Below are 144,179 nucleotides of genomic sequence, written 5' to 3'. Positions count from 1 at the left end.
CGGACACACTGTAACTTTTAGAAATCTTTATATGAAAATAATATATAATAATACATAGACATACATTAAATATATAAAAACAATATAAAATAAAGCGAGAGTTGGGATCCCAATTGATTAGCTAAAATAGCTTTTTGCGAGTTTTCAGCAATACAATTTGTTTCAGCAAGGTTGTGCAAAAAATCTGCAGATGATGATAGTTTGCAGTATCAAATAAGGGAGGAAAGAGGTCCGGTTTATACAGAATAATGTTGTATACGGACTGACCGGTATGTTTGATCACAAAGGTAATGTGCAGTCACAGATTTTAAATATGCTCACCCAAGATGATAGCGCTTTCTTTATGCAGATTTACAAGGGTCTCCTACAAGCGGTCCCAGATGTTAGGGGATGGGGTTCCTTCAAGATGTAGCAGTCACTCCTCTCGGCAGCCCGCCGGTGTGACCTGCCCGTAATCAGATGAGGATCACCTTCCTGACCACGGCGGTATAAGGAGTGACTTGATGGACGGAATGCTCCGCTTTGCGGTGGACCCAGGTCCCCTTGATGTAGCGTGGGGAACGGCTGTTTGCAGACAGCTGATTGCCGGCAGCACGGGGGGGGAGAGCTGCACTTCAGCTGGAGGGTGGATGTACAGCCAGCGGTGAGCCGGAGGGAGAGTTTGTGCTGCAGTGAGCCCGGGCAGCGTGGATCGGCTGATTGCCGATAGCGTTTAAACAACTTATGCTTCCACTGTGAGACAAACTGAAGTATTGCTGAATGGATCACCGTCTCAGGTGTGTTGATGACGTCAACGCGTTTCCTTCCCGTAGTCAGCTGGGAACTTTTTCAAGACTCATCTTGAAAAAGTTCCCAGCTGACTACGGGAACGAAACCACCGGCTTCAAAATAAATACTTAAAAAAAAAAAAATGTGTACAGTATTTTTTCACAATATTTGTAAAATTTTTCACAAATGTCTACAAATTTTTTTTGTTGAACATGCAAAGGTTTTTTGACCTTACAGGCTTGGATTTCATATAACTCGATAAAGAATATTGTAAGTTCTTAAAGTGGTATTTTCCTAATGAAATTAAGGGATCATTGATATAATAAAATAGGGTACTTATGTATTATCTGGGCTGCAGATTTTTTGATTGTATGCCTTAACTTAAGGCATACAATCAGATGCGATGCGATGCGATATCGCAGCGCATGCGATGCGATGCGATGACCCGATTTTTCCATAGGATTCAATGTTAAAAAGGACTGAGTCCATTTTAACATGAAATTCAATGGGAAAAAGGGGTCCTTTTCATACCCCTAATATCCAAGTGGGCATGGAGTTGGATATAAACCTGTGGCAAGCGTAGCGAGCCACCGAGCCCGAAGCGTGGCGAGCGGACGGTATTCTGTGTCCCCTCGCGGGGCTCGGTGGCTCGCTACGCTCGCCACAGGTTTATATCCAACTCCATGCCCACTTGGATAGTAGGGGTATAAAAAGGACCCCTTTTCCCATTGAATTCCATGTTAAAATGGACTCAGTCCATTTTAACATTAAATCCTATGGAAAAATCGGGTCCATCGCATCGCATCACATGCGATATGGTCGGATGCGATGCGATGGACCCGATTTCAAAATCGGCAGCCCAGTTAGTACATAAGTACCTAAAATAGTAATCCTTTCTTTTTTATAGTGAATATAGTGAATATATTCTCATTTTGATTAGGACTATCAGTTAGTGGCAATCATTACATACCTATAACCAATGAATCTTTAGTGTCAATTAGGTATTTTTCTAAAGGATTGAATTAGATTGAACAAGACCTATTTAGATTAGATATAAGACGGTTAATTCTCATGATTACATGCTCATGTCTGAATGTATAAGGGTATAATACCTACTATCCACTTGGTTAAGTAAATCACACATACCTTTAAATGATTCGATAGGTGATTAGTTTTAGGATTGGGCATCTAATTGATGAAAAATGTGGGCCCCAAACAAGTTGAAATGGGACAGACTCCTATTGAGAAGAAAGGCTATATATATATATATCTATATATATCTATATATATATAGATATATATATAGATATATATATAAAGATATATATATGCATACAACTATCCTGCATCCACATATGTATGATATATACAAATAAAAATGATTTGCACCCCAAGAACCGTCCAGGTGAATTTGTTTCCCTCTTTAGTTTTACAAAGAAGATAGAACAAAAACCATTCCTAATGAGAATGGATACATATATACTGTCACAACATAGTTACATTTAATATTTTAACTAAGGCCAACTTCAAAATATAAGTATCAGAATAATGAAACTTGTTCTTACCAATAACAAGTCTGCGTAAATCTTGTAATAAACTAGGAAGCAAGTCTTTGCATAAATATTGAATTAAACTCAGGCTGGAGGCAGCCGGGTGAGCATTAAGGTTGTATCCAGAAAAAGAGAGAAGCTGATGAGGAGAAAATTGGATCCAGGATGATAACGGAAAGTATTTGAAATAATGGAGTTGGTAACTGGAAGGCTGGATCCGGATCAGGAACTGGAACTGTGATGGTCCGGTGACTCCCTGGGAATGGAGACGGACCAAAGGACTGGACTTCTAGGGAGAGGCTGCAATGAGGTCAGAGGCCAGCAGGGACAACTGACTGACAGGACACAGTGTGCATAGGCACTAGCAAGGAGTCAGAATCTTTCCAAAGTGTATACTGCCCCAGAGACTATTTGCACAGACCCAGAATGACCTAGGCAGATCCCCTTTATAGCAAGGGGATTGCTGCCATTGACCAACTGGACAGAGGAGGAGGGAAAGATCTGGACCTGGCCAATCACTGATTTTCCCTTTTCCAAGATAGCGGCTCCATCCTCCCAGTGCCATCCATCACACAGTCAGACTGCCTCGCCTCCAGCTACCCCACGGAGCCAGCATCCCCAGCCGCCATGATCCACTGCCGCCTGACCGCCCGGGGACCCCTCTGAACACATACCAGCCACCGGCAGACACGGATGGGTGAGTACTGTGCCCACCGTGTCGCGCCATGGCGGCATGTGACATAATGCTCCCCCATAATGCAGGGTATCCATGTTTTATCAGAATAATACCTCTAAAAGCACTAAATGTAAATATTTGTCTATTTTAAATGACTGCTTAATAGCAGACAGGTCCAGGGATCCATCCTATGTACTAGGGTGTGTATGCCCTCAATTCTGGCTACATTAAGGCGAATACCTATCTGTGTTCCACCTGACCCGTCGGTGGAACGCATGGCCATAATTGCGGAAGTTAACACCCACTCTACAGGGGACTGAAACTTATTGGCAGCATGCGTTTCTTCAGATCTGCTGGTGGAACGCACAGCCATATTGCCTGGGTTCTGCATCTGCCTAATGCAGAATGGGCTGCTGATGTAATTACTTAATGTCCTCATGTGTTCCACCCAATCTGCTGGTGGAATGCAAGACCATGTTTACATATGTTATTTCTGCTTAATGCTGAATGAAGTGCCGATATATTCCTTATTTGGCTGGGAAAGTTCAACCAGGTCCATCAGTGGAACACATGGCCATATATATAGATGTGCTCTGGTGTTAGAGGTGAAGTGTTAATAGTGACTTGCGTTTCTACTACCTATTCAGTAAACTGCACCACCAGGAAAATGGTCTAACAGGTAATCCTATCTAGTCCCTAATACCTTAAATGAGACTCTTCCATGGGACCCTTAATAAATCAGATGAATAAATATGTGATAAGTGATAAACTATAAATAATAATGATGTGTACTAGATATAATTTTTGAAAATGGCCTTAATTTTACAATAAATACAATATACATCATATACAAACATACAATATACAATTGGATTTACATTACATCATTTATCAGACATAATGCAATGAACATTCTGATATACTTTCCCAGATGGTGGACCCCTCAGATTTTAAAATATCCTCATACCTAGGTATATAATGAGTAAATCCAAAATGATTCTCTCTTAGTTAATTGGCGGTTAACTTGCCGATTACCGTAAATCTGAAAGAACTTAGTAGCAGGTAGCAGCGTTCAGTCCCCCTCCTCCGGCATTCGCGGCAGAGGCTTACGTAGTGGCGCATCAAATGGTTACCCTGCTCCCCCAGCAGCACTACGCTAATTGCATACAGCATCCGCCGTGAATGCCGGAAGAGAGGAACTAACGGTGCCGCCGGGGAGTGACCGTGGATCACAGAAGGATTCAGCAGGGATGCGGTGCCCGTGGATTACAGCCTGGAGTCAGCGGTAATCGACGGAGGAGGGTAAGTATATACCTGCCATTGCACCCCCACTACCCCCACTATCCACGTCATATCCCCACTATCCACGTCATACCCCCAGCATCCACGTTGGTGTGGCGTTGACTTTACAAAGTATGGCGAGCGCAGCAATCCACCGAGCCCGACGTGGATACTGGGGGTATGACGTGTATAGTGGGGATATTAAGCACTGTGTATTTTCAGGGCTCCAGAGCCACTTATGTAGTTTATGTATCCAGCATAGTGCTGTATTGGTATTCTCAATACACCACTTTGTAAACTACGTAACTGCCGCCGTGAAACTACACAATTACCATCTATTTCTTTTTTTTTTTTTTTTTACAAATGATGCCTTCTTTATTGGCCTTGTTCAGTAGAACAAATAGCTCTTCTTTGTACATATCTATTGGATTAGATTCCAATTTTTCATAAGTGGTAGAGTCGTCAATTAATTTATTAGCCTCTTGAAGGTATGCTGGGCTACCACACTGTCATCTTGTTTTAGTTCTTTAAGGGCTTTTTGTTCCTGAGTGGTAAGATGGATACAGAAAATTCTCAGGGTACGTGCGCAAATGTGAACCAGATGCAGCTCAGTGCAACATACAAAGTGAAATCCCACTTCCACTTAAATAATACACAAAATACAAGGAATGGTATGGCTCCGAGCGCCACTGGTGTTTGCAAATTGAGTAATGCACCAAAAGTGAATGTTCATAATAATAATACAATCACCACAATGGGGAACAAATCCCATAGACAGTTGGCAGATGTCAATTATCCAATGAAGATTCCATAAGCTCTATATGAATAAAAAAAAAGAGCAAAATAGTGCAATATGTCTTAAACATATAACATTTAGGGCCTTATTCTGGTCAATGCGTTAATTTCCGAATTCTTTCGGATGGCGTTTTTTAGCCGTCTGCGCATTCGTGGGCAACGCTATGCGCATGTGCCACGCACGGTCTCCGTACTTGTTCTCACTAATACTGTACAGAAATGTGCACCGCATTCACTCGTGAAATATGGGCGTAATATGGGCGTCATTCGGAAGTACACAGGGTCGTAGTTTCAAAGTGGGCTAAACTGGGCGTAAACATGGGCGTACATGAGGGAGTGCACTAATTCTGGTAGGCGTGCATTCGGATAGAACACCGACTGCAAACGAACCAACAGCCAGGAAATATGCGGTCTTCATAAGCAAGTTTCACTTTGCGGACACCACTCGGTCATGCGCTAGGCATTCGGATCGCCCAATTAGTACGGCCGCACCTGAACCACAGTCAGCTGAACACAATACAATCTACTCCTCTACTCATTAATTACACTCTTTTCATTGCTTCAATTGGAACCATTGCAGCCTAAATGGACCATTACTAAACACACAAATATATGCTGAAAGCACACATTTACACTGCAAGCAATGGACAGAACTTGGTATCACTAATATAAATATACATTTCACTTTAACATTCAGCAATAACTAATAACTAATAATTATGAGTTCAGATAATAGTCATGAGTTTTGCGTTAATACACCGCATTGGTGCGTATGGGCAGGTTCCCGTCCGTTCTGACGCTGTAAGACCGTGCAGACGCTGTAAGACCGTGCAGAATATGTGTGTGTCCACCGCACACGCAAGGTTTGGATGTCGTCCGTAAACACTCCCTCTTCTTAAAGAGTGAGTCCATCCGAATGCGGAGGACCAGTGGGCGTTTCTTCGTACGATGTCCGCACAGCGTGGAGTGCGGTCCGCTCCGAAAGAATTCGGAAATTTACGCACCAACCAGAATAACCTCCTTAATGAGGTTTTGCACTTACAAACATAGACAAGTTCAAAAGCAGTAAACTATTTTTCCAGGGCAAAGCAGCAGTCCAGTGTATCCCAGATGGAATTAGGGCAGCAGTTCTCGGTCCGGACCAAGGGGTTGCTAACATCAGGAACAGCAGGGTCACCACAGGAGAATCAAATCAATCAAAAACGGAGGCACACTTAACACTTTTCTGAACATCAGTTCCTTCATCAGAAGTGTGCTGTTTTGTCCTCCTAGTCCGGTATATATAGCCAATATACACCTGTTCATCATTAACAGTAAACTTCCGGCCCGGATCGCAGTGGCCGGAAGTTTCATAATGTGTTCCACATAGCCGGATGTAGTGGGAGGGAGCCTCGATCACGCGATGACTCCGTCGCATAGGGTCTAATGGCTGTGCGTTCCACACGGCTGGATATCAAAGAGACGGAGCCAGATCATGTAGTTGCTCCGCCGTGTTTGTTTTAATGGCTGTGCGTTCCACAGCATAATATAGTGGGACGCATATGATTCTGCTTTTACAGACCTCGATCATATGATCTATAATACAGAATAGGTACAGTTATGTATAATAAGTGGATTATGCATTCCTAAACATGCGTTCCACCTATATAGTGGAATAAAGTGCAAGAAGTGCCAATAATGTGCAAATTGCGGCATGTTAGTAAAGTGCATATTTCCAACAATATAAAAACAATTAAAAATATTAAAGTGAAACACACAACGGTGATTATCAAATGCGCAAAATTGATATAAAAGAGTGATTATAAGGTATACAAGAATAAAAAAGGGAATAAAATAGGGGGGATGCACAGAAAAGATAAAAAATGGTGAATTCTAAGATGTACAGCAGGTTTATATTAAAAAGTGCTTCAGCTCAAAATCCAAGTTTAAACCATTGGGGACAATGGTATTTAAACGATGGATCCATCGCATCTCCGCTTGTGCCAATCTTTTTTCAACATCTTTTGTCCGCCATCTTGGGGTGATTGTTGGATACCCCAGAAATTTACTAAAAAACATTCATTAGATTTATGATGTGCTTTAAAATGAGCGGAAACATTATGTGTTAGTAATCCCTTTCTGATATTATAAATATGCTCAGCGAGACAAACTTTTTGTTGTCGTAAAGTTCTTCCTACATAAAATAGTCCGCAAGCACTCTCTAAAGCATAAATAATATTTTTTGAATGGCATGTAATAAAATCTTCAATCTTATAATTAATACCATTTACTTTAAAATTCACCATTTTTTTGTCAGAAGATTTTACAGATTTACACATGAGGCAACATCCGCAACGGTGAAAACCTTTCGTTCTCTCACTTTGCCTCTTGTTCACGTCAATTGTGCTCCTGACTAAGTGATCCTTTAGGGACTTCACTTTTCTGTAAACAAAGGATGGTTTAGGTGGCAATAATGTTCCCAGTATAGGGTCCTGTTTTAAAAGGTGCCAATTGCGATAGAACAAGTGTTCAAACGCAATTGGCACCTTTTACGACAGGACCCTATACTGGGAACATTATTGCCCCCTAAACCGTCCTTTGTTTACAGAAAAGCGAAGTCCCTAACGCAGTGGTTCCCAACCTTTTTTCTCTCTTGTACCCCTTGATTAGGCTTTTCATTTATGAGTACCCCGCCGCTCAATTTGAAATATCCACAGTACTTATGAGTGGAGTGGAAGTGAGCAGTGGTTCCCAACCTGGGGTACTAGTACCCCTGGGTGTACTTTGCAGATGAGTACCCCGCTGCTCAATTTGAAATATCCACAGTACTTATGAGTGGAGTGGAAGTGAGCAGTGGTTCCCAACCTGGGGTACTAGTACCCCTGGGGGTACTTTGCAGATGAGTACCCCGCTGCTCAATTTGAAATATCCACAGTACTTATGAGTGGAGTGGAAGTGAGCAGTGGTTCCCAACCTGGGGTACTAGTACCCCTGGGGGTACTTTGCAGATCTGTTGGGGGTACTTGAAAATAATATTGGTAATGGCGGAAAAAGAAAAATAAGTCTCCTGATGGTGTAAGAAATCTCCCATTGCCATGGGAGCAAACAATTTAGCATCACGTTCGGTTCCATCTGCAGTATCATCAGCATCTCCCTTTTGCCTGACCAGCAATCCATTGGGAGCTAGCTGCGCTGCCCACATACATCAGTGATCATCTGCCCTGCATTGACACAGTGTGTAGGAAACAGCAGCATTAATCCTTCAGGCATTAGGGGGAACCCCAGAGACAGTACACAGCCAGAGGCCAGACACAGAGGGAACCAATTCCTGACTGCACACTACTCCTCTACTACTCCTTAATATAAAACCACTCATACCGCTCACTTCCACTCCACTCATAAGTACTGTGGATATTTCAAATTGAGCGGCGGGGTACTCATAAATGAAAAGCCTAATCAAGGGGTACGGGAGAGAAAAAAGGTTGGGAACCACTGCGTTAGGGACTTCGCTTTTCTGTAAACAAAGGACGGTTTAGGTGGCAATAATGTTCCCAGTATAGGGTCCTGTCTTAAAAGGTGCCAATTGCGTTTGAACACTTGTTCCATCGCAATTGGCACCTTTTAAAACAGGACCCTATACTGGGAACATTATTGCCACCTAAACCATCCTTTGTTTACAGAAAAGTGAAGTGGGATCACTTAGTCAGGAGCACAATTGACGTGAACAAGAGGCAAAGTGAGAGAACGAAAGGTTTTCACGGTTGCGGATGTTGCCTCATGTGTAAATCTGTAAAATCTTCTGACAAAAAAATGGTGAATTTTAAAGTAAATGGTATTAATTATAAGATTGAAGATTTTATTACATGCCATTCAAAAAATATTATTTATGTTTTAGAGTGTACTTGCGGACTATTTTATGTAGGAAGAACTTCACGACAACTAAAAGTTTGTCTCGCTGAGCACATTTATAATATCAGAAAGGGATTACTAACACATAGGGTGAAATTTAAATGACATCGCACAAAATCGCACTTTTTAAAATTGCGTTATTTTCGCATATTTAATGAGATGCGATTTCATGGCAAAATATCTCAATAAAGTGCAATTTTGTGCGATTTTTAAGTCCTGAAAATGTACGATTTTCAGTCCTGAAAATCGGCACAATTTCAGTAATGTGCGGTGTGTTGGAAAAACAAGAAAAAAGAAAAAAGAAAACAGCGTGCGGTCCCCCCTCCTAAGCACAACCAGCCCCGGGCTCAAAAAGCCGGTGCTGGTATCATAAAATCAGAGGGACAAACAAATAGGGGTTCCCTTGATTTAATGAAACCAGCACCAGGCTCAAGGTCCGGTGCTGGTTCCCAAAATACAGGGGACAAAATGACTAGGGGTCCCCCGTATTTTAAGAACCAGCACCAGACCCAACCAGCCAGCAGGGTAATGCCACAGCCGGGGGACACTTATTATATAAGGTCCCGCGGCCAAAGCATTATCCCCGTGGCTGGTCAGCATGGGCAGGGGTCCTGGGGAAGTGGGGACCCCCCCAATGAAGGGGTCCCCCCCCCCTCCAGGACTTACCAGCCCATGCTGAAAGTCCGGGGCTGTCCCCGATGCCCCTGGGCGGTGGGCATCGGGCTGATGAAAAGTGTAAAAAAAAGAATAAAAACTATTGTCTTATACTGTAGAACTATGAGTCCCAGCAAGCCTACCCCACATGCTGGGACTTGGGGAACCACAAGTCCCAGCATGCGGGGCATTAAAGGGCCCGCTGGCACTTGTAGTTCCACAGTACAAAAAATAGTTAAATAAAACACACACTGACACCCAGAAAAATAAAAGTTTAATGCATCTACAGCCCACATATACTAATACTTACCTACCTTGAGCCCGTAGGTCGGTCCCTGGATCCTGGGTCCAGGGTCCGGGGCTCCTGGGCCTAAGAGTCCGGTTCCGGGGTCTTGGTCCTGGTTCCGGGGCTGGTCCGGGGTCCTGGGCTCCAGGGCTGATGTCTCCGGGGTCCAGGATCCAAAGTAATCCAAAAGGGGTACCCGAGGAAGGAAATCCTACTCACCTGGTCCCCCGCGACGACCCCGGCATCTTCTCCGGCAGACGCGCTGCTCCCGGCAGCACGTCTGCCGGAGAAGATGCCAGGTACCAGCCGGGAGCAGCGCATCTGCCGGAGAAGATGCCGGGGTCGTCGCCGGGGACCAGGTGAGTAGGATTTCCTTCCTCAGGTACCCCTTTTGGATTACTTCGGATCCTGGACCCCGGAGACATCAGCCCTGGAGCCTAGGACCCCGGACCAGCCCCGGAACCAGGACCAAGGCCCCGGAACCGGACTCTTCAGCCCAGAAGCCCCGGACCCAGGGACCGACCTATGGGCTCAAGGTAGGTAAGTATCAGTATGTGTGGGCTGTGGATATATTAAACTTTTATTTTTCTGGGTGTCAGTGTGTGTTTTATTTAACTATTTTTTGGGTACTTGTGTATTATCACGGCGCCCATCGCATTGCATACCATAAGGCTTAATATGGTATGCAATGAGATGAGATGTGCTGCGATGGGACCCGATCTTATACAATTTAAAATTGTATAACATTGTATATGGCATACAATGGCATACAATGAGATGAGATTAGATGAGATTTTAAATTGTGTAAGCACACTAATGGGTGCTTTCAATGTTAATTGGCCCCCTATAAGATTTTGGTACTTGTTTCCTAGAATGTACATCGCATGCCATTATAATGGCATGCGATGCGACCGATGCGATGTCCGCGATTTTAAATAGAAATGCATGGTAAAATGTAAATCGCGTCAGTCGCATCGCATGTGGCCAAAAAATCGCATGCGATGCGACCAACGCATAGGGAACAATGTTAAATGGCCCAATTGACCCGATTTCACATAGGGAACAATGTTAAATGGCCCACAGACCTCAAATAGCCGAGCGCACGCGTACCGCACGCTTCGGGCTCGCCACACTATATAAAATCAACTCCACGCTGACATGGATAGTGGGGGTATGAAAAGGTCAGAGGACGCGTACCGCCGCCCCTCGCGGGCTCGCTGCACTCGCCACGCTTCGGCTTGGCGTTGATAGTGGGGGTGGCGTGGGGGTGCATTTAACATTGTAAGCACCCATTAGGGTGCTTATACAATTAAAAATCTTATAGGGGGGCCAATTAACATTGAAAGCACCCATTAGTGTGCTTATACAATTTAAAATCTCATCTCATTGTATGCCATTGTATGCCATATACAATGGTATACAATTTTAAATTGTATAAGATGCCATAAGATGGAAATCCGTTATGGAGACCAGGCTGGGGCGTGCGGGCCCATTTATCACCAACCGGCAGAAGCGGAATGCTTATGCCGTGGCCAGCCGCCGCATATTCGCATGCACCCAGGTGCGGAGGACCATCGCTCAGCTGGAGCGGCGATAGTCAGACCTGAGGCGTCGTCAGCCAGATTTGCTCCAGCAAATCAGGGCCAGCATTGCGCGATGTGAGTGTTTACACATTAAATGGCCATTTGTACATTATTGCTTACATGAAGAATAAGGTCTTTGGCGCTAGGGACCAGGTGCTGTATCTTGCTCCCCTGCAGCCACCGCAAAAGAGGATTGCCACCCTCTAAAAACAAAGTACACAAGAAAGAAATTGCAGGGCGCTCAAGGGTGAACAAGAATTTGGTCCAAATTCTTGTTCACCCTTGAGCGCCCTGCAATTTCTTTCTTGTATTATTGCTTACATGACCTTTTTTAAGCCAATAAGGTAACCTGGCTGATCATGAGTTAAACATGGCATAAGCTATATGTGTGCTACTTCCTGTTTGACATCCTGTAATGGGGATATAATATTTAATTGTGTAGGATTATTGATTGTGATGCATACAATGGGCCAAATGTCACATCATCACTGCCATGTTACAGCCTGTGTTTGATAAAAGCCAATTAGGAAAAAAAACAGTTTGTATCCCAATTGCACACTGAGTGAGAAATATACATTATCTGATTATTATATGTATATTTCTCATTCAGTGTGCAATTGGGATACAAACTGTTTTTTTCCTAACCAGATTTACCCCTCCCTGTTGGCACCTGAATGACATTACCTCTGATTGAGCAGCTTGCCAATAAAAGTGTTGTGCAGTTGAGAGAGGCATAGATGGGTCAGCATTGGGAGGGATTGCTGACACCTGAGTGCCATTGGAGAAGCCAGGGGTATCTCCAGGTAAGCTGGCTCTCAGATGTTGTAAGCCATTATCATGTGGCCTTACACTGGGCTATTAGGCCCAGAAATTTGTTATTGTGCATGGGATGGGTTTGGGAGTGTGGTTCCCTCTTTGTTGGTATGGCTGGTCTGCTCCAGGTTAGCACACCCTAACACTTTATTAACATTTATGTTTTTCCCTATCACATTGTATGTATTATTTTAACCACACCTTCACCTCCTTACATAGCACTTATGTGCTTCTTAGTAACCCCCACTAATTTTCATTTGTGTGCTGCCCTGGAGTAGTCAGCCTGTGCCGGCATATTGGGGGCCCACACCCCAGACCCATACCCAGTGTTAGGGACCCCCAGTGACAGAGATGCCTTGACGTACGGCCTGGGGGCTTAGCCCTATATCTGCAGATATATGCAACCAAGATCTCTGTATTATCTGATTATTATATGTATATTTCTCATTCAGTGTGCAATTGGGATACAAACTGTTTTTTTTCCTAACCAGATTTACCCCTCCCTGTTGGCACCTGAATGACATTACCTCTGATTGAGCAGCTTGTCAATAAAAGTGTTGTGCAGTTGAGAGAGGCATAGATGGGTCAGCATTGGGAGGGATTGCTGACACCTGAGTGCCATTGGAGAAGCCAGGGGTATCTCCAGGTAAGCTGGCTCTCAGATGTTGTAAGCCATTATCATGTGGCCTTACACTGGGCTATTAGGCCCAGAAATTTGTTTTTGTGCATGGGATGGGTTTGGGAGTGTGGTTCCCTCTTTGTTGGTATGGCTGGTCTGCTCCAGGTTAGCACGCCCTAACACTTTATTAACATTTATGTTTTTCCCTATCACATTGTATGTATTATTTTAACCACACCTTCACCTCCTTACATAGCACTTATGTGCTTCTTATTAACCCCCACTAATTTTCATTTGTGTGCTGCCCTGGAGTAGTCAGCCTGTGCCGGCATATTGGGGGCCCACACCCCAGACCCATACCCAGTGTTAGGGACCCCCAGTGACAGAAATGCCTTGACGTACGGCCTGGGGGCTTAGCCCTATATCTGCAGATATATGCAACCAAGATCTCTGTATTATCTGATTATTATATGTATATTTCTCATTCAGTGTGCAATTGGGATACAAACTGTTTTTTTTCCTAACCAGATTTACCCCTCCCTGTTGGCGCCTGAATGACATTACCTCTGATTGAGCAGCTTGCCAATAAAAGTGTTTGATAAAAGCCAGTAAGGAGCTGATTGGCTGGACATTTATCTCTACTTATCACCTTTGCATTTATTGATTGTTAAGGCTTAATACATCTGTCCCAATGACCCCTAATTGGCACTAATGTTTTTTTTTTTTCAACACAGCACGGGATCGAGCAAGACAGGCCCGGGAGGAGGCAGAGGTGGCCCAGGCCCAGGTGGAGGTCACATATGAGATGGCCGAGGAGGTGGTGTTGGAGGAAGGGGAGGCGGAGGAAGTGGAGGCGGAGGAGGTGCCAGAGGAAGGGGAGGAAGTGGAGGAGGAGGTGGTGGCAGTGGAGGAGGAGGTGGTGCCAGTGGAGGAGGAGGTGGTGGCAGCTGAGGAGGCCCGGGACGAAGAGGAGGATGAGGAGGCCTGTGAGGTGGTGCAGGCACCCGAAAGTGGTATGTATACATAAAGAATCATTATTCCTTTTCTCATCTACTATTTGCTATGTAGCACTGGTGATTCAATTGTGTTTTAAAATACTATAAAGTCATAAAACAAACTGGGTAGCAACAGACACACTTAGGGGTTAGATAGGGTGCCCAAACCATCCCTTTCATCCTGGACACATATTAATGACACAGGTTGTGGGGATGGCTTTCAGGTCGATTTTAAGTGCCACTGAACCTGTGTAGTTAAACTGTATCCTGAAAAAAGGGATGACGTGCTCATCTAAGGGTTACATGTCCCTGCTGCAAGCGTACAATCTGTAGCCTCATATAGGTGAATAGAGTTTACAGTTGATCGATATTTCTAAACTAGATTAAGTATGGCATAAATGGAGTATGGACAGGCGTGGCTTAGAATGGAGTCACAAGTGGTCAGTGCCCCTGGGCCCTCCTCTAGCTAACCACCCCCTGCGGTCTGCTTGTATTGTTGCCACCATAATTTTTGGTTGATTTTGTCATGATAATGATTTTGTGCATGGGAGTGCGGGTTAGTGCTGCAGCTTCACCTACCTGGCATTATGACAATGATTTATGGAGCAGACCATCAGCAGGCAAGCCATGCTTGATTGCACAAATGTACTGTGCATTCCTGAGAGTTGACTAAGTCCCATGCCACGTTGCATCAGAGAACAGACACTGAGCGCTTTTTGATGAGTTGTTATTGGTGGAGCTCATGACATGCTTCTCAGAGCTTAGTCATGGGTGGGTTTGGATTCAGAAGGAGCACTATGACTGTGAGGTGTTCTACAGAGTAAAGGGTAGAGGGGAAAAAACAGGCTTTCCATCTAGTATGTATGCATGTATGTATAGATGTATGTGTCATATATATATAGTTATATATGTCTCTATATACATATATATATATATATATATATATATACGCACACACCTGTCACCTTGCATTTATTTAATTTATGTATGACTATGTTAAATGTATTCATGAATATCATTACTAATTGTACCCCCTTTAACATGCCCACAGATGAGCCAACCCAAGCAGATGAGGGTGTCCGTGGGGCCCTCCTACGTCTAAGGGCACACATACAGCTGGTCCTGGCCGATCTTCAGGACCTGACGGACCTGCTACTTTAATTTTTTTTCATTTTAAAAATGTTGTAAATAATATAATAAATAGTTGTAAACAGTTAGAAGTTGTCTGTGTGTGTTTTTTTACATTAAACAGTATATGTGTAAATTGTTTAGAATATTTTTAATTAGCAAAAGGTACATACTGTATATAGATGTATGTTATGTTCACATGATGTAAGGGTTAATGTCTGTAATGAATGTAGTAGTAATGTGTTTAAGTATGTATTAGGATTTAATTGATTCTAATAGGAAACAAACACTTTTTAATGAGGTTGCCTAATTGCATAAGTGTGTCATGTGATCGATTTCGGAGTTCAGATAAGAGTGGTGATTTTTGTGTAAATACACCGCATCGGTGCGTACGGCCAGGTTGCCGTCCGTTCTGACGCGGTAAGACCGTGCATACGCTGTAAGACCGTGCAGAATATGTGTGTGTCCACCGCACACGCAAGGTTTGGATGTCGTCCGTAAACACGCCCTGTTCTTCCAGTGTGAGTCCGTCCGTATGCGGAGGTCCGGTGGGCGTTTCTTCGGACGATGTCCGCACAGTGTAGCGTGCGACCCGCTCCGAAAGATTTCGGAAATGTACGCACCGACCAGAATAACCTCCTAAATGTTATATGTTTAAGACATATTGCACTATTTTGCTCTTTTTTTGTATTCATATAGAGCTTATGGAATCTTCATTGGATAATTGACATCTGCCAACTGTCTATGGGATTTGTTCCCCATTGTGGTGATTGTATTATTATTATTATTATTATTATTATTATTATTAACATTCACTTTTGGTGCATTATTCAATTTGCAAACACCAGTGGCGCTCAGAGCCATACCATTCCTTGTATCCTGAGTGGTAAGATTACTACATTTTTTATCTTTTAATTTCAAGGTCTTAAAATCTTCTTTGACCAGATCAAAAAACATATCTATATAACTTCCTTTGGATTCTATAGGATAGAATTTAGAGAGTAATGACACCAAGGGTTTAGATGTTTGGTCATTGCTAATTTTTTTTTTTCAATGCCTTACTTATTCAAGTCGACATATACTGTAGGTCAAACTTTTTGGAATGTTGGTCAGGGATAAACTTCAATCCTTTATTTATTATGACACCAAGGGTTTAGATGTTGGTCATTGTTAATTATTTTTTTTTAAGTGCCTTTCTAATGTGAGCCTTCTTACATACTTATTCAAGTCGACATATAGGTCAAACTTTTGGGAATGTTGGTCAGGGACAAACTTCAATCCTTTATTTAATATCTCAGTTTGTGATTGCGATAGATCCTTCTTGGAAATATTGATGAGTCCTGATGGGGTGGATCCCTCTGGAAGTGGGCCCCTCTTATATGTTTTGGGGAATTTTCTTCTACCACCTCTTTTTCCCTTTCTCCTAAGGATCTCTTTATTCCCATGGGAGAATCTAACTCTGTGTGTAAAGTATCTTTCTTTTGTAAACGTGGAAAGGTATCTTTCTTCCTTTCTCCCAAAAAATATTTACGTGGGGATGGAGACCTGAGTACATCATATTTATGGGTAATACATCCTTCTAGGTGGTGTATGATATCTATTTGGGGTACTTGTGTAGTTTCACAGCGCCACCGCACGCACAGTCTGTCTCAGAAACTTGGCAGATTGCCAGACGCTCTGTTTAACTGTGCACGTGCCGCTCTAGCTGTTCTCAGCGTAGCGCGTGGCTTCTTCCCATATGTAAAGCTATGTTATCAGCGTAGGGCCGGGCAGCAGCTGCCCAGCGCTGACAGGTCACTGTGGTACTTGTAGTTCCACAGTGAAATAGGCAGTCCTGCGCACTGCTGACAAAGGGGGTGTCCGAAATGTACACGCTACAATTTAGACGCTTTAGCGTCTGAATCCCGAGTCCTTCCAAGCCGCTAAGAAGGGGGGTATCTGGATTCAGACGCTAATGCGTCTGAATTTGGTAGGGTGTAGGGGGGCACTGTGCAAAACACTCCTAAACCTGTTCACAATGACACTAGTCGACGTAACAGCTGTCGACCTTGTTAATTCCACTATCCACGCCAACCCGAAGCGTGGCGAGCGCAGCGAGCCCCACGAGGGGCGGTGGTACGCGTCCTACGACCTTTTCATACCCCAACTATCCACGTCGGCGTGGAGTTGAGAATAGAAAGTGTGGCATGCACAGCCAGCCACCGAGCCCGAAGCGTGGCGAGTGCAGCGAGCCCCGCAAGGAGACGCGGATACCTTCACAGGTATCTGTGTCCCCTCGCGGGCTTCACAGGTATCAGCGTCCGCTCGCCACACTTTCTATTCTCAACTCCACGCCGACGTGCATAGTGGGGGTATGAAAAGGTCGTAGGATGCGTACCGCCGCCGCTCGCCACGCTTCGGGTTGGCGTGGATAGTGGAATTAACAAGGTCGATAGCTGTTATGACAACTAGTGTCATTGTGAACAGGTTTAGGAGTGTTTTGCACAGTGCACCCCTATGTACCCCTACACCCTACGAAATTCAGACGCATTAGCGTCTGAATCCAGATAACCCCCTTCTTAGCGGCTTGCAAGGACTCGGGATTCAGACGCTAAAGCGTCTCAATTGTAGCGTGTACATTACGCTACGCTGATAACGTAGCGCTGCGCTGAGAACAGCTAGAGTGGCAAGCGCACACGCTACGCTGGTAACGTAGCGCTGAGAACAGCTAGAGCGGCACGCGCACAGAGTCTGGCAAGCTGCCAAGTTTCTAACAGACTGTGCGCGCGGTGGCGCCGTGAAACTACACAAGTACCCTATTTGGTACTCTTCTATGATCTGATCTCTATAAAAAGGAGATCTAAACAAACTAGTTCTTTCTCGTCTATGGTACGAATCTCTACGTCTTTGGTAGGGATATTCCTTTATCGAAGTGAACACTTCATCATTTTGTAGTCTCTGGGATTTAGATGAGGTATATTTATTTATTAACAGTGTCTTATATAGCGCATACATATTCTGCAGCACTTTACATAGAATATTTCAACATTCACATCAGTCCCTGCCCCAGAAGAGTTTACAATCTATATTCCCTACCACATGTACAGGCACACACAGACATTCTAGGGTTAATTTTGTTGGAAGCCATTTAACCTACCAGTATATTTTTGGATTGTGGGAGGAAACTGGAGTACCCGAAGGAAACCCATGCAAGCAAGGGGAGAATATACAAACTCCGGACAGTTAGAGCCATGGTGGGGATCGAACCCATGACCTCAGCACTGTGTTGCAGTAATGCTAACCATTACAAAATCTGTGCTGCCTAAATTGTCTGACTGTGTCCAATCATATACAATCATATACTGTACTCTCTCCTTATCGTAATCTTGTTTATCCCTAAGAATTTTTTTGGGTTTTCCAGTGATAATTTCTGTTTCTAAGGAATCCATTTTTCCTTAAAAGTCAACTACATCTCTTTTAAAATCCTCATTATTAAGCCTGTTTAAAGCAAAAGCTTTGAAAGCTAGTCTGCTACCTTCTGTGTTTATGCGTGTGTGAGAAAGATGTAGTTTCACTCTCTGCCAGCAGATGGCAGTGAGTCAGAGACTCACGGACACTAAACATATATAAATGATTAGGGTGGACAAAAAACGCACTTTGAAAATGTTGTCCCCTTACCACTAAAGTTGTTCCATATGTTTAAAACAAAAAGTTTTTAAAAAATAAACATTTTGGCCATCCCAAGCAATAACAAATGCAGGTGGCACAAACAAATGAACAGATCAACCGATGCCTGTCGAATATCAATTTAACAAAATCTTCCTCTCTGAGAAAGTAATTGTGAAAAGAACTGATATGATTTATAATTAAAATAATCAAAGAAAATTATACCTAAGCCCTAACTTATAAAAATTAGTATAACAATGAAAATTATAAAAACAATAAGAATCTACCAGTTCACTTTCAGGGGTTCCGGATAGAACCAGTGAAAAAGAATAATCTTTAACCACCAAAATAACACTCACCGATTATATCTTCAGAGCAATATGGGATAATATACTGAAAATAAATAATTAACATATACTCATAACTTCAAATCGCTAAAAAGAGATATTAAACAAACAATTCAATGATAAAAACCAGTAAATTACAATATACAGATCCCAGGACTCAGAAACAGACTCTCCAGACTTCTGGGATGCGGCGCAAAAGAGCTGTGATTGGTAAGTTGAAACCATGTGACCGGGCTGATGACAGCAGACGCTGGTCATATGGAGCAGCAGCCTGGATTGTGTCACTGAAAGAGTGTTTTGACCAGACCTGGACCTTTGAAGCACCTGAGACCTTTGGTTTTCCCGGAGAACCGGGGTTATTCCAGAATTGCAAGACCTTTTCTACAGGTGCTTCAAACACCAGAATCTGGTAAACCTCCACCTTAGATTTTTATATATATAGCAACAGGGTTGCTCAATATCTGTTTTGTGTGACATTGTTTTTAATGAGTTTTATAAATAAAATGTTTTGTGACAATATCACACTTAGAGATGTGCAGACTCGGATTCCGGAGATCCGAGCCCCCACGGATGTCATCATTACGAGCCCGGTTCCGAGCAGCACTCGGAGATTCCTGCCTGACTCGGGTCTGTCCGCGTGGTCAGAACGTCATCTCCCGCCGCCGTATTTCGCAAGGCTTTAAAAGTGGCTGCTGCGCCTGCCATCTTCACTCCAGTCTAGTAGTGGGTTGGGAGAGGGTGTGTTGGTGCTGCTGCTGGGGCTTAAACTTGAGCTTGACCTTGAACGCAATATTTTTTAATCGCTGGTGCTGTCACTCAGTGCTGCTGTGTAGTCTAACTGTGTACCTGTAGTACTACTGTCTCCTCTGTGCGGTCTACCTCTGGTGTGCTGTGCTGTAATTAATTATTTTATTAGCTGGGGCTGTCTCCCTCAGTGCTGCTGTGTACTCTGTTCTCCTCTCTGCTTAGGAGAACAGTCTAACTGTGTACCTGTAGTACTACTGTCTCCTCTGTGCTGGGGCCTCCCTCTGGTGCTGTGCTGTGCCTGTAATATTATATTATATATTAATAATTAATTAATTATATTATATATATATATATATAGTCCACTGGTGCTGTCTGCACTGAATCTGCCAGTATTATTTAGTTACTCAGTCCACTGTTGCCACTGTGCTATTGCCTACCTAGTGTACCTACCTAGTACATACTAGGCTGCTATATCTAATTTAATTAAAAAATAATACTTGTGCTGTGTGGGACTGTAAAAAATAATTCCATGCTGCTGGTGCACTGACGTGTGCCACTGAGTGCCACTGCCAAGCAGTACCTAATATAAAATTAATTATTATATAAATTCTGCTGGTGCACTGCATAAAGCTACTGGTGGTGTGTAATATAATAACTACCTTTTGTGGTGACCACTGGCAGTGCTACTGCCTGCCTGCCTACCTACCTAGTAGTTTATTTTCTCTACCTACTAGGCTGCTATATTATTAATAATTATTGAATTATATATAGTGCACTGGTGCTGCCTGCCTGCACTGAATACTGTGAATAGAGGTTGCCAGTATTATTTACTCAGTCCACTGTTGCCACTGGCAGTGTTACTGCCTAAGTGTACCTACCTAGTAGTACAAGTACATACTAGGCTGCTATATCTAATTTAATAAAAAAAATAATACTTGTGCTGTGTGGGACTGTAAAAAATAATTCCATGCTGCTTGTGCAGTGACGTGTGCCATTGAGTGCCACTGCCAAGCAGTACCTAATAATAAAATGAATTATTATAAATTCTGCTGGTGCACAATACTAGTATTGCTGACGTATCTACCTGTCTTGTGCCTAGTACTGTCTTATCTACCTGTCTGGTGCCTAGTACTGCCGTATCTACCTGTCTGGTCTGGGGCTCACTGCCTAATACTGCCGTATCTACCTGTCTGGTCTGGGGCTCACTGCCTAATACTGCCGTATCTACCTGTCTGGTCTGGGGCCCACTGCCTAATACTGCCATATCTACCTGTCTGGTCTGGGGCTCACTGGCTAATACTGCCGTATCTACCGTCTGTTTTGGGGCTCACTGCCTAATACTGCCGTATCTACCTGTCTGGTCTGGGGCTCACTGCCTAATACTGCCGTATCTACCATCTGTTATGGGGCTCACTGCCTAATACTGGCGTATCTACCGTCTGGTCTGGGGCTCACTGCCTAATACTGCCGTATCTACCTGTCTGGTCTGGGGCCCACTGCCTAATACTGCCGTATCTACCTCTGCAGTGTCACTCTTACATGAGCCACGTGTTTGTGCCGCACACTTGAAGAAGTCAAGGATAAGGAGAGTATATTCCTTTTTACTATTTTCTGCGGTACTTATGTATTATCTGGGCTCCCATGTTAAATGCACCCCATTTTTTCATACCCCTACTATCCAACTACGCATGGAGTTGATTTAATATAGTGTGGCGAGCGCAGCGAGCACCGCGAAGGGACGCGGTCTCATAAGAAAAACGGGAGCCCAGATATTACATACTGTAAGTACCTTTTCTGCCACTGGATCTATACCCTCACGATTTTTCTTTTTGGAAAGGTGCCAGCGCACAAGATCACTTATTCTTTTTATTTGCTGGTCATATGGGATAGACGCCGATAGATAGGGTGGAAGTAGCTTTACCAGGCAGGGGACATGAGGAAATACACAATTGGTCCTAATGGACCATGTGACATAAAACAAGAATATGATTGGAGAAAGATAGCTAATAAATATATGGACCAGGAGACAATCAGCTTGTATCCTGAAGAAGCAATTGTGAAACATGTGTTGAAAGACAATAGACTATTGTTGTGCTGTTTAAAATGTTATATACATAGATTGAAATGTTAAAACGGCAGCTCTGAAAGTCGAACAGCGTAATGACTGCCATAGGAATGTAGTGAATTAAACATCCAAGGCTGTGTGTACCTAAGGAAGCATGTGACTCAGAGCCAATAAGGAAGCAGGGAAGGGCAGGGTTAGCTGGGATAATAGGAACAGGGAAGGAGGAGTCTTCCTCTTTTCCCTGTGGAATTTCAGTGAGTGGAAGCTTTTGTTTTTTTACCCCTGACCCTGCTTTAGAATTGAGGCCTAGGTTTTTTTTAAATTGCCTGCTGTATTTTATTAACAATTTCAACATTGTGTAGCATTACCTATTATTAACTGCTTTATACAGGGGGAGGGGGAGGGGTCTGCTTTATAGTACATTACTGCTTTATAGAACTGTTAGGATTTATACAGGCACAAGGGGAATTTTTTAGCATTTACCCAGACTGTTTAATTTGTGCCCGCCTGCCCGATCCACAATGACATCCACAGCACTTGTCCCAGCCGCCTGCATGCTTTGCTGCGGACGACGGCCTAAGCAACACAGCCTCGGGCCCAGTGCTGCACTCCTCACGGCACCCCGCTGCCTTCAAATGGCGCCATCCCCCGCACACAGTACTGAGCGGTGTTTCACCAACCGACACATCAGCTGTGTCGCCGCCGCACTGCTCATCTATGGCACCAAAATTGGGCAGCAAAAATTGTCTTTTCTTTGGCAGATCCTCCTAAACATGCATAGGCAAGCATTGCTTTACAAACCGAGACTAATATCCTTTCACACATTTCCTTCCTCTATAGGTGTGGTGAGGGATAGGCTCAGGGTATGGATGGTAGGTCACTCTTTTGTCCATTGGGCCGCAAAGCTGGTAGCGTCAAGGGGCGGACCTGTATTTGCTGGCTCACGCCTGGTGAGGTGGTAAGGTATCCGGGGCATGTCATGGCGTGAGCTTAAGTCGTTCCTGATGGTGAATGTACGTTTGTATGGGTTGCCCGATATCCTGGTGATTCACTTAGGTGGCAACGACTTGGGAAAGATGTCCCAACTGGAGCTGCGGGTACATGTCTTGAGTGATCTGGGGGCCATTAACGCAGCGTGTCCTACCTGCACCATAATTTGGTCTTATATCATACCCCAGTTGTGTTGGAGAGGTGCACGAGATGGTAGAGCAATAGACGAGGCTAGGAAGAGGCTTAATGCAGCCGTGGCACGGTGGCTCATAGCTGCTGGAGGGGCGGTCGCCAAGCACGACTGAATTAGATATCAGTGCCACCATCTCTTCCGGCCTAATGGGGTCCATCTAGAAAAAGCAGACCTGTTTATGTTCTTGGAGGATCTGTTCCTTGTAGTGTCTTCAGTGCTATAGGCTGGTGGCAGGGCGGGGGTTTCCTGGGACCAGGACCCCCTCTTTGGTGGGAAAGAACGGCAGATTAATTGATTTAGGTCTTCATTAAGCGATGATTATGCATCACATCGGTTGTTTTCGCAGCGCTCACCTTTCATTGACTATAGGCCTGCGCTGGATCACCCGCTTGGAGACAGCGACACCACCCAGTCAGGTGGGCAGTCAATGAAGTAGGTGGAGCCATACCGCTTGTTGTTTATTGAATACGTCATTACATACGTCAGTCGTGGTGTGGAGCTTAGATCACTAGCCATTCTTTCTGGGCCACCATTAATTAAGGAATTATAGTGCAATCAATTAGCTTAAAATGTTTTAAATAAATTGAGCTAACAATTTCTGCCAAACCCAAGTCTCCGAGTTGTTATTTCAGGTTTATATAAGTAAGTTGTGAAATGTGAAACTGTATACATGCATAAGGTCACACATCAGATACTAGGATGTTTAATACCCCTTTCACACTGCAGCTCTTAAATGGTAAATTGCTGGGGTTTTTTTGCCTTTTAAAATGGTTAATCTGTTAAAAAGCAGTGTCCTACCCGTTTCAGAGCCTTTTTTTTTGGCAGTGTTATTTTAGTTATATTTCTATGGCTTGAAACGTGTTCTTTGGGGATTATATGGGTTGAATGTGTGAATGGTATTACATGCTATGTAAAATGGTTTGCACCTGCAATGTGAAAGGGGTTCAGTGGCTCAGACCCGTTTTAAATACAGTTTCGAAATATCAGGTCTTAAATGTTTAGGCAATGTGAAAGCAGCATCAGTAATCAGAAGGAGGGAGGTCCCCTGGACTGGGGAATGAACTACTGCGAAGTAGCCACAATTATGTGAAGTCCTGCAGACTGTAATACCCCTTTTCCACTAGCCTAAATATCCTGGGTTTTTGCACGGGAGCGCGCAAAACCCGGAATTTTAGGCAGGTGGAAACGCTCCCTGTAGAAATAACCCAGGTCGTGAGACTCGGCATTTCTACCCAGGTAGCGACCAGGGTTGAACACGTGTTCAACCTGGGTCCCTGTGTAGTGTAAACGGGTAACCAGGGTCAATGCGACCCGGGTCCCGTTCAGTACAGTGCAAAAGCCTGTGCCGGGAGATGCTTTATTCTCCCAGCACCTCCCCGACCCCACCTGCCAATGACGTCACCCACCCGGCATTATGCCGGGTGGGGACTCTTGCGTGAATGGGTTTGCAAGCCGGGTCGCACCCAGGTTGTAGCTGGGTACAAAATCCCTGGTGTGACCCATCTTGCAGATGAAAAAGGGGTATTAACCTGTTAGAAATAAAGACAGGCAGCAGCAGATCTAAGGAGTGATTTATAGCAAAAATTAGGAAATAAATTGATATCCTGTAAAATAATAGAATATCCACCAGATGTCAGTCCAGTCAAAGAGATGAATCAGAGAAAATTACAGTATTAAAAAGGGAATTAAAACACTGAATAAATAAAATACTGACACTGACATAAAAACTATATAAAAAAAAAATGACCTTTGCCTGACTATTTGGGAGATCAAAGAATAAAACATATCTCACTCATAGGAGGTTATTCTTGTTTACTCGCAAAGGCAATCACTCTCTAATGGACAAAACCATATGCACTGCAGGTGGGGCAAATGTAACATGTGCAGACAGTATTAGATTTGGGGTAGGGGTTGTACTTCAAACTGATATCTATATTGCAGTATAAAAATAAAGCAGCCCGTATTTACACTGCACAGAAACAAAATAACATGTAACATCTGCCCCACCTGCACTGCATATGGTTTTGTCCATTAGAGAGTGATTGTGCCTTTGCGAGTGAACTAGAATAACCCCCATAAGGTGAAGGATACACACAAACAAAATAAAAAGTGTGTAGAACACCCAGACAAAACCCATAAAATCCAAATCATATTAAAACAAAGGTCAGGAAATAAAGTGACATGCTGCCAGACAGGAGTATACCCACCAAACATCAGCAGAGTAACAGATCAGAGAAAATTACAGTATCATAACAGTGAATTAAAACACTGAATAAACAAAATACTGATACTCTGACATTAAATCCATAAATAAATTGACCATTACCTGGCCAATCGGGATACAAAATCAATAAAATCTAAAGTGTGCATAATATAGGGTGAATACTACACCAATAAAATCAAACGTGTAACACCAAAATAAAATCACATAGTCCTTTCTGAACACCAAAATAAGGGAATACAAAACCCGCATATCTGTGTGTGATTTGAAATAACTAATATCTCAGAAAATCAATTAAGAAAACTTTCTCCCACACAAACATCTACTAACTGACCAATAAGGTCAGACTGTACTTTAAAACCAAAGTGATACATGATGAAAAGATATATAACATATATAAAGTAACAGTTTCATGCACAAATAAAATACATTTGTGTGCATGTCGTGTGTTTGATGTGTTCATACAACATAAATGCAAGATACTTCATTCAAATATAAAAATATTCCAAAATATTGGACTCCACGAGGGAGGGAGGGAGGGAGGGAGGGACGGACACCACCACCGTTTATTTGTTTGGGGGGAGGAGAAAGAACACTGTGCCACCAACGTTTAATTGGTTGGTGGGATGGGACACACACACTATGCCACCAATGTTTATTTGTTTGGTGTGAGGGGGGGCACTATGCCACCAACATTTATTTATAAGGCCACTAATGATTTTATTAATTATCAGTCTGGCGCCCACTGCCCAGGGGCGCCAGGGATAGACTCGGGCTTCAGTCTGGGCCAGTGGCACCCTGGAGGGGGGTGGACCCATTTATTGGATTGGTCCCCACTCCAGCCACAGAGGTAATGCTATGGCCGTCCAACTGTATTTAATAAGTGTCCCCTGGCTGTGGCATTACCCTGATGGCTGTTTAAACCCGGTGCTGGTTTCCAAAATATGGGGGACTCTTACTCCTTTGGCCCCCATATTTATGGAACCAGGGCCGGCCCAAGAGCCCGGTGCTGGTTTCTTGAATATAGGGGAGACCCATACTTGCCTACCTGACCCTCTCCATGCGGAAGAAAATGCTCTGCTCCTGGACTTCCCTGGTAATGTATGATTGTCATCACCTGTGGGGAGCTGGGTAATGGATAAGAAAGGTGTTTCACCACAGGTGATGGCAATCATACATTACTAGGGAAGTCCGGGAACAGAGCATTTTCTTCCTCATGGAGAGGGTCAGGTAGGCAAGTATGGGGGACCTTATATATTTTTTCCCCCTGGTATTTGAGAAACTCAGAGAACCCGGGGCTGGTCATGCACGTGGGGGGAACCCCACAACATTTTTTTACATTATTGATTTATTTTTCTATTGTAGACAAATGAAGATGACACTCCCCCAGGCTTTAATTCCAACCCATTATTTAAATTTGAAGACTTATTCCCCTGAAGTCGCCTAAACACTTTCTGTGAGAGATTTGAAATCTCTCATGCTGAATCTCTGGCACACATCTCTCTGTACATGGGTTCATTATCTGAGAGATTCAGATTAAGGTAAATCTCTCATGTTGAATCCCCCATTATGAATCTCTGGCACAAATCTCTCCATGTGTAGGGCCCTTCAGTTATATATCCTGCATCTGTAACATAACAAATCAAGCAATTGATGATAATTGCTGAGAAGCTGCCGACAGGAACTATTGAATATAATCAATCTGTAGGTACTGTGGAAACGTACAAACAGATCAATTAGATATTATGACACAGCATTTACATTTAATGGTATACTACTACAAATAGTATTATTAATAATAATAATAATAATAATATTATATGCATCACTAACAGCATTATTGATTTAAGATTATGGGAATAAGATTTAAAAGTAAATGTGATGCATTAACTTACAATAAGTATACATTGTTGCACCATTTGCCTTCTTGTCCAGCAGGTGGTGCCCTATAATAAGGAATGTGGCTTTGTTTTCACAACCAAATGCAGCCAGTAAGTTTTCACTATACTACTAAAAAAACATCTACTGCATATACTCACTTTTATATTAAGTAGAGAACCAAAAAATCCAAAATGTATTAAGACAGCCTGTACAAAACTTGTAACGTGACTTCAGTATTGCACTGCTTCTTTAACAATAATGGGACAATGCAATTCTAAGCATTGGCGGTACTTGTGTATTAGCAGGGCGCCCGGCTACGCTGACAACGTACCTTAGGCTACATTGTCATGTAATTCAGCGTACTGCCACTGGGGGAGCATCACATAGTTTCCCTGCTCCGCCAGCGGCAATATGCTAATTGCGTACATTGCTGCCGCAGGGGAGTGTCATGGAGGAGGCAAGTGCCGGAGGAGGGGAACGCTGGCACCGGGGACACCGTTAAGTAGGAGTGACATGGAGAAGGCGAGTGCCGGAGGAGGGGAACGCTGGTGCCGGGGACATCGTTGAGGGTAAGTATAATGCACCACACACACACACACACTATCAACACACATTTCTCCCACTAACACAATCATATCCCCACTATCCACGTCATACCCCAATGTACAAGTGGGCGTGGAGTTAATTTTAGAATTAGTTAGTTTTATGAAGCGTGGTGAGCCCCGCGAGGGGACGCGGATGATAAAATTAACTCCACGCCCACGTGGACACTGGGGGTATTACGTGGATGGGGATATGAACCATTGTGTATTAGCACAGCTCCTGAACAAGATACGTAATTTACGTAGTTTAGGTAAATTACATCGTTTACGTAGCCAGCATAGTGGTGTACTGGTATCTCAATACACCACTACTCAAACTACGTAATGGGCGCCCTGCTAATACACAAGAACCATATAGGCTATAGAAAAAGTCAGAACATTGCCACCTTGTGGCTATCAACATCAAACATTTTTCCAAGAGCCTTAAGGGCCACCATACACTTATCTGAGGTATTGCATGCAGTCTTGCATGCAATACCTCAGCAACTGCCCACCGGGTAACCGCTTCGCTACTTTAGCCTATGATGTATCAGCTTGGCTGTTGGGAGGGACAATGACATCATCAACAGCCCCTATCTCCCTGCCACCATCGCAGAGAAGAGTAACTCTTGACTTAAGTGGCCCTGCACACAGGGTGAGTGGAAACCTATTCGATGGCAAGTGATTTCAAAAGGATTTCCCCCTCTTTACACAGCTGCAAAACCATTCACAGCCATGCACAGGGCTGGGCATTCACTTTGGCAGGGAGGGGGATTACTGAACACAGGGCTGCAAAAAGTTGGTCCAGATACAGTGGCAAGCCTGAAGCTGCCTGGCATAGGCTTGCGCACAAGGGGTGCCAGGCAGCCGAATCTTACTTAGGCAGGCCATAGTATCCAGACTCCCGGGTCAAGTATTGTCAGTCATGCGTGGCTGACAGGAGGCTGCTGTAAGACCTGTTCTTCACATGCTTAGAACTAAAGGTCCCATACCCGACTTCAATTGATCAGCACCCCCCCTCCCCCGCCCTATCCAGACCTCTAGTGTCTATTAGAAGAGTGCAGCGTTACTGGGAAGTGCAGATTCTGAGAATGTTGGCATGCTGTTAGACAGTAGCCCTCTTGGTGACTAGCATATACCCCCTCCCCACCCTGGCAATGAGCATGTAAATCCCCTTGGCAACAAGCACGGAACCCCCTGCCTAGAAATATTTGGCCACCAACCAGCATTAAGGTGACCTTACATCTCTGGTGGGTCCCTAATACTAAGTTTGAAACTGGGGCACAGGACCCACAAAAAGCCAGCATAAGCCAGTCACACCAGGGCAGCACACCCTGGCAAATTAGTGTGTTAATAAGGAAGCAGACGATTCCCATGATTCTGATAGGTAATGCATGTCTGTGTTGATTCATATGTCAGGCATGACAATTATATTACTTAGGACAAGCTTACTTTATTGGATTGCTTATTGCAGCATTTGGTTGTGTAAGTTCCACTTAACACTCACCACCCCACTACTCTCGGGATGTAGTCAAGAGATGGACATTCATAATGTAACACTATTATATCAACAATTCTGGTGACTGTTGTTATAGTGGTCATCAACCATATGACCATGTCAGCAATAGGAATATCAGTATATCATACTCAACTCCGGTTCATAGATGATAAATTATTCCCAATGTCAATGCACAAAAACAGTGTCCAATAGCACTTCTGTGTAATAGCAAAGCTTATGGAACTTCATACCTCCTGGTAGATCACTCAACACACAACGATGTGTCAGCGCTGAGTGATCTGTCAGGGCCAGTGTTCTCCGCTGCGAACATTGGCCCTGACCCCGGCGATTAATTCGATTTATCCAGTTTGCTGGATATTTATTCATTGGGAGACAGTGGCGTGCGGGTCCTCGTGCCGCTACTGCTATGTCCCTACACATGGAGCGATGAAGGGGCATTTTCTAAGTGATCTAGTGAGATCACTTACAAAATGCCACTAAATTGCTACATGTATAGGCCCTATAAGGCTGGGTACACACCCAAATAGTGGATCAGAAAGCCACTCGACTCAACAATCAATTTGATTGGTGTTCAAGCAGAAATGAAAAGGTTTATACACACTCACCAACACACTGCATGACATAATAGTCTTGGGGGTTAGTGCTGCGCTCAATCTATGGTTAACATGTATCTGCTGCAGTTGACTCTAAATGTGAATCAATTAAATCTGACACAAATGTTTAATGTAATAAATTTTTACTTAAAATAGGGTTAGGTAATTGCAAGATACAGGCTCACAGTACTGTGGTCTTAATACTCAAAAGGATGCACTAGTTTTAGTCCACTGTACACAATCTGCAGTATTATCTCCCAGTCTGTATGCTCGATAAAGAGTGTCAATGTCCCAATTTGCAATTATTCAGAACAATCTGCATAAATTGCAGTATAATGGATCTCAGTTTTTTTCCAGACTCTGTTTGCGGCGTCCCGTCAAACAGTGGTCTAGATTTGCAAGTTTGTCACAAGTCTTCGGGTACCCCTTTTTTTTGACGTGTTGATTTTGTTCAACGGATTTTCGGAGGGGGGGGGGACCGGTGCAGCCTAGGGTGCCGGTGTCAGGCCCGCTGCTGTACGAGATAACAGCGGTGATGCACGAGTGCTGTGGCGCTCCGTACCTCACGCGCCGTTCTCTCGTTGGCTGCGGTGACTAAGGGCAGCGGGGTAGGTGTTTGGGGCAGCTGGTCGCCGCCGTCGACACCGCCTCGCTTAACCGCCCGGGGGACCTCCTGCCTCTCAGTTCTCTCCGTCTCCTACTCACCCTCTCCACGTTCTCGATCTTCTCTGCACGATGGGAAGCCGGGTTAGGTGTTCAGCTCACGGCGGGGGATGATGACACTCCGGTGCTTGTGCTTGTTCTTGCTGGCGTGTATGGATCTCCCTCCAACGCGTTTCAGCCAATTGCCTTCTTCAAGGAGGTGTGTGTTGCTGGAGTTTCCGTCTGCTTAAATACCCTGGATCAGTTCTTTCACAAGTTGCTGATTAGTTAATTGGAATGTCCGTCATTGTTCTTGATTGGCATTATGTTCACCTGTTAGCGTGATTACATAATGGTTTCTGTTACGTATGATCCCATTTTGTTCTTAATTGTGTATGATATATTCGTATGATTGTAGTGACACATTAATTGTTAGGGGATTCTGACATATCTTTTTAGGTTGATATTATCAGTCTTGCATATTTATTTCTAAAGCCGGTTATTGTCTAAATTATGCATGGTATGCTTGCATGTTCGTAGTGGTACTTTTTAACCATGTCCTACATTATATGAGGATTATGTTAATTTTTTTGATTTTTTTTTTTTTTTTTTTTTTGATTTTTTTCTCCAGTCTCTGGGTGCGTTCCTATCGGTCTTATATATATACTTTTATATTTTATATTTTATATAAAGCCGATTATCTGGCATGAACAGGCTGTTCATGTTTGTGGTGTCTGTCCATAAATATGGTACTTATGCGGGATTAGTCATATAGTATTTTCTTGTGTGGTTGTGGTCGGTTATATAGTCATTTATTTCTTGCCTATGATGGATTTCACCTCATTATCTAGATTTAATCCCCTAGGTGCGAATGTCTTTAATTTGTACATCCATTTTAGTTCATTTTTGTTGATTTTGTGTATGAAATCTCCTCCTCTCCAGTTGGGTTGCACTATCTCTATTCCCACAAATTCTAATGTCTTGGGGTCATTGTCGTGGTGTAACTTGAAGTGTCTCGATAAGTTGTGTTCTTCATGTCCTTTCCTTATGTTCCTTATATGTTCACATATTCTGTCTTTAAGTTGTCGTGTTGTCCTGCCTATATACTGTTTATTACACCCACATTTTAATAGGTAGATCACCCCCTTACTGCTGCATGTGATTTTTTGTTTTATTTTAAATGTGTCTTCACTGTTTGTGGATTGAAAAAAGGTGGTGGGCTTTGTGCTTCTTTGTTTTTGATTTTTGCATCCTGTGCAGCCCCCACAGAAGAAAAAACCTTTGTTTGATTGGCATTTATCTATTGTCAATTGTGTGTTTGATTTTGGGGGAATGTGATTTTTTGTTAGTTTTTGTTTTAAGTCTGGTGCTTTTTTGAAAACTAATTTGGGTTTGATTGGGAGGTGGTCAGCTAGGGTTTCATCTTCTAAAAGTAATGGCCAATGTTTGGTTAGAATTTTCTTTAATTGTCCTGACTGTTCGGAGTATTGTGTGATGAATAACACTTCATTATGAATACCTTCATTATCTTTCTCTTTGTTCTTATATTTTAGTATGTCCTCTCTATTTGTCCGTTTCATTTGCTCAAATGCTTCATGAATTTTATGGTCCTTATACTTTTTTTCTTTGAATTGATTTTTGAGTTCTTCTCCTTGCTCTATGTAATCTGTTAATTTGGAGCAATTCCTCCTGATTCTCATAAATTGGCTGGTAGGTACTGAATCCAGCCAACTCGGATGATGCCAGCTAGTGGACAAAATATAACTGTTCACGTCTACAATCTTTTTATATGTTTTTGTGTGTACCTCTGTGTCTTCTGTATATATGTGTAAGTCAAGAAAATTGACTTCTTTCTTGTTGTATACAGTTGTAAAGATGAGATTGTTCTGGTTATTGTTTAGGTGTAAAATGAATTTTTGCAAAGATTCCTCATCCCCTCTCCAAATAAATAGCACGTCGTCTATGTATCTCTTCCAGAGCACGAGATTCTCCTCCAGCCACCACCCCCCTCTCCATATGTGTCTTTCCTTCCACCAACTCATGAAGAGGTTGGCGTAGCTGGGGGCGAATCTCGTGCCCATAGCTGTCCCGGTTGTCTGTAAATAAAAATTGTTGTCAAACCATAGGTAGTTATGTGTTAAAATGAAGTTGATACTATCCAAGATGAATTTTGTCTGCTCTGGTGTCAAGTCTTGGTCTTGTGTGAGGTGGTAATTGATGCTTTCCAAACCTTGGTCGTGTTTAATTACTGAATATAAGGATGTCACATCTGATGTTACTAACCATAAATCTTTATCCCACTGCATGTTCTTGAGTGTGTCCAGTATGTGTGTAGTGTCTCTTATGTATGATTTTTGTTTGTGTACGTATGGTTGTAGAAATGTGTCTATGTATTGTGAGAGGTTGGCTGTTAAAGAATTTATTCCAGAGATTATGGGCCTGCCTGGCGGTTTTATTGCATCTTTATGTATTTTTGGTAGGTAATAAAACACGGGTATAACTGGGTTATCTGTCTGTATGTATTGTAGTTCTTTTTGGTTCAAAATTCCTGTTGTGTGTCCATCATGTAGATGTTTGTCTAGTTCTTTTTTGAATTTGAAAGTGGGGTCTTGTTTTAATTGTGAATATGTCTTGGCATCTCCTAGGATTTTGTATGATTCCTCTAGGTAGTCTGTTTTATTAAGGATAACAATTCCCCCCCCCTTATCCGCGGGTTTTATAATAATGGAGTTGTTTTTCTGGAGGTCTTGTAGTGCAATGGTTTCCTTTCTCGTCAAGTTTTTGTTTTGATTTTTTACTTTTAGTGTTTCTAAATCCTTTTCTACCATTTTTGTAAAGCTTTCTACTTGTGCCCCTTTCATGTAGCTGGGATAAAAAGTAGATTGGGGTTTTAGGGAAGTGTGCTTGTATTGGTCTGTGTTTTCTGTATTTCTTATTGGTGCTGGTATTGTATTGGCAAAAAACTTTTTAAGTGTGAGCTTCCTGGTGAAATTGTGCAAATCCAGATATGTCTGGAATTTGTCCATTTGGTGTGTTGGCGCAAATTTCAATCCTTTATCCAATAATTTAGTATGCTCTTCTGTCAGTTTATGGCTACTTAAATTAAATAGACCATTCCCTACTTTGCTCTCCGCTGTCTCAATCTTTTTTTTGGTATTATTCCCCCCGCCTCTACATCCTCTCCTGGTTTTTTTATTTTGTTCATACTGTTTTTTTGTTGTTTGTTTGTTTTCTTTATTTTTGTTTTCGGTATTGCCCCTTGTCCTGCTTGTCTTGTCCCTAAAAAAAGGGGTGCTAATTCGACACATGTTGCCGAGCTAGTTGTTAGTCTGGGTGGGGGATCTATTTCTGTTGGTGTGGGACTGGTATTGATGTCAGTCTCTGTATCTGCAAATGCACCTCTAGCTGGTGTGGCTAGGGGTATTGTGAATTCAGTTTCCAGTACTGAGAATCTGTTGTTCTGATCCTCTGTTCTGCTAAATTCCCACCCTTGTTCTAATGACAGTCTTGCCAGGAGGTTAAGATGTGTGTCTTTCCCCGGTGTGTCTTCTTCTTCATAAACTGAAAAAGACTGATCAGATGTCGCTACGTTTATTGATTCGTCTAGTGTGGTGTTTAATTCGCCTAGGTTTTTGGTTCCTTGTTTAGCCTTGGTGTGCAGTGACGTCATATACTGTTGGTAGGTTAAGTTTAGTCTTTTATAGACTGGACTGTTCTTAGGTGGGGTTTTTTTTGTTGGTGTTGTCGTGTTCTTAGTTTTTTTATTGTTCTTTTTGTTATCTTTATTTACATGCTTATTCGTCTCTCTTGGTGGTATGTTGAATCTGTCTCTCAAGAATTTTTTCTTTTTTGTCTCTATTAACTGTGTTTCTATACGTGTCAGTCTGTCTGCGGTCACAGTGGATAAGGTGACAAATTCTGGTTTGTCTTTGAATGGTTCAAGTGTACTGTCCAGCTGGTCTATGTCTTTACCTAAAATGTCTAGTTTCTCTAGATTGTCCTTGATCAGTAAGTCAATTAATTTCATTGAGCAGTTTCTTAATGTCCCCTCCCATTTTTCCATAAAGGTAGTGTCTTCTTGATTGTGTGATGGGTCTTTTTTAATTCTAAGGCCTTTCGGTATGGTATTGCTGTTTTTATATAGTTTCAGGGTTTCTGTGTCCCACCATAGTCTTGTCTCTTTATTTATAAGTCTCTCTAGTTTTAGAAATGTGTCACAGAATGTATTGTTTAGCTGCTGTGACGGGTATGCGTCTATCAGTGAGAGAAGTGCTTCATTTGCCCTGGTTTCCCTATTTTTCCTTATATCTGTAAGGCCCATGTATTTTCTTGCTGCTGGTATTTTAGTCAGGAACAAATAGTTTTACAATTTTTGGTTATACCTGCGCACTGAAAAGATTAGGAAGTGATGAGCTGCAAGAACACTTTGGGATCTGACTGTATCCCAAGGGTTAAATATAATAGTCTTGGGGGTTAGTGCTGCGCTCAATCTATGGTTAACATGTATCTGCTGCAGTTGACTCTAAATGTGAATCAATTAAATCTGACACAAATGTTTAATGTAATAAATTTTTACTTAAAATAGGGTTAGGTAATTGCAAGATACAGGCTCACAGTACTGTGGTCTTAATACTCAAAAGGATGCACTAGTTTTAGTCCACTGTACACAATCTGCAGTATTATCTCCCAGTCTGTATGCTCGATAAAGAGTGTCAATGTCCCAATTTGCAATTATTCAGAACAATCTGCATAAATTGCAGTATAATGGATCTCAGTTTTTTTCCAGACTCTGTTTGCGGCGTCCCGTCAAACAGTGGTCTAGATTTGCAAGTTTGTCACAAGTCTTCGGGTACCCCTTTTTTTTGACGTGTTGATTTTGTTCAACGGATTTTCGGAGGGGGGGGGGACCGGTGCAGCCTAGGGTGCCGGTGTCAGGCCCGCTGCTGTACGAGATAACAGCGGTGATGCACGAGTGCTGTGGCGCTCCGTACCTCACGCGCCGTTCTCTCGTTGGCTGCGGTGACTAAGGGCAGCGGGGTAGGTGTTTGGGGCAGCTGGTCGCCGCCGTCGACACCGCCTCGCTTAACCGCCCGGGGGACCTCCTGCCTCTCAGTTCTCTCCGTCTCCTACTCACCCTCTCCACGTTCTCGATCTTCTCTGCACGATGGGAAGCCGGGTTAGGTGTTCAGCTCACGGCGGGGGATGATGACACTCCGGTGCTTGTGCTTGTTCTTGCTGGCGTGTATGGATCTCCCTCCAACGCGTTTCAGCCAATTGCCTTCTTCAAGGAGGTGTGTGTTGCTGGAGTTTCCGTCTGCTTAAATACCCTGGATCAGTTCTTTCACAAGTTGCTGATTAGTTAATTGGAATGTCCGTCATTGTTCTTGATTGGCATTATGTTCACCTGTTAGCGTGATTACATAATGGTTTCTGTTACGTATGATCCCATTTTGTTCTTAATTGTGTATGATATATTCGTATGATTGTAGTGACACATTAATTGTTAGGGGATTCTGACATATCTTTTTAGGTTGATATTATCAGTCTTGCATATTTATTTCTAAAGCCGGTTATTGTCTAAATTATGCATGGTATGCTTGCATGTTCGTAGTGGTACTTTTTAACCATGTCCTACATTATATGAGGATTATGTTAATTTTTTTGATTTTTTTTTTTTTTTTTTTTGATTTTTTTCTCCAGTCTCTGGGTGCGTTCCTATCGGTCTTATATATATACTTTTATATTTTATATTTTATATAAAGCCGATTATCTGGCATGAACAGGCTGTTCATGTTTGTGGTGTCTGTCCATAAATATGGTACTTATGCGGGATTAGTCATAAAGTATTTTCTTGTGTGGTTGTGGTCGGTTATATAGTCATTTATTTCTTGCCTATGATGGATTTCACCTCATTATCTAGATTTAATCCCCTAGGTGCGAATGTCTTTAATTTGTACATCCATTTTAGTTCATTTTTGTTGATTTTGTGTATGAAATCTCCTCCTCTCCAGTTGGGTTGCACTATCTCTATTCCCACAAATTCTAATGTCTTGGGGTCATTGTCGTGGTGTAACTTGAAGTGTCTCGATAAGTTGTGTTCTTCATGTCCTTTCCTTATGTTCCTTATATGTTCACATATTCTGTCTTTAAGTTGTCGTGTTGTCCTGCCTATATACTGTTTATTACACCCACATTTTAATAGGTAGATCACCCCCTTACTGCTGCATGTTATTTTTTGTTTTATTTTAAATGTGTCTTCACTGTTTGTGGATTGAAAAAAGGTGGTGGGCTTTGTGCTTCTTTGTTTTTGATTTTTGCATCCTGTGCAGCCCCCACAGCTTAAAGACAGAATATGTGAACATATAAGGAACATAAGGAAAGGACATGAAGAACACAACTTATCGAGACACTTCAAGTTACACCACGACAATGACCCCAAGACATTAGAATTTGTGGGAATAGAGATAGTGCAACCCAACTGGAGAGGAGGAGATTTCATACACAAAATCAACAAAAATGAACTAAAATGGATGTACAAATTAAAGACATTCGCACCTAGGGGATTAAATCTAGATAATGAGGTGAAATCCATCATAGGCAAGAAATAAATGACTATATAACCGACCACAACCACACAAGAAAATACTATATGACTAATCCCGCATAAGTACCATATTTATGGACAGACACCACAAACATGAACAGCCTGTTCATGCCAGATAATCGGCTTTATATAAAATATAAAATATAAAAGTATATATATAAGACCGATAGGAACGCACCCAGAGACTGGAGAAAAAAATCAAAAAAAAAAAAAAAAAAAAAAAAAAATATCAAAAAAATTAACATAATCCTCATATAATGTAGGACATGGTTAAAAAGTACCACTACGAACATGCAAGCATACCATGCATAATTTAGACAATAACCGGCTTTAGAAATAAATATGCAAGACTGATAATATCAACCTAAAAAGATATGTCAGAATCCCCTAACAATTAATGTGTCACTACAATCATACGAATATATCATACACAATTAAGAACAAAATGGGATCATACGTAACAGAAACCATTATGTAATCACGCTAACAGGTGAACATAATGCCAATCAAGAACAATGACGGACATTCCAATTAACTAATCAGCAACTTGTGAAAGAACTGATCCAGGGTATTTAAGCAGACGGAAACTCCAGCAACACACACCTCCTTGAAGAAGGCAATTGGCTGAAACGCGTTGGAGGGAGATCCATACACGCCAGCAAGAACAAGCACAAGCACCGGAGTGTCATCATCCCCCGCCGTGAGCTGAACACCTAACCCGGCTTCCCATCGTGCAGAGAAGATCGAGAACGTGGAGAGGGTGAGTAGGAGACGGAGAGAACTGAGAGGCAGGAGGTCCCCCGGGCGGTTAAGCGAGGCGGTGTCGACGGCGGCGACCAGCTGCCCCAAACACCTACCCCGCTGCCCTTAGTCACCGCAGCCAACGAGAGAACGGCGCGTGAGGTACGGAGCGCCACAGCACTCGTGCATCACCGCTGTTATCTCGTACAGCAGCGGGCCTGACACCGGCACCCTAGGCTGCACCGGTCCCCCCCCCCTCCGAAAATCCGTTGAACAAAATCAACACGTCAAAAAAAAGGGGTACCCGAAGACTTGTGACAAACTTGCAAATCTAGACCACTGTTTGACGGGACGCCGCAAACAGAGTCTGGAAAAAAACTGAGATCCATTATACTGCAATTTATGCAGATTGTTCTGAATAATTGCAAATTGGGACATTGACACTCTTTATCGAGCATACAGACTGGGAGATAATACTGCAGATTGTGTACAGTGGACTAAAACTAGTGCATCCTTTTGAGTATTAAGACCACAGTACTGTGAGCCTGTATCTTGCAATTACCTAACCCTATTTTAAGTAAAAATTTATTACATTAAACATTTGTGTCAGATTTAATTGATTCACATTTAGAGTCAACTGCAGCAGATACATGTTAACCATAGATTGAGCGCAGCACTAACCCCCAAGACTATTATATTTAACCCTTGGGATACAGTCAGATCCCAAAGTGTTCTTGCAGCTCATCACTTCCTAATCTTTTCAGTGCGCAGGTATAACCAAAAATTGTAAAACTATTTGTTCCTGACTAAAATACCAGCAGCAAGAAAATACATGGGCCTTACAGATATAAGGAAAAATAGGGAAACCAGGGCAAATGAAGCACTTCTCTCACTGATAGACGCATACCCGTCACAGCAGCTAAACAATACATTCTGTGACACATTTCTAAAACTAGAGAGACTTATAAATAAAGAGACAAGACTATGGTGGGACACAGAAACCCTGAAACTATATAAAAACAGCAATACCATACCGAAAGGCCTTAGAATTAAAAAAGACCCATCACACAATCAAGAAGACACTACCTTTATGGAAAAATGGGAGGGGACATTAAGAAACTGCTCAATGAAATTAATTGACTTACTGATCAAGGACAATCTAGAGAAACTAGACATTTTAGGTAAAGACATAGACCAGCTGGACAGTACACTTGAACCATTCAAAGACAAACCAGAATTTGTCACCTTATCCACTGTGACCGCAGACAGACTGACACGTATAGAAACACAGTTAATAGAGACAAAAAAGAAAAAATTCTTGAGAGACAGATTCAACATACCACCAAGAGAGACGAATAAGCATGTAAATAAAGATAACAAAAAGAACAATAAAAAAACTAAGAACACGACAACACCAACAAAAAAAACCCCACCTAAGAACAGTCCAGTCTATAAAAGACTAAACTTAACCTACCAACAGTATATGACGTCACTGCACACCAAGGCTAAACAAGGAACCAAAAACCTAGGCGAATTAAACACCACACTAGACGAATCAATAAACGTAGCGACATCTGATCAGTCTTTTTCAGTTTATGAAGAAGAAGACACACCGGGGAAAGACACACATCTTAACCTCCTGGCAAGACTGTCATTAGAACAAGGGTGGGAATTTAGCAGAACAGAGGATCAGAACAACAGATTCTCAGTACTGGAAACTGAATTCACAATACCCCTAGCCACACCAGCTAGAGGTGCATTTGCAGATACAGAGACTGACATCAATACCAGTCCCACACCAACAGAAATAGATCCCCCACCCAGACTAACAACTAGCTCGGCAACATGTGTCGAATTAGCACCCCTTTTTTTAGGGACAAGACAAGCAGGACAAGGGGCAATACCGAAAACAAAAATAAAGAAAACAAACAAACAACAAAAAAACAGTATGAACAAAATAAAAAAACCAGGAGAGGATGTAGAGGCGGGGGGAATAATACCAAAAAAAAGATTGAGACAGCGGAGAGCAAAGTAGGGAATGGTCTATTTAATTTAAGTAGCCATAAACTGACAGAAGAGCATACTAAATTATTGGATAAAGGATTGAAATTTGCGCCAACACACCAAATGGACAAATTCCAGACATATCTGGATTTGCACAATTTCACCAGGAAGCTCACACTTAAAAAGTTTTTTGCCAATACAATACCAGCACCAATAAGAAATACAGAAAACACAGACCAATACAAGCACACTTCCCTAAAACCCCAATCTACTTTTTATCCCAGCTACATGAAAGGGGCACAAGTAGAAAGCTTTACAAAAATGGTAGAAAAGGATTTAGAAACACTAAAAGTAAAAAATCAAAACAAAAACTTGACGAGAAAGGAAACCATTGCACTACAAGACCTCCAGAAAAACAACTCCATTATTATAAAACCCGCGGATAAGGGGGGGGGAATTGTTATCCTTAATAAAACAGACTACCTAGAGGAATCATACAAAATCCTAGGAGATGCCAAGACATATTCACAATTAAAACAAGACCCCACTTTCAAATTCAAAAAAGAACTAGACAAACATCTACATGATGGACACACAACAGGAATTTTGAACCAAAAAGAACTACAATACATACAGACAGATAACCCAGTTATACCCGTGTTTTATTACCTACCAAAAATACATAAAGATGCAATAAAACCGCCAGGCAGGCCCATAATCTCTGGAATAAATTCTTTAACAGCCAACCTCTCACAATACATAGACACATTTCTACAACCATACGTACACAAACAAAAATCATACATAAGAGACACTACACACATACTGGACACACTCAAGAACATGCAGTGGGATAAAGATTTATGGTTAGTAACATCAGATGTGACATCCTTATATTCAGTAATTAAACACGACCAAGGTTTGGAAAGCATCAATTACCACCTCACACAAGACCAAGACTTGACACCAGAGCAGACAAAATTCATCTTGGATAGTATCAACTTCATTTTAACACATAACTACCTATGGTTTGACAACAATTTTTATTTACAGACAACCGGGACAGCTATGGGCACGAGATTCGCCCCCAGCTACGCCAACCTCTTCATGAGTTGGTGGGAGGAAAGACACATATGGAGAGGGGGGTGGTGGCTGGAGGAGAATCTCGTGCTCTGGAAGAGATACATAGACGACGTGCTATTTATTTGGAGAGGGGATGAGGAATCTTTGCAAAAATTCATTTTACACCTAAACAATAACCAGAACAATCTCATCTTTACAACTGTATACAACAAGAAAGAAGTCAATTTTCTTGACTTACACATATATACAGAAGACACAGAGGTACACACAAAAACATATAAAAAGATTGTAGACGTGAACAGTTATATTTTGTCCACTAGCTGGCATCATCCGAGTTGGCTGGATTCAGTACCTACCAGCCAATTTATGAGAATCAGGAGGAATTGCTCCAAATTAACAGATTACATAGAGCAAGGAGAAGAACTCAAAAATCAATTCAAAGAAAAAAAGTATAAGGACCATAAAATTCATGAAGCATTTGAGCAAATGAAACGGACAAATAGAGAGGACATACTAAAATATAAGAACAAAGAGAAAGATAATGAAGGTATTCATAATGAAGTGTTATTCATCACACAATACTCCGAACAGTCAGGACAATTAAAGAAAATTCTAACCAAACATTGGCCATTACTTTTAGAAGATGAAACCCTAGCTGACCACCTCCCAATCAAACCCAAATTAGTTTTCAAAAAAGCACCAGACTTAAAACAAAAACTAACAAAAAATCACATTCCCCCAAAATCAAACACACAATTGACAATAGATAAATGCCAATCAAACAAAGGTTTTTTCTTCTGTGGGGGCTGCACAGGATGCAAAAATCAAAAACAAAGAAGCACAAAGCCCACCACCTTTTTTCAATCCACAAACAGTGAAGACACATTTAAAATAAAACAAAAAATCACATGCAGCAGTAAGGGGGTGATCTACCTATTAAAATGTGGGTGTAATAAACAGTATATAGGCAGGACAACACGACAACTTAAAGACAGAATATGTGAACATATAAGGAACATAAGGAAAGGACATGAAGAACACAACTTATCGAGACACTTCAAGTTACACCACGACAATGACCCCAAGACATTAGAATTTGTGGGAATAGAGATAGTGCAACCCAACTGGAGAGGAGGAGATTTCATACACAAAATCAACAAAAATGAACTAAAATGGATGTACAAATTAAAGACATTCGCACCTAGGGGATTAAATCTAGATAATGAGGTGAAATCCATCATAGGCAAGAAATAAATGACTATATAACCGACCACAACCACACAAGAAAATACTATATGACTAATCCCGCATAAGTACCATATTTATGGACAGACACCACAAACATGAACAGCCTGTTCATGCCAGATAATCGGCTTTATATAAAATATAAAATATAAAAGTATATATATAAGACCGATAGGAACGCACCCAGAGACTGGAGAAAAAAATCAAAAAAAAAAAAAAAAAAAAAAAAAAAAATCAAAAAAATTAACATAATCCTCATATAATGTAGGACATGGTTAAAAAGTACCACTACGAACATGCAAGCATACCATGCATAATTTAGACAATAACCGGCTTTAGAAATAAATATGCAAGACTGATAATATCAACCTAAAAAGATATGTCAGAATCCCCTAACAATTAATGTGTCACTACAATCATACGAATATATCATACACAATTAAGAACAAAATGGGATCATACGTAACAGAAACCATTATGTAATCACGCTAACAGGTGAACATAATGCCAATCAAGAACAATGACGGACATTCCAATTAACTAATCAGCAACTTGTGAAAGAACTGATCCAGGGTATTTAAGCAGACGGAAACTCCAGCAACACACACCTCCTTGAAGAAGGCAATTGGCTGAAACGCGTTGGAGGGAGATCCATACACGCCAGCAAGAACAAGCACAAGCACCGGAGTGTCATCATCCCCCGCCGTGAGCTGAACACCTAACCCGGCTTCCCATCGTGCAGAGAAGATCGAGAACGTGGAGAGGGTGAGTAGGAGACGGAGAGAACTGAGAGGCAGGAGGTCCCCCGGGCGGTTAAGCGAGGCGGTGTCGACGGCGGCGACCAGCTGCCCCAAACACCTACCCCGCTGCCCTTAGTCACCGCAGCCAACGAGAGAACGGCGCGTGAGGTACGGAGCGCCACAGCACTCGTGCATCACCGCTGTTATCTCGTACAGCAGCGGGCCTGACACCGGCACCCTAGGCTGCACCGGTCCCCCCCCCCTCCGAAAATCCGTTGAACAAAATCAACACGTCAAAAAAAAGGGGTACCCGAAGACTTGTGACAAACTTGCAAATCTAGACCACTGTTTGACGGGACGCCGCAAACAGAGTCTGGAAAAAAACTGAGATCCATTATACTGCAATTTATGCAGATTGTTCTGAATAATTGCAAATTGGGACATTGACACTCTTTATCGAGCATACAGACTGGGAGATAATACTGCAGATTGTGTACAGTGGACTAAAACTAGTGCATCCTTTTGAGTATTAAGACCACAGTACTGTGAGCCTGTATCTTGCAATTACCTAACCCTATTTTAAGTAAAAATTTATTACATTAAACATTTGTGTCAGATTTAATTGATTCACATTTAGAGTCAACTGCAGCAGATACATGTTAACCATAGATTGAGCGCAGCACTAACCCCCAAGACTATTATATTTAACCCTTGGGATACAGTCAGATCCCAAAGTGTTCTTGCAGCTCATCACTTCCTAATCTTTTCAGTGCGCAGGTATAACCAAAAATTGTAAAACTATTTGTTCCTGACTAAAATACCAGCAGCAAGAAAATACATGGGCCTTACAGATATAAGGAAAAATAGGGAAACCAGGGCAAATGAAGCACTTCTCTCACTGATAGACGCATACCCGTCACAGCAGCTAAACAATACATTCTGTGACACATTTCTAAAACTAGAGAGACTTATAAATAAAGAGACAAGACTATGGTGGGACACAGAAACCCTGAAACTATATAAAAACAGCAATACCATACCGAAAGGCCTTAGAATTAAAAAAGACCCATCACACAATCAAGAAGACACTACCTTTATGGAAAAATGGGAGGGGACATTAAGAAACTGCTCAATGAAATTAATTGACTTACTGATCAAGGACAATCTAGAGAAACTAGACATTTTAGGTAAAGACATAGACCAGCTGGACAGTACACTTGAACCATTCAAAGACAAACCAGAATTTGTCACCTTATCCACTGTGACCGCAGACAGACTGACACGTATAGAAACACAGTTAATAGAGACAAAAAAGAAAAAATTCTTGAGAGACAGATTCAACATACCACCAAGAGAGACGAATAAGCATGTAAATAAAGATAACAAAAAGAACAATAAAAAAACTAAGAACACGACAACACCAACAAAAAAAACCCCACCTAAGAACAGTCCAGTCTATAAAAGACTAAACTTAACCTACCAACAGTATATGACGTCACTGCACACCAAGGCTAAACAAGGAACCAAAAACCTAGGCGAATTAAACACCACACTAGACGAATCAATAAACGTAGCGACATCTGATCAGTCTTTTTCAGTTTATGAAGAAGAAGACACACCGGGGAAAGACACACATCTTAACCTCCTGGCAAGACTGTCATTAGAACAAGGGTGGGAATTTAGCAGAACAGAGGATCAGAACAACAGATTCTCAGTACTGGAAACTGAATTCACAATACCCCTAGCCACACCAGCTAGAGGTGCATTTGCAGATACAGAGACTGACATCAATACCAGTCCCACACCAACAGAAATAGATCCCCCACCCAGACTAACAACTAGCTCGGCAACATGTGTCGAATTAGCACCCCTTTTTTTAGGGACAAGACAAGCAGGACAAGGGGCAATACCGAAAACAAAAATAAAGAAAACAAACAAACAACAAAAAAACAGTATGAACAAAATAAAAAAACCAGGAGAGGATGTAGAGGCGGGGGGAATAATACCAAAAAAAAGATTGAGACAGCGGAGAGCAAAGTAGGGAATGGTCTATTTAATTTAAGTAGCCATAAACTGACAGAAGAGCATACTAAATTATTGGATAAAGGATTGAAATTTGCGCCAACACACCAAATGGACAAATTCCAGACATATCTGGATTTGCACAATTTCACCAGGAAGCTCACACTTAAAAAGTTTTTTGCCAATACAATACCAGCACCAATAAGAAATACAGAAAACACAGACCAATACAAGCACACTTCCCTAAAACCCCAATCTACTTTTTATCCCAGCTACATGAAAGGGGCACAAGTAGAAAGCTTTACAAAAATGGTAGAAAAGGATTTAGAAACACTAAAAGTAAAAAATCAAAACAAAAACTTGACGAGAAAGGAAACCATTGCACTACAAGACCTCCAGAAAAACAACTCCATTATTATAAAACCCGCGGATAAGGGGGGGGGAATTGTTATCCTTAATAAAACAGACTACCTAGAGGAATCATACAAAATCCTAGGAGATGCCAAGACATATTCACAATTAAAACAAGACCCCACTTTCAAATTCAAAAAAGAACTAGACAAACATCTACATGATGGACACACAACAGGAATTTTGAACCAAAAAGAACTACAATACATACAGACAGATAACCCAGTTATACCCGTGTTTTATTACCTACCAAAAATACATAAAGATGCAATAAAACCGCCAGGCAGGCCCATAATCTCTGGAATAAATTCTTTAACAGCCAACCTCTCACAATACATAGACACATTTCTACAACCATACGTACACAAACAAAAATCATACATAAGAGACACTACACACATACTGGACACACTCAAGAACATGCAGTGGGATAAAGATTTATGGTTAGTAACATCAGATGTGACATCCTTATATTCAGTAATTAAACACGACCAAGGTTTGGAAAGCATCAATTACCACCTCACACAAGACCAAGACTTGACACCAGAGCAGACAAAATTCATCTTGGATAGTATCAACTTCATTTTAACACATAACTACCTATGGTTTGACAACAATTTTTATTTACAGACAACCGGGACAGCTATGGGCACGAGATTCGCCCCCAGCTACGCCAACCTCTTCATGAGTTGGTGGGAGGAAAGACACATATGGAGAGGGGGGTGGTGGCTGGAGGAGAATCTCGTGCTCTGGAAGAGATACATAGACGACGTGCTATTTATTTGGAGAGGGGATGAGGAATCTTTGCAAAAATTCATTTTACACCTAAACAATAACCAGAACAATCTCATCTTTACAACTGTATACAACAAGAAAGAAGTCAATTTTCTTGACTTACACATATATACAGAAGACACAGAGGTACACACAAAAACATATAAAAAGATTGTAGACGTGAACAGTTATATTTTGTCCACTAGCTGGCATCATCCGAGTTGGCTGGATTCAGTACCTACCAGCCAATTTATGAGAATCAGGAGGAATTGCTCCAAATTAACAGATTACATAGAGCAAGGAGAAGAACTCAAAAATCAATTCAAAGAAAAAAAGTATAAGGACCATAAAATTCATGAAGCATTTGAGCAAATGAAACGGACAAATAGAGAGGACATACTAAAATATAAGAACAAAGAGAAAGATAATGAAGGTATTCATAATGAAGTGTTATTCATCACACAATACTCCGAACAGTCAGGACAATTAAAGAAAATTCTAACCAAACATTGGCCATTACTTTTAGAAGATGAAACCCTAGCTGACCACCTCCCAATCAAACCCAAATTAGTTTTCAAAAAAGCACCAGACTTAAAACAAAAACTAACAAAAAATCACATTCCCCCAAAATCAAACACACAATTGACAATAGATAAATGCCAATCAAACAAAGGTTTTTTCTTCTGTGGGGGCTGCACAGGATGCAAAAATCAAAAACAAAGAAGCACAAAGCCCACCACCTTTTTTCAATCCACAAACAGTGAAGACACATTTAAAATAAAACAAAAAATCACATGCAGCAGTAAGGGGGTGATCTACCTATTAAAATGTGGGTGTAATAAACAGTATATAGGCAGGACAACACGACAACTTAAAGACAGAATATGTGAACATATAAGGAACATAAGGAAAGGACATGAAGAACACAACTTATCGAGACACTTCAAGTTACACCACGACAATGACCCCAAGACATTAGAATTTGTGGGAATAGAGATAGTGCAACCCAACTGGAGAGGAGGAGATTTCATACACAAAATCAACAAAAATGAACTAAAATGGATGTACAAATTAAAGACATTCGCACCTAGGGGATTAAATCTAGATAATGAGGTGAAATCCATCATAGGCAAGAAATAAATGACTATATAACCGACCACAACCACACAAGAAAATACTATATGACTAATCCCGCATAAGTACCATATTTATGGACAGACACCACAAACATGAACAGCCTGTTCATGCCAGATAATCGGCTTTATATAAAATATAAAATATAAAAGTATATATATAAGACCGATAGGAACGCACCCAGAGACTGGAGAAAAAAATCAAAAAAAAAAAAAAAAAAAAAAAAAAAAATCAAAAAAATTAACATAATCCTCATATAATGTAGGACATGGTTAAAAAGTACCACTACGAACATGCAAGCATACCATGCATAATTTAGACAATAACCGGCTTTAGAAATAAATATGCAAGACTGATAATATCAACCTAAAAAGATATGTCAGAATCCCCTAACAATTAATGTGTCACTACAATCATACGAATATATCATACACAATTAAGAACAAAATGGGATCATACGTAACAGAAACCATTATGTAATCACGCTAACAGGTGAACATAATGCCAATCAAGAACAATGACGGACATTCCAATTAACTAATCAGCAACTTGTGAAAGAACTGATCCAGGGTATTTAAGCAGACGGAAACTCCAGCAACACACACCTCCTTGAAGAAGGCAATTGGCTGAAACGCGTTGGAGGGAGATCCATACACGCCAGCAAGAACAAGCACAAGCACCGGAGTGTCATCATCCCCCGCCGTGAGCTGAACACCTAACCCGGCTTCCCATCGTGCAGAGAAGATCGAGAACGTGGAGAGGGTGAGTAGGAGACGGAGAGAACTGAGAGGCAGGAGGTCCCCCGGGCGGTTAAGCGAGGCGGTGTCGACGGCGGCGACCAGCTGCCCCAAACACCTACCCCGCTGCCCTTAGTCACCGCAGCCAACGAGAGAACGGCGCGTGAGGTACGGAGCGCCACAGCACTCGTGCATCACCGCTGTTATCTCGTACAGCAGCGGGCCTGACACCGGCACCCTAGGCTGCACCGGTCCCCCCCCCCTCCGAAAATCCGTTGAACAAAATCAACACGTCAAAAAAAAGGGGTACCCGAAGACTTGTGACAAACTTGCAAATCTAGACCACTGTTTGACGGGACGCCGCAAACAGAGTCTGGAAAAAAACTGAGATCCATTATACTGCAATTTATGCAGATTGTTCTGAATAATTGCAAATTGGGACATTGACACTCTTTATCGAGCATACAGACTGGGAGATAATACTGCAGATTGTGTACAGTGGACTAAAACTAGTGCATCCTTTTGAGTATTAAGACCACAGTACTGTGAGCCTGTATCTTGCAATTACCTAACCCTATTTTAAGTAAAAATTTATTACATTAAACATTTGTGTCAGATTTAATTGATTCACATTTAGAGTCAACTGCAGCAGATACATGTTAACCATAGATTGAGCGCAGCACTAACCCCCAAGACTATTATATTTAACCCTTGGGATACAGTCAGATCCCAAAGTGTTCTTGCAGCTCATCACTTCCTAATCTTTTCAGTGCGCAGGTATAACCAAAAATTGTAAAACACTGCATGACATGCCTGGTCACAGGTACAGGTAGTAAAATCATAGTCCCTTGTACATGCACATGTAGTAACATACCTGTGTCTGACTTCCCATACAGACAATGTGAAAGGTCTATAGACAGCATTGTCCAAACACATATTTGCTTTATATGAGCCATTGAGCTTAGTGATAGATCATTCATCTGCTGTACGAATAATATATATTGAATAGTGTACACCTAGCAAACTAATTTTCTGCACACAGTAAACAGTAGTATGCAGATTACCTGTTGTGTGAGCATTGATGCCTGTGTGACACCTGGCTTTGCTTCCTAGGATCTGGTCTTACTGCACAATTGGCATATTCTAATTACACATGAGGAATGCTGAATTCTAAAGGTGCCTGTACACTTGTCCGATTTGGGCTGATTTCAACTGATTCCATCGGAACGAACCGAGATCAGGCCCAAAGCGGATGTGTCTGATATCCGATACGCTGTATATGATAAGATAAATCGTATGTGCAGCCGCCAGCATCCGTATCGTATCCGGTCCGCGAGTGGGGAAGTGTCGTGTAGAAGAGGTCCTCTCTCTGCTCTGCGGCGGGTGGCAGTAGAATAATAATAAAAAAAAACATTCACAAGTATCAGTGGCCATCCATTCAAGTGTATGGGCACTTTTTTTATTTAATAAACTTTTTATTAAGTTTTGTGTAGCAATGTTCAGACAAAACATGAAGTATGTAGTGATTGGCATATAGTCTTACAACATAGAAAGCTAGAACCGTGTGGTTCAACGAACCCATCCAAACTTGACGAGGATTACTTTGCCTGTATTCCGTGTCCGCTCGCCATGCTTCGGGCTCACCACACTTTATAAAATCAACTCCACGCTAATGTGGATATTGGGGGTATGAACAAGTCGGGAGGACGCATAACGCGTCCGCTCGCCACGCTTCGGGCTGGCGTGGTTAGTGGAGGTTTAAAAAGGAGGCATTTGTCAGTATGTAACATGGAGCACTGGCAAATGTGTACCTTTATTGTGTATAAGACGCACTTGCGGACATGGGAAGGGTTGCCGTACCCTGCTGCAATAATTATTGAGGCGCAAGAGCGTCTGAGACACTCCTGCATCTCAGACAGCTGGAGCGCCTCTCTGCCGGCGTCAACCAGTGCAGGGGATCTGGCGGTTACCGGGGGAGCCGTTGGCCTACACTGAAAACGTAGCGTAGCCGGGCGCAGTACTAATACACAAGTACCCAGATTGCCAATGAGGCAGTGGCGCCACTAGTGAGGTAGCTGGTACATGTACTGGTTACACTTTCGTTGGAAGATAAGATATAGCCAGGTTTGACAGACAAACGTAGACAGGAGAAGTCTGGAAAGGAAAAAGGGGGGGGGGGGGCGGGAAACATATTCATCTTACTATAAAGTACAATAAGATATAATGAAGCATAATAAGTATACACAGCATGTTGAGGTATCGGCACCCCTTACTCATAAGGTCTTCTCAAGAAGCTCCAAATTCTATGGCACCTTTGTTGTAGGAGATAGGGGCTTATTTTGCGGTAATGTCCAGTGTCCAGAAGGGAGGGTAAGATCGTTGCCCAAGCTTAGAGAGTAAAGCTTAATAATTCGGCTCAGGAGAATAGTAGTGGGTTTCAAGGACTTAAACTACAGGTCAGTATCTCAGCTGTTCTTGAAAGTAGCCGGTTAAGAGCAAGGAAGTGTTCAGAGAGAGAGATGCATGGAAGTCATGCGGATTAAGTGATAGAGATAAGGGGACTGACTTTATTTATTTATTATTTATTAACAGTTTCTTATATAGCGCATACATATTCCGCAGCACTTTAGAGAATATTTGAACATTCACATCAGTCCCTGCCCCAGTGGAGCTTACAATCTATATTCCCTACCACATGTACATGCACACACAGACATTCTAGGGTTAATTTTGTTGGAAGCCAATTAACCTACTTGTATATTTTTGGATTGTGGGAGGAAACCGGAGTACCCGGAGTAAACCCATGCAAGTAAGTGGAGAATATAAAAACTCCACACAGTTAGAGCCATGGTGGGAATGGAACCCATGACCTCAGCGCCGTGAGGCAGTAATGCTAACCATTACACCATCCATACTGCCCACCCATATGGAGGTCTCAAAGTATTGGAGTATCGTGAATTTTGAGTTATCGTCCAGGGAGAGGATATAAGGGTTCCATTTTTTGTAAAAAGCTTCCAAAGAGGGTGATTCCTGGAGAATTTTGGTCTTAATGTCGAAGCATAGATGTTGTAATATCCTTCATTTTAGCTCTTGGATGCTGGGAGTACATTTCTTGACCCAATGTCAGTTATAGCTTCTTGGCCAAAGTAAAGATGATGACTAAAAGAGAGAGATTTTTTAGGGTGGATGAGTTTAGCCCCTCAGAGTTGAAAATAAATAGTAGTCAGACGTCTATGATGCCATCAGGGGTGTTTTGGGTAATGGGAAGCTCTGGTAACCATTTGGAGATTAGATTAGAGGCTTGAATGCTAGGAGAGGTATTGGCTTCAATCAGTAGGGGGTAAAGTAGATTTAATTAGTAGTTCTTTGTAGACCTGTAGTGTATGAGTTTCAGAATAGGGTGGGTATCTGGATTTTCCCTGGGGGTGGTTGGATTGATTGGGCGTAGTGTCTAACTTGTAAATAAAGGTAGAAGTGTGTATTTGGGAGTGTGCATTTTTGTGCAAGCGTATCAAAAGGGAGAACATTTCCACCAGGGTCGAAGACCCTGGACACGGGAGCCAGGCCTCTATGTCTCCACAATTGAAGTGTTGCATTCGTAAGGGAGGGGCTGAAATTGGGGTTTCCCCATAATGGAATGTAGGGAGAAGATTGAAAGTCTTGTTTCAATTTTCTATGAAGATGGATCCAATGTGGATAGATATCTTTGAATAATATATTTTAGTATATTTCTCTCGGAATATCAGTGGAGTTCAGATGCAACAAAGCTGAGTATGGATGGAAGTTGGCATAGTCTAGGGTAAGATCCGTGTAAACTGATTTTTCCAACAACCAGTCACTCGCATATCTGAAGAAAACGGACACCGAATAAGCTTTAAAATCTGGTAAACGGAGTCCCCCTCGTAGTCTGGGGAGTATTTATTTTGATAATGCGGTCCTGGGCCTTTTACCTTTCTAAATTAATTTGGAAATGTGAGAGTTAATTGTAAGTAAATCTTAGTATCGTAATGCAATGGGGAGAAGTTGAATGATGTAGAATAATTTTGGGAAAATAATTGATTTGACTGCTGTAGATCTACCTAAAAGTGAGAGGGTCAGCTGGGTCCCAGATATCAACAGGGAAGTTATTTTAGTGATGGAAGGGGAAAAGTTTTCCTTCTATAAGTTTTTGGTTTTATTTGTAATATTCACTCCTAAGTATTTCACTTGTGACTGGGCTAGTTTGAATTTATTGAAAGATGGCAATGTCTGCTGAATAGTTTCCCACTAAGGCAGGTATTCAATGCTTGTATTGGGGGGAGGCAGGGAATCCTGTGTAGGATTCGCTGCACTTTCGCCCCAATTCTCCCTGCAGGGCGATTCGCCTGGCAGCCGCCCGTTCGCCCTATTCAACGCGTCAGGGGCTCACTGCCCCTGGCGGCGAATTTTAACCCCCCCGGCGAATGCCGCCGGGGAGCAGGGGTATGGCTGCAGGCAGGGAGATGGAAGCCTCCCTGCCTGCGCCAGACACTGTGGGGGTGAAGGAGGGCTGTGGGGGACACAGGGAGAGCCCCCCAGAGCTGGCAGGGGGCTGTGTTAGGGAGCCGCTACACACTGGTCCATGTGTAATGATCGGGATCAGTGTGCAGTGAATATATGAATATTAATGAGCGGCTCCCGGCTCGGCCCCCTGCTGGTGAATGTGTAAAAAAAATATATATATTGTTTAAAATGTGCAAGCACATGAATAAAAATAGCAAGCCCCTTCACAGAAAAAAAAATCTGATTTCTTGACACCAAACTAAAAATAAAAAACGCTTTATTTTCAAAGATCACATTCCAGTTCTCCAGATAAAGATGACGAATGTAAAATGTAGAATCCGGGGGAAAATCACTGGAGAAAGCAGTTCTCCACTTCAGCATTGAATACACTCTCGGCGAATTCCACTAAAAACCCCATTGAAAACCACTGGCGAATCGCGGAGAATCACAAACAGAGAATCGCCAGACATTCGCTCTTCATTTGCAGAGAATTGTGTCCATTGAATAGGGCGAATAGTTTTTTCTGTGAGAAAATTCCCTGTAAACCCGGCGAATTGCCTGATTCCCCAGAAAATATGGCGAATCAGAGGCATTGAACACTGGCCTAAGAGGAGTTCGGATTTTTCTAGGTTAACTTTGTAACCTGATAGTTTACCAAAATCACCTATCAGCATAAGAATAGTTGGGATGGATGACAAGGGATTAGTGACAAACAGTAGCATGTCATCGGCAAATAGTGACACTTTTAATTCATGGCGGTTAATGAGTATACCATTGAAATCCGGGGATTAGCATAGGAGGAGTGCTAAGGGTTCAATCGCGACAGCGAAATGGAGAGGGGAAAGGGGGCATCCCTGTCTCATCCCTTTGTATAGCTGAAAGTAATCTGAAATTTGCCCATTACTAATAATTTGGGAAACTGGGTTTGAGTTCAAGTTCGCTTGGAAGGCCGAAGTGTTCCATTGTATTATATAGGTGGGGCCATAGGACAAGGTTGAAGGCCTTTTCTAGGTCTATGGACATGATACCTGGGGGAAGAGATCCGACTTATTTTGGGTGTGTTGTAAGGCTGTTATTACTTTCCTTACATTGACAACAGAGTGTCTTCCTGAAATGAATCCTGTTTGGTCAGGATGGATGATCAAAAGCATGAGAATTTTTAGCCTTTCCGTTAGAATTTTTGCCAGGATCTTACAGTCCAAATTCAATAACGAGATCGGCCTATAAGATCCCGGGGCTGTCATCCCTTCCTGGTTTGGGGAGAGTCTTGATATATGCTTTGTTAAAGTGGTTGGGAAGGGAGTTGCTGCTAAGTATATGATTAAAGGCTTTAACCAAAGGACATATGGATAGTGGTAGATGCTCAATTAGTTCAGTACCACTCAGGGGCATGCAAGGGAGGGGTTAATACCGAGTAAGTTAAACAAGACATTTTTCCCCCCAGCTCACTGAATGGTATTAGTAACCAATCTTGAACACTACATGATAATAGAATTCAGAGATATTGGTTACATATAGCTGCGCAGATGTATGATATGCCCCCAAGCCACGTCACGGCTTCTCTGTATATTGGGGGTCCCTAGCACTATATCTAGGTGCAGGGTGTGCCACGCTAAAAACTATCATGAGCTAGAAAGCCCAGTGCGGCATGCCAGTGAGATACTATAGTGTTAATTAATTTTAGTGATAGGAAGCCGAAGCTATATATAGAGATAAAATAAGAAAATGAAATGTAATTAAAATAGAAGAGAGATAGTGTTGGTGAGTGAAAAGTGTTAATAGAATGTAAGGGCATGCCACACTAAAGCCATCCAGCTCAACCATTCCAGGGACATCGCACCCACCGTTACCCTAAATTGGGTCTACAATTAACCATTATCAGTGGCTTCTTGCTGGTTAATCGTAGACCCAATTTAGGGTAACGGTGGTGATAACGATAATTAATGCTGTATAAGTGTTTGTTACCCCTATTGGGAAGGTATTCATTAAAGTGGGTATTCGCGATAAGGTACTGCTGTCGATTGGTGGTGAGGGGTTTTGTTGGTATCTGGAGTATGCTGCTGCCGTCAATGACTGCTGTAAGGAAAGATGGGTAGCTGAGCAATTTTTGTTTAGTTTAGCAATGTAAGATAAAGTGTTCCCTCTTAACTCTGCCTTGGCTGTTTGCCAAAAGAGAGGAGGGTTAGTGTCTGTGTGTGACTGGTTGTTGGTGCAGTATTCCTTCCAACCATCCGTAAGTTTGTTCCTGAAGGCCGCTGACATTAGGAGGTGGTTAGGGACGTGCCAGATAGTTTTGTTGTGAGGGTTCTTCGCTAACAAGCATTTTAAACCATAGTAGAAAGTGATCTGAAATAGAAATTGGATCCAATTCAGCGGCGGTGACTCTCAGGAACAGGGTCTCCGACAGGAGCATATAGTCTATCCTTGAAAAGGTGCGATTGGTTGCAGATTGGCATGTAAACTCCCTAAAGGTGGGGTTCAATGTTCTCCAAATATCGAGTAGTCTTAGACTGGATGCTAATTGAGGAACTCCCAATGTGGGAAGTGAGGGGGGATGTGTGTTGCGTGTAGATTTATCGAGATAAACATCGGAGACTAGATTGAAGTCACCGCAGACTATCATTTTTGTATCCATGAAAGGTGTTAATTCATGGAGTATTAGGTTAAAGAATTGTTTTTTTATATGTTGTAGGGGCGTAAATATTGCACTGGCCAATAATTTCCTGTCACGATCTGGATAAAACAGACATTATTTTACCTTTTAGTGCCTCTCCACAGTCTCTTCAGTAACTCCTTAATGCTGCAGCTGTGAAGCAAAGCCTGCAGTCTGACCTGATGCATCAGCTCACTACAGCTGCACTCGTTAATGCTCCTGGCCACAAGCATGGCTTGTACAAACACTCTTTCCCGCCATAGCAGACATGGGGGCTGCCATGTTTTTCCCAGTCACATGTTTGCACTATCCAATCCTGATGGTTCTGATCTCCCTATCATACCTGCCCGGCCAATCCTGGCCACCCAGTGGGTATAAGTATGCAGGGAGCTCTCAGAATAATAGCTAGTGCTTCAGTTGTCTCCAGTGTGTGTTCAGCTGTCCTTGTCTCCATACAAGTGTTTTCCTGCTGGTGTTGTTATCTCCTATTCTGCAGTGTCCTCCAGGCATTCCATCTCCTGTGAAGTTCCAGGTACTCCATCTCCTGCGATCCTGCATCCACAACCCAGCACTCAAGCCTAGCTCCAGGACTCTGGTCTTTCCAATGTTCCGCCATCGTCTACCATCGATGTTCCGTCATCACTAAGTCCGATATTCCGGATTCATCACTTCCAGTTTCCGTCCGTCATTCCGGACCCACAGTCTACTACTCCATATCCGATATTCCGGATCCGATGTTCCACCATCGATACCACATCATCATCCAGCTGTAAAGTATTGCTATCTACATAGACTGTACTATTTCATCTGCATACTTTACTGCTTGTGTATTACAACCATATGCTAATAAAACTCGGTTGTATTTTACCATTGACTGTTTACTGGCTCTTGGTGCACTGTCTCGCATCACATGCGAAAGGGTCCTCTGCAACCTTCCCGGTTCAGATACCGATCCAGGTCCCCACCAGAGGTCTCAGTCTCCGCGACTCAGACCCCTGGTGTGACATTTCCATCCTAGCATTTGGAGTTTCAGTAATTCAGGAAGTAATAAGTGGGCCTCTTGGATGTAGATTAAATCTAATTTAAAAACACAAAAGGTGGACAATAGTGCGCTGTCAGGAAACAACGTTGTGTTCTGTTTCTTTTCCCCTTTTGGTCCGGATTTCAATCCAAGATGGATACCAAAAAATAATGAGAGTAGAAACAAAGATCTTTAGACAATCTGGACAGTCTGCGACTGCTGCAACCTCGTGCCGGGGGGCAGAGCCGGGCAACGGATGACATAGGGTTCAGTGGCGCTGCCCGGACCCAGGACACAGCGCAGTGTGTTTTTTTTTTTAGGTATCGCTCCCCCTAAAAAATTCACCCAGTGGGGAGCGCTACCTCCCATGTTTAGGTTCCCTAAACATGGGAGGGTTTAACTCACCTGCTAAAAGGCGAATGGTCCTAGTATACTGTAATCAATTTAAATTAGATTTACAGAAAAACAATTTTTATGAAAGTAGCCGCGCCAAACCTGGCTGCTGCACCTTGTACCACCCTGGGATACCACCCCAGATCCAAACAAGCACAAAAAACACAAAAGGTGGACAATAGTGCGCTGTCAGGAAACAACGTTGTGTTCTGTTTCTTCTCCCCTTTTGGTCCGGATTTCAATCCAAGATGGATACCAAAAAATAATGAGAGTAGAAACAAAGATCTTTAGACAATCTGGATGAATATTTCTTTCCTCGAGATAAAACGTATTATCCCTCTACTGACCTGAATAACAGGCCCTATGTTCCCGTAAAGGTTTCTTTCCTTTCAGTTAGCATCAGACATTCCCATAGAGTAAGAGCTCACCTTGGCACTGGGCCCTATTTTCATACAAAGGTTTCTTTCTCTCCTGGGACCTCTGGATAGCAGCAATGGAATTCCACACCAATGTTGATTCAGGTAAAAAAACAGGGTTTATTCCAAGATCCAGTAAATACAGATAAAAAGTGAATGATTAAAAAAGAGGTTTCCACGTGCCACTTCCCCCTTCACTCCTTCACCATACCTCTCTCTCCCGGGTGTGAGGTAGGTTACTCGCCCAAAGATGGTAAACGGCTTTAGAATCGGAAGCTAGGGTTGGAAGCACTGGAACCATACAAAAACTCCACAGCACCGACGCGTTTTGGACCTGCAAGGTCCTTTTTCAAGGTGTGGAGTAAAAAGGTGTCTGCACAGGTATTTATACCTGTGCAGACCTGCTTAATTGTGTGTACAGTTCAAAAACATGGAGCCGGATTATACCGGGATTTACAATACAACATAATGCGGTCATTAAAAAAGCACAATATTGACAACGTAAAAACAACATATACAATCACAAGGTTACATGATCTTGTTATATGGGCATTCTTTTAAAATACAAATACATGGCAGCATTGGGCGGGTTACAAAAATAATGGGTCCGGAGCCATAATTTACTTTTCACCGATTTGCACGGCGCCAAGCATAATTCAGTGCGTTCTTCCGCATAGTAGCGGAAGTGACGTCCACATCCGGTCTTTGGTACGCATCGTCGTTGACGTTTGTGACTCAGAGCCGTCTGACGTAGCCCTACAACAGACGGAACATCAGCACCCGGCTCTTGGACTGCAAATACTACTTCCTGTTGCTTCCGTGGTGTATTTTCATCAGATGCAGCGTAATTGAACCGCAGTTTGGAACGCAAAACCAGGAAGTGAGTAGTAATCATCAATGCCCGTTCATGTGACATGTAAAAAAATAGCAAATGTTAAAATTGGTAAACAGTAAAAAAATACGTTAATAAAGATTAGTTTAAACATATCATAGGAAGCATTTAAGCTCAAAATCCAAATTGAGCCCCAACGGCGATAGCGTTTTTAGGGTGTAGATGGTCTGCATCTCAGTGCGTGCCAATTTGACATCACCATCGTTCACCCTCCAGTGTGATTTTATTACCTTGATTCCGCAAAAGGATACAAGGTGTTTTATGTCACACTGGTGTGTTTTTTTTAAATGTTCCGCTACATTGTTGGAATCTACACCTTTTTTAATGTTGCGGACATGTTCCGCCCATCTAGTTTTGAGAGCTCTAGAGGTTCTCCCAACGTACTGTTTCTTACAAACACATTCAAGTAAATATATACAGTTTTTTGTGTCACAAGTAATAAGATCATCAATTGTATAGACCTTTTCTGTTTGCGCAGACTTATAGTTCTGCATACATTTAATTGAACCCTTACAGGAGCGGAACATACTGCACATACCGCACCTGTAGAATCCCTTCGATTTTATTCGTACTAAAGGTGAAGGTATATTTATAGCACTGTTGACAATGGTATCTTTAACATTGCGGGCTCTTCTATATACAAATTTGGGGTCAGAACTGATATGTCCCGTCAATAAGGGATCATTTGTCAGGACCCCCCAATGTTTTTTAATAATTTGTTCCAATTGTCTGTGCTGACTTGTGTATTTTGTAATAAACATTACCTCTGAAATAGTCGATTTTTGCTTAACAGTAGTATTGGAATCATTGACTCCCCTGTTCAAAATTATCCTTCTACCTTTTTCTTTAGCACCATCTAAGATGGTTTTTTGGTAACCTTTACTTAAAAATTGTTTCTCTAGATAATTCGCTTGTGTTTCATACGTATCCAGGTCCGAACAATTTCTACCAATCCGCTGGAACTGGCTGCCTGGTACGCTTTTCAACCAACATCGATGGTGATTGCTTTCCGCACCGATGAAGGAGTTACAATCAGTTTTCTTTATATAGTTTTTGGTTTTTAGAGACCCATTCTCTATATATATAGTAAGGTCAAGGAAATTCACAGATTCAACACTTTTATCAAAAGTTAGCTGGATATTAAGATTGTTTGAATTCAGATGTTCACAGAAAGAACTCAGGTCACTTTCTTCTCCCTTCCAGATACATACAATGTCGTCGATATATCGACGCCATAGCACCAGGCTGGCACCAAAGGGATGGCCCTCCCAAACAGCTTGGGCCTCCCACCACGCCATAAAAAGATTGGCGTAGCTTGGTGCCAGCCTGGTGCCCATTGCTGTACCGCTGAGTTGCAGGTAATAGTCACCTTGAAACCAGAATATAACATGATCATGTAACATTGTGGTTGTATATGTTGTTTTTACGTTGTCAATATTGTGCTTTTTTTAATGACCGCATTATGTTGTATTGTAAATCCCGGTATAATCCGGGTCCATGTTTTTGAACTGTACACACAATTAAGCAGGTCTGCACAGGTATAAATACCTGTGCAGACACCTTTTTACTCCACACCTTGAAAAAGGACCTTGCAGGTCCAAAACGCGTCGGTGCTGTGGAGTTTTTGTATGGTTCCAGTGCTTCCAACCCTAGCTTCCGATCCTAAAGCCGTTTACCATCTTTGGGCGAGTAACCTACCTCACACCCGGGAGAGATAGGTATGGTGAAGGAGTGAAGGGGGAAGTGGCACGTGGAAACCTCTTTTTTAATCATTCACTTTTTATCTGTATTTACTGGATCTTGGAATAAACCCTGTTTTTTTACCTGAATCAACATTGGTGTGGAATTCCATTGCTGCTATCCAGAGGTCCCAGGAGAGAAAGAAACCTTTGTATGAAAATAGGGCCCAGTGCCAAGGTGAGCTCTTACTCTATGGGAATGTCTGATGCTAACTGAAAGGAAAGAAACCTTTACGGGAACATAGGGCCTGTTATTCAGGTCAGTAGAGGGATAATACGTTTTATCTCGAGGAAAGAAATATTCATCCAGATTGTCTAAAGATCTTTGTTTCTACTCTCATTATTTTTTGGTATCCATCTTGGATTGAAATCCGGACCAAAAGGGGAGAAGAAACAGAACACAACGTTGTTTCCTGACAGCGCACTATTGTCCACCTTTTGTGTTTTTTTGTGCTTGTTTGGATCTGGGGTGGTATCCCAGGGTGGTACAAGGTGCAGCAGCCAGGTTTGGCGCGGCTACTTTCATAAAAATTGTTTTTCTGTAAATCTAATTTAAATTGATTACAGTATACTAGGACCATTCGCCTTTTAGCAGGTGAGTTAAACCCTCCCATGTTTAGGGAACCTAAACATGGGAGGTAGCGCTCCCCACTGGGTGAATTTTTTAGGGGGAGCGATACCTAAAAAAAAAAACACACTGCGCTGTGTCCTGGGTCCGGGCAGCGCCACTGAACCCTATGTCATCCGTTGCCCGGCTCTGCCCCCCGGCACGAGGTTGCAGCAGTCGCAGACTGTCAAACAGCTGGGGAGGGGGGGGGCGGGGGGAAGCAGAGTTCAGTCATCAGCTCAGCCTGGCGCTAATCCAGAGTATTTTCCAGGTTTGTTAGTCTGGACACTGAGGCATAGCCTGGGAAAATTCTCGGGATTACCACTGAATGATTACTGTACATATCTTAATGTGTTTTACTAAAAGGGTGTTTTCAAATGAAATTCCATTTACAATTGCTTTTTAAATGTGTTCAAAATACTTTTTCCGAGACCAAACACAACCAACACAAAATATTTACAAAACTGAACTTTATTTGTCTTGAAATGGCTCAAATAGCAAAATATAAAAGTGGGCAGTGGAATCAGCTTATACATTGTTTAGTGAAACTTGTAGCTTCATAACACCACAGGACCCAACACAATAGCTGCAAAGCTATTTAAAGTGCACCAACTGCCTACACACACACTGGAAACAGACATTTTGGGGGAGAGTGAATTTATATAAAATAATTTATCTTTAGCAATTCACAGAGCCATCACTGAAACAATTGAAAATATGCTACTCCCAAAATGGCTTCCTCCAGTATGTGCAGGTAGCAAGTACACTTGAAAGCATTAATGGTCATTAACTTTAGTCACCAACAAAAACAATCACAGTAACTAAATGAGGAGGCTCTTTGTGGCCTCTGATTCTCATGTAACGTATTCTGGATGTGGTATAGGATGATTAGATGATATTTATATACAAATGAGATTTGGAAGGCTATATTCTATTTGAGCATGTTTTAAGTTAGTGTTTAGTTAAATAAGAGGGGCCACTTTCTAATGTTGCTTGGCTAAAATAATATATAAAAAAAAAAAAAAAAAAATCCACACCAGGAAGAACAGAAGGGATCATGGGGTCCCTTGCTTAAATGTATCTATAGATAAATAGACTAATGATTGTTTGACAATGCAATGCTATAATGAGGAGAACATGGCTAAAACAACAGTCATTAGATACAATCCATGTCGCAGTTAAGATTTTTATAACAGCCTTGAAATCATCTTAGACCAAAATTCTGCAGTGCATTGTATTCTGACTTAAGACAAGTGACTTCATAAAACAAATGTTGACTAATATTGTGCAGCATAGATACTTGTGTTAACCTAAGGCGAGGTCATGTGCAATTCTGCAATTTACGCTGGAGAGGCTAGTCATTCAAGACATTTGCAGAATAAAATCACTTTAAGAAAACAGATGAGTTCGGATTCAAAAGGTCATTATGGATTAGTTACAACAAGAGAAGTAAAATGGCTTTCAGCTATAGTTTCACTACATCTCCCAGCAGTGAACAAAGCATCCTAGAAGTTGTAATTTAATGGCTGGACAGCTATAAGTTACAGATATGATATCAAACCCATAAACATATAACAAATAACTTGACTTGTGCTACTAGCTGTTTTAATGCAGCAAGAAATGTGTTATAATGGACAAGCATGGTGTATATTATTACAAAATACCTGTCAGCAAAGTGTTTTAGAACAAGCTCTCAAATGATATTGCTTGATTAATGTAAAAATAAAAATCAAGAAATGAATAACATAAAACAGTGTACCATTATTATCTACACAATAAACAAATAATCATACCACACGTATTATAATTGCTACTAGTTGACCGCTATGAGCAGATCTTAAACAGAATTCATCGAGAGTTGTCAGACAAGGTTGGAAAGGTTCCTCTTCTTTCTGACATCGTGCACAGTCCCACACAAAAAAAGTTTCTTGAAACTTTATTATTTTTACGTGATCAGTTGTAGAAGACAGCACCTCCTTAACTGTGGTGGCATGTTGTACAGAAACATGAACACTGACAAAGGGCTGATTTATCAAGCTTTTTTCACACAAACTCTGAATGATTCTTGTTGATGAGCTTATGTCACAGTGTACTTATGCCGACGCTGCAGCACAACCATCCAAGTCAAACGAACATATCCTGGTACTACGTCATACATAGGGTTTATACATTACGGTGTACAATATAGATTATGCAGGTGTCAGATGAGAAATTAATACTTTAATTGTAAATCTACTTCCTCTGCCAGAACTACAATGACAAATTCAAGCCAATTAAAGCCTTAAAAAAAATTATATCTTTAAGATCATCTTATGGCATTTGCTTAGGTAAAAGCACACATGGGCATATTTATCAAAATGTAGAAGGTCTTAAACTGTGCAAATCTAGATATCCCAGCTATGTGGGTGCTTATTAAACACAGTAACAGCACTTCCAATTAAATATTTTCCTGAATAATAAAATTAGCCTTTTAATCTAAATGTAATACCCAACAAAAGACTTATAGCTCACAACAATAATATCAATCTCTTAATTACCTCTGTTAAAGTGGACCTGTAAATGGAGGCACACAATTTTAGTGGTCTTGATCTGTATCCAAGTCTCAATTCACTATGAAGTGCTTCAGTAACGTTACTAATGAATTAAACAACTTCATGCTCAGCCCACAAAATGGCTGCCTCCACCATGTGAGGTAATGGGTCTACTTTAAGGCATATTCAGAGAACAATGGAAGTTAAGAGGCAACCATTTCATTAACATATCAGTTTAGGTACATACAGAATTGTCTATTTTGCCTATTCAAAAATAAAAACAAACCCTAACGAAACATCCACCATTTTATTTATTATGCTTAACCACAGAAACCACATATGAACCCTAGTCTCCTTTATAGTGGCTGCCGCTGATCTTCCTGAAAGCGAGGACAGAAGTGGAAATATTTGTAGTGACCAAGACAAAACATTAATTACCCCAATGGATAAATATTCACAGACTATTGCTGCCTCCCAACCCCCAAAAAGGTTTACATTCAGAAACCTTGAACACGGTCTTATCAGGTGGATTTTGTTTCCAAATGAAGCAGTGCCAATTATCATTTTTTGGGGTCAGTTAGGTTGAACATGTGTCCAAAGTAGTGTCCAAATCATGCTTCTGGCATAATGTAATGCCTCCAAAATGATAAGTACAGCCAGTCACCTGTGCTGTGAGCGGGCATGCTAACAGGTTATGGTTCTGATCAGTAAAAGACAAAAAAGAAGGAGGTTTATGGGTATTTCTTATAAAATGCAACATCTTTCCCTTATTCTCTTGGCTAAACTTTTTCTTTTCTTCTTGCCATTTTTCTCTTTACTTTCTTCCATCTTTCGTGCACGGATCTCTCGCATCAAATCAAAGAATACCTGTAACGTAGAAACAACAGGCACAGACTTTTTAGCAGTTAAGAAAGAAAAAGAATAAGCACTTAAAAAAAAAAACTATAACTTGTGTTATACGCTCTAGCCACACTGCTCATATCTCCAATGCAGAATTTTTCCCCTTTCGGATTCTCCATGCATCAATGAGATTTGGACCATCATAGTTAGATATACAGTATTGGAAATCTTAAAGCTCTTGCCAATGACATGAAGCGATATATCGGGACGAACACTGATGTCAGGAGAAATCACATATAAAAGAGAAAGGATCTCTGGAATGGGAAAGGTATAGGACTATTCTTGTAACTGAGAAAAGGACATGAAATAGAAATGATAAAGAAAAGACAAAACCATATTTTACCTTATCAACATTGGCTCTTGTTTTTGCTGAGGTTTCCACATAATTGACATTCCACAGATCCGCTCTGCTCTTTGCCTCTTCCACAGACACCTGCCTCTTATCTTCCAGGTCAGATTTGTTACCAACCAGAAGGAAGGGAACATTTTCATCCTCTTTTACCCGCAGTATCTGTTCCCTAAATGAGAATAATAGAGAATAGGATCTATAAATTGGTTTCACTGTTAAAACTCTGAAATCTGGCCGGGGTCCCGACAGCCACCAGCTATTCTCCCTCGTGGGGGTCCACGACCCCCATAAAGGGAGAATAGAATAGAAGTCGAGTGTAGCGAGCCACTGTGCCCGCAGCGTGGCGAGCACAGCAAGCCCGCAAGGGGCTTCGTTGCGCCCCCCCCCGTCTGAGTCCGGGCAGTCAGGATCCTGACGTCGGGGCTAATGACTGTCAGGCTCCTATACCACACCCGATTAGATGGCCATACACTGCTGTGATACATGGCAGTAGTGTATGGCCAGCTTAACTCTACTCATTGATATTATAAATGTTTGAAATAGAATGAGCGTCAGGGCAGTGCCTGTAAAGAGGTGTCCTCCTCATACAGCTAGCCTCAATGTGCCATGCAGCGGAAGATGAGTGAGCTGGTAGCACTTTGTGTCTAATTTTCTTGCTGAAAATGTATCTTTGTTGCAACACAATACATTTAGGACATTTGTATGCAACAGATCTTGTATTGAAAAACAAAAAAAAAAGCTGCAGCTTTTACATTGTACCACTTCATGTACATATTCAGAGACTCAGATGGCAGCTGGGCCCTATTCAATGCTGTCTTCCTCGACAGCATTGAACAGGGGAGCTCGGCAGAATGAGGCCCACTTCACAAGCCGGGAAGTGTTGAGCTTTCGGCTGCAGCTCGGTTCTTCCTGGCCGCAGCTCGTGGCCAAGCCCCCTTCTCGCCCCGCTGCAGGCGGGACATTAAATCCCACTTGCAATTTCTCGGTCGAGCAGACAGAGAACGGGACAGGGTCATGGCTGTTGAGCAAAAGCGACAGCCGTGACCCCAGATTTAATACCCCCTCAGTGTGACTAATATGTACTTTTACCAAAAAAAGGAATGACATTCTATAGGAGAGTGTCAGGATCTGGCGACCTGAGAGTTCATTCTAGCACCATACATTTCCCAAGACCTGTGCAGTTCCTCTTCCCTGTCTGGGGTGTTCCTCTCTACTGTGTTTTCTGCACATGGTACACTTAAATGGTGTCCATGTCGACAACGACACCAGTCAACCTTTTTTCATGCCTACCTATTGCTTGTAATTCCTTTTTTCATGGCTACCTATAGTCAACCCTATGACAAACTGCAAGAGCTTCACACAATTTGGAAGCCACTGTCCTAAACTGCTGTAGCTGCTAGTGTGGACATAGACAATGTTAAAGATCAAGCTTGCAGGAGGCATCAAGCACCACTAGAGGTCACTATAGACACATTAAGCAAATATTACCCTATGCTTAGTCACAAGAAATGCAGGCGTCATTTTGAGATGCACATAGGAAGCACGGGACTTTTTATAACATCTACTATGACGCAACTGATAAGACACTGAGAAACCTTTCAACTATTTACCAGCTATACAGACAGTACCTCTTTTGTTGCGATCAAGTAATATTCCAAAATGTCACTTCCATGCCATGTACCCATTTTGCTCACTGAATGTGCTAAATTTCTCATATTCCCTTTTTCAGACCTTGTTTTGTCACTTTTCTAATCCAGCCAACCTGCAGATGCAAATGCAAGTTGAACTGAATAGGCAGACTTGTGCAAGGCAAACAGGACACCAGGCGCATTCTGCAATGGCACAACCACATAGCCAACATGATGTAGTCGGGCCGTATTATTCCACTTAAGTGGCTTTGTTTCAATTAACCTAGTTCCATATAAATGTAAGAAGGTTAAGGTGCACAAGGTCAACATTCACAAAATGTCGACACAAGCAAAAGAATGACATGAAAAGGTTGTCATGGTAATGGTGGACACATTACATAAGTTTTTCCCAATCGGATACATTTTTTGGGACTTCTTCATACTTTACCATACACCTGGATTCCATTTCAGAATGGTAAACTGTGCCGTAGGCATTTGTAGTCAAGTGAGGCACCTGGCTCAAAGCATGGTGAGGGAAGTGAGCCATGTGAGGGTTCACAGTACATTAATTGGGGGTCCTTCTGCTTAGGTGTCCACAACGACACTGAAAAACTCAAGTTGACCTTTTCCATGTTGATCTATTGTCGATATCGACATTGGGGTGTCCATATTCTACATTTTGTACTGCATGTTTAGTTTCACTTCCTAGTTCGGCATGGCATAACAATTGCCAGACACATCATTTACATGCAAGACTTCCATATTTACTTTTCAATATAATGAGAGAAAAGGAAAGAGTATAGGCCCTTGATGGCTAACCTTGACACTCCAGCTGTTGTTGAACTACACATCCCAGCATGCTCTGCATCAGATTTAGCATGGCCAAATAGCAAAACTGAAGCAGAGCATGCTGGGATGTGTAGTTAAACAACAGCTGGAGTGTCAAGGTTAGCCATCAAGGGAATAGGCAATAGATTTGATACAGCTAATTGCTGCATTGGTGATCCTTATATAATAGTTGTACAAGAATCAACAGTGGCTCTTATGAAGTTATCCATAAAAAGCGGTTTGTGTCAGCAGTTTGTATTCTCTGTACAGTGACAAATTATTTGCTCATATGCTCTAGTGAAATCAGCGTCTCTGTCAGAACTATTCAGGCAAACTGCTGACTCACCGGAAATCTGCAGTAGCAGCAAACGATTCTTGTTCTGTGATAGAAAAGACACATAGGAAGCCCTCTCCACTCCGGAAGTAATTGTCTCTGATTGCCGCATAGTCCTCCTGCCCAGCTGTGTCCAAGATATCAATCTGGACCTCCACTCCATCCAGCACAACTTTCTTCCGGTAACTGTCTGCTTTGGTTGGTTCATAGTCCTCTACAAACTAAGAAATTGTGTAAAAGTACACTAGAATATAACAAACGAACGCAGGTATGTAATACATGGTATGTTGCATTTCCTTCAGTAAAATACACAGGAATTTGGGAGTTAGCACCAGTCATGTGACTTTGGGCTTGATTCAGAGATGGATGCTAATGACAACGAGCAAGCCTCTCACGTGTCAAAATGACACATCAAGTGCAAAATCTTATATGTGAGCCGTCCCGGGATAGCTCAAGGGAAATCAGGTCCAAGTCGGCCTCATGTATGGGGGCCTTAACTCCACTGCCGAAGGCCAGGCATGTTTACAAAAGGGTCCCTGTTGCCATTCCCCTTCCCCAAACAGCAAAAGCAGGTCAAATGAGCAGCGGCTTGTGGGAAACTATTAATGCAAACTATCGGGTCTGTGTATGACTCCGAATCAGGCCCAGTATTAAAAGCATAACGCTGTAGGCTGAGTGCTTTATACAGCACACACAAGCAGAGATAGCTCTGATAATAGAAAGTTGAGCTAATGACACCGGAACTCACTACTGAAGCACACAAATACATGGTTTATTAATTATAAGTACATATTCTTTGAACAGTACTTATCAAGTGATAAACGGTTTGTTACTGGAATTATGACTGGAGAAAAAGGGGGTTTTTGGGGTCAATCGCACAAGACTATATATTAGATGGACCCCTATGTGTTTATTAAATTTTGTGTTGACAGGGTTGTGCTACCTCAGGACAAGGTTTAGAGACGTATAAGAAGAAAGAGAAGAATGGCCTTTTGGTGGGTGCACCTCAAGAAATAAACTAAACTTAAAATGTAACCTTTAATTAATTAATTCCTAAAAGGCTGCGAAAATATAAAAAACATATGACATACAAGGGTGGGTTTACACACATTAAAATAAGGTGGCAGGCAGGTGTTTGCTGAACAATTTGTCATGTTTACGTGTGTGGTAATTTCACAGTGTGTGGGGCTCCCAAATTCTGTACAATGGATCGCAATCTGTATGATAGCAGATCGCAATCTGTATGATAGCCCGGGCTAGCGGTGCGCAGGCAGTTCTGTTTGCTGATTTATTATTTTTCTTACAATGTATTTTGATTTGTGTATGCGCAGTGTGGAGACTCTATAGCCCTTATAAGGGCTTGAATCCATTTGTGTGCTCTTAGCCAAGATACCCCTTATTGGGTCTCTGCTACCATCTGCATAGTGGGGATTTCTCTGGAGGTTCTAACGCCCCTGTTGTACACACAGGGCAGCGTCTTACCCCAGTGATACCACTTAGCAAACTTGCTTTTCACATACTGGCCAACCGGTGTCGAGGTCTCCCTGATATTTGCACAGAGAAGACACCCCGTGATAGCCAGAGTTGACATAGTCAAGTTGATGCCTGTGATTAGCATAAACACAGCACTCTTAGCAAGTTGATACCTTGAGAGCACATCTTGTTACTATCCTAAAAGACGGTAGACCACTTACCCACTTGGGCATCTACCCATATTCTGACAACAGGGAGAGATCTGCTATCATTCAGATTGCGATCTGCTATCATACAGATTGCAATCCATTGTACAGAATTTGGGAGCCCCACACACTGTGAAATCACCACACACGTAAACATAACAAATTGTTCAGCAAACACCTGCCTGCCACCTTATTTTAATGTGTGTAAACCCACCCTTGTATGTCATATGTTTTGAATATTTTCGTAGCCTTTTAGGAATTAATTAATTAAAGGTTACATTTTAAGTTTAGTTTATTTCTTGAGGTGCACCCACCAAAAGGACATTCTTCTCTTTCTTCTTATATGGAATTATGACTGGTTTGCTAAATGTAACAGACTGGATATAATAAAGATGGACAGAATTTGGCGTGTACAAAAACAATTTATCAGTGGAGGGACCGTGCCTGAAGCATGGCCGTGTACCAATATGGTGGCCATGTCGTCATTTGGGCCCAAAAAAATGTGAAAAACCCAAGTTGACCCAAATTGTGTCAACCTTTTGTCTGTGTTAAACCTTCAGTGTCGATCCAATGTATGTCAACCTTAATTTGGTCGACCCAATGACTCATACCGGGCACAAATTTTAGCTTCTAAAATGTCTCAATGCAGCCAGTTTAGAGGCTTTGTATTATTGTTTAGGGATTATTTGCAATATTTCCATACTTTGGGCCTTATTCTAGTTCACTCTTTCTGACAAAATCCTTCTTAGATGGACAAAACCATGTGCACTGCAGGTGGGGCAGATGTAAAATTTGCAGAGAGAATTAGATTTGGGTGAGTTATTTTGTTTCTGTGCAGGAAAAATACTGACTGCTTTATTTTTACACTGCAATATATCTCACTTTAAAGTAAAACCCCACCCAAATCTAATTACCGTATATACTCGAGTATAAGTCAACCTGAATATAAGCCGAGGCACCTAATTTTACAGCAAAAAACTGGGAAAACTTATTGACTCAAGTGGGACTAGGGTGGCCAATCTCGGGATCGGGATCCGCGGGATCCCGGGATTTGGCCCCCAAAACACCGGGATTTCAATCCCGGGATTGGAGTTTCCAATCCCGGGATTTCGGGATTAGACTGCGCATGCGCAGTCTAATGCCGGGCAGCGTCTGAGCGGGTGCTCAGCAGCTGCCCGGCTTCTCCCGTCCCGGGCAGTGCGGCTCTGCGCAGCGTGACGACGTCAGAGGTCACGCTGCTCAGGTCGCACAGGCTGTCTGCCTCCATTCTGTCCCCGGACCAGCCCGCCCAGCAGCGGACCTGCCGGCACACCGGGGCACCAGCGGACCAGCCCGGGCTGTTCCCGGATCAGCCTGCCCAGCCATCCTGTCCCTGGACCAGCCCACCCACCCAGCAGTGGACCTGCCGGCACACCGGGCCACCTGCAGACCAGCCCGGGCTCCATCACCCCATCTCGCCCACCCACCCGGCCGCACCACGCATCTGTAAGTAAATATGCGGGGCGGCCGAGGTGGGTTTTTAATAGTAGGGATCCCGGGATTGGGCATTTTTCAATCCCGAATTCCGGGATTGAAAAAATGCCCTGGGATTGGCTTCCCTAAGTGGGACCCTCAATCGAGTATAAGTCGAGGGGGGCTTTTTCAGCATTAAAAAATGTTCTGAAAAAGTAGGCTTATACTCGAGTATATATGGAATATCTGCACAAGTAACATCTGCCCCACCTGCAGTGCACATGGTTTTGTCCATCTAAGAAGGATTTTGTCACAAAGAGTGAACTAGAATAAGGCCCTTTGTGTGTGTGCTGAACTACACTCCATATTGCATAGACAGTAGTAGCTTCCCTGCATCCACCACACATAAATGGAAACGATAAAAGCTTTGTTTTAGAATAATGATATTTAACTTGAAGAAATAACATAATATTTATGTAATATTTAAGCGATTTCCCCTAAAAAGGAAGCACAAATGTGGAGCACAAATGTTGTTCTTACCTCATCATACATAAATTGGAGTGTTAAAGCGGATTTCCCCACTCCTCCACTTCCTACCATGATGACTTTGTGCAATGCCAAGGAATTCTGCCCCTTAGGCTTATTAGCGGCCATCTTCCCCCTTGGTTTGAATGTTGCTAGTAAAAAAAAATATCAATCTGGAAGACAAAAGCAAGATGCAATACTGTAACAATGATTAGCCTTAACACCATAAATGGCACTTTAAGTTATACAATTACTCAATCCAGAGTTAGGCCCTTGCCACATGAGCTTTAAAAGGACCATGTCTTGTCTACAATGCTATGCGTATCCCTCTACTGCCATCAACAAGTGAAAATGCCTGATGCATGAAGCAGCATGTAAAAGTTATTTTACTGTTTTAGTGCCAAAATAAAAATGCCAGTGCCACTCACAGGGACTGTTCTTTTTTGGCATTCAATATTTAAGTAAACTTCAATTCATTGACTTGGCTGTAGTCCCTGGACTTGTGCAAGGTTCCTGCCCGCTTCAAACGCTCTTATCATCTTTCCGGTCCCTAAGAAAACACCTGCGAAGGACCTAAATGACTTCAGGCCAATTGCACTAACCTCAGTGGCCATGAAAGCATTTGAAAGACTAGTACTGAAGCACCTGAGACAAGTGACGAACTCTCACCTTGACCCCATGCATTTCGCCTACCGGCAAACAGAAGTGTAGAGGATGCGGTCAACCTCGGGCTGCACCATATTATACAACACCTCGACCACCAAGGCACCTATGCGAGAGTCCTATTCGTGGACTTCAGCTCAGCATTTAATACTTTCGTTCCCGGCATCCTGTAGCCCAAACTCCTCTCCTTAGGAGTCCCAGGTTCAACAAGCTTATGGATTGTAGACTTTCTAACGGCAAGGGAAGAGGTGGTCAAAGCCGGCACCTTCTCGTCCAGCACACGAACAATCAGTACTCAAGCCCCCCAAGGATGCATCCTTTCCCCTCTGCTCTTCTCTCTCTACACGAATGACTGCACCTCAGCTGAGCAGTCAGTGAAAATCATCAAATTCACAGATGACACCACTATCATCGGCCTAATTAAGGATGGTGACGAGACTGCATACAGGCATGCAGTGGAGAAGCCGACACAGTGTTGCAGCAGCAACAACCTCGATCTAAACCCCACCAAAACAGTTGAGATGGTGGTCGACTACAGGAAAAAAACAAATGCACTAGTCCCGCTAATAATAGCCAATGCAGTGGTGTTGCGGGTTGAATCCTTCAAATTCCTAGGGAAAACCATGTCCAGCGACCTAAGATTGGATTAAACATAACCACAAACATCAAAAAGGCCCAACAGCGCCTGTTCTTCCTGAGGCAACTCAGGAAATTCAACATCCCACAGGAGCTGCTGTGCGTATTCTACACCGCCATCTTGGAGCCTCTCTTCTGTTCCTCGATCACAACCTGGTACGGTGGTGCAAGCGAGAACGACAAACAAAAACTGCAGAGGGTAGTGAAGACTGCGGAAAGGATCATAGGGACCGACCTCCCCCCGATAAGGGATCTGTTCTCATCCAGGGTAAGGAAATGCGCTGAGAGATCACGAAGGACAAGCTGCATCCCGGTCACAACCTGTTCAACATCCTACCATCCAGAAGACGGTTCAGGTCCATCCCCGTCAAAACATCCAGATCCGCAAGCAGCTTCTTTCCGTTAGCCGTCCATCACCTGAACAATCCAATCAAAGTGAATGCAATCCCAATATCAACAGCCAAAAAACGTGTCCCTACTTGGTGACCTGACCACCATAGTCGTAACTGGAAATGAAATGCTTGTAATGTCTTTATGTAATATATGTAATGCCCCCCCCCCCCTCCTTTTCATCCCTGCTTGATGCTGCACTGTAATCCACAAAAAATTCCGGTACTTATGTAATATCTGGGCTCCCGTTTTTCTTATGAGACCGTGTCCCCTCGCGGGGCTCGCTGCGCTCACCACGCTTCGGGCACGGTGGCTCGCTGCGCTCGCCACACTATATAAAATCAACTCCATGCGTATTTGGATAGTAGGGGTATGAAAAAATGGGGTGCATTTAACATGGGAGTCCAGATAATACATAAGTACCAAAATTCCTAGTGTGCGCAAGCATACATGGCCAATAGAGTTGATTCTATTTGTATTTATACTAAAATGCTCGCTGTGAGCTATGCTGGCATTTTTAGTGGCATTTTTGAGGATCTCTCACAGGAACGTTGGCACTCAAAAGGGTTAAACCACATGCTCGAGGATGTGATGGAATGAACTACAAGTGCCATCACCATTATTACTGCATTTTATTTAGAAGGCGCCACAAGTGGTTCACAGTTCTGTACATATGGCACACATTAGAAGAATACAGGGTACATAGAGCTACACATTACTGAAACACTAAGGCCAGTATTCAATGCCTCAGATTCGCCGGTTTTTTTCAGTGAATCTGGCAATTCGCTGGGTTAACGGCGAATTTTCTGTCACAAAAAACAATTCGCCATATTCAATGGAGGCAATTCGCCACAAATGAACAGCGAATGTCTGCCGATTCGCCGTAAATGATTCTCCACAATTCGCCTGTGATTTTCAATGGGGTTTTTAGTGGAATTCGCCGACAGTGTATTCAATGCTCAAATGGAGAACTGCTTTCTCCATTGATTTTCGCCATGATTCTCCGTTTAGCATTCGGCAGCTTTTTTAGGTGAACTGTAATGTGATCTTTTAAATTAAAGCGTTTTTAATTTTTTTTTTTTTGTGTTCAAAAATCAGAATATTTTTCCTATGAAAGGGCATGCTATTTTTATTCATATACGTGCAGCACATATATTTTTAATATATATTTATTTTTTTGAAACAATATTTTTTTTTTTTACACATTCGCCAGCAGGGGGCCGGGAGCCGGAGCCGCTCATTAATATTCATATATTCACTGCGCTGATCGGGACCAGTGAGTGCAGCGGCTCTGATCCCAGCACCCTGCGAGCCCTTCTTCACCCCCACAAAGTGACTGGACACCCCCACAGGTGGGACACATGTGTGTTGCTGCGCTGATTGTGGTGGTGGGGGGGAGGGGATGCGGGGGACATGAGCTGACAGGCAAGAGGAGGGGACATGAGCTGACAGGCAGCGGAGGGGAAAGGGGTGAAGATACTGCTCATCAGTACACCTGCCCGCTCTGTTCCCCGACCCCACAGACCTGCCTCAGCTGACGTAGAGACAGATCCAGCAGCAGTAACAGACCTCCGTCTCAGGCAGCCCCAGCGCGGTGATAGCAGATGTCAGCGCTGGGACTGCTGGAGCCGGAGGTCTGCCACTGCTGCTTGAGCCGTCCCCATCCTCATGCTGTGCGGGGGCTCCTGGCAGTATCAGCGCGCTCCCCCGCCGGGACTCTGCTCAATCCCCTGCAGTGGCAGTGTAGCCGCAGCAGCAGGGGAAAGAGCCCTGCACTATTCGCCCCAGAGAGTGATTATCGCCGTCAGGGGCAGAGAGCCCCTGACGCGTTGAATAGGGAGGACGGGAGGCTGCTGGGCGAATCTCTCTGAAGGGAGAATTGTGGCGAAAGTGCAGCGAATCCTACACAGGATTCGCTGCCAGCCGCCAGCCCGGCCATTGAATACTGGCCTAAGAGAGAGCATGCGTAACAATCAGCAGCACAATTCCCAGTATATAATATAGCTGAGTTGTAGGAAAGCCAAGTAGTTGTCCAGGGGCAAGTTGTCGTAGGAAGAGAGGAGTGATTACAAGTCAGAAGAGATGCAATATTAACCTTACACACTGGACAATATGTATGTAATACTGTTCATATTATCCATATCGTTAAGTAAATATTGCTCAGTGAGTACCCGGCGTAATACGTATATGCCAATTGGATTTGACAAACTATCGCTGTGATGTAAAAAAAAAAAAAAAACAAGGCAGCAAAAGCCAGTCATACTCCAAATCTACATTTACATCAAGTAGTACTCAAGCCAGAGTTCCTGTCTTGTGGTGTAACTAACTATAAATACAGCGCCTCAACCCCCACCGTAAAATAAAGCCTGCCCCCTCCCCAACCATGCCTTACCCCACTGGTGCTGCTTGCCACCACCCCCGGGTGTGTGGCCGGGACCCGCAGCGCAGTTCTACTTCTGCAGCCCCGGCTGGCTCAGGATAATGGCGAAAATAGCTTTCACAAAATGTCCACCCCCTTACAGCAGACACTATTTGAGGATGCTAGAGGAGCTAGGGGAGGCTCCCTGGGGAGCCTTAGGACACTTGAAGGGGTTCCTTGGATTGGTGGTCCAGGATCAATTCAAATTATTTACGTTCAATGTAAAAGGCAAAGCCAGTGCTGGTGGCTGCCAGTCATAAAATATGTGGACAAACAGAAACAAATATTGCCCCTCACTACATAATTTAACCGAAGTATGACATATAAAAATAATTTATATCATTTAATATTCTTTTTCTAAGTTTCTAAATAAGAAACTTTTGGCCTAGGGGTGCCTTGAAAAAAAAATTCTGATACTCTAGGGCGCCGAGATTCAAAAAAGTTTGGGAACCACTGGCCTATGAGATAGGCTTTATTTGCTAAACTAAGAAAATTTTAAGCGATATAAGCGATATATATCCAACGATTTGTATGTTGTTTGAGATATATATATATATATATATATATATATATATATTATATATATGGTGTAATGCAGGGGTTCCCAATCTTTTTTTAATCACGGAACCTTAGAGTATAAGAATTTTTTTCGCGGCACCCCTAGGCCAAATTTATTTTAATTAGATTGGATTTATATGCGATTCTTAGGGTCAGTTATGTGGAAAAGGGCAGGAATTGCTTCTGTTTGTACACATTTTATGATTGGCAGCCACCAGCACTGGTTTTGCTTATAAATAATTAACCATTAATAATTTGAGTTGGTCCTGGACCACAAACCCAGGGCACCCCTGCATGTGTCCCGAGGCACCCCAGGGAGCCACGGCGCACAGTTTGGGAACCACTGGTGTAATGATATATAGTTTCTACATTTCAGAATGACTAAGTTTTATCAATGTGTCATAAAAAGGATACTATGATTAGGACATCCTCATCCCCTTTGTACATTTACAACTGTTTAGTTAACCTTTCATCACTAGTATACTGTTATACACTGCATTTTACTTTGCCTAATTTGTTCCATGTCAATGTCTGATTGAACTGCATTTACACAATGCAACATTAATAAACGTATGTGGTTACCTGACATTTTGAGGGTAATGCATAAGGAAGTTATTACTTTGTAATTCCAAATGAAACCACAACAAATAAAATAGGAGAAACAAAATAAACATTCCATAACTAACGAATGTGTGTTTAAGCAGATAAACGTCTGCAACATTAGAATATGGCAAGGACTGCAGTAGGCGGAAGTATCCTACATATAGTAATACGTAAGAGGACAAAGGGCCTTATTTTGGTTCACTCTTTCTGACAAAATCCTTCTTAGATGGACAAAACCATGTGCACTGCAGGTGGGGCAGATGTTACTTGTGCAGAGAGAATTAGATTTGGGTGGGGTTTTACTTCAAAGTGAGATCTATATTGCAGTGTAAAAATAAAGCAGTCAGTATTTACCCTGCACAGAAACAAAATAACTCACCCAAATCTAATTCTCTCTGCACATTTTACATCTGCCCCCCTGCAGTGCACATGGTTTTGTCCATCTAAGAAGGATTTTGTCAGAAAGAGTGAACCAAAATAAGGCCCAAAGTCTCATTTGCAAAGTTACCTACATATGTTATAAATTATTTTTGAACTAACCTCCACATTCTCATTACTGATCAGGAGACTATTGAGTGACACAATTTTCAGGAAGCAGTGTAAATATTGTAATTTATTTCAGTTTTATATACTTAAAAAAAAAAAATCTAAAAATAAAAACTTTTATCATTGTAACTTGCAGACTTAACAGCACTCAGCTTGGTCTCATCATGGGGACACAGTGGCAGATGTATTGGCAGTTCAATCAAATGGCTGATATATCTCAAGCCCCTCAGCGGATGTGTACCTCAGATATGTCAGTGAACAAAGTCATTCACTGACATATTGAGCCACTGATATATCTACATATATCCGACTCTGGGTATTGACACATTTAAATGCCCTCTCAGTTGCGACGCCCGGCACGACATATTGGCTGCACAACTATTAAGTGTGCATGCATTTACAACTGTTATACAGGCCAATGCAGAAGAGCTGGCACTTTGGCATGGGATGCACCCGCTAGTGACACCACTGTCTATATAGTACATACACATAGGACAGCATTTTACTGATGTTGTTGAATCATCCTTATCATTCCTCAATGGAGCTTACAGTACTAAGGGGTAGATTTATTAAGCTCGGTGCAGATTTATTAAGCTCGTTTAGGTGATAAAGTGTCTGTTTTTTATCACCGGCCAATGAGCTCCTAACTTCACAGAGCTGATTGGCCAGTGATAAAAGAAAGACACTTTATCACGAGCTTAATAAATCTGCCCCCTCAATCCTTTGCCACTAACTATGCACAGGCTAATTTCGGAATCAAGTGCCAATTAACTAACCAGCATGTTTGTAGTCACAGGGCCTAAATCAGAGCAAACACAGGAAACCAAAATACAAAAAAGGGGGGACCGTATCTAGGAGCACTGCCTAGCTGCTGCTCTGGGTAGGGGGTTGTGTGCCCCCTCAAATCGAGGTAAAAGTGGAGATGTGGAGTAGTGCTGGGTTTCACCAAGAGAAAGAAATGTAAACTTAAGCAATACAAATTATAATTTAATATATGAAAATTAATACAACAATGTAAATATAAAATAAAATGTATTGAGCTCAAATATTCATAGTTAAAATCATAGGCCTGTTGAGCAGTAAGATATGCTGTATACTCTCAATTGAGGGTGATGAACGATACTGATAGGAGACCTGAGGTTTTTGGTCTTAAAGTGGAATATGATGAGAATAAGTCACCTTGTGCTTGATATAAAAAGAAAGAAAGTTCCGGTATATTACCCAGCTTGATGGTTTTAGTGGATATCCTGAGGCTGGATGGATGGCATTCCATCCCGCATCAGTCTGTTTATTAGCAATGAGCACTTGCAAGTGATAAAATGGTGATGGCAGGATCCAGATGGTGTCTTGTGCTGGTCCGGAACAGTTGGGTGGGTGGAAGTGGGCTCAACGCATTTTGGTGTCAAACACCTTCTTCAGGAGAAGGGCTTTTTTGAGCAATATTGTCTATTGTGTACACTCAATATCGTTAATGATTCACGCTCCCGCACATCGTTAACGCCCCCCTCCCTCATCCTGCATGTTCAGGCAAGAGAGATCCTCATTAAAGATGGCCATGATGCTTCCCCTGCCATTGCAACCTTCCGAGCAAGCATCAATAAGTACGTATGCACTTGCCAATGCCGGCACCCCAGCCACCCATAATAATGGCATTGGCTAGTGTGTAGGGGTTAACTATATAGATATCAACTCTACAACATCCTCGCTGAAAAGCCAACATCTGTAACCACAAACCCTGAAAAGGATTATACCACTGTCAGAGTTACTGGCACTGGGGCATGAGGAGTATTTAGCGTTACCCTAGCTGTGCAATGGTAAGCTCAATAAATAAGCTCACCAAATCCCTAGCCACGCTGGCACATCTAATCTTACATAGTAAAGGTTTCTTCACAGTGAATTATGTAGGTCTAAAAACTGGGACAAAAGTGAACACAAGGAAGAAGAAAAGAGCCAACAAGCTATAAACCACATGCATCCCAAGGGGGAAGTCATTGACTGCGGGAAGTACCTGCTCTTTTATTACTCACCTTTATATAATAGACTATTATTACTAACGTTTGCACAGATCTGTCATTTCAATCAAACAGAGAACAAGCACTACATACAATATCATTTGAAGTCTTCTGGGTGACCTTACGTAACAACAATTGTACTGCTGAAAACTCAAACTTATCAGAATAAAGTAGCGACGGTGACGCACTATATAGTGTAACAGCACACAGCCTGCTTGTCATACACTGGAAAGGTTATCTTTGTTTGCACATATTCTATGGCTGTGTGATTGAATGGCAGCAATGTATACAATGAAGAGCACTTGTTTTATAACCTGGTTGACTCTTCTTTCCTTAGAAATCTCATTGCTAACAAAATAATAAAGGCTGTAACGTAAGTACAAATGCCTCTCAGTCACAGAGATCATTTTAGATAAAGCATAATATGTATGTTTAGAAGCTATCTATCCATGTGTTTTCTTTTTGTTTGTTTTTTACACACTAATTCTAGGCATCAGTTCAATGTAATGTAAACCATTTATTTTATCTTTTTGGGAACACTTCAAAGAACTGTGAATCCTGGGGTGATATTTATGATCTTTCTGTGAAACTTCTAGAAGAGTATATTGTCCACCCATGACATATAGAGGAGGAGAAGAGAATTCGCCTGTCCCCTAACAGGGATGTACGCAATTTTTTATTCTATATAAATGATAAAATATCTTTATCCACCATCTGAGGGATATATAGAAGCTGAGATGAGGACTCGCCTGTTTCCCAAAAAGGATGTATAGGGGGTATTCAATCCCGGCTGCTATTTCCACCTGTCGATGCCGACGTTTCTGACAGCATTGACGGCAGATTACGACAAGTCGGATCTGTTTTGTCAGAATCAGCCGCAGATTGACGAATTCATGGCCTTTTAGGACAATCCACGGGCGTTTACGCCAAACCAAAACACAATAGAAGTGAGCAGCGCTACAAATAAATAAAAAATATTGGCTGAAAAATAAAAATATAAGCAGATTGGTGGATCTAGTACAGATATTTATTATATAAACGTAAAATGATGGACTAAGCCAGTATAACAATGTACACATGAATGTCCATATATGTGATTAGCATGATTTTAAAAACTGAATAAAAGGTCTCACCAAACCAAGTATTATATTGAGATGTGGCCAGGAGAGTCCCGACTTGGTATGTCCAGATTGGAGAAGCAAGAGTCCCCAATAACTCAGTCCAGAGGGAGAACCAGATGGAGCCAGGATGGCACAAACTACCAACTCCTGCCGCTGAGTTGGTAAAGCGGGGTGGTCTCCTCAACCTCTTGGTCCCACTGAAGATTTTATAACTTTGTATCCAAATGGAGGGTGGGAAAAAGTTTGTCAGAATCAGCCGTAGATTGACGAAATCATGGCCTTTTAGGACACGCCTACTTTCCTTCACTCCACAGCCGGATTGAATTCCGGCAGTCGAGCTGAGCAAAAACGGCCCAGGATTATGACTGTCTGGATTTTCCGACAGTCGGAACCCCGGATTGAATACCCCTCATTATCTCTGACTGTAGACAGTTCACTGAAGGATGTAAAACCTTATGCGCCTCAAGGGATAACAACAAATTATTATTAATGGATGTGGTGTTATTGCCTATTTATATTAATATGGTAAAGCACAATTGCAATGTCAAGTGACTGTGTGGCCAATTACTAAATTATATACTACTCTGTGGAAAAGAGCACATTGATAGGTGTGTGCTGGATATGTAATGAACAGTATCATCATTTGCAATGATGGTTCTGGATGAATTGAACATTGCTTTACAGTCAATATATCTTAATTTTATTACTGGAATAAGATGTGGAAATATGTACTATATTTTATGATGATGTCCTGATCTTAGACATACGGTATACCCCTTTTACACCGGCCACCCGGCAATTACCCGGCATTTTTAAATGCTGGGTCATTTTGCCGGGTGCAGCCTGACCCAAATTCATACCAGCGCAAATTACCGAGTTAAAGCTGTTCAACCCGGGAATTGCTAAAAAAAACAGCAGGTTTTTCTGTGGTGTGAAAGGGTCAACGTGGGTCTTAAATCCTGGCACTCTGACCCTGGTCAAGATCAGGGTCGGAGTGTCAGGATTTAAGATCAGTGTTGACCCTTTCACACCAAAGAAAACCCCAGGTTTTTCAACAAATTCCCGGGTCGAAAAGCTTTAACCCGGTAATTTGTTTCTGGTGTGAAAGGGGTATTAAGTAGGTCCTTATAGCTACGACTTTCATTTTTAATAAAGGTAATATGAAGTCACTTGAAAAATGTGTTGGTCGGCAGATTACATCCAAAATAGTAGAAATAAGCCATAATAATGGTGGTAGTCAAAGTAATACTCCAGAGGAAGAACAAAAACAACAAGGTGGTGGCTAGCACATCATCAGGGGTTACCAGATATTAGACAAGAAGGATAAAAAAATCCAGTGACTTATCAGGCCACCATAGTGTTATATTACATGGAGTAAAGGGTCTCTGGAGAAGTATAGGCAAGCCGCAGGAGAGAGAAAATGCAGATCGTCCCACAGAAGACAGATGCAGCAGTGCCAGCAGGATTTTCTAAAATGGGGTCTCCAGCACAGGAGAGCTTACCAAACGGTTTATGGAGCCCAGGGCTTATGTGCATTCAGTACACAGGATGCAGGGTAGCTGCCGCGGGTGTGGAGGTCAGGGAGACATGCGGACAAGATGGCGTCTGCATCTCTAAGCGGGCCACACCAGTATGCACCGCGGGAGCCGCACCAGTGCACACAGCAGCTGTCGGCTGCGAACAAGCGGCACAGGAAGCCACAGATCTGCACAGTAGAGTGGGCATCAGAGAGCGCACCAGCAGCACTTCCCGCAGGATCATGCTGTCCGGGACCTCCACACACAGGTAGGTCACGTCTGACTAGCAGCACAGGACCTCCTTTATGGGCTCAGCACACATGTCCATGGGAGACCAGAGAAGGCAGCAGAGGTCCCCAAAGCCACAGGCTGTAATGTAGCCTGCAGTGTTAGGGAAACAGGATGAAATCTAGGATGGGTACAGGGAGCTTAGGCCTACTCCATGTCCAGTCAAGTCAAGCCAGCCCCCCCCCCCCCCCCCCCCCCAAATATGCGTTATACAGTGTTATGCAGTGTACAGTTCTGGGCCCCACTCCATTAAAAAAAAAACTTGAAACTAGAAAGGGTTCCGAAAAGGGCAACAAAATCGATAAAGGGTTTGGAGTCATTGCGTTATGAAGACTATTCATTTTAGGCATGTTTTCTTTAGAAAAAAGGAGATATGATTACTTTATACAAACTCATTAAGGGTCAATACAGAGAGCTTTCACTTTTTACCACAAGGACTGTACACAGGATATGTAGTCAACCCCTAAGGCAGTGTTTTTCAACCACTGTGCCATGGCACACGAGTGTGCCTTGAACTGTTCTCAAGTGTGCCCCCAGATCTAGAGATGCCCAAACCAGTTTACAGCCACCAACAGGTCAACTGTTATTTACTGGTCTCATCTTTTCATGTAAAAGACCAATGTATTTTATTTTTGTTACCTGTGGGGACCAGTGTGATTGTTTTTTTATATGGGGGCCAATAGGTTTCATTTATTTCCTGTGGGGGCCAATGTGTTTTGGAGAAAAGGTTTTTTTTTTATTCTGCACATATCCTCATGAGCGTATTAAATAATTGTTAAACCAACATAGTTATCATCAAAAGATGATCTATGGTATAACCTGTTGGTGGTGCTCCCAGAACAAGTTTCAGAGAACTTAACTGGAGAAGAAGGGGCCTTTGCAGTAGGATGCAAGAAAAGACTGATTCAGTCTTACCTGGGGCACACTTACCTAAGTGTGCCCCAGGTAAGACTGAATCAGTCTTTTCTTGCATCCTACTGCAAGGCCCCTTCTTCGCCAATGTGTTTTGCCCTGTGGGGATCTAATGGTGTGCCTTAGCAATTTTAAAATCTTAGTGTGCTGCAAGGTAAAAAGGTTGAAAATCACAGGCCTAAGGTTATAGGAGAGGAAGTTTCACAACAGGCAAAGGGAGGGTTTCTTTACAGTAAGGGGAAGGTAGTGATGGCAGAGGCAATCAATATGTTTAAGAAAGGGTAAGACATTTTTAGCGGAAAAGAGTATACATGGTAACAACCATTAAGTAAAGGTATAGTAGTGGACCAGAGAGAAATAGGACTGCCATCTTGGGTCATGAGGGATTTCTGGATTGAAACATATTGGTGGTTGCTTCTGCTGGGTAATTTACAAATATAAGCTAGGGATCACAGGAGATCCAATATAGGTTGAACTTGATGGACTGGTGTCTTTTTTTCAACCCCATCAACTATGTAACTATCAAATATTACCGTATTTTTTTCGCACCATAAGATGCACTTTTTCTCCCAAAAAAAGTGGGGGGAAAAGTGTGTGTGTGTGTGTGTATTATGGAGCGAATACTGCAAAAAAAGCATGCATAAATCTCCTGGATGCTGCTACTGCTGCACCAGCATCTCAGGAGCTGCAGCAGAGCCCACTACCCCGCAGCGGAGACCATGCAGTGTGCTGTGGGGTCCGTTCGGCGAATGGGATGTAATTGGCGGGGTCCCTGCGGCAGATAGAAACTAGTGGGGCTACTAGTTTCCATCTGCCGCGGGGACCCCGCCGATGATTTCCCATTCGCCGAACGGACCCCATAGCACACTGCATAATCCCCGCTGCCCAAACCCTTTGTGAGCTGACAAGTACCAGGGAAGCGGGCATTACACTATTTAGTTCAGAATATTTTTTTCCTGTTTTCCTCCTCTAAAACTTGGTGCATCATATGGTCAGGTGCGTTGTATAGAGCGAAAAATACGGTAAGTCATTTGGTAATGGTATCAAACATGTTCACAAACCCATAGATATAGATGTGTGGAATAATCTTATTCTTTTTGCACCAATATCCATTGCATGTGAAATGTGGATATTTGTTGCGATTTGATGATAGGTGTATGCGGACACATCTATAGATCAATTAAATCAAGAATTAGAGTCAATATGGTAATGTGGCTATCCAGTCCATGGCAGACATAGGTAAAAGGCTCATACAGCAATGATTGACTTTTTTTTCTGAACTTAAAAAAAAATAAAAGTTTAAAAAATTGGGATTGGGAATATAAAGTATGCAGAGTGCAGCGAGGTGCCTTGCTCAAAGCATGGCAAGAAAAGCAAGCCATGTGAGGAGATGCAATATACAAATTTGGGGTCCGTGTGATGACATTCATTGGCAAAAAAACATGAACCATGTTGATCTTTTTATGAGTCAACCTTTTTTATAATGCTGATCTATTGACTGTAAACGCTTTATACATTAACCAGTAGCGTGTGGCTGCCAAAAATAGACGGGTCTGCCCCAATAAAAGAATAAACCACACTAGTCAAAATGTTTCCAAATCTGACCATTTCACAAGGAGATCAAACAGGAGGACCCAATTTGTGGTCAGATTTTCAGACATTATAAATCCGCCAATCGTTCTTTACAGCATACTGTAGTATCCTGTAATAAATAATATGTCAAGTATTCTTATTTTTTAGAACCGCTGTTTGTATAGTGGCCAAGTTTTATTTGGAAATATATCTTTAGCCATTTAATTAGCCTGGCACAGGCCTTACACATAAAAGGGACCTATTTTAACAAAGGTTAGTGATTGTTTGCAGCTCAGTAAGAAGCATCCGTTGTGGCTGACTCAGAAAAGCTGCCAAAATAACAACACTTCCAGAAAACAGGGACATTGGGCCTGATTCTGGTTCACTTGCAAAAGCAAATACTCTCTCTAACGGGCAAAACCATGTGCACTGCAGGTGGGGCAGATGTAACATGTGCAGAGAGAATTATATTTGGGTGGGGTTTTTACTTCAAACTGATATCTATATTGCAGTGTAAAAATAAAGCATCCAGTATTTTCCCTTCACGGAAACAAAATAACACCCAAACCTAATTCTCTCTGCACATGTTACATCTGCACCCCCCCCCAATACATTCCAATACACTCCTTAAAGCTATGTTGAGCAATATAACAAATCACACGTCTGTGATAACATTCTCCTATACCATGCGGTTCAGAAATTAAATCTCTACCCTGCAATGTGTGTCATAATATTATATATATATATATATATATATATATATATATATATATATATATATATATATATATATATATATATATATATATTTTATACACACACACACACACACACACACACACACACACACACACACACACACACACACACTGGTCAAAGTGGGCCGGTATGCAACAGTATTTTCATCCACTGATCCGGAAGTGTTTATTTATTTTTTTTACCGTTCAGCATTCTGAGTCATCCCTGTGGAAGAGGCTACTCTGTTATAGGTGGTGTGTGGGTTCTCTCTCTAGTCACTTGTGTTGGAAAGCTACTCCATCTCACACTCCCATTTGTCCTGCCACACCCGGTCCCTCCCATTTGTGCTGCCGCTGTGGTCCCAGCTCTGCTCCGGCCATCGGTGTTGTTCCCACTGGGTGCCCCAGCTCTCATCCTGTCCACCGCTGGATCTCCAGCTGGGCGACCCTGCCACTGTGGTCTCTGACATTCCCATGCGCTGATCTAGCTCTCCACACTCCTCCTGGCATCCGCTGGGTCCCCAGCTGGGTGACAATACTTTTCCTGCTGCTGTCGCTGTGTTGCTCAGGCGTCCATGGGATGGCCTGGCTACCCACTCTCCCGCCTGTCGCTGGATCCCTATCTGCAGTCTTGCCCCTGATAAGACTCTGCAAAGTCTGCAAGTAAGTGAGGGTGCCTAAAAGCTCATATGCGATTGTTACAGACGCTACAATACCTGCCGCCGGACCCCCTCAGTAAAGCTGCCGCTGCTAATTAGCTAAGCGAAGCAGGTGCTCCTCTCCCCAATCCTCTTCGCTCCTCACCTTCCCTATAGTTTCAAAGAACCAGCTTGAAGGAAGGAGGAGCTGGGCAACCACAGGCATTTCACTCCACAGTAGCAGTCCCTTCTGATAGGGGGGGAATCCACTCAGCTGCTGCAGCACAATTTTAATTTAATCTTTAATTTTTAGTCAGCTCAGCCAGTCCATATCCACCCCTGGCCTGGCTGTGCTTATGTGTCTGTGTTGTAGCCGAACACACACACACACACACACACACACACACACACACACAGGAACATGGCATGAGGTAAATCAGTCTCGTTATACACCAAATTTGTACGTTCTGCTGCAGCGTGGACACATAAGCACGACATTACATGTGTGACATAAAGTGTAATGGGCATTTCGGTGTGTAAGGAGCACAAGTACTAGATAGCATAAGGGATGCTACTGTACTATTGTGGTGTATAAGGTGTATATTTCAGGAGCATGCAGGATAATGTGCTTCTTTCCTCCATACCCCACTTTAAAATTTCACCTTCAACCATTATGTGTGTGCGTATAAATATATTTATTATACAATAAATAATATACATAGCCCTTAAATCGGTAGATATATATATATATATATATATATATATGTGTGTGTGAACAATCAGACTGGCACTCACCCTCTCTGAAAAAAGCTGTAGTGCCCTCTGAACCATGGGTCTGATTCTGATTGACTCGGTAAGCTGTGAAGATCGCAGCTTACTACGTCCCAGAGTGTGTAAAATGGCCCCCACCCCCACTGCCATATCCTCTTGCAACCATGCGAGGGGATGTGTTCTGAAAACACATTCTCACGCATGAGCCTGCTGCTGGAGAAATCATTCAGTGGTTGGCTACCATCGAATGATTTCTCCTGGGCTTGCAAATATAAGTCAGTGGAGACTGACTTATATTTGCGGGTGCCAAGACGAAGACAGGGTGGGCAGCTGATGTTAGCCACACGCCCCCGGCACACTTTGTCCTGTCCTCATTTGCTTGGAAAAACCCAGCGTTATCTTGGGACCCTGAGCACCATGTGTAATTAAACAAACATTTATATTAATTGACCAGTCTCTGGGCAGTATTCAATGTGATTATTCTCCGTGCATGGCGAGCGTTTTTTTTCCGCTTGCCATGCACTCGCCGTGTTTTTGCGGAGATTCTCCATGTTTGGAGACTCTCCGTCACGGCACTTTATACACTATTCAATGTGACTGATACTCACCGCCCCTCGCCGCGAGTATCAGCCAATCTGGCGTATGAGGTGACGCCGCAGGGAGCCCGAGGACGGTGGCAGGCAGGGAGATGGAAGTCTCCCTGCCTGCCTCAGAACGTATGTGGGGGGGAGGTGGGCTCCCCGGGAGCCAGGCAGCACAGGCTGCTCCCCCGGAGAGCCAACAGGGGGCCGGATATTCAGGTGATATTCTGTCTTGACAATAAGCATACCTCAGAGCTCCCAGTGATTTCTAGTGATTTATCCCAAATTTGCTGTTCGGTACTTGTTTCCTAGCAGGGCGCCTGCGATTTTGATTGTATCCATCGGGTACAAAAAAATCGCGTGGATCGCATCGCATGCAACCAAATCGCATGCGATGCGATCGACGCGATTTTTACATAGGAACCAATGTAAAATGGTCCCTGAGACCCGATTTTACATTGGGCCCAATGTTAAAATGCCCACCAGACCCCAATTTTCATTGTATACCCACCCTGATGGGTCAAATGCCCCCCCATTGTTAATGCCACCCCACGATGAATGCCAACCCGAAGCGTGGCGAGCACAGCGAGCCCGCATGGGGCGGAGGTACGCGTCCTCAGACCTTTTCATACCCCCACTATCCACGCCGGGGTGGAGTAGTTCTTATATAGTGTGACGAGCGCAGCGAGCCACCGAGCCCGAAGCGTGGCGAGCGGACGCGCATTACTTCACAGGTATTACGCGTCCGCTCGACACGCTTCGGGCCCGGTGGCTCGCCACACTATATTAAATCGACTCCACGCCGACGTGGATAGTGGGGGTATGAACAGATCGGAGGACGCGTACTGCCGCCACTCGCCACGATTCGGGTTGGCGTTCATCGTGGGGTGGCGTTAACAATGGGGGGTGGGGGGGCATTTCACATGTAAAATACCCATAAGGGTGGGTATACAATGAAAAATCGGGTCCATTGGCCCATTTAACATTGTTCCCTATGTAAAATTGCGTCGGTCGAATCGCATGCCTTAACTTAAGGTATGCGACGGACGCGATTTTTTAATTGTAGGGGAAAAGGCTAAAAATAGCCCTGAAATCGCGTCGGTCGCGTCCATCGCATACCTTAAGTTAAGGTATGCGATCACCTGCGACCGGGCGCCGTGCTAGGAAACAAGTACCTTCTGTTCTTATTGAGATGGATGCATCCGCGATGAACGTCTTTACGCTGCCTCAGACGGAGGAGGCAATAGCGTTTTCCAAGGACGCACCTGCTTCCCGTGTCGCAGAATTGTGAAAACGGACACGCTATGAGGCTTTCTGTGAGAGAAAACATGTGGCACTGCCACGTGAAAGTCTGCAGACTTAAGGTGAGCCTGAGAGCGGCCCACTGGTTCCCGGGGTGCCGCTTGGCTTTCGTCACCCTGGTGCGATTTATTTACCCTTGGCCCAGGAGATGAGAGAGGTGTGCACGTTGGACCTCCTAGCGCAGCCGCAGCGCCGTATTGGTGGTCCAGGGTAGATCATCGAGGTGGACAAGAGCATGTTCGTCTGGAGGAAATACAACGTTGGCCGTATGCTCCCTCAGAAGTGGGTTTTTGGGGGTACATGTTGTGAAACGGGCCAGTGCTTTCTCAGTATGGTTCCTCGGAGAGATTCTACCCCGATTATGGAGAACATCGAGGCAGGCACCACAATTTACAGTGACTGTTGGAGGGGATACAGCACTGAGGAACTTGAACGTGCTGGGTATCACCATGCCCAAGTAAACCATCGATACAATTTTATCGATCCATCAACAGGTGTGCATACGCAGAATGTCGAATGCATGTGGGACGCATGCAAGTGGCGCAACAAGCGTCAGAGAGGTACGGCACGCCACATGTTACAATCTTACCTCCAAGAAGTCATTTGGAGGAAAACATTGGGTGCGGATAAACCTTTCGAAAGAATCCTCTTTGCACTGACCCTCCTTCATTAAGATGACTGATCTTTAAATTATTATGTTTTTAATGTGATTAATTAATGTTTTAGTGTTTTTAATCGATAAATTCTTGCTATTATATTTATCGTTATTGATTCATTATTGTTATTAACTTTTCATATATTTAAGTAAAAATTATAGTTCTTTGTTAACACAGGTCGTCATTACTGTCTTAGTATGACTGATGTCAATGTGTTCCTTAAACACCTCCACTATCCACGCCACCCCGAAGCTTGGCGTGCGCAGCGAGCCCCGCGAGGGGCATCGGAACGCGTCCTCCGACCTTTTCATACCCCCACTATCCACGTCGGCGTGGAGTTGAGTTTATACGCGGATTACTTTACATGTATTCCGTGTGCGCTTGCCACTCTTCGGGCTCGGTGGCTCGCCACACTATATAAAATCAACTCCATGCCGACATGGATAGTGGGGGTATGAAAAGGTCGGAGGACATGCTCCACTGCGCTCTCCATGCTTCTGGGTTGCGTGGATATTGGGGGTGACGCAAAACAATGCCAGACGTGCTTACAATTGTAAGCACCCATCACATGTAATCGCATCACATCCCATTTGGTGCCATGCCATCCTATGCGATATTTCATTGTATAAGCACTCCTGTGCACTTAATATGGACATTGCATCGCATGCATTGCACAGCACTATACACGATGCAATGCGATGCGATTTTCCTATGCAGATAGCTCACCTGTACTGCTTTCACATTGCAGAAACAAGTATTGACCCTGTATTCTTAAATGGGACTTTAAAACGGGTCTGAACCTTAAGACCTTTTACACTGCAGGTGAAAACCGTTTTAAAAAGCATTTAATACCATTCACACATTCAACCTGTTTAACCCCCAAGGGACACGTTTCAAGCCATTGAAATAGAGCCATTCACACTGCCTAAAAAACGGCTTTGAAACATGTAAACGTGTTGAAATACCAGTTAACTTTAACCGGTAAATCAACTCTGGCACCTTCACACTGCAGCCTTAAACGTTTTAAAATGGAAAAAAAACGGCAATATACCATTTTAAAAGTGCAGTGTGAAAGGGGTATAATGCTGCTTTCACATTACAAACCTGCTTTCAACCCGTTTTTGTAAACGTTTCTTAAAAACGGATCTAAAGCCAGTTAAACCCCTTTCACATTGCATGTTGTAACTGGTACATTACCATTTCAATACTGTTTTTGTACCATTCACATTGAACCCATTTCACCCATAGAAAACAGTGGATGTCATTTTAAAGGGCGTGGATTGTTTTATCGACCATACTTAGGTCGACAGTCATTGGGTCGATGGGACTCTAGGTCGAGATGGGTGAAGGTCGATAGGTGTCTAGGTTGACATGGGACAAGGTCGACATGGGTTAGGCCGACAGGTTGTTAGGTCGACATGGGTTTTTCGCTGTTTTTTTTACCCAAATGTCGACGCAGTCGACATGGACACAGTTGGACGTGAACCGCAGCACCTCGCATTGATCGCAATGCTTTGGGCACTATTTTATTCTCCCACCACGCCCTAGTGGATGGTAGGTCATGAAATACCGCCTGTCGGCACATATCGGCTCAAAAAACTGTGAAAAACCTTGTGTCAACCTAACGACCAGTCGATCTAACCCATGTCAACCTAACGCATGTGTTGACCTTCACCCATGTAGACCTAGAACTCTGTCGACCTTGCCCCCTGTCGACCCAATGGTGTCGACCTAAGTGCAGTTGACAACACAACCATATCCCATTTGAAATGGACAATTTCTGGGACACAGGCTCACATCTGACGTTTTTACAGCAAAAAAAGAAGGTGGTGCGTAAAAATAAAAATAAAGTAAGTTAAAAAAAATAAGTATAAATAAATAAAGTAAAAATAAATACGGTTGATGGGTCGACCATAAGATGGTCGACAGTCATTAGGTCGACACTATTGGGTCAACATACATGGCAGAAGGTCGTCATGAGTCTAGGTCGACAGGAGACAAGGTCGACAGCTGTCTAGATTGACACATGCATTAGGTCAACATGGGTCAGGTCGACATGTGGTTTTTCACTGTTTTTTTGAGCTGACATGTGCCGACAGGTGGTATTTCATGCCCTACCAACCACTGTGCCCAAAGCATGGCAAGCGCAGCGAGCCATTTGAGGGGACGCGGTGCACTTAAAACAGTGTCCATGTCGACATTCGGGTAAAAAAAACAAACAGTGAAAAAACCCACGTCGACCTAGACACCTGTCGACCTTGTCCCTGTCGACCTTCTGCCATGTTGACCTAGACACCTTCAATCTTCCAGCATGTCGACCCAACAGTGTCAACCTAAGGACTGCTGACCAAATGATCCCAACACCTGCACAGTATGCATTGGGTTAAAAAAAAGTCTCCTCTCTCTGCTCTTTACTTCCTGCCTGTGCCTGGTGAGATCACAAGGGAGATAGCCTATCACCCTCTGTGACCTGCTCATGACTTGTAAATACCATTTCAGAGCCATTCACACTACAAATGGATTGGCTCTGAAACGGGTAGGACACTGCTTTTAACCTGTTTTGAATAAGCTGCTCAGACCAGGTATTTAAAATGTTTTTTTAAAACGGGTCAGAGGAAGTTTACCCCCTTTCACACCGCATCTAAATACCTGGTCTAAAGCAGGTTTGCGGTGTGAAAGCGATAGTGAAAACGGCACAGTCCTGGGCACTGGGGGGGGGGGGGGGGGGGGGGGGGCTGCCTGGAGGTCCTCCCGCAAACCTGATTAATTTATGGGGGGGGGGGGGGGGGAAGGCTGGGAAGCCCCCTCAAAATGAATCAATTGTTACAGATACCACTGCAGCTCCGTGCTTGAGTTTTGAAATAGGCGCGCTGCTGACCTGCTCTGATACAGCGGCAGCCGGGAGAAGTGTGCACCGGGCTGCCGCTATGCTGGCTGTTGTATTGAACATTACAACTCACCACGGGGCCATCTGCTTATGTGTCTTTGTTTTAACAGGGGCACCCGAGGCTGTTGTAAGTGCTGATAGGATAATCAGCCACGGGGACCAGCTGCTTACGCAGAGACATCCTCCCCCCCCCCCCCCCCCCCATCATTTTTTTCAGTCTGCCCCTGCCTGGCATCACAGAACAGCAGAAATTCGGATGGATACTAACACACGTTACAATGCACACAGGATAACTCCTGAACCAATAAAAGCAGGTATCTGACTTTGGGAAAGGGATAGGGAAAGGGGTGGGGGGGATATGCACACTACCTCTCCTTCCAGTGTATCATGTTTTGCCCTAACCACCAGCATACATATGTCACCCCTCCATGTGGGCCTGCACCCCCACCCTACCCTTGCAAATGCCAGCCTGTCCCACCTGTGTAGCCTGCACCCCCTGCAAGTGCAGCCTGTATCCACCTGTGTGGCCTGCACCCCCCTGCAAGTGTCAGCCTGTCCCACCTGTGTGGCCTCCACCCCCCTGCAAGTGCCAGCCTGCCCCACCTGTGTGGCCTGCAAGTGCTGGCCTGCACCCCCTCTAGTGCCAGTCTGCCTCACCTGTGTGATCACCCATACTGTCTGTCCATTTTGCCCCCAGTCCATCCATATATTCATAGATGCAGCATATGGTGCTCATTCCAACCATTTCCCCCAATCTGTACTGTACCTCTATGTCCGTCCATCCTGCCTGACTGTCCTGAAAATGTCTCTTCTGCTCACTCTCCTTTTTCTACCCCTATCTCTCCCTGAATCTCTTGCTCTCTGACACTCTCTTTCTCTCCCTCCCTGATGCTGCCTCTCTCTCCCTGACACCCTTTCTTTTAGTTACTCCCCTGGCCATGGGCATTACGGCGGGTGGTATTATATGTAATGGGCATTATGGTGTTTGGTTTACCGGGTAATGGGTGTTACAGTGTGTGTGGTATATGTAATGGGCATTATTGTGTGTGGTAAGGTTTTTCGGTGTGTGGCATAATGTGTAATGGGCATTGTGACATGTGGGTATGTGTAATGGGTATGTGACATGTGTAATAGGCATTATGGTGTTACTTTTTGGCGCACACTGTCACTATGGGCCTTATTTTGGTTCATTCTTTCTGACAAAATCCTTCTTAGATGGACAAAACCATATTCACTGCAGGGGGGGCAGATGTAACATGTGCAGAGAGAATTAGATTTGGGTGAGTAATTTTGTTTCTGTGCAGGGAAAATACTGACTGCTTTATTTTTACACTGCAATATAGATCTCACTTTGAAGTAAAACCCCACCCAAATCTAATTCTCTCTGCACATGTTACATCCGCCCCACCTGCAGCGCACATGGTTTTGCCCATCTAAGAAGGATTTTGTCAGAAAGAATGAACCAAAATAAGGCCCTATATTTTTTCTGGCTCCTTCATTTTTATCCTGGCTCCTAGATGTTTTGGGATGGATCACATTGCATAACAATGCATGCGTTTTGCGTGCGATGCGATCCGCGGGCAGTACAAAAAGTATGTGCTGCACATACTTTTTGTACTGTGCGATGCAATGCCCATGGGAGCGGGCATTGCATTGCACGCTGCTATCACAGCGTGTATGGGGGCCTTAAATCTACACATTTGGGATCCTTTTTCAAGATTGGTGTCGAGAACCTTTCAGTCCAGGTGAAAGACTCAACAAGATTAAAACAGATTTATTCTTAACAGCAGGCTGTGGCACACCAAATATATCTGCATACTTCTATGGACAATAGCTCAAAGTTTGTTGTTTAGGTGTGAATTTAAATTCTTTTGGTACAACTATAAATAATGGGCAATGGACCAATTCAATTGGTCCGGGCTTGAGACGCACACAGATAATAAGCCCGTACACAGTTTGGGTTAGGGAGCCGAATTCACAGAGTGTTCACACATTTCTGCTCACCACCTCAGAAGTCCTTTAAAATAATTACAATATTTTTCAATGTATAGCTTGTATAATTGTAGTCTGTCTTTGTACACAGCCTGTGCAATGTTCTGAGCAGTGGCGGGTTTTACCTATAGGCTGCAGGACTGCCGCCTCTCAAGGTAAAATCCATCACCGTGCTCAGAGCTAATGAAGCCAGACACAGTCACAGTGAAGCCAGCGCAGTCTCAAGGACTGACAGTCACCCACATAACTGGTAGTCCCATTGGAAGGTGGTACTCCCTCCAGGACTACCAGTCCGGGTTGCTATAGGCACTCCCTGCCTTGCACTGTAGTCCAATTTGGCTTCTATGAGCTGCAGCCAAAGCAAGCCATAGAAGCTGGGGTTATGTGCAGAAACGTCACTGATACTGCCGGGACCATTAATAGTGTGTGGGACTGTGAGCAGTGGGTGAGTGGCGGCGGCAAGGGGGTGCAGGCATTGTGTCCAGCGGCATCCTTCTTCCTACGAGGTAGGAGCCACTGCTGGATCAGATTGATCCATATGTACAGTTACAACATGCATGAGACATTTTTGGGCAGTACTTGGCATAAATGTTTATGCTACACAATAACCAGTATATGTTGTCCTGCAGTGACAGGAATATTCATTTCTACTAAAACCAGTATGTTGTGAGTAGCAATTAACAGCCTCTTATACCCAGCAATGATTATCATCTTAATCACTACAAAGGCCAGCGTAGTAATAGCAGAAACAGGTCAATTTACAGAGAAATATGGGCTACCTGCAGAACTTTTTTTTTTTTTTTGTATTGTGGCAGGGACAGCATATGTCCTCATGAGGTAAATGTGAAAGATCCAGTGCAGAATTTAGAGCAGCAGAAGGGCTAGTGAGATCCAGTCCAAGTGTTCCTAAGATGTATTCTGAATCACTGTCTGCTAATTAACAAAACCTGTTAATTCCTGTTATATGTTTGTCCAAAGCAGAGGGTCAGTGTTCCCAATGCCTTTTAGTGACTGGGCAATAGGCTGGGAGAATGTTGGGATTACATTAGGATTCTCTGGAGTTTACTCTTATTGTGAAGCCTGTGTGTTGCCTGCTGGAAAACCTGCAATGCTGTATCTGAAATGTGGTAAGCTTTTACCTTGTATGCTGCCCACCTGCTACAAGTAAAGAACCAGACTCTATTCCTATCCAGTCTATGCTATTCCTGGTGACAATATATTTTTTTGTAATATAGTATTTACTAATAACTTACAAAAATGGTGGAATGAAAACTTAAGCAAGAAAAATTAAAGAGGTTTACTGAAAAGCAATATTACAGGGACAGCAACTAAAAAGAACATGTCCTGTCACAGGTTGTCTACACTTTCTTTTTCCCCCCTCAGTATTGCTTGGTGCACCATGCGGGACTAGAGGCCGGACCCAGAGCACTGCGCGGGGCTACAGCCTGACGCAGTGCGCTATGGAAAAGAACCTACAAGCTTGTCTACAGTGCTCATAATTTAATAAGTCATTTTATATTAGCAATTACTACGGTATGAAGCAATATTTACTTTTCATTACTTCAAATTGCTTTTCCATACAATTAATACGAAGTTGGCTTGTCATTTGCTAATTAAAAATGTTTGTGACAAAATATAAGTCCTGGCTCCTACTCGTTGAATCAATGTATTCATGCCTAAAATAAGCTGTATACATATTCAAAATAGTACAAGAAAGTTGGAGCTTTCTCCCAAATCTTTATCATAGGGCTTGTACTAGCAGCGGGCAGTGTATGATCCCAGGGTGGAAGAGGTATGTTGCATACAGATCCCACAAGTTTGCAGATCAGTCATTATGATCCAGCCAGGCTATTTTGGGGCACAGTGGTACACAGCATGTATCTTGCTCTTAATATTCAGAATCAATTGTGAACATATATTTTCTAAAACCTGTTAATTTGGTTCCACATTTCTTGCAATAACTCATTTATGCTCTTCTGAAGGGAATTTCTTTAAAAGATCATTTCTTCTTCTAGGGAGATTAGTTTCATAAACAGTTTATTTAAAAACCTACAGTTTCCCTGTCAAAGACTAGAGGCTTCTTTTCCTTGCAGTCAATCAATCAAGAGTAATGGGGCCTACACACATGGCAATATTAAGGCATTTTCTAAGTGTTTTTCAACAACCCAGGCAGGAAAGTGGAACTGTATAGGTTTTGAAAGGTGAGGGCGCTAGAATGAACATCAAGGAGACACTCCCAGTAGGCACCTTGCAGTCTGTGGAGCTGACCAGAAAGTCCATAGGTCACTTACTAAGAACTGACACACTGTTAGGATGCATTCCCTACAGATCAATCCATGAGATGGAATGGTGTAGAATAAAAGTCTGCCCATGACTGGATGGACATCTTGTTGACAACTAATGAATCCAGTTCCCAAACTCATTCCTCATGGCACAGTACAGGATTTAAGGATATCCATGTATAAGCCCAGGTGAATTATTACCTCAATTTAGTGAATCAAGCATGCATATCTTAACCCCTTCCCGACATTTGACGTACATTTACGTCATGGTCGGGAAGCACTTCCCGACACATGGCGTAAATGTACGTCATGGATTTAAACTGTCACCGCGTCTATAGACGCGGTGACAGTTTCAACATGTCTGCTGTCCCTGACAGCAGACATGTCCGTGCATGCCCAGGGGGGGCTGCGATGCCGCCCCCCCGTCGGCGATCGCTGTGATTGGCTGTTCAGTGTGAACAGCCAATTACAGCGTTTTCCTGTGTCACCGGCGAATAACGTTCGCCGGTGACACGGGATCGGAGGTGATTGGTGCTGTGAAGTACAGCACCAATCACCGCGGGGTGTAAGGGTGACACTGGTGTCACCCCACCTCACCCCGCCCGCCCCCAAAGGCCGTGATTGGTTCGTCGGACCGACGGACCAATCACAGCCATGGAGGGGGGTTTAAACTAACGGTGACTGCACTGCAGACGCCATTCCGGTCTGGAATAGCGTGCAGTGCGGTCACCGTGCCACCTGCCGCCATATACTGACCAGAACCTTGCTCCATACTTACCTGATCACTGCTTCATCGCTGCTTGATCACTGCTTGATCTGTGCCTAGTAGTGTGCTGGATGCTTCCTGGATCCTGTTGCTACTTGTGCCTTCCTGTGCTGTGAAATTGTGCTGCTGCAGTGTAATAGCTAGATAGAGAGATAGATAGAGAGATAGAGAGAGATAGAGAGAGAGATAGTGTCAGAGAGTGCTATATTTTGTGCTGCTGCAGTGTGATATAGTTATAGATAGAGAGAGAGAGATAGAGAGATAGAGAGAGAGAGATAGATAGAGAGGCCTAGTGACAGAGTGCTATATTTTGTGCTGCTGCAGTGTGATAGTTATAGAGAGATAGAGAGAGATAGAGAGAGAGAGATAGAGAGAGATAGTGACAGATTGTGCTATATATTTTTTATATAACTGACTGCTGCCCCCTCCTTTTGTGCTGATCAGTATTAACTGATCAGCAACTTTTTGGGGGCGCAGGTTTTTTTTTTATATATAGATATACCTGTCAGTGCTGCTGCTGTAGTGTCATAGAGTGATAGATAGTGAGAGATAGAGAGAGATAGAGAGAGATAGTGACAGAGAGTGATAGAGAGTGTATATTTTGTGTCTGCTACCCCCCCTTTTTGGGGGTGCAGGTTTTTTAGTGTCCTAGAGTGATAGATAGTGAGAGATAGTGACAGAGAGTGATAGAGAGTGACAGAGAGTGCTAAATTTTGTGTCTGCTGCCCCCGCCTTTTGTGCTGATCACTATATCTGAGGTGATCAGCAACTTTTTTGGGGGTGCAGAGGTTTTTTTTTTTTTATATATATACCTGTCAGTTGCACCAAAGGTTGTGCACCTGCTGCACCTCACTGGTAATCAGTGTCGCATCACTGATCACCTTTTTTTTTTTTTGTGAGTGCTGTGGGGTCTTTTTTTAATTTTTTTTTTACACACACACTGTGATTTTGTGGGTGTCCTGTGGCCACTGTGCGCTGATCAGTGACGTACATCACTGATCAGCTTTTTCGGCACAGGGTTGATCTATTTTATTTTTTTTTTTGATCAAATTCCTGTTGCCTTTGAGCGCTGTTCAGTGACAGACGTTACTGACCAACATCTGTGCTCAATTTTTGGCGCAGGACCTTTTTTTTTTTTTTTTTTAACCCCTTCAATTTTTTATTTTTAACCCCTTCATTTTTTTTTTTTTTTATTGGTATAAAGTATTTTTTTTTTTTCTGCACTACATACACACTACATATCCCCCGGGTTGAAATAAAGTTTGTACCCCCCCCCTACACTATACACGTGTTGAAACATTTCACTACCAGTAACACAAAAATAAAAATGGCATCCCAAATGTCCTCCCAAATGTCCTCCCAAATGTCATCACAGTCATCCAGAAGAATGTATTCAGCGGAGGAGGCATATGCCCTGCTTGCTTCTGACTCTGACACAGCCAGTGATGCAAGCGGGGAATTTGAAGGATTCGCCTTAAGCTCCTCTTCCTCCTCTGATGATGAGGGACCCCCTCAAAGACGCCCCCGTAGAGCAGCTGAGACCCCCCCCCAACAATTGATCTCGTATGGACCCCACCACCAGACAATTTTGAGCCCCAGGTTCCTGAGTTTTTGGCCATGCCAGGAATCCAATTTGATTCCACAGGTCTCAGAGAAATTGACTTTTTCAAATTATTTTTCTCTGATGATTTTATAAATTTAATGGTGGACCAAACTAATTTATATGCCCAGCAGTTTATTGCTCAAAACCCCACGTCATCATTTGCTAGGTGGACCCCTGTAGATGCAGTAGAGATGATGACGTTTTGGGGTCTGGTGTTTCATATGGGCATAGTAAAAAAGCCAGAAATTAGGCAATATTGGAGTACAGATGTTCTGTACAGTACTCCATTTTACCGTATGGCCATGACCCGGACTCGATTTGAGACAATTCTTAAATTTATACATTACACCGATAATGCACAGTGCCCACCCAGAGATGATCCCACCTTTGACCGGCTATTCAAAGTCAGGCCGGTCATTGATCATTTCAGTGCCAAATTTGAAGAGGTGTACATCCCTGAAAAATTTATTTGTATCGACGAGTCCCTTATACATTTTAAAGGAAGGGTTAAATTCCGCCAGTACCTTCCCAGTAAGAGGGCAAGGTATGGCATAAAAATGTATAAACTGTGTGAAAGCACCTCAGGGTACACCCACAGGTTTAGGGTTTATGAAGGGAAGGATTCAAGAATTGAACCGCCAGAATGTCCCCCCTCCCTCGTAGGTGTTAGTGGGAAAATTGTCTGGGATTTAGTGCACCCCTTCCTGGATAAAGGTTATCACCTCTATGTGGATAACTTTTACACTAGCATCCCCCTGTTTAAGGCCCTTGGTTCAAGAGGTACAGCAGCTTGCGGTACTGTGCGCAAGAACCAAAGAGGCCTCCCAAAAACGCACATTGCCCAAGTAATGAGAAGGGGTGAAAGCAGGGGAATATGCAACGAAAATATGTTGTTGGTCAAATATAAGGACAAGAGGGATGTCCTTATACTGACAACAATTCACGGAGACAGTACCACCTCCGTCCCTGTACGAGGTACCAGTACCCACACCTCAAAACCTAATTGTATCCTGGATTACAATAGGTACATGGGCGGAGTGGATCTTTCAGATCAGGTACTGAAGCCGTACAGTGCCCTGCGGAAAACAAAAATCTGGTACAAGAAGGTGGCCGTGTATATCATCCAGATGGCACTGTATAACGCTTACGTGCTATTCCGTTCTACCGGCCAGAGGGGGACATTTATGCACTTTCAAGAGGAAGTCATAAAGGGCCTAATATTTGGGAACCAGCAGGCAGAGGGCCCCAGTACTTCTAGTACTGGCCCCCGTATTGTACCAGGGCAGCATTTTCCTGATGAAATCCCCTCCACTGGAAAAAAGGGCAGGACACAAAAAAGGTGCAAAGTTTGCTATAAAAAGGGAATAAGAAAGCAAACTATTTTCCAGTGTGACACTTGCCCCGACAAACCCGGCCTATGTATAAAGGAGTGTTTTAAAATATACCACACATCTATGGAATATTAGGTTCATAATTTCACCGTGCTTCGGGGGTCTTGCTAATGCCACATAGCACCCACCATTCATTCCACCAGAATCTGAGCCGCAAAATCCAAAAATCACTCCTTCCCTTCTGAGTCCTGCCATGCACCCAACTGGTATTTTTTGGTCACATGTGAGGCATTGCCGTACTCGGGAGAAATTGGGGCACAGATTTTGGGGTGCTTTGTCTCCTTCATTCCTTGTGAAAATGAAAAATTTTGAGCCAGAACTGCATTTTTGTGTAAAAAAAATGTAATTTTTCATGTTCACTGCCTAGTTTTATCAAAATTGGTGAAACCCCTGGGGGTTTGAAATGTACACTATACCCCTAGATGAATTCCCTGAGGGGTGTAGTTTGCAAAATGGGGTCACTTGTGGGGGGGTTCCACTGTATTGGTGCTTTGGGGGTCTTGCTAATGCGACATAGCACTCACCATCATTCCACCAGAATTTGTGCTGCAAAATCCAAATATCACTCCTTCCCTTCTGAGTCCTGCCACTTTTTGGTCACACATGAGGCATTGCCGTACTCGGGAGAAATTGGGGCACAGATTTTGGGGTGCTTTGTCTCCTTCATTCCTTGTGAAAATGAAAAATTTTGAGCCAGAACTGCATTTTTGTGTAAAAAAATGTAATTTTTCATGTTCACTGCCCAGTTTTATCAAAATTGGTGAAACCCCTGGGGGTTTGAAATGTACACTATACCCCTAGATGAATTCCCTGAGGGGTGTAGTTTGCAAAATGGGGTCACTTGTGGGGGGGTTCCACTGTATTGGTGCTTTGGGGGTCTTGCTAATGCGACATAGCACCCACCATCATTCCACCAGAATTTGTGCTGCAAAATCCAAATATCACTCCTTCCCTTCTGAGTCCTGCCACTTTTTGGTCACACATGAGGCATTGCCGTACTCGGGAGAAATTGGGGCACAGATTTTGGGGTGCTTTGTCTCCTTCATTCCTTCTGAAAATGAAAAATTTTGAGCCAGAACTGCATTTTTGTGTAAAAAAATGTAATTTTTCATTTTCACTGCCCACTTGTATCAAAATTGGTGAAACCCCTGGGGGTTTGAAATGTACACTATACCCCTAAATGAATTCCCTGAGGGGTGTACTTTGCAAAATGGGGTGACTTGTGGGGGGGTTCCACTGTATTGGTGCAACATAGCACCCACCATTCATTCCACCAAAATCTGTGCTGCAAAATCCAAAAATCACTCCTTCCGTTCTGAGTCCTGCCATGCACCCAACTGGTATTTTTTGGTCACATGTGAGGCATTGCCGTACTCGGGAGAAATTGGGGCACAGATTTTGGGGTGCTTTTTCTCCTTCATACCTTCTGAAAATGAAAAATTTTGAGCCAGAACTGCATTTTTGTGTAAAAAATGTAATTTTTCATGTTCACTGCCCACTTGTATCAAAATTGGTGAAACCCCTGGGGGTTTGAAATGTACACTATACCCCTAGATGAATTCCCTGAGGGGTGTAGTTTGCAAAATGGGGTGACTTGTGGGGGGGTTCCACTGTATTGGTGCTTGGGGGGTCTTGCTAATGCGACATAGCACCCACCAAAATTCCACCAGAATCTGAGCCGCAAAATCCAAAAATCACTCCTTCCGTTCTGAGTCCTGCCATGCACCCAACTGGTATTTTTTGGTCACATGTGAGGCATTTCCGTACTCGGGAGAAATTGGGGCACATATTTTGGGGTGCTTTTTCTCCTTCATACCTTCTGAAAATGAAAAATTTTGAGCCAGAACTGCATTTTTGTGTAAAAAAAATGTAATTTTTCATTTTCACTGCCCACTTGTATCAAAATTGGTGAAACCCCTGGGGGTTTGAAATGTACACTATACCCCTAGATGAATTCCCTGAGGGGTGTACTTTGCAAAATGGGGTGACTTGTGGGGGGGTTCCACTGTATTGGTGCAACATAGCACCCACCATTCATTCCACCAAAATCTGTGCTGCAAAATCCAAAAATCACTCCTTCCGTTCTGAGTCCTGCCATGCACCCAACTGGTATTTTTTGGTCACATGTGAGGCATTGCCGTACTCGGGAGAAATTGGGGCACAGATTTTGGGGTGCTTTTTCTCCTTCATACCTTCTGAAAATGAAAAATTTTGAGCCAGAACTGCATTTTTGTGTAAAAAAATGTAATTTTTCATTTTCACTGCCCACTTGTATCAAAATTGGTGAAACCCCTGGGGGTTTGAAATGTACACTATACCCCTAGATGAATTCCCTGAGGGGTGTAGTTTGCAAAATGGGGTGACTTGTGGGGGGGTTCCACTGTATTGGTGCTTGGGGGGTCTTGCTAATGCGACATAGCACCCACCAAAATTCCACCAGAATCTGAGCCGCAAAATCCAAAAATCACTCCTTCCGTTCTGAGTCCTGCCATGCACCCAACTGGTATTTTTTGGTCACATGTGAGGCATTTCCGTACTCGGGAGAAATTGGGGCACAGATTTTGGGGTGCTTTGTCTCCTTCATTCCTTCTGAAAATGAAAAATTTTGAGCCAGAACTGCATTTTTGTGTAAAAAAATGTAATTTTTCATTTTCACTGCCCACTTGTATCAAAATTGGTGAAACCCCTGGGGGTTTGAAATGTACACTATACCCCTAGATGAATTCCCTGAGGGGTGTACTTTGCAAAATGGGGTGACTTGTGGGGGGGTTCCACTGTATTGGTGCAACATAGCACCCACCATTCATTCCACCAAAATCTGTGCTGCAAAATCCAAAAATCACTCCTTCCGTTCTGAGTCCTGCCATGCACCCAACTGGTATTTTTTGGTCACATGTGAGGCATTGCCGTACTCGGGAGAAATTGGGGCACAGATTTTGGGGTGCTTTTTCTCCTTCATACCTTCTGAAAATGAAAAATTTTGAGCCAGAACTGCATTTTTGTGTAAAAAATGTAATTTTTCATGTTCACTGCCCACTTGTATCAAAATTGGTGAAACCCCTGGGGGTTTGAAATGTACACTATACCCCTAGATGAATTCCCTGAGGGGTGTAGTTTGCAAAATGGGGTGACTTGTGGGGGGGTTCCACTGTATTGGTGCTTGGGGGGTCTTGCTAATGCGACATAGCACCCACCAAAATTCCACCAGAATCTGAGCCGCAAAATCCAAAAATCACTCCTTCCGTTCTGAGTCCTGCCATGCACCCAACTGGTATTTTTTGGTCACATGTGAGGCATTTCCGTACTCGGGAGAAATTGGGGCACATATTTTGGGGTGCTTTTTCTCCTTCATACCTTCTGAAAATGAAAAATTTTGAGCCAGAACTGCATTTTTGTGTAAAAAAAATGTAATTTTTCATTTTCACTGCCCACTTGTATCAAAATTGGTGAAACCCCTGGGGGTTTGAAATGTACACTATACCCCTAGATGAATTCCCTGAGGGGTGTAGTTTGCAAAATGGGGTGACTTGTGGGGGGGTTCCACTGTATTGGTGCAACATAGCACCCACCATTCATTCCACCAAAATCTGTGCTGCAAAATCCAAAAATCACTCCTTCCGTTCTGAGTCCTGCCATGCACCCAACTGGTATTTTTTGGTCACATGTGAGGCATTGCCGTACTCGGGAGAAATTGGGGCACAGATTTTGGGGTGCTTTTTCTCCTTCATACCTTCTGAAAATGAAAAATTTTGAGCCAGAACTGCATTTTTGTGTAAAAAAATGTAATTTTTCATTTTCACTGCCCACTTGTATCAAAATTGGTGAAACCCCTGGGGGTTTGAAATGTACACTATACCCCTAGATGAATTCCCTGAGGGGTGTAGTTTGCAAAATGGGGTGACTTGTGGGGGGGTTCCACTGTATTGGTGCTTGGGGGGTCTTGCTAATGCGACATAGCACCCACCAAAATTCCACCAGAATCTGAGCCGCAAAATCCAAAAATCACTCCTTCCGTTCTGAGTCCTGCCATGCACCCAACTGGTATTTTTTGGTCACATGTGAGGCATTTCCGTACTCGGGAGAAATTGGGGCACAGATTTTGGGGTGCTTTGTCTCCTTCATTCCTTCTGAAAATGAAAAATTTTGAGCCAGAACTGCATTTTTGTGTAAAAAAATGTAATTTTTCATTTTCACTGCCCACTTGTATCAAAATTGGTGAAACCCCTGGGGGTTTGAAATGTACACTATACCCCTAGATGAATTCCCTGAGGGGTGTACTTTTCAAAATGGGGTGACTTGTGGGGGGGTTCCACTGTATTGGTGCAACATAGCACCCACCATTCATTCCACCAAAATCTGTGCTGCAAAATCCAAAAATCACTCCTTCCGTTCTGAGTCCTGCCATGCACCCAACTGGTATTTTTTGGTCACATGTGAGGCATTGCCGTACTCGGGAGAAATTGGGGCACAGATTTTGGGGTGCTTTTTCTCCTTCATACCTTCTGAAAATGAAAAATTTTGAGCCAGAACTGCATTTTTGTGTAAAAAATGTAATTTTTCATGTTCACTGCCCACTTGTATCAAAATTGGTGAAACCCCTGGGGGTTTGAAATGTACACTATACCCCTAGATGAATTCCCTGAGGGGTGTAGTTTGCAAAATGGGGTGACTTGTGGGGGGGTTCCACTGTATTGGTGCTTGGGGGGTCTTGCTAATGCGACATAGCACCCACCAAAATTCCACCAGAATCTGAGCCGCAAAATCCAAAAATCACTCCTTCCGTTCTGAGTCCTGCCATGCACCCAACTGGTATTTTTTGGTCACATGTGAGGCATTTCCGTACTCGGGAGAAATTGGGGCACATATTTTGGGGTGCTTTTTCTCCTTCATACCTTCTGAAAATGAAAAATTTTGAGCCAGAACTGCATTTTTGTGTAAAAAAAATGTAATTTTTCATTTTCACTGCCCACTTGTATCAAAATTGGTGAAACCCCTGGGGGTTTGAAATGTACACTATACCCCTAGATGAATTCCCTGAGGGGTGTAGTTTGCAAAATGGGGTGACTTGTGGGGGGGTTCCACTGTATTGGTGCTTGGGGGGTCTTGCTAATGCGACATAGCACCCACCAAAATTCCACCAGAATCTGAGCCGCAAAATCCAAAAATCACTCCTTCCGTTCTGAGTCCTGCCATGCACCCAACTGGTATTTTTTGGTCACATGTGAGGCATTTCCGTACTCGGGAGAAATTGGGGCACATATTTTGGGGTGCTTTTTCTCCTTCATACCTTCTGAAAATGAAAAATTTTGAGCCAGAACTGCATTTTTGTGTAAAAAAATGTAATTTTTCATTTTCACTGCCCACTTGTATCAAAATTGGTGAAACCCCTGGGGGTTTGAAATGTACACTATACCCCTAGATGAATTCCCTGAGGGGTGTACTTTGCAAAATGGGGTGACTTGTGGGGGGGTTCCACTGTATTGGTGCAACATAGCACCCACCATTCATTCCACCAAAATCTGTGCTGCAAAATCCAAAAATCACTCCTTCCGTTCTGAGTCCTGCCATGCACCCAACTGGTATTTTTTGGTCACATGTGAGGCATTGCCGTACTCGGGAGAAATTGGGGCACAGATTTTGGGGTGCTTTTTCTCCTTCATACCTTCTGAAAATGAAAAATTTTGAGCCAGAACTGCATTTTTGTGTAAAAAAATGTAATTTTTCATTTTCACTGCCCACTTGTATCAAAATTGGTGAAACCCCTGGGGGTTTGAAATGTACACTATACCCCTAGATGAATTCCCTGAGGGGTGTAGTTTTCAAAATGGGGTGACTTGTGGGGGGGTTCCACTGTATTGGTGCTTGGGGGGTCTTGCTAATGCGACATAGCACCCACCAAAATTCCACCAGAATCTGAGCTGCAAAATCCAAAAATCACTCCTTCCGTTCTGAGTCCTGCCATGCACCCAACTGGTATTTTTTGGTCACATGTGAGGCATTGCCGTACTCGGGAGAAATTGGGGCACAGATTTTGGGGTGCTTTTTCTCCTTCATACCTTCTGAAAATGAAAAATTTCGAGCCAGAACTGCATTTTTGTGTAAAAAATGTAATTTTTCATTTTCACTGCCCACTTGTATCAAAATTGGTGAAACCCCTGGGGGTTTGAAATGTACACTATACCCCTAGATGAATTCCCTGAGGGGTGTACTTTGCAAAATGGGGTGACTTGTGGGGGGGTTCCACTGTATTGGTGCAACATAGCACCCACCATTCATTCCACCAGAATCTGTGCTGCAAAATCCAAAAATCACTCCTTCCCTTCTGAGTCCTGCCATGCACCCAACTGGTATTTTTTGGTCACATGTGAGGCATTGCCGTACTCGGGAGAAATTGGGGCACAGATTTTGGGGTGCTTTTTCTCCTTCATACCTTCTGAAAATGAAAAATTTTGAGCCAGAACTGCATTTTTGTGTAAAAAAATGTAATTTTTCATTTTCACTGCCCACTTGTATCAAAATTGGTGAAACCCCTGGGGGTTTGAAATGTACACTATACCCCTAGATGAATTCCCTGAGGGGTGTAGTTTGCAAAATGGGGTCACTTGTGGGGGGGTTCCACTGTATTGGTGCTTTGGGGGTCTTGCTAATGCGACATAGCACCCACCAAAATTCCACCAGAATCTGAGCTGCAAAATCCAAAAATCACTCCTTCCCTTCTGAGTCCTGCCATGCACCCAACTGGTATTTTTTGGTCACATGTGAGGCATTGCCGTACTCGGGAGAAATTGGGGCACAGATTTTGGGGTGCTTTGTCTCCTTCATACCTTCTGAAAATGACAAATTTGGAGCCAGAACTGTATTTTTGTGTAAAAAAAATAATTTTTCATTTTCACTGCCCAGTTGTACCACAATTGGTGAAACCCCTGGGGGTTTGAAATGTACACTATACCCCTAGATGAATTCCCTGAGGGGTGTAGTTTGCAAAATGGGGTCACTTGTGGGGGGGTTCCTAACTTTTAGCATCTTATGGTGCCTAGAAACCTACATGGTGCCTAAAAAATAATCTCATAAAAAGGAGGCTCCAAAATCAAGTAGGTGCTCCTTCTATTATGAAGCCTGTGGTTTGGTCACCGTGCACACTAGGGCCACATATAGGATATTTATGAAAACAAAAGAATTGGGGGAATCAATTTTTAGTCACATTTCTCTAGTAAAATGTACTGTGTTCCTTAGAAAAATGTATTAAAATTGCAAATCTGCAAAAAAAAAGAAATTTTGAAATTTCACCTACACTTTGTTTTAATTCCTGTGAAACACCTAAAGGGTTAACAAACTTCCAAAATGCTGTTTTGAATACTGTGAGGGGTGCAGTTTTTGAAATGGCATCATTTATGGGGGTGTCTCACATACAAGTCCCTCAAAGTCACATCAGAACTGAACTGGTCCCTAAAAAAATCAGTGTTTGAAATTTTCTTGAAAATTTGAGAATTTGCTATTCATATTGTAAGCCTCCTAGTGTCCCAAAAAATTAAAAGGAAGTTGAAATAATGATGTCAACATAAAGTAGACATATGGTCTATGTTAGTTATTCACTATTTTGAGTGGTAAGATTATTTGTCTCACAAGCAGAAAATTTAACATTTTGCAAATCGCTAAATTTTCCATTTTTTCACGATATTTTGGTATTTTTCACAAAAAAACACAGACTGTATCGACCCAAATTTACCACTAATTTGAAGTACAATGTGTCACGAAAAAACAATCTCAAAATCACTGGGATAAGTAAAAGCAAAAAAAAGTTATCCCCACTTAAGTGAGACATGTCAGATTTGAAAAAAAGGGCTCTGTCAGGAACGCAAAAACTGGCTCTGTCAGGAAGGGGTTAAAACCTGGACTCTTAGGGCTATTTCACACACTCCGGCTCCTGCCGGGCGGCGAAATCCCGCATGGCCAAAAGACGTGCCATGCACAGTAGTTGTTAATGGACACTATTATGTCCATTCACATGGGACGGCCACGGCCTGGCCGCTTGGTTGCAGCCAGATTCCACCACTGGAAGGGATGGCTGCCGGGCTGTGGCCATCCCCTCCATTCTAAACTGCTGTGTGCTGTACGGCTTCCTAGCCGCACGGGTTTTCGCCGCCCGGCAGGAGCCGGAGTGTGTGAAATAGCCCTTATGGTGCCTTGTAGTCCTAGTTTGGGATCAATCAGATGCTGCCAGGTATGACTGTTTTCTTTATTTTACCTTCTGTTTGTCAGCGAAGAGATTAGTCAGACATTATGAACACTACTAGTGTGCATGCTTATAGATTAATATACTGTAGTGTTCATTCTAGCACCCACTATCTTTGAAAACCCATGCAGTTCCTCTTCCCTGCCTGGGGTGTCACTGTCTGCTGTAGTGCTTCTAGCACAGAGTGGTCTGTATATCAGCACTGATATGCAAACCAGACCTGTTTTAGAAACACCACAGCAGACAGCGACACCCCAGGCAGGGAGGAGGAACTGCATGGGTTTTCAAAGATAGCGGGTGCTAGAATGAACATTCCATATAGCTGCATTTCCTAGTAGGGTTTTTCTAAGTTCAGTGCAGATATACAGAGGACACTGTGCTAGAAGCACTGCAGCAGACACCGAAACCCCATGCTGGGAAGGGGAACTGCATGGGTTTTCAAAGATGGCAGATGCTAGAATGAACACTATGGGTGACATTCTATGCTTTGTGATAAATGCGCATGTTTTTTTAGCGCACCACATCGCCGCAAATCGCACTATTTCAAATCGCACTTTTCAGTAATAATTCGCATATTTAATGTGATGCGTTTTGGAGGCTGAAAAGTGCGAAGAGGTGCGATTTGCGGCGAAGTGGTGCGATGTCTTTAGTCCTGAAAATGTGCGATTTTCATGTCTGAAAATCGCACGTTTTCAGGAAAGCGCAAAGTAAAAAAAAAACGAGCGCGGGGTCCCCCGCCAGAGCATAACCAGCCCCGGGCTCATTGAGCCGGTGCTGGTGACATGAAATCAGGGTCCCCGACAAATAGGGGTCCCCTTGATTTAATGAAACCAGCACCAGGCTCAAGGTCCGGCGCTGGTTCCCAAAATACGGGGGACAAAATGACTAGGGGTCCCCCGTATTTTAAGAACCAGCACCGGACCCAACCAGCCAGCAGGGTAATGCCACAGCCGGGGGACACTTATTATATAAGGTCCCGCGGCCAAAGCATTAACCCCCTGGCTGGTCAGCATGGGCAGGGGTCCTGGGGAAGTGGGGACCCCCCCAATGAAGGGGTCCCCCCCTCCAGGACTTACCAGCCCATGCTGATAGTCCGGGGCTGTCCCCGATGCCCCTGGGTGGTGGGCATCGGGCTGATGGATTGTGTAAAAAAAGAAGAAAAACTATTGTTTTCTACTGTGGAACTATGAGTCCCAGCAAGCCTACCCCGCAGGACTTTCACAGGCGCAGAGATGTTTCTTCCTCGGCGTCTCTAGTCAGAATGATTTCTGGCCAATCAGGAGCCGAGAAAGTCGGCTCCTGATTGGCCAGAAATCATTCTGACTAGAGACGCCGAGGAAGAAACATCTCTGCGCCTGTGAAAGTCCTGCGAGCCGGGTACCAGATGGGAGCAGCGCTTCTGCCGGAGAGGATGCCGAGGTCGTCGCCGGGGACCAGGTGAGTAGGATTTCCTTCCTTAGGTACCCCTGGGGACTACCTCGGATCCTGGACCCCGGATTCTTCAGCCCAGGAGCCCCGGAACCCCAGGACCAGCCCCGGAACAAGGACCAAGGCCCCGGAACCGGACTCTTCTGCCCTGGAGCCCGGATCCAGGGACCGACCTACGGGCTCAAGGTAGGTAAGTATCAGTGTGTGTGTGTTATGTGTGTATTAAACTTTTATTTTTCAGTGTGTCAGTGTGTTTTCTTTAACTATTTTTTGTACTGTAGAACTACAAGTGCCAGCGGGCCCTTTAATGCCCCGCATGCTGGGACTTGAGGTTCTCCAAGTCCCAGCATGCGGGGTAGGCTTGCTGGGACTCATAGTTCCACAGTAGAAAACAATAGTTTTTCTTCTTTTTTTACACAATCCATCAGCCCGATGCCAACCACCCAGGGGCATCGGGGACAGCCCCGGACTATCAGCATGGGCTGGTAAGTCCTGGAGGGGGGGGACCCCTTCATTGGGGGGGTCCCCACTTCCCCAGGACCCCTGCCCATGCTGACCAGCCAGGGGGTTAATGCTTTGGCCGCGGGACCTTATATAATAAGTGTCCCCCGGCTGTGGCATTACCCTGCTGGCTGGTTGGGTCCGGTGCTGGTTCTTAAAATACGGGGGACTCCTAGTCATTTTGTCCCCCGTATTTTGGGAACCAGCGCCGGACCTTGAGCCTGGTGCTGGTTTCATGAAATCAAGGGGACCCCTATTTGTCGGGGACCCTGATTTCCTGTCACCAGCACCGACTCAATGAGCCCGGGGCTGGTTATACTCGGGCGGGGGACCCCGCGCTCGTTTTTTTTTTTTTAAACACCAGAACCCTGCACAGAACATTGGGATCTGTGCAGGGTTCTGGCTAATTCGCCAAACAGAACCTGGTCTGAAATAAGTGCGATAATTAGACACCTAAAAAGTGCGATTTGCAAATGCGCATTGCATTAAATAAGCGAGTTGTATACTGTTCTGTACGAAAACATCTGGATGCGATAAAAATGCGAATTAATCTCGCACTTTTGGTCAGCATGCATTAACACACATAATATGCGATTTCTGTCCCTTAGCGCATCCTATTAAATATGCGATTTGAAGGAAAAATGCTATATCGCCATTTTTTCTACTAATTAACGCAAAAAAACGCAAATCGCAACCCATAGAATGTCACCCAAAATATGTAAATCAATGTCTGACATAGTGTATACACTGCTGTTAGGACAGACCACAACCTTTTAGTAGAGAATTCAGCATCACTTTTCAGCTGTGGAACTTCTCATTGCAATAAATTCAGTAATTGTACACTGTGATAATCTGCTCTGATAAAGTAAAACATTACCTTAAGGCAGGAATGGCCCAATTATAGTGACATGAGATCCCTTCACTCACAGCAAGGTAATTTACCACCCTCTTATTTCACTGCAATGTGTGGTGTAGCATCCAACTACAACCATATTACATTACACAAAAGTGAACAATGGTTAAACCAACTAAACAGTAATACTATAGGTGAACATCCCATCCACTCATTGTTGTGTTGATGTGGGACCAGGAAAAATCAGTTTTTTTTCTATATAACACCAGTGTGGCTGAATGGGTGTAAATTGGCTTAAACATTACTGATATTTGTACATTGCACAGCCGACAATCTTTTCAGTGCATAATAGAAACCACTAATACATATATACACACATACACACATATACATCAGGGTTCGCAAATACTCGCTATAGCGAGTATTTTACCCGCTTTTGAGCAGCAGGGACTCAGTTTTGGTTTTTGCCTGCGTCCCCTGGGACGCGCTCCGGTTACATCGGTATGCACGCTGTGTAACTGTAGCGAGGGTGGAGGGATCTGTTTTTCCCCCTCTGTGATGAGGCCGCAGAGGAGGGAACGTGCTCACGCATCACAGACTAGTCGGGCGCTGGCTGGAGGAGAAGGCTGCCGCATGGGGACGTGACATGTGAGTACCTTGCGCGCCCTGCACAGTTAATTGGCGCTGACAAATTCCTGTCCCTCCCTGCCCGCTGACAGTCTTGTATGCTGCTGAGCGTGGCAGCGTGTGAACACTACCCCAACTCAGCCCCTAGCCACGCTGACTGACAGTCCCGCCCACCTCAGCCCTGGCGCGGTGACTAGTCTACTCTATGCCCACCGCTGCACTTACAGTGTATGCCGCTGCTGAGCGCGGCAGCGTGTGGACTCTTCCCCCTCAGCCCTGCAGTCTCCAGCCGCACTGACAGTCCCGCCCTCCTCAGCCCGAGGCGCGGTGACTGACAGTGTAGTAGTCCTGTCCTCCTTAGCCCTGCAGCGCGGAATGCTTGGCGGGTGAGGGGGGCGCCACTAAGCCGGGTATACGCACCCCTCTGTCGGCTATTCCCCACGCCAGCATATGCCCGCCGGAACCGGCTCTGGAAACAGAGGGCTGGGAATGCGGGCAATGCTCTCCTCCTCTATTCAGCAGCACCCGCTCCTGTACTCTATTGGTTGCGGTGCACATCTGCCCAGATAAGTGGGGAAATACCTGTGGTGTGGGGTGTGGGGACTGCTAATGTGGATGCTGTGAGGTGTGTGGTGGAGTTGGGGAAAAGTAAAGGTTACTTCAAGGCAGTCAGGTGCAGGCAGAAGGGGATATGTGATTTCTAGAGTGAACAATATTGGGCATTATGGTGTGACAATATTAACTGACTGGGCATTGTGGTGTGTGGCACATTATGTACTGACTGTGCTTTGTGGCACATTATGTACTGACTGAGCATTCAGGTGTGTGGCACATTATGTACTGACTGGGCATTGTGGTGTGTGGCACATTATGTACTGGGCATTCAGGTGTGTGGCACATTATGTACTGAGCATTCAGGTGTGTGGCACATTATGTACTGGGCATTGTGGTGTGTGGCACATTATGTACTGGGCATTGTGGTGTGTGGCACACCATGTACTGGGCATTCAGGTGTGTGGCACATTACGTACTGGGCATTCAGGTGTGTGGCACATTATGTACTGGGCATTCAGGTGTGTGGCACATTATGTACTGGGCATTCAGGTGTGTGGCACATTATGTACTGGGCATTCAGGTGTGTGGCACATTATGTACTGGGCATTCATGTGTGTGGCACATTATGTACTGGGCATTCAGGTGTGTGGCACATTATGTACTGGGCATTCAGGTGTGTGGCACATTATGTACTGGGCATTCAGGTGTGTGGCACATTATGTACTGGGCATTGTGGTGTGTGGCACATTATGTACTGGGCATTGTGGTGTGTGGCACATTATGTACTGGGCATTGTGGTGTGTGGAACACTAATACTATGTATATTCTGCTGGGGGGTGGGGGAGAGGAGGCTTCTATAGTTGTCAGATGATATTAGAACCTTCATTTAGGTTGGGACCCAGAAAAGGTCAGGTAGGACCCCAATTTTTAAACGTGAGGAGTCCCCGGGACCCACTTTTTTGTCGGGTTTTCGCGAACACTGTACATACATACACAAACATAAATAAAAGAAAAAGCTACACAAACAAACAAATTACATTTTATTAAAAATGGAAGGGTCCATAACTGCAGTTGTGTTAGATCGTATTATCTTTCTATAATACATACCATAACTACAAAACCTGTCTGTCCTAATGACAAATAGAACAGTATGTAGATGTGGGCGACATTTCCTAAAAGTGATCTGTATTTCAAACAATTTATTGCCATTTAAGCTTTAATTGAAAAAAAAAAAGATTATACTGAATTGAGGTCGTTACTAACTTCATAAGAGAGTAATAACAACATGTGAAGGTCACGTATTACAAATGAAGCAGAACTTCCAGTTATCGCTCTACTAGTTCTGTTACATGACATCTATGGGAGACTTCCTATTATTCTCCAAAGCTCACACAAGGCTGTAATACGATCCAAGATATTTGATCCGGTAGAGCGAACAACAACCTGTATGGTCAGAGCTATTTTAAAACAGGATGCTGTCTCTTTCCAATTATTTAGAAATTTCATCACAACCGAAAATATACATGGATTGATCATGGCAACTTAATATTCATGGATTTGGAACAAGGAAACAAAAAACAACACACAATCCAAGACAGATAAGGACCTACAGGAAACGCTTCATTCCCCTGCACCACACCCCAACAATAATGCTGTGTACACACGGGGGCGATAATCGCTGGGAATATGGTCACTGGCGACCATATTGCCAGTGATTGGGAGTGTGCCCCGGCGATAAATCGCCGGGTGCGTGCTCCCGTTTTCAGCCCCTTTCTAATCGCTGGTCGCAGGAGCTTGCTCCTGCGACCAGCTAATTACCTCCGCGGCACCACCAGCAGAGGTTCCTTTTCATCAGCGACCATCTCTGGTCACTGATGCAAAGGAGACACTGGGCAATATATTGCTCAGCAATATATTGCTGAGCAATATATCTCCCCCCATGTGTATGGGGCTTAAGGCCTGCAACTTTTACCATCAGTTTCTGTTACCCAGAATACACACTGCTGTAGTACTGAATTAAGTACTGGCACACACCTCTATTACTGATATAACACAGAGCACACATGATAACAGAATACATCATATACATATTTCAGCTTCTAAAATCCCGGATGATAAATGTTCTTTCTGAAATTATGGTCTTGGTCTCTTATACAAACAAGTAACGCAAATTCAGATTTTTCCGATTGACTATCGGCTGTCATTTCTTGGATGGTTAATAAGATTCAGCTTTGAGATCCAAGTAAAACAAAACATGACATCATCAGGAACCCAGTACCTGATGATGTCATATTTAATCATATATATATATCCTATGTTCCTGAACCTGTTCTGGGCCAAAATTTACTTTTACTTTCATATATATATCCTATGTTCATACCTCCTAACTTTTTAACTGTCAAGGTCGGGACACACGCGCGGCAAAAAGGGGGTGTGGCCTCACAGGATGACGCCTCCTGAGGCTGCGCCCATTTTTTTTGCGGCCCCGAACGTCCCCAAAAACCGGGACGTTGCCGCGTTTAGTTGGGAGGTATGTATGTTCCTGAAAATAACAGTATGTATGTATGTTCCTGAAAATGTTCTGGCCCAAAATGTACTTTCCATAGTTTTGCTTTAAAGTCACCTGTGAGTGACTGTTTCTAAATACAGTATGTAAATCTCTCCCTCTCCTTATTTAAATCGATCCAGACCCAGAATTCTTGGATCTACTTTTCCAGAAAAATAGTACTGTATGTGTGTGTGTATATGTGTCTGTGTATGTGTGTGCGCGTGTGAGAGAGAGAGATATGAGTAGGTATTTTATCAAAATAAATGCTTATTCTTTTACCATTTAGTAATGGCAGGCATACAAACAGAAGCATTAAGCCACACATATGTATAGTCATTGGGTTTATATTCAGTGTATAGTTAGAATATTTATATACATAACACACACACACTAAACAATTCCATAGTAATTATCTGCAAAGCACCAGGTGTATGAATCCCACGTATATAATAACATACCTTTGCATCATGTATAATGCTATACAGATAGCAGTCAGTGGTATGTAGATGTAGTCTGTCTATACATTGTTACGGGAGGCTGCAACCTAACTATAAGGTCACTGGGAAAGGTTGATGCTGTATATAAGGATATGTCGTAAAAACCTATGCCCACGGCACGCCCATGTGAGAATACTATGTACCAGGGCATGGCTGAGCGCTGCCAGCTGCCCTTACCCCATTGTATGGGATCCCAATGCCCGGGGCCCTCAGCATGATCATTGCACGTAGCGTGTTCTATTCATGATAGGATAGAGTTAGCATGCACAGGAAGCAGTGCATGTATGTAAGTGCGTATTAATGTGCGCAGCTCACCTCTTAGCCCGGCGGCGGGCGCTGTGTACAGGCTGCTGACTCCGTCCTCAGGCTCTCCCCTCTCAGCAGCAGCAGCGCCAGGGCCTCCTGCTCTCCCTCCTCCTCCCTTCCTCCCGCTTCCACTTCCTCCTCCTCTGCCCCGGCCGCGGCGGGTAGGATGATCTGTCTGACTGAGTAAGAGGATGCTGGCTGAGAAGAGTGCGGGCCAAGGACGCGGAGTCACAAGGGGGTGTCCTCAGGGGCCCCAGCAGCTGTATGTGAGGGGAGCAGCGATGTAGAAGGAGGCGGCGGCGATGCAGGAGCCGGGGGAGGGTGTTGCTGTTACTAATGATGATGGTGGTGATGATGTTGCTATTTGCAGTGTGAGCTCATACTGTACAGTCACTGTCACACAGGCAGCAGCACTGACCCCCTCCTGCCCGCCTGCTACACCTAGTGATGGGCAGGGACTAGTAGACAGACCAGTTCCCCTTTTAACATCCTACAGCAACGCCTGCCTTACGTACCTACAGTGTACTTTGATTTACCTAAGTGTACCTATATCTACCTACAGTGTACTTATACCTACAGTATACCTATATATGTACCTACAGTGTACTTATATACAGTGCTTACAGCAGTGGCGTAAATTCTTTCCAGTTGCCCGGAGGCAAGATATATATTGGTGCCCCCACACATGCGCGTGCACACACACACGCCTATATAACCTTAAATAAAATATATAATTTTGTTAAGAAATATAGATATATATCGATAGATAGAGAACACATATCTTTCAGAACTCAGCCACATAAGCAATATCTTTTGCTTTTAAACTTGCAGGGGAGGAGAGGTGCCCCCTTGGGAGCAGGAGCCCGGCGGCAGATGACTCCATTGCCTCCCAGAGTTCTGCCTCTGGCTTACAGTATACTTATAATACCTACAGTGTACTTATACTTATACCTTTTTTTTTTTTATTGCGTCTTTATTTAAATTTTTTCCATATCAAAAAACAAACACATACACATACATTAGCGTACATAATATAATACACAAAGGAAAAGCCTACCCGTCATGATTGCCTTGGACTATATACCTAGGGTTACCACCTTTTTGTTGAGAGATTCCCGGACAGTGACCCGCCCCTTGACACACCCACTGCCCCACCCATGTCCCGCCCCCAGCTCCGCCCCTTGTCCCGCCTTATGTTGATTTTTTTTAACCTTTGCTTCAATTTGATTCTTGATTTTGCATACCATAATGCCAGTTACATGTTACATCATACACAGTAATACCCATTACACGTTATGCCCCACACCGTGATGCCCATTACATGTTACATCATACACAGTAATGCCCATTGCACGATATGCCAGAATTTAAAATGTTTTTTTGGTAAGGAGGAACAATACTGATTACATGTCACACACCCATTACATAGTGTACAAAATGCCATAGTATACCACATGCCATAATGCCCATTACATATTAAGCCATACATCGCAATGCCCATTACACAATATGCTAGGACTGAAAACAATTTTTTGTAAAGGAGGAACAAAACAGACCGTGCGCGCCGTAGGCGCGCGTCCAAAAATTTCAACATAATGGCGATTACACGTCACACACCCATTACATAGTGTACAAAATGCCATAGTATACCACATGCCATAATGCCCATTACATGTTATGCCACACACGATGTTGCCCATTACACATTATGCTTTTTACTTGTTATGCCAGGACTCAATTTTTTCCGAAGATAGGGACAACACAGACACCACTGCCACCTCATAAACAAGCGGAGGGAGCCGGGCGGCCGGGGCAGGCAGACGGGGGACTCATTCCCGGACTATGTCCGGGGAAGCCACCCGTCCGGACACCGGATGCCGGTCTAAATTACCAGACTGTCCGGAGTAATCCCGGACGGGTGGTAACCCTACACACGCCGCAGCCTAAACCTAACCCCTACCCTGCAGCCTAACTTTATCCCTACCTAATCTTAAACTCCCCTGGCATCCCAAAACTGAAAATACTGACCCCTCTAAAAATCCTAAAATAACCCTAATCCCTAACCCGCCCGTCCCGAGTCCTGACCCTAACCCCCCCCCCCCCATTCTAACCCTTACTCTCCCGCCCCTATAGCCTAACACTAACCCTCTGCGACAGCCTAAACCTAAATAGCAGGCAAGACTAAGGGCTCACATTCACAAGTGACAAACATCAGATACAGATTATGCCTACCAGGGACAGCACATAAATAGCGCAGAGCAGGAAAAGGTCAGACTGTGTAAAATGGACTCATATTTACCTCTACAATGGACCTCCTATTCGAAACCTGACAGCCGGGTGGGTAGGGCTTGTTCTCCTAATGCGGGCCGGTGGGTGTGCATCAGTCAGTCAGCAAGTGTTGTTGTGCACGGAAGGAGGTGAGGGCGGGGCCACATATGACAGGCGGCCCCGTACACCAATCGCCCCCCCCACCGGGACCTTCCCCGGTAAACTTAATAGACAATCTGGCCAGGCTTCACCCCGCCCGCCGTCAGCTCCGTGTCACAGCAGGGTCAGCCGGCCACCTGACCTGACTGCAGCTGCTGCGCCCAGAGGCCGCCGCGCTATTTAAAAAATCGCGCCTGCCCTGCTCGCAGTCCAGCTGTCAATCAGGAGCCGCCGCACCCGATTGGCTGGCTGACTGCGAGCAGGGCAGGCGCGATATTTGAAATAGTCACAGGTGGAAGTACTAATCCTCCTCCGTCCTCGCTCACACAGTCGCAGGCTCGCAGCGCTGCCGGTCTCTAGCTGGCTGTCCCCGGCAGCGCTGCGCAGGATCTCCAGTCTGGTCTCCAGTTCCCGGACATTGTATAGTCCGGGAACGGCACCCGCCCGGACTCCGGACACCCGGTCCAATTACCGGACTGTCCGGAGTAATCCCGGACGGGTGGTAACCCTATATATACCCTAAAACAAAAACCCCCAAACGAAGACAAGGACACATACACATTCACAGCGAACCAACCCAGACTTCACCTAGCAGGGCCTCTCATAATACTTTGACGTATTCTGCCTTAACCTATTGCACACAGCCCGATGAAATGTACCCCTAGAGACATTTCCCCCCTCTATGCTATGCATCCTAAAGATTGTTTTCCCAACCGCAGCATCCCCGTGATATCCTCTAACTTTAGTGTAGCATATAATATAATAATATTCATTCCCAAACCCGGAAACAGCGTGCTATCCCTCTGTTACGTTCTACCCCTTAACTAACCACACAGACCCCCTGTGGGTCTGAAAGGCCTAACCCTTCAGTGCAAAAAAAAAAAAAAAAAGTGTACTAACGTGTACTTACAGTACGTTTACCTACAGTCTACTTATACAGATAGTGTACCTATAGGTTCCTATAGTGTACTTATATGTAGGGCTGGCAACAGAAATTTTGGAGCCCGGTACACTGATATACCATACCCTCCAACATGACCCATCCCATTAGGTATAAAATGCTCTGTTCCTGGACTTCCCTGCCAGTGACAGTTACAGATGTGAGCCTACAGCACAGTCCAATATTCAAAGAGGGGGGTCACATCAACTCTCAGTGATGTTTGGGATGGCAGCTGGTGTGGCTCCCCTTTTTGAATATTGGACTGTGCTGCAGGCTCACATCTGTAACTGCCACTGGCAGGGAAGTCCAGGAACAGAGCATTTTGTACCTAATGGAATGGGTCATGTTGGAGGGTATGATATACCTCTGGGCCCAATACCCCACCCTCTTGAGCAGAACATTTTTAACACACTGCATATTAAACATGTTTTTTATTGTTACAAAAGAAACATAATTAATAGTCACTAATACCGGAGGGAGGTTCCAGGCATGTACTGTACCCTTACAGGAATCCAGGTGGTTGACTTTATAAACCATTGCTAGGCACTGCACCGCCACAGCCATGCTTACAGCTCCTGAGCCCCTCAAAACCTTGGGGCCCCTCACAAGCTTGGGGCCCTGTACAGTTGTCCCCCTGGACCTCCCCTGTCGTCTGTCCTGCTTATATGTATATATGTACCTACAGTATACTTGTATGTACCTATATGTACTACAGTGTACTTACGTTTACCTACAGTGTACTTGTACAGATAGTGTAGATATATGTACCTATAGTGTACATATACCTACAGTATACCGATATGTACCTATTTTGTGCCTACATGTACCTACAGTGTACATATACCTACAGTGTACTTACGTGGACCTACAGTGTACTTATAGAAGAAGGCACTCTTCTTCTGATGAAACTGCTGCACCTAGAATAACGGAGAAACGCATTAAGAAAATGGGGTAAACAGCACTTCTCTCCAATTGATTGCTAATCCAATTGCTCTGCCTCCTGGTCCTGTGTTTTCTCACCTACAGCATATTAAAACAAGACGCCATCATTTGTCTCAACATCATCTACTGCAGCAGGGCGCACTGTCTGCCAGACCATCCACAGGTGGTCCGTCATCAGGTGCCGGCTGCTACGTGAGGCCGACAGCTTGAGCCACTTGCAAAACCCGGCTGTATACCGCTGTTCCTATACGATCTACGGGGCCATAGGCTCGCTGACACCGCTACCATCCACAGGCGGATAGTCAACAGATGTGTCGGCCAGTTACGGTGATCAGCTGAAGCCATCAATAGACTTAATCTACAGGCTAGTTACTTCAAACTACAGTCCGGCTATTACACCTTCTAAGGTCCCCCAACAGCAGCGGTGCTACTAATCCAAATTGGAATATATACAGTATCTATAGTTTGAACCCACAGCTACAAAAGCACAAAATGGTGAGAATCTAAATATACCTTAAAAGAGGTTATTACTATCCGATCAGTCTTTTTTTTTATTTATTTCCACATATATATATATATATATATATATATATAAAATTTTATATTTATATATTTTCATATAGTGTGTTTCATCAGTGTGTCCAAGTTTGCCAACTTAATTGCAATCTAGCAAGAATTATGCAAGTATCACTCAGTTTTTTTGTAATATTTTAGCACTGGAGCACCCCACAAATGCCTATGGGTGAGATTTACTAAAGGGAAAATGCCGTAAAACCCCCGTTTTACGGCATTTTCCTATGTATCAATCCCCGTCCGCCCCGTTTTCGCAAGGCTGGGTATCGCCATCCCCTGGGTGGTGATACCCTATAGAAGCCTATGGGCTTCTTTCGCCTCCCGCCGTACGACGTCCGCGCGCCCCCCCCCCCCCCTCCCGTCCTCCAAAATCTCCTCCTCCCCCTGGTGTGACAGCCGGGAGGACATCCGGCTTCAGGGTGTCGCGGGGGTCTCCGTTACCGCAACCCGATGCTGGCCGCATATGTTAGTACATATGCGGTAGCATCGTGGCGGCTGCAGTGCGAAGGGCGGCGATGTATGTTAATACATCCCGCCCTAAATCTGTGTTTTTCAACCACTGTGTGCCTTGAGCTGTTCTGAAGTGTGCCCCCAGATCTAGAGATGCCCAAACCAGTTTATAGCCACCACCAGTTCAACTGTTATTTACTGGTCTCTTCTTTTCATGTAAAGGCCCAATGTATTTTATTTTTGTTACCTGTGGGGACCAGTATGATTGCTTTTTTTATATGGGGGCCAATAGGTTTGTTTTCTTTTCCTGTGGGGGCCAATGTGTTTTGCCCTTTTGGGTTCCATGGTGTGCCTTGGCAATTTACAAATCTTATTTAGTGTGCCGCAAGGTAAAAAGGTTGAAAATCACTGGCCTATATCATCAGCTTGGCATGCACAGTGACAGCATGTAAACTGGGGGCACTACAGTGTGTTTCGCAGCATTTACACATACTTTTTAATAAAATTCAGTGCAGTATATCACAATTTTCTTGGTATGGGCCTACACAAACCCTAATCCATCTCTGTGTTTAAAATCAGGAAGTTTTTAGTTTTTTGTCAAACTAATACTAATATTTAGATATTTGTGTGTTGACTTACAATTGGCCACATTCTCAGTGGTATCTTTAGCTTTTCTCGATTAAGGGGATCTAATAAAGCAGTTATTACCCTTTTGTATCACTGGTTCCTGTTGTTTATCAAAAGGGTTACTGGTGTCCCTTTGATTTTGGAATCCCCCTCATTCTCACAGCCAGTTATAGTGACGCAAGCTTGATAACAAGTAATCACATTTCTACTGTATAAGCAAAACTAATCTTAATTTGTGGTAAAATTATAACACCATTCCAGGATGGTTTTCTGCAAGCTTCCCAACAACATCTGGACTCTTCTTGTGACAAGCTGTGAATCAGCGAGCATATCTTAATGCACATGTGCAGTAAGTTACAAAACATAATAGGCTTAGATGGCTTTATTGCAGGGTTGCCGACCCTCCCGGAATTTGCGGGAGTCTCCCGAAAATCGGGTCCCCCCTCCCAGCACCCAGAAGGGTGGGCAACCTTCCCGGAATCAGGGGGACCCCCACTGAGCCCCCCCCGATCACGGCATTTAAATGCCGCAATCCGCGGGTCTCAGAGGAGGGGGCGGAGCTAAAATGGCACAATCGTGCCATTTTAGCCCCGCCCCCTCCATGTAGATTAGTTATTTCGGCTATTTGCCGTAATGGGGGCGGGGCTTAATGACGTCACCGTTAAGCCCCCGTTCCCGAACTCGTAATAAAAGATTCCTCTCCGGGCTTCTCCCGGAGAGGATTTTGTGCAAGTCGGCAACCCTGCTTTATTGACAAGTTGCTTGAGGACCGGTATTGTCCAAGAATGGCTGCACTTTTAATGGCTCCTACTTTGCTAGGAGAAAACAATAACATAGAGATTATGCAAGAGCTATAGCTGAACTGTGAGCTTTGTAAAATTGGTAGAAGCGTTATTTCTGGTGATAATGAGGAGGAATGAGCTTTCTCCCTTTAGTAAATAGACCTTTCTGTGAGTTAATGGTTTTACACCTACCAATTGTGCTTTGCCCTGCAGTCCCATCAAGAAATCATATAAAAATGAAAATTGGAACCGGCGCTCATGATCTTGAATATGCTGGAATTTCTCTCATACAGTCAACACATGAAAAGGGATAAAATACAATATAATGGTGAAGTACGTTTTCAAATAAACTTTAATTTAATAGTAAGCTTCATTAAAAATAAAGTAACAATAAAATGAAACAATAATTGGAAGCACTGTGCATAAAGTTCAAAGTGGTCAGTCCTTTTAAGCAAGCAGAGACAAATAATTAGGATCTGGATATTAAACAGTTCAATATAAGCATATAGGCCCTTATTTAGATCTGATCGCAGTACAAATGTGTTCTCAAAATGGGCAAAACCATGTGCACTGCAGGTGGGGCAGATGTAACATATGCACAGAGAGTTAAATTAGGGTGGGGTGTGTTGAAACTGAAATCTAAATTGCAGTGTAAATATAATGCAGCCAGTATTTACCCTGCACAGAAACAAAATAACTCACACAAATCTAACTCTCTCTGCACATGTTACATCAGCCCGACCTGCAGTGCACATGGTTTTGCCCATTTTATGAACAAATTTGTACTGCGATCAGATCTGAATAAGGGCCATAACGCGGTCCCACAATGGCAATTCAGCTGGACCTCCTTGCTTAAGCGTCTCCCGGCTTCTTTGTCTGTTGTCAGCTTAATCAAATGCAAAGTTCACCAATGTGTTTCTTCCTCACACAGAGGACTTTTTCAAGGTATACTGAGCTCTTTATACAGTATATCTTTTTCCGCGTTCCAGCAGGACTCTAATTAGTGTGAATACTAAAAGTCCCATAGTCCTCTGCTGGAACGCGGACTTCCTGTTCCCGCGATCGGCATCCAGGGTAACTAAGGCAACCCAGGCATTCTGACGCAGCAGGACGCCGGGTGCCGATACCTCATTTCCGGACAGCATTTGTGGGTGGTGAGAATCCAGTATACGCCCTAACATCATAGCAGTTTTATATGCCAATATGTCATTTCCGGAGGTGGTAATATCTCTTTGTCTACATTTTTGGTTGCTAGGTGACACACTATGCTGATTGATGTAGATACTAGACGTCCTACTCTTACAACAATCATCCCTTATGGAAACACAAACAGGTCATAAATAAAAAACCATAATAATCAAGATTTAAGAACAATTTATAAAAACCATTTCAAAATCGGAATTCAAACCCCCCGGAGTTAAAGTGCCTAGATCATATAACATTTGCATTTCTGCCCTCGCCAGTTGTTTAGCTAATCCCTTTGGCCTCCAAACCTCTTTAATTTGTCTTAAGACACAAAAACTGTCAATTCCTGCTGCACTACTTTTATGGTGCAATTTGAAGTGTTCTGATGCATGCGTGGTGACACGATTTCTAATGTTTCTCAGGTGTTCATCCAGGCCCACCTTCAGTGGCCTTGAGGTGCGTCCTATATACCACAGGTTGCATTTACAGCTAATGGCATAAATCACGCTAATGCTGTTACATGTAACAAAATCTCTGATTTTAAGTCCTTCTGATTAATGGTCACTTCACTTATTTAGAAAGATACTCATGGAACCCTCCCGCACCCCAGACACAGCCCACACCGGAAAAAAAACCTTTAGATGTGATCGTGGTCATGGGTTTAGTTGGAGGAGCTGCACTTTTTTACCAGGTTGGTTTTTATGGTGGGTGCCCTTTTATAAATACATTTCGGACGTTCTGGTATTGTCTTCCCTTTTAGGGTATTTTTGTAAGATTCCCCAATGCTTCTTGAATAACTTTTCCAATGATTTATATGGGCTACTAAATATTGTTACAAAAGCCCATTCAAACTTAGATGTATCTCCATGTTCTTGTACTCTTTGTGGTTTTAATAATTGTGTTCTATATAGTTCTGCACAGATTAATGGTTTCCTAAATATACACTGATGAAGTGAATTTGTTTTCCATTGTAACAGCCCAGTGGCGGAGATACTGTAAGGCAACCCCCACTGCTGCTTGGGGGAGCGGGGGCAGCGTGGGCGCCAGGTGCTAGACAAATGAGTGTGACAGACAGAGAGTCTGTCACACTACACTCAGTGGCAGAGATACTGCGGGAGCGGTGGCGCCGGGTGCCGGACAAGTGAGTGTCCGGCACACTACACAGTATGTGCGTGCTTGTTGTGCCACGGCCGGCCCGCCCACCGCCGCCTGCCGCTGCCCGTGCGCTCGCTGATCACAGGCGAGTCGGCACGGGCGCGGCCATGACAGTGTCTGTCAGTGTCATTAAAAAAAAAAAACATTGTCCAATGGGAGGGAGTGCGGGCAGGCAGTCCAATGGGAGGGCAGGTGGGCGGGCGGGGGCGCGGCCTGGGATGGTGTCAGAGGCAGGGGAAGCAGCAGTGTCTGCTGGTCCCTGCCTCAGCTTCTCCTATGCGTGTGTCATCACGTCACACGCTGGAGTGGAGACAGAGGCCAGAGCGAGGAGAGGAGCCCACCCAATCCTAACAGAGAGTCTTTATGTACAAATATACACACATATATATATATATATATATATACATATATAAATATATAGTGGGGGGGGGGGGGGCGCCACTCATTTTTTGGCTGGGGGGGGAAAAATGTATAGTTACGCCACTGTAACAGCCTGATTTTTATAGACCTCAATTTCCCTACAATTTTGCCTTAAACGCCTGAACTGGCCCTCTGATATAGATTTGAGCCAGTCCGGGTGATGGAAACTGGTAGCTTGAATATAGACTCTAAAATCCATGGGCTTACTATAGTTCATAGTATGTATTTGACTATCTTCTATATAAATAGACACATTTTAAAAATACATTTGTAAAAAATCTGTTTCAAATGTGAACTCAATAATCAACTTATTTGTATTAAGACAGATAAAAAAGGTTTCTAATAACTCCTCTCCTCCTTTCCATATAAAAATGACGTTGTCAATGTATCTTCTCCAGAGCACCAGGTTCGCCCCAAAGGGACAGTGGTTCCAGATTAAATGTTCTTCCCACTGTCCCATAAAGATGTTTGCATAACTTGGGGTGAACCTGGTGCCCATCGCGGTTCCGACGTTCGGAGGTAAAAATTACCATCAAATGAAAAAATTGTTATTTTCTAAAATTAAAAATTCTTGTAAAACTTTGTCAAGTTCAGTCTTAGGTAATGCCCCTTTTAACGCAGCTATACTATTTTGATGTTCTATTATGGTTTACAATGACCTCACATCAGCAGTTACTAATATGTAACCTTCCTCCCATTTGATGTCTTCTAGGATGTTTAATACGTCCGTTGTGTCCTTAAGATGTGATTTGTTTTGGATCACTATAGGCTGCAAATATATTCCGATAGATTTGATGTTACTGATCCTGATACTGTGTGAGTGCCGCCTTCATCCTGCTGTTATATATATATATATATATATATATATATATATATATATATATATGACTAGTGTCTGTGTGTCTCTGAAACACTGGCATTTATTGGCAGCAAATGAAACTACATCTCTTTCTCTTACAGAGGCAAGTGAAACTACATTAGGGATGACCATCGTTGCCTTTGCTATCGATGGTTGCCATATAGTGCAACTGGCCATTGATAGTGTCATATTATGCAATGGATGACCATTGATGGTTTTACATATTGATGGTCATCCATTTCTTTGATTGATTGGCCTGTGGGCCAATCAAAACAATCTGTCGGGGCTTTACGGGTGTCGGGGCGGAGCTATGCTCCATGTCCCGGCCCTTTGGGGAAAAAATAAAAATTAAACTATTTATGCTTGACATCAATGGCAAAACTATTCTACATCGGCCTTAAATCATAGATGATTTTGAATCATCAATGGTCGATGGCCATCTCTAAATTACAACTCGCTCTCACAGAGGCAATCACAAGGTAGCAACGCTCACCAGGCTGTTTGAAAAATAACAGTGGGAATGTATTCATGCCCCTGCATTTCATGTAAACAATTCTTGGAATTTATACACAGCAATATATTCTCTGTAACCTGCTGCATTTGCTGCCTTACCAGCTTTCAAAGCATTTGCTTTGAGCGGGCTTACTAGTAAATTAAAAGTTATGCTCTGTATGATAAAATAACAATAATTGGAGCCAGTGCAGCAATAGCTACAACATATAAGCCAGTTATAGAGCTCAGAAAGGTTGAGTCCTTTTACAGAAACCCCCTTGACTTCCAACATCACGTTTCCATGCAGAGTAGATAACTGATGCATGTGCTATTGTATATTGGCAGTGGCACTGTGTAGACAGCACACACCTGGTGTTTACAATGACACTGCTTTCATAAAGATCACAAACCGACAGTTAATGTTTGCTATAGTAAAACCTTTCCCTTTAACTCCTTAATAACTAGGTGTCTTTCATAATGATGAAATGCTTCTGTTACACCAGGAATACAATTGTTTAATCTAGTGCATAAACAAGAACACAATATACATGCTTTTCATTTTTTATTAATTATTACTACTATTATTATTATTATTATTATTATAGTTTCTTTATATAGCACCACAAAGGTACTGCAGCACCTAACAAAGGGCCTAATTCAGACTGTAAGAGGTGGGGAATAAAGGGAAAATGCGGTAAAACCCAATTTTCTGGGTTTTTGACGCATTTTCAAATGCTTTAGTAGTATGGATTAACTCTGCGCTCACCTTCTAACAACCTCCTCTGTGTGTATCACGAGGGTTGTTATGATGTGCCCTTATGTGAGTGCAGGATAAGAGATGGCTCAGTGACCATGTGCCCAATGAGATAACCGAATGACAAAAAAACCTATGTACTGTGGGAATGGTATACGCCCCGTGCTCACCTTCTAATGTTATTAATGCTAGTGTGGGGGTTAATGATAGGAGGTATACAATATTGTGATGCAAAAGTGGAGTTTATTTACAAGTGCAATATATTGTATACCTCCTATTATTAACCCCCACACTAGCAAGAGCTAGTTGCACTCTCATTAATAACATTAGAAGGTGAGCGCGGGGCGTATACCATTCCCACAGTACATAGGTCTTTTGTCATTCGGTTATCTCATTGGGCACACGGTCACTGAGCCATCTCTTAAACATCCCAACATCTCATGTGTACCTTAAGCATGTCATAACATATGTAAACTTAACATAACTAAACCTGAAATAAAGACTCGGAGACATAGGTTTGGCAGAATATGTTAACTGATTTATTTGTAGCAACTTTTAAGCTAATTTATTTGTTTGAATTGATTTGATTTAATTAATTTGATTTAATTAATTAATTAATGGTGGCCAAGAAAGAACGGCCCCAAATGTAACTCCACCCCAATTCTGACGTAACTGGCCTAACTCAAAATACAAGCGGTATCCAACTCTACCCACACATTGACTACCCACCCAGCCGGGTGGGGACGCTGTCCCCGACACGGGTGATACAGCGAAAAGGCCTAAGCCAATGAGAGGTGAGTGCACCGCAAACAAGCCATACAAACGCCCACAAAACCTGTGGTGTGAGCTAATTGATTAAAACTGCCGTTCTTTCCCGCCTATCAGCTAACTCGATTAACACCCACCACCCTCAATAAGCAACAGGGAAGGGAGGGCGGGGAATTCTGCAGGAAGAAGAGGAAATCTCCCCTTCCTGCTATTATCAATCAGTCACCACTGCCAGACCTATGTCCTTATTGGCTCTCCGAGTCACATGCCTCTCAGTGTGACACGCAGATGTGGATGTTTAATTCACTCCATGTCAAGTGTTGGCATTTCGTTACTCTATCCTGCACTCACATAAGGGCACATCAAAACAACCCTCGTAATACACACAGAGGAGGTTGTTAGAAGGTGAGCGCAGCGTTAATCCATACTCTACTACTAAAGCTAAATCTTGAGCTAGGACGGCTCATAACTCAGCAGCCCCCTCGTACAGCAGTTATTTGAGCTCTGGCAGAACCCCCTATCTGCATTTTCAAATGCACTAAAGCTCTCCGCCAGGGCTCCGTCGTGAAGGGAATTGCCAGAAAACACTGAAAATTCCCTATAGAAGCCTATGAGCTTCTATTCCCTGCACTGTTTGAGGGATTTGTCACGGATCCCTCCCAGCATGCCCTGCAGCCAGCGCTGTCACTCTGCACATGTGCAGCGGAACTCCTGAGCCTGAGCCCGGAAGTCCAGGGATGGCACCGCATCGCAAAGAACATATCTTATCAGAAGAGCTGTCCTTTGTGTTACTAATTGCATATGTTAGTGCATATGCAATTATTAACAATGCAGTACCCAACGAAAGGTAGCAGTACCCTACCACAAATATAAGTGCACCCCCCCTAGGATCACAAATGTTCAGTAGTGCGGAGAGAGTTATATCTAATACCCCTTTTATACCAAAACGCCGGGTCGCACCCGGGTTTTTAGAGCCAGCTTCAAGCCGGGTGCGACCCGGTGTTTGGTCCCCTTTACACCAGCGCCCCTCCCGGCGCAGGCAGTTCCTGAGCCGCTGCTTGGAGATGACATCATCTCCAAGCACTGATTGCCTCTGCCGGGACTGCTGAGCTGGGGGCAAGCCCAGCACTAAGGTAATCTGCTGGGCAGGGGCGGGCTGGGCCGGGGGGCAGGGTGCCATGTGCCCCCCGGGCCGCTGAATCGTTTTGTGTGCGGGCCGCCATTGTTCTGAGGCTGCTGCTGCAGCCAGGCTGACCAGTTTCCGACTGGTCTCCATAAACATGGCCACCGGCCTCCTGCACTGAGGACATGTCTAGTGCAGGAGGCCACTACAGAGACTCTGTGTGTTCCCCCTACTTCCTGCCTGTGCGTTCACCTACTTCCCTATGCTGCAGCCTGCCTCTGAGTGTCTGGCATCAAGGTAAGAGGGACTGTACAGGCTGAGCAGCCTGTAAGGTTCAGTAACAGTTATTATACAGGGGGAGCAGCCTGTGGGGGTCCAGTTATTATACAAGGGGGAGCAGCCTGTGGGGGTCCAGTTATTATTCTAAGGGGGAGCAGCCTTTGGGGGTCCAGTTATTATTCTAAGGGGGAGCAGCCTGTGGGGGTCCAGTTAATATAATAAGGGGGAGCAGACTGTGGGGGTCCCGTTATTATTATACAGGGGGAGCAGCTGGTGGGGGTCCCATTATTATTATTAATATTATACAGGGGGAGCAGCCTGTGGGGTCATGTTATACAGGGGGAGCAGCCTGTTGTGTCCTGTTATTATAAAGGGGGAGCAGCCTGTGATGTGTTTTTATTATAGAGGGGGAGCAGCCTGTGGGGGTCCTGTTATTATTACACAGGAGGAGCAGCCTGTGGGGGTCCTGTTATTATTATACAGGGGGAGCAGCCTGTGGGGGGCCCGTTATTTTCATACAGGGGGAGCAGCCTGTGGGGGACCCGTTATTTTTATACAGTTGGAGCAGACTTTGGGGGACCCGTTATATACAGGGGGAGCAGCCTGTGAGGGTCCCGTTATTTTTATACAGTTGGAGCAGCCTTTGGGGGACCCGTTATATACAGGGGGAGCAGCCTGTGAGGGTCCCGTTATTGTTATTATAATTATTATAATACAGGGGGGTCATGTTATACAGGAGGATCAGCCTGTTGTGTCCTGTTATTATAAAGGGGGAACAGCCTGTGATGTATTTTTATTATACATGGGAGCAGCCTGTATGGGTCCCGTTATTATTATACAGGGGGAGCAGCCTGTGGGGGTCCCGTTATTATTATACAGGGGGAGCAGCCTGTTGTGTCCTGTTATTATAAAGGGGGAACAGCCTGTGATGTATTTTTATTATACAGGGGGAGCAGCCTGTGGGGTCCTGTTATTATACAGGGGGAGCAGCCTGTTGTGTCCTATTATACAGGGGGAGCAGCCTGTGGGGGTCCCGTTATTATTATACAGGGGGAGCAGCCTGTTGTGTCCTGTTATTATAAAGGGTGAACAGCCTGTGATGTATTTTTATTATACAGGGGGAGCAGCCTGTGGGGTCCTGTTATTATACAGGGGGAGAAGCCTGTGGGGTCCTGTTGTTATTATTATAAGACAGGGGGAGCAGCCTGTTGTGTCCTATTATACAGGGGGAGCAGCTTGTGGTGTACATTTATTATACAGGAGTAGCAGCCTGTGGGGGTCCCATTATTATACAGGAGGAACATCCTGTGGGGGTACTATTATTATACAGGGGAGCAGCCTGTGTTGTCCTGTTATTATTATAAGACAGGGAGTAGTCTGTGGTGTCCTGATATTACACAGGGGGAGCAGCCTGTGGTGTACTTATATTATACAGGAGGAACAGCCTGTGGGGGTACTATTATTATACAGGGGAGCAGCCTGTGTTGTCCTGTTATTATTATAAGATGGGGAGTAGCCTGCGGTGTCCTGATATTATATAGGGGAGCAGCCTGTGGTGTCCTATTATTGTTTTTTTATTAATACATATTTTTAAACCGCAAAACCTAAATTTAACGATGGGCTGTTACTTATGGGCCAGTGCTCTGGACTTGCCCCCCAGGCTAAAAGTTGCCAGCCAGCCCCTGCTGCTGGGCCGAGCCACCGTGCATCCCCCACCCCTTGTCCGGGAGATGGATGGATGCTGTACACAGGCATCCATTCACCTCCTCCGCTGCTGTCTGCAGAGTACAGCAGACAGCATCGCAGGCTGTCTGTGCCCCCCCGTCCAACCTGGGGACGCTGCGGTCAGCAGGTTGTACGTCCCCCATTGATGTAAATGGGAGCTGGGTCGGATGACCCGGCGTACCCATTTACACCATCTTCTACCCAGGTCCTAGTCCTGTTCTGCCCAGGTCAGGACCTGGGTAGAAGTCCTGTGTAAAGGGACAAGGCGTGTCCCATTTACACCACCGCTGACCCGGGTCTGACCCGCCGAAGACCCGGGGTTTTGCGGCGGTGTAAAAGGGGTAACAGTTATTTGTATCTGTGCGGGGCAAATACTGGCTTCACTGCAATTTAGATTTCTGCAATTAGATTTAAATGCACAAAACAAGAAAAGAAAGACTGCTAGACAGTGTAGGACATGGTATATAAACATTGTTGCATCAGTGGAAAGGACAATTAATAAATCATTATCGTGGCAGAAACCAAAGGTTCACCGCCTTTGAAGGGAGTATGAAGTAGAAAATAGTCTAAAAGGGTGTACATACGCTTCGATTTTGATAGAATTTGATTCGATTTTGCTTATTGAAGCAAAATCGAATGGTTTTTAATACACTTTATTTAGATCTGCATTTGATTCGATGCATGCTCATGTTTTCTTTATATCGAAAAGAAAAATAGACTGCAGGTAAGGAAATATCGAATTCAATCCAGTAAATCGAATGTATAAACTGTGATTTGAATGCAAATCAAATTCAATATCGAAATCTATATCGAAAGCAATAGTGCAGATGGAATGTGTAATCGAATGTGAAAGCAAAGGCCAAATTGAACAGCGGAAATCGAAAGCAAATCAAATCAAAATTGAATTGAAAGTAAATTGATGCGTGTGTACACACCTTCTGATTTATTAAAATCATTTGTACTAAAATAATGTGAAAATGGGTTTTCACACCCCTTTCACTTTATTTTAGTAGCACCTGAATGCATTGAAGGGCTTTTGAGACAGTTTTCATGAGAATCTGCTCCAAACACTTTCATTCGCATTTCCCATACTTATAATTGGAAGGGCAATCTGGCTGGAATTATGCTGCTTTCAGACCGCATAACTGGCTTTGACCCTGTATTTGGAAACGTTTCCAAAAACGGGTCTGCCAGATAAAACCCCTTTCACACCGCAGCACTTAAACGGTATATTACCGTTTAAGTGCCGATTTTTTGACACTGGCAGACCCGTTTTTGGAAACTTTCCAAATACAGGGTCAAAGCCAGTGCAGCCTTCAGCCCTCCCCTCCGTGCAGCTCCCCCCCCCCCCTCGCGTGTCGACCGAGAGCATGTCGACGCCCCCCCGCGCATGTCGACGCCCCCCGCGCATGTCGACGCCCCCCGCGCGTGCCGACGCCCCCCCACCCCACCCCGCGTGTCGGCGCCCCCCCCGTGTCGACTTACCCCGTGCCGGTACCTCCGTTGTGGACTGCAGCTCAGTATGCTCGGAAAGCACTTATGAAAAAAGTGTCTTCCAGAAAATGGCTGCCCCATAGGAAACACTGTTTAAAAAAACTGTCTTCCGTATAGGGGGCAGCCATTTTCTGAAAGACACTTTTTTCATAAGTGCTTTCCGAGCATACTGAGCTGCAGTGCCGGGAACCACAACGGAGATACCTGCACGGGGTAAGTCGACAGGGGGGGGGCGCCGACACGCGCGGGGGGTCGACACGCGGGGGGGCCGTCGACACGCGCGGGGGGGGGGGCGTCGACACGCGCGCGGGGGGTGTCGACACGCGCGGGGGGGGGCTCCAGTGCTGTGAATACTTAATGAGCGCTCATTAAGTATTCACTGTGCTGAATTTAGGACCCAGCTCATTGGCTGGGTCCTAAATACCGTTTCTGAGCCGATTTTTGCGCTAAAATACCGGTTCAGAAACGGGTAGGACCCTGCATTTTAACCGGTTAGAAAAAACGGCATTTTCTAACCGGTTAAGTGGGACTGGACCTTTCAGACCGCACACATTACCGTTTTAAAACGGTAAAAAAACGGCAATTTACCGTTTTAAAAGTGCGGTCTGAAAGGGGCATTACTGTAAAAAAATAATAATAATAATGATAATTAAAAAAAATCCCTGCATTGAGATTCGGCTGCTCTGGGGCCCCTATGTTTTTAGGGCCCCCGGGCAGTTGCCCGCCCAGCCCATTGGGAAAGATGGCCCTGTTAGTGACAGGTTGCAGTACAGTTGCAGGTGGAACCCCAGTTACACAGATATCTCATGAAAAGGTGCATGCGATACCTCGGATTAGTGTATGGGGACCTAAAGCCTATCCTCCGGCTACAGATTCTTCATTGTCAGGTAACATGCCTCTGAGCAACTGTAACAGACAACTAGCACTTACAAAGTCAGCCCTTTTGTTCTATGAAATACATTTTAAATATTGTTTAGTTAGTCGATTATAAACAGCAATGTGCATGTACAATATACAGGACTAGCCTCTAATTTTCTAGTGTTGTGCATGCAGTACTATTTTTAGATAAGTTGTTTAATAATCATTTATGTTTATAGCCTGTTTCATTATAAACTTTAAATACATTTGCAACTTAGCTTGGTAGATTAGTAACTATTTCTTTTTGTATTTTACAGCTGTGTCCACCCTTAGTTACACCTGTCTACACATAGGCACACACCCTCATATAATAGGAGGAGGAAGTTCTCTAAAACAATGGAATGATGGGTGAGAGCAACAGGGAAGGCATAGGGCTTTATAATTGTAGCTGTTATTATGTATTATTATACATTCTGCTTTTTACGTGCAGCTACTGTGCATTTCATTATCTGGATTGCATCATAACAATTAGTTATCTCTGATTCCCTAGCAGAGTATAGCTATTAAAGAATTAGGTATTATATTGGATTATGCATCCACCTAGAACAGATCCCTATTCATCCATTAGATTGGATCACCCAACCATATTGATACCTTAGTGTACATGTAGTACACTCATTTATCAGGTTTGACTGTGATTACATTGGGGTTTATTCTAGTTCATTCTTTCTGACAAAATCCTTCTTAGATGGACAAAACCATGTGCACTGCAGGGGGGCAGATGTAACATGTGCAGAGAGAATTAGATTTGGGTGAGTTATTTTGTTTCTGTGCAGGGAAAATACTGACTGCATGATTTTACACTTCAATATAGATCTCACTTTGAAGAAAAACCCCACCCAAATCTAATTCTCTCTGCACAAGTTACATCTGCCCCACCCGCAGTGCACATGGTTTTGTCCATCTAAGAAGGATTTTGTCAGAAAGAATTATCTAGAATAACCCCCATTGTGACTTGCATTGCAGTCTTGGTTACAGAAACATTTCATGATGGTATTCTAATCTAATTATATGATCTAAAATATAAAACTCTCCATTTTTCTGTATCATATTGCCATGAAGGATTCAGTATTGAATCCCGGCGGTCGGGATCCCGGCGTTCAGAATCCCGACGCCGGAATCCCGACAGCCGAAAATGCCGACAAGGGGGGGACGTGGATCGCCCCCCCTTGCGGGCTCGCTGCGCTCGCCACGCAGCGGGCCCGGTGCCTCGCTACGCTCGGCACGCTATTTTATTCTCCCTCCAGGGGTGTCGTGGACACCCCAGGAGGGAGAAAGTGTCGGCATTTTCGGCGGTCGGGATTCCGGCGTCGGGATTCTGAACGCCGGGATCCCGACCGCCGGGATCTTAACTGCATCCCGCCATGAATGCATTAGTCAGTTGACATTAACACCCCTTACACATTGCAAAGCCGGGTCTGCAGGGCTGTTTTTAGACAATTTGTTTAAAAATGTCCCCCCCCCCCCCATACATAATTTGGTAGTGAAGAAATTGTGTGAGCGCAAGCAAAAGGGGAGTGGCTTAATACAAGGGGTGTGGTCTAGCAGGAAAACAATGACCTTACACCTCACTTTGCAACCTGCATGACCAGACATTGGTTACCGCAGAAAAGTAAATTGTATTCCCACGCTTAAGTTGGCTGGAGTCCACATAGTGACCTTGTACACCTCACAAATCAAGCCCATTGACAGGCTACTTAAATCAATATACACTGTTCATATGTAATGCCAATTACACATTATGCCACACACAGTGATGCCCATTACACATTATGCCGCACGCAGTGATACCCATTATGCCCCACACCCTAATGCCCATTACACATTATGCCCCTTACTGTAATGCCCATTACACATTATGCCCCACACTGTGATGCCCATTACACATTTCTACAGGAGAAGTGGACTGGCCTACTGTGGACCCTATAGGTAAGTATGTATAGATGATTGTAGTGTGTAATAAACTTTTATTTTTCATGCTGTCTGTGTCTTTTATTTGGCTATTGGTTATGCTGAAGAACTACAAGACCATGCAGGCCCTTCAACGCCCCACATGCTGGGACTTGTGGTTCGCCAAGTCCTTGCATGCGTTTGAGGCATGCTGGAAATTGTAGTTCCACAACATAACCTAATAGTTATTTATTCTTCTTTTTACACTTTATAAGCCCGGTGCCCACCGCATGGAGAGCCTGGTATTAATAGTCTCCCCTGGCTGTGGCATTAACCTGCTGGTTGTTTGAGCACGGTGCTGGTTTACAAAATACGGGGGACCCCTACTCATTTTGTCCCCAGTATTTTGGGATCCTGGACCAGCCTATGAGCCTGGCACTGGTTATAGAAATACAGGGGGACCCCAATTCTTCCCTCCCCCTGTTGGGTCCATGGCTGGTTATAGCCGGGCGGTGGGACCGTGTGATATTTTTTTTAATTATTATTTTTTTCTATTATTTTACACAGGGCAGCATCGCACGTATCTGATTGATTCCGCGTTGTTTGTACTTGGCGGCCATTAAATACGGCCGCCAAATATGAACAGCTACTACATCGGAAAATACGAATCAGGTGTATACGGCAGATTAGTAAATTTGCCATATACTACATTCGTATTTTCGACCAATTACGGCTGCTCCCGGTTGTATTCATTCATACTGCTGATCGGCTGTAAATTGGGATCTTAGTAAATTTCTCCCCTAAGGTGCGTACACACGGGTGCAATTATGTATGAAATCGCTGGCAAAATGGTCGCTCAGCGACCATATTGCCAGTGATTTCATGTGCAGCCGGCGATGGATGGCTGGGAGCGCGCTCCCGCGGCCAGCCCTTCATGGTCGCTGGTCGCAGGAGCATGCTCCTGCGACCAGCGGCTTCCCCCAGCGATCGCCGGGCAGGAGGTCAGCGCCGGAGAAATCAGCGCTGTTCTCCCATGCCCTGCGATGCTGCTCACTCCCTCCTCCCGTCAGTGGTGTAGCTAGGTGCCACAGTGCCCGGAGCAAGGGCATGTCTCTCGCCCCCCCCCCCCCCCCCCCAGATTTGTAGTACAGGTTGAGTATCCCGTATCCAAAATGCTCAGGACCAGGAGAATTTTGGATAATGGATTATTCCGTATTTCGGAATATTTTAATATTTCAATTATGTATTTTGAAGTATCTTGCATGTATGCTGTATAAACACATAATATACACACAAATATATTTTATTTGTTCAAAAAACAAGGTTTCAAAACATGAAACAAAATGTGTGTACTATCTCAGATATTGAATTTGAATGCCAAGCAATCACTGTCTTGCACATATATAGTGCCAGTTACATATCATGTCCTCAGTAGTGCTGTTACAAATGTCCCCAGTGAGTTCTTAGCAAAAAAAATATTTTTTTTCACTTTCTGGAATGTATGGTTTTCGGAATAATTCGGATAACGGATACTCGGATACGGGATACTCAACCTGTAGTCTCTTGTGCGGCGAAAATGGGGCGTGGCTTAACATTATACCTCAAACCGTAATGCCCATTGCACATCTTGGCGAACTTTGTAATACCCATTACACATAAAGCCACATGCCATAATGCCAATTACACATAAGGCCACACATGATGCCCATTACATACTATATAACAAACTGTAATGTCCATTACACATTTGTCACATAAGTGCCACTTCCCTAGATGCTCATTGCTAGGAGCTTTCACTGTGCATGCGCCAGCTAGGGATGCCGGTGCCAGGGATGCGGTGCCATGACGTGACCGCCACATCCCTGGCACCCGCATCCCAAACCAGCGCATGCTCAGTGAGAGCGCTCGCCCAGGTTTTTGCTGAACTAAGGACTCCATATGCCCATACAGAGCACACTAATCAGGAATACCAAAGACACGGGACTTTGTAAAAACCGGACCGGACTAAACCCCGGACTGCCGGACAGGACATCAAAATCTGCAGCCCAGAGCTTGTAGGGTCCGGTCCGGGGGGTGTCCTGTCCAGGGGTGTCTTGTCCTGGGGGGTCCCTGTGATAGCTATCACCAGGGACATGGGGGAGGGGAGATTACAGCCTCCCCGGGTGGTCCGGACCGTCCGGTTTTTGCTACATGCCCGGACCATACAGGGAGGCTTTATTCTACCCCCTCCTCCTCTACGTGGTGACAGGTGTGACAGGCAGCCCCCCCGGACAGGACACCCCCCGGACCGGAGGCTACAAGCTACAAAATGCAGAGTTTGATGTCCGGTCCGGCGGTTTTGTGTTGGTCCGGTTTTCACCCATACCCCAAAGACACCAAGAAAGCCAACCTTCAGCTGTAGGATGGCCGCGAAAAGAGATGGCAGTGGCTAGCACACCACCAAGTGCATACAGGAGGCTGACAGCAAGAAGAACACCCAGTATTAGATTACTGCGCCAATTATGTTCAGGAGATGGGGGACCTCAGGACTCCAAGAATAATATTATTCCAAAGGATTGGACAACCTGGCTACATATAGGGTTTCTAGCACATAATGGAGGGTGTCTGACATGTTGCAAAGTCTGACCAGCAGTAAAGATTACCTTGTGCACAAGCAATGTCTTCCAGTGTGCAGTGTTATAAAGCAGTTCCCCAGATAATGCAGGAGACAGCCAGACAGGAAGAGCAGGGGTTCCCAGTGTGAGGACACAGGCTGCATCATTACATTCACCCCACTAAGGATAGAGGTGATCTTGCTCCAGCTCAGCACTGTGTGTCCCCTGCCCGAGGGAGGGAGAGAAAAAGATGCGGAGCCACTCACAGGGGCACAGGAGAAGAAGAGGCCGCAGCGCAGGCTGGAGGCTGCAGGAATCTGCGCCGACGGAGCCCTCCAAGATTGCGCTGCCGAGAGGCAGGGCAGAAGGAGAAACAGGCTGCACACCCCACCCGTCGCTCCACACCTCCCGCCGGCCAGGCCACGCCCCCTCGCCGGGTTTTTATGGGGTACAGGGGTACTGATGACGGGCACAGCGGGCGAGCAGGGCGGGGGAGCCGGCGGCAGAGTGCATGGCTCCGGCGCCAGGTGACATACCTGCGCCCGGAGCGTGTGCTCCGCCGGCGCCGCCCTAGCTAGGCCTCTGCCTCACGTCACCTGCTGCTGCGCTCCGCCTCCGCCCCGTAGCAGTGTCTCCTTTTCATCGCTGATGAAAAGGAGACACTAGCAATATGATTGCTGGGGATATATTGCTAGCAATATATCCCAGCAATCATATAGACCCGTGTGTACACAGCATTAGGGTTATAAAACGATTTGAGGTTTCTGCTTCCAAATTGCATGATAGTAAATCTTTCTGTTTTGGACTGAAAGACACATGAGAAACTTTACTAAATTTCACCCAAAATCTGTTTTGCTTTTTCAGCCTGCTCTGTATTTACAAAATAACAATATTTTATTGAGTGCTAAATGGCACTATAAAACTATATTATAAACAAATTCAATTAATATCCAATTGCATTGGTGTTTGTTATGCTTCAGCATTATCCTGCCTGACAGTATGATAATGACCAGGCTTATTCCATCCTGATTGTTTGCTTGTGACTCACCACTGGCTTACATTATCTTATGTTTCCGAAATATTTTTGTCCTGGCCCAGGATACTGATTATAATTTGTGTCTTGTTTCACTATATTGTCAACTGCTGCCAAGTGACGCTTTTCTGAAGTTTGTGAGTTCAACAATGATGCAAGAACACATGTGATAAAATGATTTGCTCAGCCTAGGGCTAGGCCAGTGGTAGCCAACCCTAGCCCTCGAGAGCTACCAACAGTTCACATTTTACAGACAACCTAGCAGCTGCACTCATTGCTCACTAATGCTGTGTACACACGGGGAAATATGATTGCTGGGGATATATTGCTAGCAATATATCCCCAGCAATCATATTGCTCAGTGTCTCCTTTTCATCAGCGATGAAAAGGAGACCCTGCTACGGGGCGGAGGGGGAGTGCAGCAGCAGCAGACGCTGCTGCTGTCACTTTGAACGGAGGAGGGAGGGAGCAGCCGCACGGGGCTGGGGAGATCAACGCTGATCTCCCCGGCGCTGACCTCCCGGCACAGCGATCGCGGGGAAAGCCGCTGGTCGCAGGAGCATGCTCCTGCGACCAGCGACCATTAGGCAGTGCACACGGGAGCGCGCAGCTGGCGATTTATCGCCACCTGCGCTCCAAATCACTGGCAATATGGTCGCTCAGCGACCATATTCCCAGCGATTTCACACAATATTGCTCCCGTGTGTACACACCTTTACACATTTTAAAAGATACACAGATGGAGCTAATTAGCTCACTTGTGATTCTGTGAGAAGACCTGCAAAACATGCACTGTTGGTAGATCTCGAGGACTAGGGTTGGCTACCCCAGGGCTAGGCTATGTACTGTAAACTAGTTTAATGTAAAAGATAAATATATGGATATTCAACTATTTAATGTAACAAAATATGCAATCTGTAAAAAAATATGCTTATAAGATGTAAAATATATAAAAAAAGAATGTTTCACAAACCGCATCTTCTAGTATACATGCAACAACAAAATTATTAAATAAGCCCTCTAACTTTTAGTACAGTGCTTCTCAAGCTCGGTCCTCAGGACCCCACACAGTTCACATTTTCCAGTTGCACTCATTACTGGCTGACACATTTTAAATGATCCACAGGTGGAGCTAATTATTTCACTTTATTATGTGAGGAGACCTGCAAAACATGCACCGTGTGTGGTCCTGAGGACCGACTTTGAGAACCTGTGTTTTAGTACTCCCCCATTGTCTCCTGTGGTTGGTCAATTTATAATCACAAAATATTGTTTAGTCAATTGCCCACTTTTGTCTTCTTTTACCCAGAATGTAATTAGTATGCTTCCCTTTTTCACATTTAGTAGATTTTATAATCTGGGACACAAATCTGTGGAATAACTTGTCTGAATTGGATACAATATGTATCGTGAAGTAGTTGAAATGACCTTATTTGACTCTGTAATGGACATGTTGCTTAATTTTCATCTTAACTACAGTCTATGCAGCTTGTACAAATCTATTGATTGGACATAGGAAAGCTAATTGCTTGTCAATATTTGGCATTAGGGTCTAATTGATCACTTGTTTCTCCTAATTATATAGTTGATTGTTTTGATACTGTCAACTTTGCCTTTCCTCTAGCTCAGGCATTCTCAACCACGGTCCTCAAGGCACACCAACAGTGCAGGTTTTGTAGATATACAGGCTTGAGCACAGGTGACTTGATTAGTATCTCCTCCTCCTAACCTCTTTTGATCCTCCTATCCTGCCTCCGTTCCCCTCCGTTCCTACTTATCCTATTGTTTTTCGTTCGTCCACCCACCTATTTTTAGTATGTTAACTCTTATGAGTAGGGTCCTCCTTCCTCACGTACTCACCCTACCTCACCTGTGCTCCTGTCCTGTTCTTCCCTTCCTCTACTTCATCTTCAGTCTCCTCGTCAATTTTGACACCTACTTCTGAACTGATGCTGATTTTATTTCTACCAGCTATACCCCTATTTATACTGTATTTTTCAACACACCCTGTACGTTACCTTGTCATTTGTTTTTTGTTTGCTATGTACGGCGCTGCGGACACTTTGCGGCGCCTTATAAATAAACGTACTACTACTACTACTATCTGAGATATTCTGATTAAACCATCTGTGCTGACGCCAGGATATCACTAAAACCTGCACTGTTGGTGTGCCTTGAGGATCGTATTTGGGAATGCCTGCATTAGCTTAAAAAGTGATTATTTCATATTTTCTATTTAATTAACACAAATGATTCTTATATAAACAACAATCTGAAATACACCATAATCAGACAATTATTAGTAATACATTATATTTATAGAGTATACACACTTATTCATATTACAACACACAGTATTGTGTTCTATACATGTTAAACTACTTAGCAGGCATTCCCAACCATGGTCCTCAAAGCACACCAACAGTGCAGGTTTTGTAGATATCCAGGCTTGAGCACAGGTGACTTAATTAGTACTGTATCTAAGGGATTCTGATTAAACCATCTGTGCTGAAGCCTGGATATCACTAAAACCTGCACTGTTGGTGTGCCTTGAGGACCGTGGTTGGGAATGCCTGTACTTAGCATGTGAAGCTACACACTGGGCCTTATTTTGGTTTGATTGCTCACCTGCAGGTTTGCACGGGGGAGTGATGTTTTGTGTCTGCGCATTTCTGCACATGTGCAGATGCTGGGTTCGAACTGTTAGTTTGATGTCCAATTCACACCTACCAGTGTGGGCGGGGGCATGAAAATGGCGCTGTGACGTGGGTGCCGGGGGCGGGCAGCTGACGTCACCAGATGTCAGCTGCCCGCCCTCTTCCCGTACAGGGAGCACACAAAGCTAATGCACCAGAGAGTCTTAGTTTTGCATTCTCCAAATCATTCAATGGTCGGCAACCATCAAATGATTTAGCCCCCACACCCAAGGCTGCAAAAGGATGTTTATGCAAAATGTCCATTCGCAGCCATGCAGGGAAATTCGCTAAATGAGGGGGGGGTGTCTGTGCGAGTGGCTTGCGGCATATCATCCACACACAACGCTGCAAATTTCGCAGCATTGCATGTGGACCAGAATAAGACCCATTCTTAGTGTCCCTTAAACATTACACCAAATACTAGTAGGGAACCTTACATGTTTAGGCACACATTAGTAGTGCCACTTACACATTACACCACACAGTAGTAGTGCCTCCCCCACATTCCTATCTCCCTCCCTATATACATGACTCATTCCATTAATGTATCTCTCCATACCATGGGTCTTCAAACGGCGGCCCTCCAGATGTTGTGAAACTACAAATCCCAGCATGCCTTGCCACAGTTTTGCTATAAGGGAGTGTTAAAACTGTGGCAAGGCATGCTGGGATTTGTAGTTTCACAACATCTGGAGGTCCACAGTTTGAAGACCCATGCTCCATACAGATGGCAGCAGATGCATAGCATGGGGCCATGGCACCCAGAGCAGACTCATTTGATTATGTCTCACACAAACAAACATCTTCATGCATTTGTCCCTCCCACATCCTCATCTCTCGTGCCTCAACCTTCTATGTCATCATGCCCTGTGGCATCATGCCTTGTGGCAGATCCTCTTTACAGTATGTATGTATTGATTTTCGGTCCCAGCTACTTTATATCCATTTGATTTGATCAGGTTGAACTAGATGGACGCAAGTCTTTTTTCAGCCTTACCTACTATGTAACTATGTAACTATGATTTACTTTGTAATTCAAGCAGTCCCAGCAATCCCTGACCTAGCTAAACACACCCCCACCGCATCCCACCCACTATTATGTTTTTAAACTTTTAGTAACTTAATTTAATAGTTCTTCTATCAATGCTTGGGCAACATACTGTAGATCCACCTTCACTAACAACACACCATAATCACAGCACCCCGGTGCAAACAGAGTCAAGACAACAGGGTTTTGCCAGTCGCACCTGAAATGTCTTTGATATGTATGCGGACCCCTTTATTGTTTTTATTCTTGTTTCCAAAACAAAAAGATTTCTTTAATGGGTTGTGCTGCCACTTAAACAGTAAATAGACAGAGTTTTTTTGTAGAAAGAGAAAGACTGTGTGGGTGTGGCGCAATTGTATAATTGTAATTAATAAAAAATAACTTTTATTGTCTCTTTGTTAAAACTGCGACATATAAAACCAAAACATACAAGGGTAAACAACAGGTAAGTATAAAAAGGATCAAAGATCCTCACGTAGTGGTCCCCAATGTCAATGGATCCTTATAATTATTTATTACTTGTTCAAGTGCGTCTTATCGTATGATTGGCAATGTGTAATTGACAACTGTATCTGTAGGGTATATATTTTCAATATGTATCAATTATAGATACAGATACATTGTTTGGCTGATTGCACATAAACTGGACAGGCTGTGAGTTTGTGTACAGTCTGCTACAATGGTGTGACCAGTGCTACTACCAAATTTGCTTCAAAGGATCTTAGATCTCACAGTGTGGAGCCATTCTGAGATCTGACAGACGCACTTATACAATCATACATTACCAGGGAAGCACAGGAACAGAGCATTTTCTCCCTCATGGAGAGGGTCAGGTAGGCAAGTATGCAATAGGTGCACTTATGATCGTAGTGGCGGCGGCTAGTACCACCCTTAGGGCATCTGCTCTTTGAGAGACAGCATCGGCTGCACCATCGCAGTTATGGCCCTGTTTGGAGTGCTTTAAAAGTGATGAGTTTAAACTGTATTTTATGGTAGATGAGAAGCCAGCAGTGGCGGATCTTACCATTTAGGAGGAGGGCGGGGCCCCCCCCCCCCAGCTGCCGCTGATGCCCCCACCGCAATCCCCACGGCGTCCCGCCCACCAGTCCTCTGCATGGGGCCAGCGCAAGCGCAGTAACTTCAGACATGCTGCGCATGCGCTGGCCCAAGCCTCCATGGGCTGCCTTTGCAGCAGCCCTCAGAGGCTTAATCCGGTTCCCAGGTATGGCACATGCGCAGTATCGTCTGCGGTACTGAGCATAAACCAATTTTGGATCTGCCGCGCATTTGCACAGAGAGGCACGGAGGGAAGGAACACCTCCCAGTGGGACTGCCTTGAGTGCCTGGCAGGTCGGACTTCCAATAGGAAGTCACTGCCAGTCACATTGAAGCCAGAGCAGTCTCACAGACTACATCTGGCTTCACTCTAGGCAGAGACAGTGGTGGATCTTACCTGTGGGGGCTGCATCCCTGCAGCCCATAGGTAAAAACCGCCACTGGAAGCCAGTGAAGCTATTTGCACTGCTGAGGGGGGGGGGGTCTGAGTGGAGACAGGTAAATAATTAGTAATTAGGTGGCATAGAGAAATTAGTTCCCCCACCTCTGCACTTTAAGCCCTGCATGTATGCATTATTTCCAATAAAATAACTCCAGCTGTTTTCTTTTCACACATGTAGGTGAACTTGTTATGCTGCGAAACAAATGACAGCAGATATATGTACAGACATAGCAATCAAACATAAGATCATTTTCTAAACACCTCCGGAGGGATGTGTTACTAAATATTACTATTGTTATCTGCCCGCTAGCAAAGTAGTAAAATACAGGCATTTAATGCTACTTTCTTTATGTTTACAATAACAGTGTCTTTGTTGGCTTGCAGGGCCTCTCAGCCATAAGTCTCAGTGGGAGAATGCAACATGAATTGCAGCCAGATCTGTTTGCGGGAATGCTAGTGATGCCAACACTTGACACTCATTACAAGGGACTAATTGTTTCCTGCATTATGTGATTTGTTTCCTGCATTATGTGATTCCCATCTACTGCCTTTCTGCTCTCGGCGGGTCCAAAAGAACAACCTCATTATAGTATTATAGTAAAGCACAGTTTCTAGACTCCCCGTGCTGGCTCATTCTTGCAAATCAACGCAGCATAGCATATCTATTGATAATTGCTTTTCTTACTCGTCATC

At 43.7% G+C, this 144,179-nt stretch overlaps 1 protein-coding gene and 1 long non-coding RNA gene across 2 annotated transcripts; one reads left to right on the top strand and one right to left on the bottom strand.

Moving 5' to 3' along the window:
- Window positions 1-60,652: 60,652 nt before the first annotated feature.
- RALA (RAS like proto-oncogene A) lies at window positions 60,653-115,225 on the bottom strand. Its single transcript, XM_083188506.1, has 5 exons — window positions 114,824-115,225; window positions 70,439-70,596; window positions 66,780-66,988; window positions 63,972-64,146; window positions 60,653-63,595 (listed from the first exon to the last, which is right to left on the bottom strand). Exons 2-5 carry the CDS (start codon window positions 70,550-70,552, stop codon window positions 63,473-63,475), a joined length of 621 nt encoding a protein of 206 aa, XP_083044632.1. The 5' UTR covers window positions 70,553-70,596; window positions 114,824-115,225; the 3' UTR covers window positions 60,653-63,472.
- Window positions 114,784-121,886, top strand: LOC146080830 (uncharacterized). The gene is made up of 3 exons (XR_014475001.1): window positions 114,784-115,185; window positions 119,208-119,618; window positions 121,769-121,886. It is a non-coding gene; the product is annotated as an uncharacterized LOC146080830 (long non-coding RNA).
- The last annotated feature ends 22,293 nt before the right edge of the window (window positions 121,887-144,179 follow it).

Source organism: Crinia signifera, chromosome 5 (assembly GCF_055691185.1).
Source record: "Crinia signifera chromosome 5, ASM5569118v1, whole genome shotgun sequence".
Lineage (NCBI taxonomy): Eukaryota > Metazoa > Chordata > Amphibia > Anura > Myobatrachidae > Crinia > Crinia signifera.
Note: the sequence above shows the minus strand (reverse complement) of the source record. Positions and strands in the feature narration are given on the sequence as shown.

Coding starts and splice junctions, on each gene's coding strand:
- RALA (XM_083188506.1), bottom strand. CDS start 70,552: ATGGCCGCTAATAAGCCTAAGGGGCAGAATTCCTTGGCATTGCACAAA. Junction 66,989..70,438: donor TCCAATTTATGTATGATGAG/GTAAGAACAACA, acceptor ACAATTTCTTAG/TTTGTAGAGGACTATGAACC. Junction 64,147..66,779: donor GCTGCTACTGCAGATTTCCG/GTGAGTCAGCAG, acceptor ATTCTCATTTAG/GGAACAGATACTGCGGGTAA.